Source organism: Chlorocebus sabaeus, chromosome 26 (genome assembly GCF_047675955.1).
Source record: "Chlorocebus sabaeus isolate Y175 chromosome 26, mChlSab1.0.hap1, whole genome shotgun sequence".
Lineage (NCBI taxonomy): Eukaryota > Metazoa > Chordata > Mammalia > Primates > Cercopithecidae > Chlorocebus > Chlorocebus sabaeus.
This window is the reverse complement of record NC_132929.1, coordinates 44,536,655-44,670,177: the sequence shown is the minus strand read 5'-3', so window position 1 is coordinate 44,670,177 and position 133,523 is coordinate 44,536,655. Positions and strand designations below refer to the sequence as shown.

At 42.8% G+C, this 133,523-nt stretch overlaps 1 protein-coding gene, 1 long non-coding RNA gene and 1 pseudogene across 2 annotated transcripts; 1 reads left to right on the top strand and 2 right to left on the bottom strand.

Moving 5' to 3' along the window:
* Nucleotides 1-77,445: 77,445 nt before the first annotated feature.
* Nucleotides 77,446-80,022, bottom strand: LOC103245418 (anamorsin pseudogene; annotated as a pseudogene).
* A 4,421-nt stretch (nucleotides 80,023-84,443) lies between these two features.
* Nucleotides 84,444-92,428, bottom strand: LOC140710483 (uncharacterized). The gene is made up of 2 exons (XR_012091528.1): nucleotides 92,336-92,428; nucleotides 84,444-90,066 (listed from the first exon to the last, which is right to left on the bottom strand). It is a non-coding gene; the product is annotated as an uncharacterized lncRNA (long non-coding RNA).
* A 236-nt stretch (nucleotides 92,429-92,664) lies between these two features.
* ANP32A (acidic nuclear phosphoprotein 32 family member A) lies at nucleotides 92,665-133,181 on the top strand. The gene is made up of 7 exons (XM_008016099.3): nucleotides 92,665-92,888; nucleotides 124,169-124,318; nucleotides 124,556-124,678; nucleotides 127,481-127,679; nucleotides 129,022-129,119; nucleotides 131,615-131,678; nucleotides 131,946-133,181. The coding sequence occupies exons 1-7, from the start codon at nucleotides 92,835-92,837 to the stop codon at nucleotides 132,005-132,007; spliced, it is 750 nt and encodes a 249-aa protein (XP_008014290.1). The 5' UTR covers nucleotides 92,665-92,834; the 3' UTR covers nucleotides 132,008-133,181.
* The last annotated feature ends 342 nt before the right edge of the window (nucleotides 133,182-133,523 follow it).

The window sequence follows — 133,523 nt, the reverse complement described above, 5'->3', positions numbered from 1 at the left end:
TATTTTCCCACCAAGAGGTATATAGATACTGTAATAAGCACATTCAGCAGTTTGTTCTAGGTCAAATCTTGGGAACATTACGCTAAGTGACATAAGCCAGTCACAAAAAGACAAATACTACATGATTTCACTTATATGTGGTTTTAAATAAACCAAACTCTTAGAAATAAGTAGAATTATGGTTGCCGGGGGCTGGGGAAAGGGGAGAGGGGGAGTCGCTGTTTAATAGGTGTAGAGCTTCAGTTTTGCAAGATGAAAAAGCTTTAGAGATCTATTGCACAACAATGTGAAAATAGCTGACACTACTGAACTTCACACTTAAAAATGGTTTAGATGATACATTTTATACTATGTGTTTTTAGCACAAAAATAAATAACTTTTAGAAAAATGTACCTTTTGAAGGTTTTTTTTATCTGATATGTGTAATACATAAAGCCAATTCTATCTAGATCCAGTCTTTATATTCTTCTTCTTCTTTTTTTTTTTTTTTTTTTAATATAGAGACAGGGTCTCACTTTGTCGCCCAGGCTAGATGCAGTGTTGCAATCATAGCTCATTGCAGCCTCAAACTCTTGGGCTCAAAAGATCCTCTTGTCTCAGCCTCCTGAGTAGCTAGGACTACAGGTGCATGCCACCACAACCAGCTAATATTTTTCATTTTTTCTAGCGACAGGGTCTTGCTATGTTGTGTAGTGTTTACATTCTAAAGATACTGTATGTTGTCTAGAAATAATATGCTTTGGAGTGAACTAAACTGCAGTTAATGACATTAACAGGTAGAGGTGTTTTACACAGCCAATGAAGGGGGATACACCTTTGCAAACTTTTCTATATTCTTCACAGATGCAGCCTGGCCTGCCACTATCATGAAGCACATGTTCCCTCTCTGCTTTCAAGGACAGACATTTATGGGTTTATGATCTTCTCTCCATAGAGTGTGAAATATGTAATAGAATTACAATACGAATTCACATTCAATAAAGAACAATTTAATAAGCATTTTCTTTATTAAATTTTCATTGTTACAACATGACAAATTGAGGTGCCTATGTTATTCTAATTTTAATTTACAAAATTCTAATCTAGCTCACAGTAGGACCCTAAGGAAACATGTTTGAATTTTGTTATCTTTCTGAAAGGCTGAATATTTTGGCTTAAACAATTTGATATTTTTGCTCATTTGTTTACTAATTTGTAATGTAATTTAATACATTGCCACTGATATGGACAGTAGACTCTTAGGCACTAGATAAAAAGCACAAACTCTGTGGTCTATGCTCCAGATTATTTTTCTACTCAGTCCTAAAACCTATGACCACCTGGCTACTTGCTCAAATATAACAAGCTGGAATGAGAATGAGATTTAGAGGTGATAGACTTGGCATGTATCCTCAGTGTGTGGGCTGGTGGGAGGGATCATTTCATATACAGTTAACCTTTCAACAACACAGATTTGAACTACATGAGTCCACTTATATGTGGGTTTTTAAAATAAATACATTAGAAAATGTTTTCTACATTTCCAACAATCTGAAAAAACTTTCATGTGAACCATGCAGCCTAAAAATAATGAAAAAATTAAGAAAAAGTTAAGTATGTCATCAATATATAAAATATATATAGATATTGGTCCATTTTATCATTTACTACTGTAAAATAACACGAATCCATTATAAGATGTTAAAATTTATAAAAATTTATGCACGCGCTTACAGACCATGGATGACACAATTCACAGTCAAGAGAAATGTAAACAAATATAAGATGCAGTATTAAATCATAATGCATCAAATGAACTGTGGTATATACTGGACTACTGTAAAAACTTCATAGCCACCTGCTGTTGCTGTTGTGGGGAGCTCAACTGTCGTGAGTATCTGCTTAACTCAAGTGATGCTGATCACCTCCAGGTGAGCAGTTTCTGCCTCCAGACCACTGGAACCACAGTACATGTGATCTCTCATGCTTCGCACATAGCTTTCATTGTGTTTAGTTCAATACTGTAAACCTTGACTCACACCATGGAACCCATACAAAGTGCCCCTAGTGATGCTGGAAGCGTCCCAGGAAGCAGAGAAAACTCATGATATTACGAGAAAAAGTTAGATTGCTTGATAATGTACTGTGGATTGAGGTCTGCAGCTATGGTTGCCGTTTCAGACAGGCAATTCACCTTGTAAACAGTTAACTCATGATACGGCTAAATACAGTAGAGTACTGTCAATGGATTTTCCTTAGGATTTTTAAAATAACATTTTCTTTTGTTCTAGCTTACTTTGAGTATAGTATATAATACATATAACATACTAAATATGTGTTAATTGACTGTTTATGTTATTAGTAAGGCTATCAGTAGTTAAGTTTGGGGAAGTCAAAAGTTACACATGGATTTTCGACTGAGCAGGGCGTGGGCGCCCTTAACCCCTGCATCATTGAAGGAGCAACTGTATTTAAAACTCAGAGTTCTGTTTTCACAAATTTGGAATTTTGTTACCAACCGCTCTGAAATCCAGCCTCCCTGGGCTTTCCCTGAGCCCCACTGCTTCTCTAAAATGCTTTGCAAGACCATTTCCACACCAGCCTTCCTCTCACTCCTCCACTCTTGCTGAACCCACTTTCTGCAACCCCAGAATCCCCTGTTCCAGTGAGAACTTATCTTTTCTCCTTCACAGACAACTACCCCTATAAACCTTTCAGCTGGTATTTATTTATTCTTCCTTTTAATACTTTGATTTCTTTTAACCATTGAACTTTTCAAAGGAATGCAATGTTTATATAGAACTGGCCAGAATTTCAGTTACGGTTATTTTAAAAACTGGATTTGTTAATGGAAGGTTGTTTTCCAACTAGACATACAAATAGAAGGCAAAATGGATTGCCATTAATAAAAGCGAAATACAACTAGTTATTTTGACCTGGGTAGAAGTTACACAGGTGTTCCCTTTTGTGACCAATCACAGAGCTCTTCTTCTCTGTCTTATACACTCCTCTGTAAATTATATTTCAAAATAAAAATATAATTTTAAAAATGTTAATATACACTGTCAAATTACCATTCAAAAAATCTGTACAAATCTACATTCAGACCCCCAATGAGCCAACACTTCTTCCACGTGGTGCCCTTGCCAGATTGTACAGTAGATTTCCACCTGCACAAAGCTCATCCACTTTCAATCATTTAATGAGAACATTTTGCAGATGTGCAGTATCAAGATCTTCATCTATGCTATCAATAATTGTGAAATTATGAAACTTGCCGTAACCGTCTGCAGAAACTTTGTCCTTCCAGTCTTCCATCTTGTTTTGCCATTTTGCTGTTCCATCTTATCTGTCATTTGAAAATATTTCATTTCCTCCTTGCATGAAATTAGTGAGATAACTTCAAATATTGGGAATATCATAAAAGTTAGCAATTCTGACACCTTTAAAAAGATGTTTACATCTTTAAAAAATTGGGACCAAATTAGTTTCTTATCTTGCAGAAATACCACGAGTTGGTGTTTGCAGAGAATGTTTATTCTCTGCAGAATTCTCCACTCAGCAACCATCATACCTCATCAAACAACAACACTTGTTTGTGATTAACTTCCATATGATCACAGAATAGAATAGCCTCACATTTAACACATAATCCTTTATGTAACTCACAATTTTAACTATGCTACTAAGACACTTTCGTTCAGCTCTTTGTTTGTTTGTTTGCTTGTTTGATAGCAAGATTTTCTCAATGAAGGAATGGCATGTTGGTTTACATTCTGACCCAACTCTTTTCTCTGGATTAACTACTCCAGAATGCTTACCTGTCATTACGTCTGTGCATCAAAAATACTTCTTTCCCTAATCTCCAAACCACGTAGACAATGTAATCTATCAGCATTTTATGCAGTTCTGAGTTAGTTGTGTTTGTGGTAATGAAGTTGAAAAAAAAAGAGTTCTACTTTCATATCACCATCGTGCTCAAATAACACATATACTAAAAGAATTGTTTTGTTAGTATTACCTGTGTATCAGGTTTCATTAAAAAATAGTTTGATGGTTTTATCTGTACCATAAATTGGTCTCCCACATAATTAGCTAGTTTTAAAATACATTAATCTATAGTGTCATTGGAAAATAGTCTTCACAGTATCTTCTTTACTCAAGATTCCCCCATCATTTTGAAGCGAACATTTTTTATGAAGTTTTTTGCTAATGTTGCCACAATTTAATTTTTTTGTCCTAGTCATGCAAAATGCTACTTGATAAGAAGCCTGAAAAGTACTACTCACTCTTCATATATGAAATATTGAACATCTTCTTCCATTAACTTTTAAATTCAATATTCCTTCTTTCAAACAATTCTTTTGATCATGAATGTATGTCTTTATGAGTTGCACATACATGTTGCCTACATTTTGATGGTGAATTGCTTACATTAGCCAGTATATCTCTGCAAGTAACACATTCAAATTTTACTACTTCTCAATTAATTAGAGCACTGCAACTGAACTCAGTATGTAAAGGATCATACTTCTGAGTCAATCTAGTAGAAACTCTTGGTTTTCATGTCTTCAAAATTACTTTCATCGTCATTATTTGATTTACTACTGGTGCTACATTTAGAAAAGCTATGTATTTTCTAGATTTTTAAAAATTCCAATGAAAGTTATTCTAGTAAATTATGGCTAAAAAGAAATGACACAAATTTTAGTGCCCTAAATTCACTAATAATGTTATATTATGAATTAAATCGTAGACTTGATTAAAAATTAGATGGATTATAAAAACAGGTTATCAAAATGCTTACTTTTTTCAGATTTTTATGTATTTTTGCATTATGGTTAACTACCTAACCTTAAACTATCACACAATGGAATCTGGTCCCACTGTGCATGAAAACATGAACCTTGCCCATTCTGAGTTGAAAAGATATAAGAAGAGTCTAATTATGTCTTAAGGAGTCAAGCTGGCCTAGGGAGTGGAGGGAGATGGGGACAGTGGGAAGACAGCTCCAGCTTCTCCTTGAGTGGCTGACCTGAGGCTGGAGAACTCTGAATGTTAGAAATTGGGCCACTCCCAACACAGAACCTCTGAATAGCATGGCTTTCCCAGAAGCCCGGATGAAATGTCCACCGATTTAATAATAAAATTGTTTTTGCAAAAGTAAGGACTGCCACTTTAAAGAAACACACTGATTAAATAAAAATTAATACATCAAATTTCAGAAATGCTAATACATAAAAACCCATACTTCTTAGAATCTAGGAAATACCATGAAGACATTTTACTAAGTCTGTGCCTATTTTTTCCGGGAGAGAGAGAGTGTGTGAGTGTGTGTGTGTGTGTGTGTGTGTGTGTGTGTGTAAGACGCTATAGCTTCTCTCATTGGCAGGGCTGTTGTCCAAAAAGTGCTCACTGATAAAGACCTGGAATACAGGCATTAAGGAAGTGGAGGAGTTGGGTCTCCTGAGCCATGGATACTAACATTCCTTTCACATGCCCAAATTTTACTTTCCCATCTGTGACACAATGTCATGATGCCTACCATTTCTTTTTTTTTTCAAGTCTTCTACTGACCTAGAACAGAGCAAAAGTATGTTGATGCACTTGGGAAGCCATAACTCCATTTGATAAGGGAAAAGTCTTTGAAGTTCTACATGTGTGTTTTAAGACTAAGGTTTGCCCTATAAGACCCCACATCCTCTGGGGACATCAGTGGCTTTCTGGGCTGCTATGAATTAAGGTATCTGGGTATTTCCCAAAATCTGGGTACTTCTCTTTTCTCACCACACAGTTAGCTGGTTAATTGTTTATTCCATTAGGAATGAACTGGAGTTGGACCCTGGATACATACTTGCGACATCACAGTTAGTTGTTCCTCAAGGGTATCCAGTTTCCCCTTTTGTCAAAGGCCTCTTGGTCTGTGAACTGGATCAGAATTAGACAAAAGAAGTCTTTAGTCCTTGTTTGTAATGTTGTTATACAAATCAAGGAGAGCCTCAAGAGGCTACCCATTTTTGATCCATCAGTGTAGTTACAGATAACTAACCAAGGGGCATCCAAAATATGGAAAATTCGTTTAAAAGAAGTACATATTCCAGCCAGGTGTGGTGGCTCACACCTGTAATCTCAGCACTTTGGGAGGCTGAAGCAGTGGATCACTTGAAGTCAGGAATTCAAGACCAGCCTGGCCAACATGGTGAAACCCCATTCTACTAAAAATACAAAAATTAGCTGGGCGTGGTGGTGGGCACTTGTAGTCCCAGCTACTTGAGAGGCTGAGGCACAAGAATTGCTTGAACCCAGATGGCAGAGGTTGCAGTGAACTACTGAGATCATGCCACTGCACTCCAGCCTGGGTGACAGAGTGAGACGCAGTCTCAAAAAAAAAAAAAAAGATATGTATGGAGACATCAATATATATGTAGACGCATATAGATACCTAGGTATATATTTTATAGACAGATGGAGATCATATAATATATATATGTACAGAGATAAATATAGGAATAGATATAGATGTTTGAGTGCATTCACATATTTGTGAGTATGTATGTGCTGAGGTTTGAATATGTCCCCTCCAAAATGTAAGTGTTGAAACTTAATGGCCAATGTGATGGTATTAAGAGGTGGAGCCTCCAAGAGCTGATTAGGCCATGAAGGCTCCTCCCTCATGAATGGATTAATGTCCTTTATAAAAGAGGCTTCATGCAGGTTCAGCCCTCTTGCCCTTCTGCCTTCTGCCATGTGAGGACATAGCATTCCTCACCTCCAGAGGATCCAGCACCACGGTGCCATCATGGAAGCACAGAGGAGCCCTCACTAAACAACTGAGCCTGCTAGTGCCTTGATCTTGGATTTCCCAGCCTCCAGAGCATCTATTTCCTAGCATTGTCCGCTGACAGGGCCTAGAAGCAATGGCACCTCAATGGGAATGAGCACATCTAGTTTTCCAGGCTTGGTTCCTAAATTACATTCTTACTAAAAGGTACCAGTGTTCCTTGAGGAAATGGCTAGTTCTAGGGCTGGAGCAGGGAAAGGACAAGACAGGACTGGAAACTTTTATTGTGTCAGAAAGTGAAGAAATGCTCGATGAAAGACAGAGATATATCAAAAGGACATAGGAATAGAAACTAGCTTGACAGAGTTCCCATTGGCCAAAACAGGGACAATCTGAACAAATAAGAATCTGAACACTCAGAATAAATAAGGATAGTAATGAATTATAACCTACTGAAAATTATGGGAGACTATGAGTCCATACTGATATAAACATATGAAGAAATAAATAAGGTGGAGGAAAAGCTTTTCTTTACAGTAGAATGCCATCTAATATATGTAGAATGGAAATAGAAAATCAGCACTGGCAACCATCATGGGGATACCCAGTTGAAGTGAGAATTGCCGATAGATGCTAAGGCTGGGTGGAAGTTTGATGGGGAACGAGATATTGCAGTAATCACCAGATACCTCTTTACAAAATACTATGATATTATCAAGGGAAGAATCGTGACCTTATGGTGAAGAAATGGGGCAGACAATGACACAACTAGGTAATCAGTGCTAACATCACCAGTGTCAAGTTGGGTCAACACCGTGTTCTCCCAGAAGGAATGCCCTGAGAAGAACAGAGTAGCAGATCTTGGTGTACCTGAATCTATACATAATGAAATATGCCACGCTGAAGGTCGTCCCACAGAATGGAAGTCCTGTACTTAGTTTCTGTCAAGGACATAGAAAACAGGAAAAGGCAAAAGACCTGTTGCAGATTTACAAGTCTGAGGAGACATGACAATTAAATGCAACATATATTTCCTGGACCAGACAGGAAATAGAGACTTTGTTAGGACAGGTGGCAAATGTGAATGAGGACTATGGATTGGACAGCAGTGGGGAACCAATGTCAATGTCCTCATTTGGAGGTTGTATACTTGTTTTATATCCTAGTTTTTTGGAAAATATACAAAGGTTCCTTATAAGACTAATAATAATGGGTGTATATAAGTAAAGAGAGAGGGTAATAGAGAAAATAGCCTCAACAACTGGGTAAAGTAATATGGGAGTTATTTGCAATTTTTGGAAGTTTGAATTTATTTCTAAATATGATTTTTTTAGGGAAAGAAGATCTACATGTACCGACATAGAAAGATCACATGGACAGGATCGGTAACAATCACTTGCTCATCCGTATTGAAGCCCAAAGCCAAAGGAACACTCAGTAATACAGATCCAGTCTTTAAGATTCTGATATTTTGTTCATTATACATTTTTGGTGTTGATTTAGATTTTTTTTTAATATTGCACTAAAATTTATCTCGATTACTGAGCTTTTGGCAATCCCTTCAGTTGTTTTGGGGACTCCCTTAAATTGTGTGCCAAAATGCCTCACTCGCCTCACTTTTATCCTGGCCACAAAATAATATATACTGTTGAATAAAATAAACTACATTGCAGATGAACGTGAAAAGCATGTAAAAACCAGACAAATAAAACAACTATTCACTTGTTTCTGGAAATATGTGTTTATAAATGCAGAGAAAAACTTCTGGAAGGAAACACAGCCAGCTGTGAATGATGATCCCTCTAGGGAAAGAAGAGAGACTGGAAACAAGATATGTGGTAAAGGGCGGCTTTGGTTGGCACTGTTTATCCTGTTATTGCTTAAACATTTTTGCAACAAGAATGTTTTCAGATTTTATGCACATAATTTTATTTTTTTAATCAAATATTTTTAATCCAGAACCTTGTGGGAAGGTAGGGATAGAAGTAATCTATTCCTCCCTTTTTCTCTACTAGGTTTAGCTGACTTCTTCCCACTGGCTAATTTGCTGCAGATGTTTGGGCAGCAGTTCACCTCATCTCTGCATCCTTTAGACTGTATTAATTCTTTTTTGTTTGTTTTGGTGTTGACTTTTTTTTTTTTTTTTTTTTTTTTTTGGAGACAGAGTCTTGCTATGTCATCCAGGCAGGAGTGCAGCCTGGACCTTCCAGGCTCAAGTGATCCTCCCACTTTAGCTTTCCAAGTAGCAGGGACTACAGGCATGTACCACCACACCTGGTCAATTTTTGTATTTTGTAGAGATGGGGTCTCTCTAGGCTGGTCTCAAACTCCTGGGCTCAAGCAGTCTTCCTGCCTTGGTCTTCCAAAGTGCTGAGATTATAGGTGTGAGCCCTGTGTCTGGCTGTTTTAATTATTTAGCACATGATACATGAATAGCATATTCTTTCCTCAAAGTCAGCTTTGTCGCTTTTGAATGTCCCTAGAGTCTACATTTTTCATATTTTATTCATTCTCCTATCATTGAAAAATAGGAGTTATTTCCCATGGAATTATTGGGAGATAGATATTGGTCAGTCAGATATATGGCTATGCCTTGGTGAGTAAGCATTGGAAAGAGAGAGGTACACCAGGGAGATTCTAGTGGGTCACTTTTCTAATCCTCTTACCCCTTCCCTCCCCATCTGCCCAAGCAGCATGTACTTTTTTTAAAATTTTATTTATTTATTTATTTATTTTTTTGAGACAGTCTTGCTCTATCACACAAGCTGGAATACAGTGGTGCTATCAACTCACTGCAACCTCCACCTCCTAGGTTCATGCAGTTCTCCTGCCTCAGCCTCCTGAGTAGCTGGGATTACAGGTGCCCGCCACCAAGCCTGGCTAGTTTTTGTATTTTTAGTACAGATGGGGTTTCACCATATTGGCCAGACTGGTCTCGAACTCCTGACCTCAGGTGATCTACCCGTCTCCACCTCCCAAAGTGCTGGGATTACAGGCATGAGTCACCATGCTCGGCCCCAAGCACCATATACTTTTATAATTCCAAATTATATGCTTATGTAATTATCTGACTGATATCTGTAATGTCCATGAGAGTAAGAGCCTTGCCTATTTCTGTTCATTAGTGCTTCAGTGCCTGACATATACCAGGAGCTCAAGAAGTGGAAGACATTAATCAATCAACAATTTTACATGAAATCGGCATAGCACTTGGTTTTGACTTGGGTACACAGCACAATCCCCTGGGGAGTTTTTTAACAACCCCAAATCCTTGTCTTCAATGCAAATGTATTAAGTCAGAATTGCTGGAGGTAGCGGCTTGGCAACATTTTTTTTTCTTTTTAATTTCCCAGATAATTTCAGTCTGTAGCAGGGATTGAGAAACAAGGACAGTGTCTCTGTTAGTGTTTGCCAAGAGGAGGCACCAAAACAACCCTAATAGTATGAGGAGAGTACTTGCAGCCATCCTGGGACCTCCCAGGTGAGGGGACTCATCTCTTCTACTGAGAATCTTGGGAACTGTGTTTTGATTTGGCTAAGTGGGAGTACCCTCAACGCCACTGCATACTTCAGAATGGCAGATGCATTACATATGAAAGTAATGTGAATAGTGATTCGATCATAATAAACAAGAATGGCCCTCATTCCCCAGGTTAGGTTTTCTTCAGCCCAGGCTCAAGGGAGGGAATTTTCCTCACCCAGCTCTCCATTAAAGCTAGCCCGTGCTGTGGACGGTCTACAGAAGCGTGGCTTTGTAAATAACTCCTGGCAGTGAACAGCAGAGGCAGGATGCTCCTAAGTGGGTGATGTTCCAAAGGTTTCTGACCTTCTTGAATGGGGCAACCTGAGTTTTGTGTTTTCTGCTGCAGAATGCTGAATGGTTTTGCACGCTGTTTTGTTTTAAGAAATGGTGGGTAAGATATTTTTAACTTTGGTTGGGGGAAGAGGGAGGAGGTTTGTGGACAGTTGCTAGCCTCAGATCTCTTAGCTAGTCCAGGGTAGCAACCATCATATTCTTATAAAATGTTATAAATACCATATTTTTACTGTACCTTTTTATGATATGTTTAGATTCACAAATATTTACCATTGTGTTATAACTGCCTACAGTATTCAGTACAGTAACATGTTGTACAGGTTTGTAGCCTCGGAGTGATAGGCTACACTATACAGCCTAGGTGGGTAGTAGGCTGTGCTATGTAGGTTTATGTAAGTACCGTACACTTTACGATGTTTGCACAGTGACGAAATTGCTTGCCATCGTATTTCTCAGAACATATGCTTCTTGTTAAGCAACTCATGACTGTATTGTCCCAAGTCAATATTCAGCCTTCCATCTTAGCTGCTCAGTCTCAGAGAGTTAGACAGGCAACTTCTCGCCACCCCTCAAGTCATGACTTAGTGACCAAATATATGCATCCCAATATATGTGTCCCAGATACTACATCTCTTGCAATCAACCTCTCTCTCTTTCTCAATCTTCTTGTCCTGTTCTCTGCCTTTCTCTCCTAGCAGAGTGGTTGAGTCTGAGAAAAGAAAACACGACTTGAGAAGTATTCAACTCCCTTCACACTGTCTTCAGTGTGCCTGACCGTGTGCTAAGGATTTGAGCACATTTACAGTTAAACCCACCACTATACATCATGCGTAGAGTCCTGCAAGGGTGCTCATACTAGCCAGATATCATTTCACAGAGGGGACTTGAACTCACAGAGGTAAGTAATTTCCCAAGCTCACCTGATTCTAAGGCCGTGGAATTAGAAGAATGAGTCATGGGGCCAGGTGCAGTGGCTCACACCTGTAATCGCAGCACTTTGGGAGGCTGAGGTGGGTGGGTCACTTGAGGTCAGGAGTTTGAGATCAGCCTGCCAACATAGTGAAACCCTGTCTCTACTAAAAATACAAAAATTAGCCAGGTGTTGTGGCAGGCACCTGTAATCCCAGCTACTGGGGGGTGCTGAGGCAGGAGAATTACTTGAACCCAGGAGGCGGAGGTTGCAGTGAACCGAGATCGGGCCACTGCACTCCAGCCTGGGCAAGAAAGCAAGACTCCATCTTAAAAAAAAAAAAAAAAAAAAAAAAGAATGAGTCAGACAGACCCTGAGATCAGATCCCAACCACATCACTGACAAACTGTAAACTTGAGCAAGTCATGTACTTCTTCTGAGGCTCCCGTCTCATCAACAGAATGGAGTGTTACAAGAAGTAAAGTGAACAACAAATGTGAAAGCCCCTAGCAAATTCCTTGAGCACAGTGGGCACTTCATAAATATGTGTCCATCTGCCTCTGTCTGTTCGTCTTCCCTTCCTCTCTCATTCTTTCTGGTAGGAACAGAGTAGGCTGTTATTAAGATGTTAGCCTGAGAGAGAACATGATCCACGGTCCCATCTCCTTCAGAATTCTTCCAGTTCTGGGCACTCACTGCTTCATGGCTCTACTCCTTTCCTGGTTGGGTAAAAATGTCAGCTAATACAAAGATGAGTATTAGGAAAACCCACAGATATTACAGTATGTAAAATACAGAAACAGTTTAGTGATGGAGAAGCTTCTTCCTTGGAAAATTAAAGGCATTAAGAATCTGGCCGGGGCTTCTGCGACCAGGTCTAGCGAGCTCTTTGGATCTTCTGCCCGTCAGACCCTCTGCATGCCAACATGTCCAGCACTCACAGCACTTGCTCCATCTTGCTGCAAAAAGGCTGAGCTGGAGTCTGCATGATTACCAGCTTCTGGTCCAGCCACTGTGTAGCCTGGTCGTGGTACCAAAGCCATTTGTCTGAGTTTCTGGCCTTGCCCACCACTTCTGGAATTTTTGTTGGTTTACGTCTTACTTATTACTTTTTAGTGTTTTTTTTAAACATGTATTTTCTGGATAAGAGTCCTTTGTTGGTTATATGTATTACAAATAGCTTCTACTTCTATTCTGTGGCCCGTGTTATTAATCTCTTTATGAACTTTTTAGATAAGCAGAACTTCTTAATTTTAAAGTCATCGTTTTATCCATCTTTTTCCTGATGGTAGTAGGAGGCCTCAAGGGTGGTAAATTCTTTCTTGGAGAGCATGGAGAGAGAGAAGGGGCAGGGAAGGGAGGACACAGTCAGGAACCCTTTCCCTGAGAGCCTCTCTCTAGGGCCAGACACACACTAGCAGGTGACCCAGGCCAAGAGAGGCACCGAACTCCCTCACAGTGTGAAGCAAGACCACATTTCATGAAAGAATGAAACTCCATAGAAGAAAAACTAATCTGAACCTGCCACGCCATGACTCCTTCTAATGGGAAGAAACTGTTCTGCATTCACCACTCTGTAAACACTGGGGAATTCATCATAAATCAAAGGTGCGCTACTGAGCCACTGACAAGACACCATCTGGAGTGGGCTTTCTGGTTGAGATGATGGCAGGTGCTGAGCAGGCTCTTTGTGTTTCTCAGAATCTATGCAGCCACATCCCCAAGTAGGCTGAAAACCCAGCCAGGCTCTTCTCCCAGTCTTTCATCATTTTTTACAGATGAAGCCTCACCCTGTCACCCAGGCTGGAGTGCAGTAGCACGATGTGGGCTCACTGCAGCCTCCGACTCCGGGACTCAAGCAATCCTTCTGCCTCTGCCTTCGAAGTAACTGGGACTATAGATGCATGCCACCACGCATGGCTAAGTTTTTTGCTCTTACGTAGAGACACAGTTTCCCTATGTTGCCCAAGCTGGTCTCAAACTCCTGAGCTCCAGCAATCCTCCCACCTTGACCTCCCAAAGGGCTAGGATTACAATTATGAGCCATGATACCCAGCCTCTTCTCTCTGTCTTAAAAATGCCTTTGATCTCTTTGTTCTAATTATAAAACTTGCACATATTTAAGTGAGAAATTTTATAAATTTAGAAAGACAAAAGGAAAATTATCCACAATTTTGTATGTCTGTAGATTTATGTATATCCACATAAACAAAATAAGTATCATAATTTAGTATAGGTACATTGCAAAAGAATTAAAACCGACAAATATATGGACAAAGTAAAATTCACCTTTATTCCCACTACCATTATAAATATTTCAGTCTGTAGCCTGTTGGGACTTTTTCATGTGCCCATGTTTTTATATCTAATTTTCTTAAAAATCAGGATCATGCTGTATCTGCCCTTTAAAACCTCCTGAACAACATGTTCTCATTAACTGTTATCATCCTCGTGACAGCTGTCTTTTACTAGAGACTTATGCTGTGCTTAGTGAATCCTCACCTCTCCCCTGGCAGGCGGGTATTCTTATTGTACAGGTAAATAAGGAAAGAGTTAGACTCTGCTCCTTGCTAGAAATAGCCACAAACTCAGCCAATGTGTAACCAGCTCCCTGTCGGGTCAGAGTGCTTTGTCCGCAGAAGTGCTCAGGGCCAAGTGGAAGCAGACAGAGCTTCTCAGCTGCCCTGAGTCACCAGATAATTCCATTGCTTGCAACTCCTGATATTTTAGACACTATAGAAATGATAAAATAGGGTTACAAAAATCATTATGTATTTGAGATGCTTACATTTAATAAGCTGACACTTTTAAACTCCATCAAAATATATAATTCTTCATTATTACAGAATTCACAGGATATTTACAGGATTTATCAAAAAAAAAAAAGGGGTGAAATCAGTGATTCATCACTACTTTTATAAATCCTGTAAATATCCTGTGAATACCATAATGATGGTATTCTACCTACCAGCAGTGCCTTCCACTAATGGGATCCAATGCTAAAGCTGGAAGTTGCACATCTCTTTCTTCTGTCCTTGTTGGTATATCTCTGTGATCACAGATAGAACCTCTTTGGGATGGATGTAAGGTCCAAATTCTCAATTTAAGGGCCTCTGTGAATTTGAGGCCCAGGACACAATAGGCCGTGAATGGAAGGAAATATTGAAGGCCACCCTTTTAAGCCCATCAGTAAGCTCATAAAAATTCCAACCCATTGGGAGAATTGCCCCAGAAAAAGAAGTTAGAGAAAACCAGTTAACACTGATAGGTGCACTGTTTCTGGGCATAAAATCTGTAAGAAAAAAATTATCACCTTTGTAATCAGGTATAACACAGTTACCACTTTGTCTCCCTACTGGAATATATAGAGATAATAAAATAAATAGAACCAGCAGCTTTTTCTATAAGCTATCATAAATCATCCTAATCTTTCTAAGGGCAGAATATGGCCTCCAGAGACTGGAATTTCAATCTTACCTCACTCATTCTTCTTACTAGCTGTGAGACTGACTCACTGTAAGCTTTTAACCTCTTTGAGTTTGTTTCCTAAATTATAAGGGAAAAGTAACTTCTATTTCATAGGGCTCTGCAAGACTTGAGTGTAACAATGATTATGATAATTTCTGGTACCTAGGAGGTGCTCGGTAACTATTGGTGACTTTCCGAGTAGTGATAATTGTTCCTAGGTTTACTAATGAGCATTCTAACTGCAGGTAACCTAAATAGGTAGCAAGCTGGTCCCGTAATCACACAGTTAGTAACTAACTCCAAGTGACTTTAAACAAAATTGATGTGACTTTTCATCCCTATAAAATACCCTTAATGTATAAGGAAAACTACCCCCAAAAATCATAAACTGTTTTCTATAATTTTTTTATTGGTGGTAATGTTCGTACTGTTACTCTGAAACATTGTGTGTGTCTGTGTGCGCGCGTGCGCATGCATACGCTATAGAATAGAACAAATGAGTAGTTGTATGATCTTCTAATTCTACCACCCCAGTGTCAATGAGAACTCAGATTCTCACATGAAAGAAAGAGAATAGGCCAGGTGCAGTGGCTCACGCCTAAAATCCCAGCACTTTGGGAGGCTGATGCGGGCAGATCACTTGGGGTTGGGAGTTCAAGACCAGCCTAGCTAACATGGTGAAACCCAATCTCTACTAAAAATACAAAATTAGCTGGGCATGGTGGTGCACACCTGTAATCTCAGCTACCTGAGAGGCTGAGGCAGGAGAATCGCTTGAACCTGGGAGGCAGAGGTTGCAGTGAGCCCAGATAGCACCACTGCACTCCAGCCTGGGTGACAAAGCAAGACTCCATCAAAAAAAAAAAAGAGAGAGAGAGAGAGAAAGAAAGAGAGAGAGAGAGAGAAAGAGAGAAAGAGAAAGAAAGAAAGAAAGAAAGAAAGAAAGAAAGAAAGAAAGAAAGAAAGAAAGAAAGAAAGAAAGAAAGAAAGGAAGGAAGGAAGGAAGGAAGGAAGGAAGGAAGGAAGGAAGGAAGGAAGGAAGGAAGAAAGGAAGAAAGGAAGGAAGGAAGGAAGAAAGGAAAGAACAAACATAGACATTTAAGTTGGTAGAGTGGTTTCAACTAATGGCAATATAAAGACCTTATTTGGATCCTGATCCAAGAAAACTGTAAGATAATGACATTTGAGCAATTATAAATTTGAACATTGACTGGAAATTTGATGATATTAAGGAATTTTTAAATTTTGAGTATGACAGTGGTATTGTCATTAGCTTTAAACTGTGCTTGTGTTTTAGAGATAATGTTAAAATATTTAAAGATGTAAAGATATAAAGTCTTGATAGACTTCCTGTTTCTGGTTGCACATGTATGGAACTTGGAAGTTACCACTCCATCCTAACAAGAAAAAAGCTGGACAGACTGATGGACAACTGCTCTTGGATCCATAAAAGAGGTGAGGACACAGGCAAACTGCTGCCCCGAGATGGGAAAGACAGATAAATACAGGGAGCCACGACTTACCAGAGCAGACTCATGGGCAGAAACAACCAGAGGAAGCAGTGTTGGTAGGAGAACCTGAACTGTTCATTGACAAATTGGCCAGAGGCTCAATGTGGACAAGCCTAACAGTTAAAAACTCCACGGGGACCCACTCATAGAAGGGCCCCCACAATCTTGTGGTGTTTATCTTCAGGAGCTCAACCACCATTCCCACAGTAAATATCGGAGAAAACCCCCTCATGCTTCCAGCAGGAAGAGGTGGAAAGGAACCATTTGAAAATACCCCAGGGCACTGTGTACTTTTTTTTTTTAACAATGTCTACTCTTCAGGAGTAAGAAGTTAACCAGAGCCTAACCTGCTGGGGTTATCAGAGCCCAACCTAACTGGTAGAGAGAAATACCCAACTCGGGCTCCCTCTAGCCATCCTATTTCACCTAAGTGGGGGGAAAAAAGCTGAGAAACACATGTGATGTTCACAGTCCAGAGGCACAGGCTCGCTAAAAGACGGAGACCTGATGATGGGACTATAGAACATTTCCCCTCCCCTGCACCTCACCATCACATCACTAAAGCTTATTTACAGCAGTTCCTTTTACCCAGTGCATCATGTCTGCCTATCAAGAAAAATATTACAAGGCATACCAAAAGGCAAGAAACATAATTTGAATAGACAGAGCAAGCATCAGAACCAGACATGGCAGGGACATTGAAATGATCAGACCAGGAATTGAAAACAACTACAATTAATATGCCAGGGGCTGTAATGGGTGAAGTAGACAGCATGCAGGAACAGATGGGTGATATAAGCAGAGAGACGAAAATCCCAAGAAGGAACCAAAAAGAAATGCTAGAGATCAAAAACATTGTAACAGAAATGAAGAATGCCTTTGATGAGCTTATTAGACCTGACACGGCTGAGGAAAGAATCCCTGAGCTTGAGGATATCTCAATAGAACCCTTAAAAACTGAGAGGTAAAGAGAACAAAAACTGGAAAAAATAAATAAATAAAACAGAATATTCAAGAACCGTGGGACAACTACAAAGGGTGTAACCTGCACAAAATAAAAATGCCAGGAGAAGAGATAAAGTAACAGAAGAAGTATTTGAAACAATAATGACTGAGAATTTCCTCCAAATTAATATCAGGCACAAAATCAGGGATTCAGGAAGCTCAGAGAACACTAAGCAGGATAAATGCAAAAGAAAAGAAATACCTAGGCATATCATTTTCAAGCTACAGAAAATCAAAGATAAAATAAAAGTTCTAAAGGAAAAACATGTTACCTATAGAGGAACAAAGAAGAATTGTGTCCATCCAACTTCTGCTTAGAAACCAAGCAATAAGGGGCCAGGCGTGGTGGCTCACGCCTGTAATCCCAGCACTTTGGGAGGCCAAGGCGGGCGGATCACCTGAGGTCAGGAGTTTGAGACCAGGCTGGCCAACATGGCAAAATCCCATCTCCACTAAAAATACAAAATTAGCTGGGCATGGTGTTGTGCACCTGTAATCCCAGCTACTCAGGTGGCTGAGGCAGGAGAATCGCTTGAACACTGGAGGAGGAGGTTGCAGTGAGCCGGGATCATGCCACTGCACTCCAGCCTGGGCGACAGAGCAAGACTCCATCTCAAAAAAAAAAAAAAAAAAGAAAAAAGAAAGAAAGAAAGAAAGAAAAAAGAAACCAAGCAAGCACGAAGCAAGTGGAAGGAACTGTTTGAAGTGTTGAGCGAAAATTCTGTACCCTGCAAAATTATCCTTCAAAAGTTACAGAAATAAAGACTTTCTCAAACAACAAAAATTGAGGGAAGTTTTACCTTGCAAGAAATGTGAAGTTATTTAGAGAGAAGAAAAATGATATAAGTCAGAAGCTTCAATTTCTATAAAGAAAGGAAAAGTACTTATTGAAGAAGGAATGAGTGAAGATAAAATAAAAACTGCTATGTTTTTCTTCTTAATTGATGTAACAAATAACACTTTGTTCAAAATAATAATAGCAACAATGCATCTGATTGTGAACACTTGTGTGTGTATATACTTAGTTGTGCTTATGTGTATGTGCATGTATAGATATATGCTTATATATAAGTAAAATGAATGACAGAAATGTTACAAGGGACAGGAAGGAGGAATTGGGATGACTTTGTCATTAGAAGATACCCACACCACTTGTGAAATGATATCGTATTATTTGAAAGTAGACTTTGATTAGTTATAAATGAATATTGCAAAATCTAGGAAAATCTCTTTAAAAAGCAAAAAAAAAGAAGTATCACTGATATGTTAAGAAGGGAAAATGGAATCATATAAAATGGTCAACTAGGCCAGGCACAGTGTCTCAGGCCTGTAATCCCAGCACTTTGGGAGGCTAAAGCAGGAGAATCACTTGAGCTCAGGTGTTCAAGACCAGCCTAGATAACATGGCAAAACCCTGTCTCTACAAAAAATACAAAAATTAACTGGGTGTGGTGACATGCGCCTGTGGTCCCAGCTACGCAGGAGGCTGAGTGGGGAGGATCATTTGAGCTGGGGAGGCAGAGATTGCAGTGAGCTGAGATCGCTCTACAGCACTCCAGCCTGGGTGACAGAGCGAGACCCTGTCTCAAAAAAAATCAATACATAAAATTCTAATTAAAACCCCAAAAGACAAGAAAAAGGAGTGGAAGTCAAGACTATAATTAAAGAATAAGGGCAACAAATGAAAAACAGTAACGAATATGGTAGATATTGATCCAATTATATCAATAATCACTTTGAACATCAATGATTTAAATGTACCAATTAAAAGACAGATTGTCAGAGTGGGTCAAGAAACAAAACCTAACTATATCTACATTAAGACCACTTTAAATATAAAGGCACATGTAGATTAAAAGTAGATGGATAGAGAAAATATACTATGGTAACACAAATTAAAAGAAAGCAGGGGTAGCTCTATTAGTTTCAGACAGAGCAGACTTCAAAGCAAGGAAAGATATCAGGAATTAAGAAGGATAATATTACATAACGATAGAGAGGTAAATTCTCCAAGAAGACATAACAGTCCTTAACATGTATAAGCCTAACAACAAACCATCAAACTTCATAAGGCAAAAACTGATAGAACTGCAAGGAGAAATACAGGAATCCACTACCATAGTTGGAAACTCCAACACTTCTCTCTCAGAAACAGACAGACCCAGCATGTAAAAAATCAGTAAAGACATAGTTGAACTTAACAACAATCAACTAGATATAATTGATATCTATAGACTACTTCATCCAACAATAGCACAAATACACGTTCTTCTCAAGCTCACATGGAACATTCACCAAGATAGACCACATTCTGGACCATATAACCCACCCTAACAAGTGTAAAAGAACAGAAACCATAGAGGATCTGCTCTCAGACCACAATGAAATTATATTAGACATCAATAACGAAAGGACAACTGGAAAATCCCAAAGTCTGTGGAGATTGAACAACACATTTCTAAATAACACATGTGTCAAACAAGAGATTTTATGATTAACTTAAAAATATTTTGAACTAAATAAAAATGAAAATGCAACTTATCAAAATTAGTGGGATGCAGTAAAAGCTGTGCTTAGAGGTAAATTCTTAGCTTTGATTTTATATTTTAGAGCAGAAGAAAGGCCTAGAATCAATAATCTGAGTTTCTGCCTTAGGAAACTAGGAAAGAAGAGCAAATTAAATCCAAAGTAAGCAGAAGAAAAGAAAATAAGGTTTAGAGCAGAAATCAATGAAATTGAAAACGGAAAACCAAAAGAGAAAATCAACAAAACCAAGAGCTAGTTCTTTGAAAAGATCAAACCACCTTGAATATCAGTACTCTAAATGCAACAACTAAAAGACAGAGACTGTCAGAGTGAAGGAAAATTGATAATCCTCTAGCCAGGCTAACTAAGAAAAAAAGAGACAAGACACAAATTACTAATATCAGAAACAAAAGAGAAGACATCAATCACTGCAGAGCCTATGGACATTAAATATGAACATTATTATTTATTCATAATAAATGAATACTCTGAATACCTCTATGCTCACAAATTTGATAACCTAGATGAAACGAACCAGTTCCTTAAAAGGTACAATTTGCCAAAACTCACACACAAAAAAATAGACAATTCTATATTTTCTAAAGAAATTGAATCCAATTCTTTAGGCTGAGGTGGGAGGATGGCTTAAGCCCAGGAGTTCAAGGCTGCAGAGAGCTATGATCACCTCACTGCACTCCAGCCTGGGCAACAGAGTAAGACTCCATCTCTAAAAAATATATATAAATATAAACAAATAAATAAATAAATAAATGCCTGACCAGTACACCTTAAAACTGGCAAGGACACCAAAAACAAGGAAAGTCCAAGCAACTGTTACAGTCCAAAGAAGCCCAGGGAGACATGAAGACTAAATGTAATATGGTATCCTGAATGGGATCCTGGCACAGAAAAAGGACGCTAGGATAAAACTAAGGAAATATGAATAAATTTTCCAAAGTAGTTAATAATAAAGTATCAATAGTGGTTCATTAATTGTAACAAATGTACCATACTAACCTAAGATGTTCATAATAGGAGAAACTGGGAATAGGGTCTATAGCAACTTTCTGTACTATCTTTGCAACTTTTCTGTAAATCTAAAACTGTTATAATATAAACAGTTAATTTGTAAAAAGAAAAGATAAGAGGGCCAGCCAGATGTGGTGGCTCATGCCTGTAATCCCAGCACTTTGAGAGGCCGAGGCGAGTGGATCACCTGAGGTCAGGAGTTCGAGACCACCCTGACCAACATGAAGAAACCCCGTGTCGACTAAAAATTCAAAATTAGCCAAGCATGGTGGTGCACGTCTGTAATCCCAGCTACTCAAGAGGCTGAGGCAGAACTGCTTGAACCGGGAGGTGGAGGTTGCGGTGAGCTGAGATCTCATGATTGCACTCCAGCCTGGGCAACAAGAGCGAAACTCCGTCTCAAAAAAAAAAAAAAAAAAGAAAAAAAGAAAGGAAAAGAAACAAAGACATGCAACAACACAACCTCCAATTTTAATATTAGACTCAACAAAGGCATTTTTAATACATATAATCAGAACACGCAACAAATGGGAAAATAAAATTATAAAAAGTATACTCATTGTTGATTTAACATGTGACATAGATATACACATTCATGTAATAATATAAAGAATCATTTTCAGCTGGGCGCAGTGGCTCACACTTGTAATCCCAGCACTTTGGGAGGCTGAGGCAGGTGGATCGCCTAAGGTCAAGAGTTCAAGATCAGCCTGACCAATATGGTGAAACCCCGTTCTCTACTGAAAACACAGAAGTTAGCCAGGCGTGGTGGCGTGCACCTGTAGTCCCAGCTACTTGAGAGGCTGAGACAGGATAATTGCTTGAACCCAGGAGGCAGAGGTTGCGGTGAGCCAGGATCACACCACTGCACTCCAGCCTGGGTGACAGAGTGAGACTCTGTTCCCTCTGCCCCCCAAAAAAGAATCATTTTTATGCTCATAACTTTGTCATTTCACCACTGTAGCTATATAAAATTTATGACATAGGAAGTCTTCATATTAAACATCCATAAAAACACTTTTGATGAACACTGTATGTGTCAAGAAATTATTTAAAGTTTTTACTGTGAGAAATGAGATTGTTCTTGCATATAACCTTATCCAAGCCAGATGGAATTAGCGATGCCACTGTTCACAGAGGGCAATGTAGCATATCTAAACTATTTCTATGTTTTGTTTTAGTAGCACCCATTTTAAGAACCCAGCGTTCTTGAGGTACATTGATGGAGATGAAAGAACAAATTTTTAAAGCAATATCAGCAAACTCAGGATAGTCATTTTTAAATTTGTATACAACACAAATCCGTTTTTCTTTCCTCTTCTACTTAGGATATAGAAAGCTGGAAATGCCTCTAAAATGTGGGAAAGCTAGGTAAACTACAAAATCATAACTTTCCTTGAGCCCGTCAGAGTCTGAAGTTGCAAGACAACCAAGTAGCCTGAGTTCCGGAGAGGGACAGGGTGCCACCTAGGAGGGAGGGACGCACAAGGTCTCCCCGGAGGCTGAGTATGGGAGGAAGAAGCGGCTGTCATACAAGAGAGCGAGAAGAATCCGCAAAAATTTTAATAAAGACCAAGTATGGAATAGACACAAGAAGATTTGCAATCCCCCAAAAGCTGTTTTTCCCAAATTCCCACGGAGGGTTCAGAAGAGAGACGGGGCGGGTTGAGGGCGGGGCAAGATGGAGACGAAGGCAGGGTTGAGGTGGGAGAGCCCCTGGGGGTGCAGGAGGTGACAGCTGCTTCTGCTTCTCCAGTACTGGCCTAGAAAGAAAGTGCCGTCGGTTGCTGGGTAGAGGCAGCAAAGCCTGTTGTCCTCAAGGCACAGGCACAGACCTACCGTCACTGGGGGAGGAAATAAATCCCTCTGTCCTTGGGAGAGGGGCAGGAAATGGTCTTGGGTTCAGGACCCTACACCAACACCAACATAGGTTAGCTACCACGAGGGAGGAGTGAGGAACTCTCCCACCCAAGACCAACAAATGCAGCATTTGGCTGCCATGAGAGGGAGGGGCAGGAATGTTGAGAAAGCACGCCCCTCCTCCCCAACCCAGGCCCAGGGGACTAACCTAAAACCGAGGCTGGAAGGGCAACCCAGAGCCCACCCCACCTCCCTCTCCCTTACTTTCAATTCTGTGTTCATCTCCTGATGGATGGACAGCGGTCTACAAACCATACTTTGAATAACACTACATCATACCATCCTATGTTCTGTATATTTACATTTTTCCATAATAAAGCAGAACAAAGCAACACAATGTACATGTTGGCTGCGGTAACTTTTCCATGCCTACCAAGCTGCGTGTCTCCCACTGCCAGGCGTGAGGTGGTTCTGCCTAATGCAGCATTCTGCTTGGGTGAGAAATGTCCCTTATACTGCACATATTAACTGTAGTCGAAATAGAAGCACCGGATGTGCTAAAGAATTAGAAAAGTCAGAAATAAAAATAAACTACAACAACAACAAAGAATTAGAAAAGTCTTTAAGAGTATCTCTCATAGATGAGGAAACTGGGCCAAGAAGGTGAAGTGCCCTGCCCAAGGTCACCCTGCTGGTTATTGGGGTACGGGGCCCCAGACCCTCAATTCTCCTTATTCTAGTCTATCCTGACAATATTTACTGGGAGTGGAAATCTTCCAGAATGTAATTTAGGGCATGGACCTACACCTTTAGCACCATGCAATACCAATATCAAATAGTTTATCAGAAAATTGGTTTAAGTAGAGAAGTATCAGAGGCACCTGGTCACCTGAGCTCTCATTATCCCACCCAGAGATAGGTCTGGGCACGCTGTGGCTAGCATCCTAGTGGCGAGGGACCCCACCCTCATAACACTCTGTATACTTAGAGGTCAAAGCAACGTTCCTTTGTAACTGCAGAAGTTGCTAGGCTGAGGGTGAGGCCTTGTTAGAAAGGAGGCTCCTCGAGGGAATGACGTCTGGAATCAGCCTGTTCTTCCATTAGCCCTAAGGAGCCAGCTCCCTGCTGAGCCACGGAAAGAGAAGGAAATGAGTCTCCAGGGCCACCTCTTCTCCCCTTTTCTTTCCTCTTTACCATAAGCAGGCTGCTGTGGCTCGTCTGAGTCTTTTGGGCTATTTGTGTCATGGACATACGAAGGTTACTAAATAAACAATGCTCTCTGCCTAGTATTTCCGTTACCCATTTTCTGATTTGATTTGATTTTTAAGTTTTATTTTATTTTATTTATTTTTGGAGACAGGGTCTGACTTTGTGGCCCAGGCTGGAGTACAGTGGCATGATCACAGCTCCCTGCAGCCTCGACCTCCCAGGCTCAAGCAATCCTCCCACCTCAGTCTCCCAAGTAGCGAGGACCACGGGTGAACACCACCATGCCCAGCTGATTTTTTTGTAGAGATGGGGTCTTATTATGTTGCCCAGGTTGGCCTTGAACTCCTGGGCTCAAGCGATCCTTCCACCTCAGCCTCCTAAAGTGCTGGGATTACAGGTGTATGCCACTGCACCAGGCTCATTTTCCAATTTTAAGGTAGCTCTTTGTAAAGTATTGATCTAATCTCAAATCTGATGGGGGATGTGATAATAAGAAAGCCTAACAGTTGTATATATTTGCTTTCACATTCACTTTTAGAATATATTTGTTTATATGTTTTGTTTATGCCAATTTGCCCAAGATCACACGGTTAGACATTGACTGAGTTGAACCTTAAACTCTGTTCTTCTGACTCAGATGTCAGCACTTTCCACAGCCATGAAATTATCTTTCACTACCTGTTCTTCCTCATTTTTGAAGTATAATTCAAGATCTGAAAAATTTGGGTCTAGAAGTTTAGCTGCAACTTTGGAGAAAAGAACATATTGTTTAAAAGGCAAACATCTCTCCCACATGCAAAAATTTATTTTGCACAAAAGTAGTCGTGTTTCTCCCAAATGTTTTATTTCCCCCACCCCACGCCCCACCCCCAAGGCACAAATTAAATTAATGCCTGTGAGACTTTGCAGATAGCTCCTCTATAAACTGTGATGCCCCTCTGGAAAGTTATCCAGTGAGTACCTAGAAGAGCCTGTTGGGAGCTACACCAAAAGCAGGAATATTCAGAGGTTAGTGCCCCATCCCTGCAGGCCCATGGATGAGGTATGACCCACATAGGGAATAATCTGGAGAGTTAACAGTAGTGGATGGGGAGAGATCCACAGCAAGCACTTGAACATTCTGTACTGATACTGCACATCTGTATGGCCAATTCCACATTGGTCCTACGTGTATATAGACCTTAGGCATTGTCACAGAGTGGTCCATTATGCGGCTAGTGATGATAAGGGCTGCAGTTGTCTCATGTGTCCAAAGCATACATAGCTTGTTCCAAACCCTTCCTCCCAGCCTGGCTACACTTTTTAGCGATAAATGATACCAGTATCATGAAACACATGTCACTACTCTCTGCTTTCAAGGACAAATTTTGTGTTTGGTTTTTCTCCCCCATAGGGAAGAAACATAAAACATAATGTCAATACAGATCCTTTACCTTTATTACTAAAGCACAGTAAACTAAGGTGCAATTTAATTGAACATATTCTGATGTAGTTCACTGTGGGCCCTCAGTGAATAGTTTGTGAACATTTTCTACTATTGCCTTGGAAAATGTTGTACAACTCAGCTTGAACAGTTTGGTTTACTTGTTTGCTAATTTGTAGAAGAAGGAATTCACAGTGTTAGATGTGTGAAAAGTGGAACGTTTTAATAATGTATTAATAATTCCATTGCTAGAACGGCTCTGCTGTCTTCAGATGATTTTCCTCCTCAGCTCTAGCACCTGTGATCTCCTGCTTACTTGCTCAGTTTCGACATACAGGAATGACTGTGTAAGGCTCGTAGAAACTTGGCATGTATTCTTTCTTTGGCATCATTTAATATATTTAAACCCAGCGGTGTATCTAGAGGCAGCCAGTGTTTCACCACCGGGTTTTATAGATATTACATGACAAATTCCAGCAGAAGACCAGAATCTAGCCTGGCTGGATTCCTGCTGAATTTCACAATTTTCTCTGGAATGTCTGGCCGACCCACTTTGGCACTGTCCTCAGGGGTTGAGGGGGGGGTTCTCTTCTTCCCTTTCTCCCATGACAAAACTCACCTCCTCTTTATTTCTTTGTGGTCTATTAGTCCAATCAACATGTTGATTGTTATTATTTTCTCTGTTTTGTGAGTTGATATTTTTTTCTTAATTTTGTACTTCCCCTTTAGGAATATATTTTAAATTTAGAATCAGTCAGGATTTTACTTACAGTAATTGAAGAAATTGGCTTTCCAGTTTTTAGATGAGTGCATGCAAACCGAAATCAAAATGTATTGCTATTAGTGAAAATCAAATGAAATCAGTTTACAAAATATAAACAGGGAAAATATTCACTAATGTGAACTGCAAATGATGATCCATTATTTGTTAGTAACATAGAAAGGAAAAAGCTAGCTTCCTTTTTTACCTAAAAAAAAAAAAAAATTAGCAAAATACATCTAGACCAAAGTAATTCAAGTTTTGAGAGAACTGGTCTTCCCAGATCAGCAATAAAGAAGGAATTGATGACATAATAACTTCACTTGCCAATAGCCATAAGAAAGTAGGAATTCTTCAATATGGTGCTCAAGCCAAGAATTTTTTATTTGGGGAAAATATAAGTTAAATTATCTTTGCCTATCTTATACCAGAAATGCCTAGGTAGATCAAATAGTTAAATATGTAACTGTCAATCCATAAATAGAGAAAATAAAGTTGCATATCTACCAGGTGCTATTCACCAAACAGAATCTCCCTCTCTCAATGGAGAATAATTAATTTCCTAAGTTTAAGAGCAATGTTAGAAATTCTGCTGGGTGTACTGGCTCATGCCTATAGTACAAACACTTTGGGAGGCCTAGGTGAGAGAATCGCTTGAGCCCAGGAGTTTGAGACCAGCCTGGGCAACATGGCAAAATCCAGTCTCTACAAAAAAAAAAAAGAAAAAAATTTAATTAGTCAGATGTGGTGGCATGCACCTGTAGTCCCAGCTACTTAGGAGGCTGAGGTGAGAGGTGAGAGGATCACTTGAGCCCAGGATGTTGAGGCCATAGTGAGCTGAGATTGCACCACTACTCTCCAGCCTGGGTGACAGAGTGAGACCCTGTCTCAAAAACAAAAACAAAAACAAAAACAAACAAAAAAAAAAACCTCAAAGGAAAAGGAAAGTAGCAGTAGATTTAATTACATTGGAAAAAATTACAACAACTATGATAAATGGTAAAAATCTTTACTAAGTGAAAACCTCACATGTATAAACAAAAAAAACCCTCAAGGTCCAAACAAATCAATGGGCAAAAAAATATGAATAGATAATTATTTTAATAAAGGGCTGGGGGAGGTGGCTCAAACCTGTAATCCCAGCACTTTGGGAGGCCAAGGTGGGCAGATCACCTGAGGTCAGCAGTAGTGTGGTGGTGGGCACTTGTAATCCCAGCTACTAGGGAGTCTGAGGCAGGAGAATCACTTGAACCTGGGAGGTGGAAGTTGCAGTGAGCTGAGATCTGAGATCTGCCACTGCACTCCAACCTCGGTGACAAAGTGAGAGACTCCATCTCAAAAAAAAAAAAAACCAGAAAGAAAAAACAAAAATAACTAATAGGCAAAAAATACATTTAACCTCAATTATTTACAAATTTATGCAATACAAATATCATTTTGCCAAATTCAAATAGTGCACATTACTTAAAATTGATTCTAATAAGCAATTCTGCAGTAAGATGAATTTCTGCTCACTATGGCGAGTACATACGTTTTTGACTTTCTGGAACCAGTTCAGTCATGTATACCAGTAATCTGAAAAGTGGTGATATCTTTTGACATACGGGTACCATGAGGCTGACTGTATTTCTGTGATGTTGTTCACCACGATGTTGGGTTCCCCTGGTTGATTACATTTACTTTTTTTCTTTTTTAGGGAAGGATACTGCAAGGGCAGTGCCATGTGCTTCATTCGGCCTCACATCAGGTGGCACAACGTACCTGACAGTGGCAGCCTTAGCGGTGCTGAGCTGAGTAACACAGAGTAAACCACTCAGCCTTTAAATCCATGATATAAGCCTTCATATCATTTTTAATATGTGAAATAATCAAAGTTAGATTTTACAATTACCTTAGAAAGAAACTGCAAACATAAGTTCTATTTGTAAAATATTGGGAGGAGGGTATTTTCTAATATATGTTGTAAAAAATATTTCAATGGTGAGCATGTAGTTGGTTATATATACTTTTTGAATACAACTTACAAAGTGATGGATTCAAATTTGGTAAAATTAGAACGGCATCTAGAGAAGACTTCTTTAATTTTCTATACCACATAGAAAAATGCATCATCAAAATGAGTGAAGCTGGGCTGCCTCTAAAAACAGAACTATAATGCATTCCTTTTTTTTTTTTTGAGGTTGAGTGTCCCTCTGTAGCCCAGGCTGGAGTGCAGTGCATGATCTCGTCTCACTGCAACCTCCACCTCCCGGGTCCTGGTTCAAGCAATTCTCCTGCCTCACCCTCCTGAGTAGCTGGGATTATAGGCACGTGCCACCATGCCCAGCTAATTTTTGTTTGTTTGTTTGTTTTGTATTTTTAGTAGAGACGGGGTTTCATCATGTTGGCCAGGCTGGTCTTGAACTCCTGACCTCATGATCCACCAGCCTTAGCCTCCCAAAGTGCTGGGATTATAGGCGTGAGCCACAGCGCTCAGCCAGTGCATTTGATTTTGACTGGATTATCAGTTCAGAAGTTTCCCAATACCAAATTCTACCACTCTGTCTAAGGAAGGACTCTCTCCATATTTTAGCTCCTAGGTCACCCTCCCCAGTCTTTATACGATGTAAAATAAGCTGTCTGCCTCTGCTCAAAAGGGCTGAATGGGATACAAGGATACATGCATTGATAGGGTTTTAATGGATTCTTCTTCCGGAAAGGGGACAGTCCCACACCATGCTATGGCCTTCGATGTTATTTTTTAACAACTTCTAAATAACAACATGTTGTTTTTTAAATCCGCTTGAAGATGTATATATTCACCACCCAAGAGAGTACAAATTTGAGACTCCAACTTTAGGTCTACCCCACTACATGGCTTCTGTACACCTTAGCGAACTGTGGCACTTAGTAGGGTCAACAAAACTCATCCTGTGGCTGATTGGCACATGATGGATGGACTTCGAAGAGGGTCAAATCATTTTATGGTACACGATGGCTAAAACACGGTTAGGAATGTCAGGTTGTCTGATGCAAACCTATTTTGAAATTCTGAGGTTGCAACCTCAGTCTTTAGAGTCTATGCCCAAAGCTTTCTATGGCCCTGTTCTTCCCCCAGAGACACCATATGTTGGAGAAGCAGAGTCCCATGAGCCTCTTCATTAACGTTTCATGAGGAAGACTTATCCTTCTGTATGGATGTTATCAAAACACCCTGAGAATATACTTACAGTTGAACCATTTTTTTCTCACTTGAATAAAATTAACTTGCATACAGTAGTCCCCACTTATCCACAGCGGATACGTTCCGAGACCCCCAGTACATACCTGAAACCATGGATAGTACCGAACCCCGTATATTCTATGTTTGTTCTATTCACACATACCTATGATATAGTTTAACTTATTACTTAGGTGCAGTAAGAGATTAACAACAGTAACTAATAGTAAAATGAAACAATTTTAACAATATTCTGTAATAAAAGGCATATAAATGTGATCTCTCTCTCCCAAAATATCTTTTATTTTTATTTTTATTTTATTTTACGTATTTATTTATTTATTGAGACAGAGCCTCACTCTGTCACCCAGGCTGGAGTACAGTGGTATGATCTCGGCTCACTGCAACTTCCACCTCCTGGATTCAAGCAATTCTCCCTGCCTCAGCCTCCCAAGTATCTGGGATTACAGGCACCTGCCACCACACCCAGCTAATTTTTATATTTTTAGTAGAGACAGGGTTTCGCCATGTTGGCCAGGCTGGTCTTGAACTCCTGACCTCAGATGCCCCACCTGCCTTGGCCTCCCAAAGTGCTGGGATTACAAGCATGAGCCACTATGCCCAGTCCTTTTTTAAATTTTTAAATTTATTTTTATTTTTCGGGTACACAGTAGGAGTATATATTTATGGGGTACATGAGATATTTTAATACAGGCAATGCATAATAATCGTATCCGGTTAAATGCAATTATTTACCTTCATCTCAAACATTTATCTTTTGTGTTGCAAACAATCCAATTACACTTTTAGTTATTTAAAAATGTACAATTAAATTATTTTTTACTATAGTCACTCTGTTAATAGCAAATACTAGGTCTTATTCATTCATTCCAATTATTTTTTGTACCCCTAAAATATCTTATTGTACTATATCATGAGTAACTAAAACCTTGGAAAATGAAAGCATGGAATACTGCATATTTTCCACCTTCAGCATGTGTGTGTCTTAACAGTCAGCCAGGGAAGCTGCCCCACTCCTTCTCATCAGGCCTTCTAACATACTAGCATCCTTGTGGAGAGCCAGGGCTGTGTCCTGTGGGTTAGTGATATGATCAAGATTCCTAAGTACAAAACTGAAGCGCAGGACCTTAGAGCTAGTATACATCTGAGGCAAGACGTTGAAAGTATTCTGCAGCCCTTGCCATGTGAAAGCAAACTGCTTCTGGTGTTACTTCTTATTGGGATGGAGAAAAAAGCATTTGCCAAATTCATAATGATGTAACACAGGCTATGAAGGAGACAATGTCTGTAAAAGCAGATGCAATTAAAGTCATTGTCATTTCATTCTCTGATTTATTCTATATACTGCATCAGCCGTATTGTCAGTTAAATTGCAGATGTGATAGAAATCATTACTTCTGGCTGGATGTGGTGGTGCATGCCTGTAATCCCAGCACTTTGGGAGGCCAAGGTGGGCAGATCACCTGAGGTCAGGAGTTGGAGACCAGCCTAGCCGACATGGTGAAACACTGTCTCTACTAAAAATACAAAAATTAGCTGGGTGTGGTGGTGGGCGCCTGTAATCCCAGCTACTTGGGAGGCTGAGGCAGGAGGATCGCTTGAACCTGGGAGGCGGAGGTTGCAGTGAGGTGAGATTGTGCCATTGCACTCCATCCTCGGCAACAAAGCGAGAATGACTCCATCTCAAAAAAAAAAAAAAAAAAAAAAAAAAAAAAAAAGAAAAGAAAAAAGGAGAGAGAGAGAAGAAAGAAAGAGAAATCATCACTTCCGCATCTTTCAAGTTTTGGATAGTAGTGCTAACCGCTATGTTTCCCCCAGCAATGCAGTATTACTCTTTAATTTAGTTTTTAAAAAAGCAGGGGAAGGGGGAATGTCTTGGTTCTTCCAATAATAACAGCTCTTATCCCATAGAGGGGATCGAGTGTGAAAATTCTGCCAGTTTCTAAGTATATCAATTTCAACTGTACACTCAGGAACTTGGGGAATAATCACCAGATAAATTCAAAATATCTTACCCCAGGTGTTCCTTAATTCCATGCCTTAAGAAAAACACAGTTTACCAGCTCTCTCATTCTCTGGTCCTCTCTATCTGTATCTATGAGAGTAATTCTATGGGATAATTCCTAAAAGTAAGATTGCTGGGTCAAAGGGAAAATATAGATCTTCATCCCATAAACAACATATTACTTGCCAATCAGCTAACTATCTTGTTTTAATCTTTATGTCTTTAACTTTTAGCGATACAAAGCACTTTTAGACCTCCCTTCTCCATCCCAAATATCTTCAGATGTCCTTAGAGTCCTTGTCACAATGAGCCTACTATGAGATAGAGTCAAAGCAAAGCACCATTTGTTCCCCCGCCTGCTGAGAGCCCCCACCTTCACAAATGGGCCAGAGTAGCTTTCAAGCTCCTGGTATTTTCCTTTTATTAGCATACAGTTACTTGATCAATGACAACCAGTCATCTGTGGGAGGCATGCAGTACAGCTCTCAGCTGTTTGTCATGCTGGGTTCTTCTCTGAGGGTCCCCAGCTTCCCTTTCATTCTGGGTTTGGGAACTGACTCAGATCATGGAATCAGCAGCGGAACTGTTACTCTCTAGACTGGTGCCTCAAGACAGGGCTCCATTTACTAAACCCAGGCTGGATTTTATTATTGTTGTTGCTGATGCACAAATCAAGTATAAATTTTATCAACTGCCCATATTATCAACTGGAAATAGTTCAGTGACTAAGATGCACCATGCCATGGAATACAAGTTAAAATACTGAGGTATATGTAAATGAACTGACCTGGAAAATTCCCTAAATACCTTGGAGTGAAAAAAAGCTATAGAAAATGTTCCCAATTTACCATTTATATAAAACACACAGCAACTCAAAAACTATATATTTATGTATTTACATATTTGTATTTGTGTGTAAATACATAGATAACATTCTGGGAGAATCCACATCAAAAAGGCAATAACAGTTACATCTCAGGAGACACGTGGGATTGCAGGGGAGTTGGGGTGGTGAGGGAAGCTTTTTTCCCCCCTCTTTATGCTTGAGTTTTTTGCCAAAGTGTTTTCAGGTATGGTTCATGTCACATTAAAAAACAACAATAATTTTTAAACTCAGAAATTGAAAACCAAATATCATATGTTCTCACTTATAAGTGAGAGCTAAGCTATGAGGATGCAATGGTATAAGAATGACATATGGACTTTGGGGATGCAGGAGGAAGGTTGGGAGGGGGGTGAGGGATAAGAGACTACACATTGGGTACAGTATACACTGCTCGGGTGATGGGTGCACTAAAACCTCAGAATTCACCGGGAAAGAACCTATCCACATAATCAAAAACCACCTGTACTCCAAAGACTATTGAAACAAAAAACTGTCAAAGAAACAACAATACTTTTTAATCCAGAAGTTTGTGGAAAGGTGATGGTAAGAATGTACCTCTCATTTCTCCCTTTGCCCTCAGCAGGCTTCTGTCCACTGCGCTGCAAATATTTAAAGCAATGGCCTCATCTCTAGATCTTGCTGACAACACTGACACCTAATTACACAATATAATGTAATATCATGGCTTGTTTTCTCCTTGTGTGTTTTGTCTCCTTTTCATGGTACAAAGTTCTCTTCCTTCTGTATCCCACACAGCATTTATCAATGTGCTCAGTAAAGACTTAATAAATAAATAAAGCCTCATGCAACTCTCCTTAAAGCAGAAGGGCCTTCTCCTCTCCAACACCCCTATGCCAAATCAAGTGAAAATCCAATTGTTTCTTCAAAATTTTGTTCAAATGTTATTTCCTCTGGGAATCTTCCTCAGACACATTTCTTCAATTACAATTTGAAAAATGTTTTACCTCTCTTCTCATAACACTTTAAACACACATTCTTATACCTATAATATAATATTTATTTTATTACAATTACTGCATTTCAATTTGTCGCTTGTCAGCCTTCCCCTCTAGCCTACATTCCTGGAGGACAGGGAGCCAGGCATGTCACCCATCCCTCATGATAATGCAGCTCTTCACACCCACCCCAGCTTTGCAACAGCAGGTGCTGAATAGGTATGTCAAATTCAGTTGAAATTAAAAGGATAAGAGAGGTTGTTATATGGAAATTTTTCTACACATGAATCTTCTTTTATGTAATCCCACATGGAGCGATCAATGGTAATTCAGCCACTGAGACAACGTCCCACACAATACTTACTCTTCCTCTCTTTAAAATAAACCTCTCCTCCCAAAGGGGTTATGATCCTGTTCTTTAAGCTCAGCCATACTCCCTTTCTCTGCTAGACTCTCCACGTATCTATGCCCATCATTCCCAGGGGGACTTCCTAACAGTGAATTTGCTGGATCAGAGAGAAGAAGCTCCATTCTCATCAAGCACTGGGTATTATACGCCTTTGCCAATTGGCCTGACAAGATATGGCTCCTTTTTGTTTAAAGTTGCATTTCTTTGATGTTCAGTGCTCCGTCTTGTCTTCCTCCTCCACCTTCTTCACCCACACACCTTTTGCTGTCCTGAGGAACAACACTTTCCTCCTTTTAATGTTTTCACGTTACCCTGATGGAATTAACAGGCAATCATCGTCAGTTATCCAGGGATCTGATTGTTCACTTGGGGCAGGAGGCCGGAGCCATATCAAAGAAGACCTGCCTCCAACGTGGTGGGCCACTTGCCTGACAACAGCAAGGAAACTTGAGGCAACTATCTGTATCAGTGCGGCAGCCTGGCCTAGTTAATTCCAGCTCACTCTTCAGACCTCGCTTCAAAAGGCAAGTCCTCAAGCCTTTGCTGACTTCCGGATGCACTCAGATTGTCCTATTCTGAGCTCTGATAACTATTTTTTCATTGTGCATTTATTTTACTCACATTTGTAATTTACATGAGGACACAGCACTGGACTTTCTGTTGCTCATCATCTCCTATCACAGTGCTTAACGCCTAGTAGGAGCTCAATAAATATTTGCAAAATGAATCAAAGAAAACCATCAATTGGTAATTCTAAATGAAATCCCCAGAGCCGGGCATGGTGGCTCACAGCTGTAACCCCAGCACCTTGGGAAGCCGGGATGTGTGGATCACTTGAGGTCAGGAGTTTGAGACCAGCCTGGCCAACATGGTGAAACCCCGTCCCTACTAAAAATACAAAATTAGCCAGGCGTGATAGTACATCCCTGTAATCCCAGTTACTCGGGAGGCTGAGGCAGGAGAATCGCTTGAACCCGGGAGGCGGAGGTTGCAGTGGGCCGAGATGGCGTCATTGCACTTTAGCCTGGGCAACAAGTGCCAAACTCCATTTCAAATAAATAAATAAGTGAAATCCCCCTAGCAGTGGTTATCCCTGCCTGCGCATTAAATCACCTGTGAAATTTCTTTTTTAAAAAATAAAATAATACTGTCTATCCCAATAGTAGACTTTTTTTTTTTTAAGACGGAGTTTCGCTGTTATTGCCCAGGCTGGGATGCAATGGCGCGGTCCGGCTCACTGCAACCTCCGCCTCTCAGGTTCAAGCGATTCTCCTACCTCAGTCTCTCGAGTAGCTGGAATAACACATGTGCACCACTACGCCTGGCTAATTTTTGTATTTTCAGTAGAGACAGGGTTTCACCATGTTGGCCAGGCTGGTTTCGAACTCCTGACCTCAGGTGATCCGCCCGCCTCTGCCTCCCAAAGTCTGGAATTACAGGCGTGAGCCAGCAGTAGACCTTTTAAATCAGAATTTGCAGGTGATTCCTCACGTGCCACCACGGTTAAGAAACTGATGATCTATGCCAACCTCCTTGACAAGGAAGGCCATTGGCCACCAGGGGGCGCGCAAACAACACCAATAGTTCCAGGAAGCTATTTGCAGCTACCCAAGGACTTCTTTGATGAGTTTGTCCTTTCAGTGACAATTTTAGATCTAGATCCATTTACACACACACACGCACGCACGCGCGCGCACACACACACACACACACAGGATCCTACTTCGTAACATAAAAAAAGTGAAAAATGAACAGCAGAGGCATGGTGTCTTTTGTGGGTTCTGCCCCGCAAGGGCGAGGCAGCATGAGTTTGGGTTGGTTGGTTTGTCTGTTTGTTCCGGAGACTCGCTCAGTCCCCCAGGCTGGAGTGCAATGGCGCGATCTCGGCTCACTGCAACCTCCCACTCCCGGGTTCAAGCGACTCTCCTGCCTCAGCCTCCAGAGTAGCCGGGACTACAGGCGCGCAACACCACGCCCGGTTCATTTTTGTATTGTTGGCGGAGACGGGGTTTCACCGTGTTGGCCAGGCTGGTCTGGACTCCTGACCTCAAGCTTAGTCCGCCCGCCTCTGCCTCCCACAGTGCTGGGATTGCTAGGCAGCATGAGTTTTTAACCCTTGGCTGCAGAACACTGAATGGGCTCCGCGGGCTACATTGTTTAGTTTTCACAGGTGAAGGGCGAGACATTTTTGGCTAGGAGGGAATGCAGTGGATGGGCACTAGCCTTGGATCTCTTAAGGCAACCCCACGTCAACGTCCAAAGTTTTAGCTGCTTTATTTTAAAACTTAAGGTGAGCCACTACTCACTTTGTCACCATTAAGTGGCAGCTCTACTCCCAAAGCTTTGTGCCCCAAACACCAGAGATCACTTTGCTGGTAGAAGTTTGGTGCCAGAATACCCGACTCTGTGCCTCAATAGTCAACTTTTCTAACTTCAGGGCCTTCTGTGTGCCAGGCCTGGTGCTAGGGATTTTAGCACATCCACACATTAACTCACTAGCTTTTAACGACCACCCTGCAAAATAGCTAGTAATATCCTGTTTTACAGATGAGGAAACCTGAGCTCAGAGAAGTTAAGTAATTTGCCCCAGGGCACACATATCTTCTGACTCTAAGGCCGTGGTTGTAGCCAAGTCAGACAAACCTGGGATCCCAATTGCACCACTGACAAACCATATTAACTTGGACAAGCCGTGTCATCTTCCTGAGGCTCCATTTCTTCATCTGTAGGAGGCAGTGTTATGGAAATCAAATAACATACATGCACGCAGCCAATGTGATACCTGAACACGGAAGGCACTTCATAAATAGGTATGTCTACCTGTGCCTCTTTCTATCTTTACTTCTTTCCTTATTCTCTCCAACCAGAATGAGATAGGTTATCAATTGCTGGCTCTGAAAGGGAGCATGGTCCACCATTCTATCTTTTGAATACTTCCAGCTCTGGCACTCACTGCTGTGTGGGGGACCCCACTTCTTTACCTTCCCCTAGATATAAAGGTGAGTACTAGGAAGAATTCCAAGATGGTGAGTGTTCTGGATACTGAAACACTTTCACCAAGAGAGGAAATTTCTTCTCAGGAAATTCGTAGTTCATCTAGTGTCTGGCTAGACACATGATTGCCCAAAAGCAGGAGGCGGGGTCTTCACATTGTCCTTCTCAAGTATACCCCGCAAGAATTTTACACATTCTAGCAGTTGCCGTCTACAATTTTTCATTCTAAGTTGTTTGTTGTCTGTCGTGGGAGTTGACATTTTTAAAGAAAACTTTCATAATGTTCTTTTAAATATATACAATGGGGCCGGGCGTGGTGGCTCACGCCTGTAGTCTCAGCACTTTGGGAGGCCAAGGCGGGCAGATCGCCTGAGCTCAGGAGTTCGAAACCAGCCTGCAACATGGCGAAACCCCGTCTCTACTAAAAATACAAAAATTAATCAGGTGTGGTGGCACATGCCTGTAGTCCCAGCTACTTGGGAGGCTGAGGCAGGAAAATCACTTGAGACCAGGAGGCAGAGGTTGCACTGAACTGAGATGGCGCCACTGCATTCCAGCCTGGGCAACAGAGTGAAATTCCATATAAAAATAAGTAAAATAAAAATAAAAATAAACAAATATATACAATGGAAAATAATTAGTATGTAATTTGATTTCCATTGTCTATTTAAAACATACATGAGCTAGCTCATCTGTAATAGTCAAAAATGTTACATCTTTTTTTCTCCTTCAATTCAAAATTTTACATAAAAATATATCTTTACATTTCAAAGTTTTTTAAATTGATTACCATATTATCCTTATCTATAACTAAAATATGGGGAAATTTATTTTAATTTTTAAATTTCATATGATTCTAAATGTTAAAAAATCCAAATTGAGTTATCATTGCAAGTTATCATCTGTATAAAATTAAACAAAACATCAAGTTATAATTTTTTAATTAAGTATAAAATGCTGAATTACATTAACCATATCATGTTTAAATTATATTAAATTATATATGTATTCCTTAATGAAATAGGCTTTTGTTTTTCAGTTAGTTCATATGTGTATGGAAAATATCACTGATTATTAAAATGAGACAGGGTTCAGAATAAATCCTATTCCTATTTTTATTTCTGTACATGTTAATACTTAGAAAATGTGTTTACCGGCTGGGCACAGTGGCTCATGCCTGTAATCCCAGCATTTTGGGAAGCTGAGGCGTGCAGATCACCTGAGGTCAAGAGTTCGAAACCAGCCTGGACAACATGGTGAAACCCCTTCTCTACTGAAAATACAAAATTAGCCAGGCAGGCATGATGGTGCACGCCTGTAATCCCAGCTACTTGGGAGGCTGAGGTAGGAGAATCACTTGAACCCAGGAAGCGGAGGTGGCAGTGAGCCGAGATCGCACCATTGCACCCCCACCTGGGCAACAGGAGTGAAACTCCATCTCAAAAATAAATAAATATATTTATGTTTATTAAAAAAAAATGTTCATTTCTATACCTGTGTGTGTATGTGTGTGTGTATATATATATCAGTGAGTGGAAATTGAAGGAATTTTGTTATGCAATGTCATTCAACTTTTTAAAATTTTTTTGAGTTATATGCCAAAAATCCCATGATGACCTAATGCCATGCTGTGCCCTTAACACATAGATGTCTGGACGATGAAAAGCCATGCCTTCAGTTTATGGTGCCTTGATCCCCATTAATAATGAATGCTTCAGTGTATCTTTCTTTGGTGCTCCAGAGGCAGAGACATAGTAAGAAGTGAAATGGGTAAGTGAGAAGCCTTTCTTTTATAAAGTGAGAGAAGCAGAATTATAAAGGGAAAGCTTCATGACACCTGGGTTACAGGCATGCCATCAGGCAGAAGTAGGGGCTTCCTGGTTCCTGAGATGGCAAGCTGTGTTAATAATGTGGTCTTCTAATGTGTAAAGCAAATGTGAACAGAACACCACAAAGATAAACAGACAAATCATAGCTGCAATGGGAGATGAGATGTTAATATACTCATCTCACTAATAGGACAAACAAGAAAACCAATAAGGGATAGAGATTTGAACACATCAGTAACTCAATTGATGTAACGCACATTTATAGACCTGTGACAACAATCTGCAAAGCACATCCTTCACATCACATACAGAATATTTACAAAAATTGACTATATACACCGCCAAGTATGTGAGGTAATGCATATGCTAATTAGCTCAATTTAGCCATTCTAAATGTATACATTGTCAAAATATCATGTTGTATATTATAAATACAATTTTTCTCAATTTTTAAAAAAATGGGCCAAAGACGTTGACAACACCTCACCAAAGAAGATATATAGATGACAAGTAAACATATGAAAAGATGCCCACATCATATGTCATCAAGGAAATGCAAATTAGAACAACAACAAGATATCATTGACCAGGCACAGTGGCTCATGCCTGTAATCCTAGCACTATGGGAGGCCGAGACGGATGGATCACCTTAGGCCAGGAGTTTGAGACCAGCCTGACCAATGTGGCGAAATTCCCTTTCTCCCCAACAAAAAAAGAAAAGAAATTTAGCTGGGCATGGTGGCACGCACCTGTACTCCCAGCTACTCGGGAGGCTGAGGCATGAGAATCACATGAACCGGGGAGGCAAAGTTTGCAGGGAACTGAGATGGCGCCACTGCACTCCAGCCTGGTACAGCTACTTTGGAAGACAGTGTAGCAGTTTCTTACAGAACTAAACATACTCCTATCATAGGATCCAGCAACTGTGCTCGTTGGTATTTACCCAAAGGTGTTAAAAACTGATGTCTACACAAAAACCTGCACACCAATGTTTATAGCAGCTTCATTCCTAACTGCCAAAACTTAGAAGCAATCAAGATGTTCTCAGTAGATGAATGAATAAGCTATAGTACATCCAGACAATGAAATATTATTCAGCACTGAAAAGAAATGTGCTATTAAGCCATGGAGGAACCTTAAAGGCATATAACTAAGTGAAAGGAGCCAGTCTGAAAGGGGTACATACTGCATGATTCCAGCTATATGACATTCTGGAAAAAGCAAAATTGTAGAGACAGTAAAAAAAATCAGGAGTTGCCAGAGTCTGAGGCAGGGTGGTGAATAGATAGAGCATAGAGAATTTTTAGGAGACTGAAACTACTCTGTATGGTACTATAATGGTGAATAACTATCATGACACACACATCCAAACACATAGAAAGTACAACATTAGGGGTGAACTATAATGTAAACTACAGACTTTGGGTAATTATGGTGTGCCAGTTTAAGTTCATCAGTTGTAACAAATGTACCACTCTGGTGAAAAATATTGATAATAGTGGAGGCTATGTACGTCCCAGGGCAGCGGGTATATGAAACATTTCTGTACCTTCTTCTCAATATTGCTGTGAACCTAAAACTGCTCTTAAAAAAAAAGTCATTTTTAAAAGGGACATCATAGCAGTCTTCCAAAACTTATGTTTACTCCTTATTATGTTAATAAAGTCTATCCATATTGTTAATGTCAGTTATACATTCATTTTCTCCACCTTTTGGTGTCTGCATAATTACTGAAAATCCTAAGAGCTTTTATTTATGAAGATTTCCTCTAACAATAACATAGATATTAAAAATTAAATGAGAATTGTTAAAAATATTTATTTGTTTTAAAATAACACGGACCCCATTGAATAGTCACATAGAAACATACATTTTATTAGAAATGACTGTATTTCTCAAGACGCAAAAAAATTTTAGTGAGAAAACTAAATCATTACTTTGCAAATCTTCTTAGTGTCTGGCCAAATAGAAGACAGCCAGCTTCTTTTATCTGCCCCGGCATTTAATTTGCTGTGAAACGCTGTTTGGTAGAAATATATGAAGATAATCCAAGCTCACACGGATGAGGAACTGGAGAGGGGAGGAATATTTCAGTAGCCTTTATAGATCATTGTGGCCGCTTTGTAAGGTTTAGTTGCAGGATAGAAATCTGACACCATATCAATAAACTTTTAGTATGCAGTCATGTTAAAATCCATTGGTCTGTCTTGCAGTTTGAATGGATTTTTGCCCCTGTTCAACTTTGCAGTAATCAGATTGACACTAGCACTCTCATCCCATCATGTGACAACCACATGTGATTCGTGGGAACCCCGGGAAGCTGAGGGACCAAAGAAGGCTCCACAACTCCGAGTGGCCAACGTGATGGTGCCCTTGAGATTTTCCTCTCTTTCAGCTCATGGCAAAGCACTGAAGTTTGCAGGCAGTAAGTTACATGGATTTACAAATTAAATCATTTCTTGTTAACCTAAGCAACCCTCCCAAGATGGACAAATGTTACAAAATTAGACCTTCAAAGGAACCTTGGATCAAAGATGACACTAAAAAAAACAAGCACAAGTGCACAACAAGAGAATGGCAAACCTGACACATCTCCTGCCTATTTGCAAGGTTACAAACAGCAACCATCAAATTATCAGGTCTGTCCAAAAGTCAGCTAAAAAGACTTGAAGTTATCAAGAAGACTGTGGGAGATACAGTAATGCCTTGCTTAAGGATGGGGATAAGTTCTGAGAAATGCGTTATTTGGTGATTTTGTTGTTGTGTGAACATCATAGAGTGTGGTTACACAAACCTAGAAGGGATAGGCCACTACACCCCTAGGCTACGTGGTATAACCCATCGTTTCTAGGCTACAAACCCGTACAGCACACAACTGTACTGAATACCATAGGCAACGGTAACAAAATGGTGTCTGTGTATCTAAACACCTCTAAACATAGAAATGGTACAGTAAAAATACAGTATAAAAGAAAAAATGGTACACTTGTATAGCGCAGCTGCATTATAGTCTTTTGGGGCCATGGTCATATAGGTGGTCTGCTGTTGACTGACACATTGTTATGCAGTGCATGTCTATACATTATTTACACCCACTATTGTTAGCCACAACCATTACTTCACATACACACTAAACCTAAGACAGTGCTATAAGATTATGAAGCAAAGCATTTACATCTGTGTGTGTGTGTGTGTGTGTATATGTTAGTTTAGAAAGTAGACATCAGAAGAATTCCTTTTTTTTTTTTGAGAAGGAGTCTCGCTGTGTTGCCCAAGCTGGAGTGCAGTGGCGCAATCTCGGCTCACTGCAAGCTCCATCTCCCAGGTTCATGCCATTCTCCTGCCTCAGCCTCCCGAGTAGCTGGGACTACAGGCGCCCGCCACCTCTCCCGGCTAATTTTGTTTTTGTATTTTTAGTAGAGACGGGGTTTCACCGTGTTAGCCAGGATGGTCTCGATCTCCTGACCTCGTGATCCACCCCCCTCGGCCTCCCAAAGTGCTGGGATTACAGGCATGAGCCACTGCACCCAGCCAAGAAGTCCTTTATTGTAAAGAAAGTCCAAAATAGTCTTTGCTGTCACTAGGAAAATATAAATTATTCAGTCTTGTATTTGACCTAAGTGTATACAAGATGTTGTGTACAGATTGTTCCCTCAAGTAGCTGAACATTTCCCTACTTTATTTTCAAGATGACATCTTAGTTTTTAAATAATTAGAAATAGTGAATAGGAATTAACGTTGGAGTGTCCTGAATATCTTGCATCTGATTTGGCAATAAAAGACAAAAGAAAGGCTGTACTCAACTCTCAAAACTTGGGCCAATATTATACATCCAATAGTATGATACTTGGCGTGCCCAAATTAGCACATAACTTATAATTAAGTGTGTAGTTGTTTATCTCTACTCAGTGACAGGCTGTGAACAGAAGGTGACAATGGTGAGGATTATATTGTCATTGTTCTGAAGAGCAATCAGAAATTATCTGGTTTTTAAAAATTCTCCTTTTATAAATGAACAGAAAGTCATTCTGTTGCATTTTTAGGATCCAAACCAAGAAAAAGTGTATCTGATATATAAATTACATACTTGGGAACAGCTTAAATCTCAGAGTTATGAAATATCTTAACACCTTTTATATTTGGTATAAGATATTTTGTTGTTTATTGAGCTGATCAGCTTACAGTTTAATATGACCAGATATCACCCACTTTTCTCACCCGGCCTGGCAGGGCAGGAATGATTACTCTCTCCTGGCTCTCTCATGGCACTTCATACATAAACGCCATATGGCACTGTCCACCAAGTGTCATCGCCTTGGCTCACATTGCTGCATAACTGACTAGACCAAATCCTTCAAAGGCTGAACCATTTCTCATTTCTTTCCTGCATCTCCCAGAGTCACTGCCATAGAGTAGACATCAGTATATAAGACACATTTGTAAAATTCATGTGTTTTATTGAACTATCTGGACCATTCCCGAGCTTCTTTGGATTTTAGAGGCTATAGATTGGGTGTGATGCTCCAATCCATCTAACAAGTAACTTGTTAAGGCTGAGCTTTAGGTGAGGCCCAAAGCAAGAGCAGGTTCTATAGTGAGTCCAGGTGTGGCATAGGTCATGCTGCCTGGGACTCAGGACCGTGACCCAACAGATCTAACAGTACTTGGAGGTCTGTGGTAAATAAAAAGGCTGTATGGAACAGGGAAGTCCCAATAAGAGAACCCTAGCACAGTCCCATAGTGTTTTGAAGCAAAGCTACACCTTCCTGAGCTGACAACTAATCTTACTTTGAGAAGAAGACCCTGGTTCACCTCAAGGACTTTGTAGATTCTGAACATTTGACTATTTGGTTGTTTCCCCGGGAAGCCAATTCTAAGATGGGGTTTGACGGACAGAAGGTATATTGGAGACTGCGTTTGGGAGCAACAGTCTGTTAGAGAGTAAGAGAGACAGGATTGGTTAAAGAGTAAGAGAGACAGAGGAAGAAGGTGAACTGTGATTGTTGCAACAGAGGCCTCAGCTGCTCACACAGGGAACTCAGATTGGGATGTCCCTACTGAGTTGTCCTGCCTTGAAAGGGAACAGGCGCCAGTGTTGCCATATCAACCAGGTATTAGATGTGGGAACCATGTAACCTTGGACAAAGCTGTTCCCGTGAGCTTTGAGGAAATTTCACAGGAAGCTCAGCTGTGGCAGCCTCAATCCTAGATTGGGAGATGTGAGCTGAGTGCCACAGTATCCACTCTACCATAAGACTGAGTGACTATGTGGCTTGAGTTTCCCACCATAAAGTGAGTGTTCTCTGATCCTCTAAGTCTTAAGGTTTGATGTCTGCAGAAACAAACTCTTATCAAACGGAGGTGGTAGCTGTGAGATCAGGTTCAAGTAGGTCTGGAAGGCACATGCAAGTGACATCGGCCACCTTCAGCTATAGTGCTAGTCCTCCCTCAATTCAATCTGTGCCCTTATGAGGAACTTCCATTGCCCCATAGACAGAACTGAGAGTAATTCATCTGGTTGTCCACAGCAGACGGAAGGAGAATGCCCTGATAAATGAAGAGATCTACCTTGAGTTTTAGGCAGTGGCCAACAGTTTGGCCACCTGGTTAGGAACTTGGTAAAAGCAAGAGTGTAAGATTGGTGACAATAAAGTCTGGGTAAGAGTTATGAGGATGGATATATGAAATAGACCTAGAGTGTGAGGACATGTGTGCCTCATGCAAAGGGCATTCATTGTAGAGGAGGCTCTTAAATAAAAGGTGGCCACATCAAGCAAATGCAATTATGGATCTATCTTGGAGCAACTAATAGCAAAAACCAAGACTGAACACCATTTCCCAGGGTGACCAGTCAACCACCCACTAGCAATTTTGTTATATCGTACTTATCAATTTGTCCTAATTGAAATAAACACCTATTTGAGGGTGCTGGTTTGTCTTCCCTGACCACTATGTGTTTGCCAACATAGTCATCTGTGGAGTTAGAGAAAATCATATTTATCATCATTAAAACCCATACAATATTTATTTATTTATTTATTTTTACCAAAGTACTCGCTCCATAGCAATAAAAATGCAGCAGTGGGCTTCTGCTCATGGAATTCACTGATATTATCACATACCCCCTCACTCAGAAATGGGTGACCCAACAAAACAGAGAATGACATGTTAAAGACTTTCTGTGGTTATATTCCAGGAGACAACATCTGCAACATTGAACTGCTACCTAAAAAGCCTGGGAACCATGCGGTAAAATTGGGAGTTGTCCCCCCTCATTATTACAACTGATAAAATCACTGGAAGAATTCTTGCTTCCCATCCCCAAATCCTGGGCTCTGCTCATTCAGGAGATATAATAATACTTCCATTAAAGTTGAAGTTGAGTCTCTCACAGGCTGAGGAAGGATAACTGTGCTGTTTGGGGTAGGTAGTACCAAGTATCAAGGGAAAATTGTGTTGCTACAGAAAGGACCACTATACCTGAAACCTCAGGAGTCACTGGGGTGCCGCTTAGAAGAGGAAAATGTTTCAAGGATAGCAACTGCACATCCAGTATTAAAGGTCAATTAAAGCTAAAGTAACTTAGCAGGCCCAGTGGCTCACCCAGCACGTTGGAAGGCCAAGGCAGGCGGATCACTTGAGGTCAGGAGTTCAAGACCAGCCTGGCCAACATGGTGAAACCCTGTCTCTACTAAAAATACAGAAATTAGCCTGGCATGGTAGTGGGCACCTGTAATCCCAGCTACTCAGGAGGCTAAGACAGGAGAACGACTTGAACCCAGGAACCAGAGGCTGCAGTGAGCCTAGATCGCACTACTGCACTCCAGCATGGGCGACAGAGCAAGACTCCCTCTCAAAAACCAAAAAGAAACAAACAATAAAACACTAAAGTAACTCAAAGAATACCAAAGACTCAGGCCATTCAGGTGTGAAGGCATTTTCCACCAAGCAAATAACCCCAACTAGCCAAGGTACTGGCTGAGGGCCAGGGTAACATGGAATGAGAAGTGGAATGACCTTGTGACCAGTTATAGAAATGAAAACTGAAGTATCTATGAATATTTTTATGTACATATTCATGATTGATATCTTTTTCCCCCTGCCTCTTCCTTGTATACTTTATATAAGAAGTATTGCTGGTGCTTAATTTTACAATGAGTTCAACAGACCATGAGAAGTAACATTCAGACTAGATGGGGAGGACTGAAATTCACCTGGACATCTTGGGCATGAAGTGGACATTATGACTAGAGAGATTTGCACTTCTTCTTGTTGGAGGAAAGAAGAAAGCCTCTTCATTTGTAGGATACAGGGGCTTCATCTTTGGTTTTGTTAAATAGAGGTGGAAGGATGAGAATAAATGTTGAATAGTAAAAGGGGTGGACTGTGCCAGTCCTGGGTCTGTTTCCATCAGATCCATTCCATTTAGATCTATTTCCATCAGATCCTCTTCCCCTGCTTTGCTTTGTAGCTCAAGGAGGCTAAGACCCCATTTCCCAGGCTTCTGAATGGGTTGAAGGGTGCTAGAAGGAGATTACAAAGTGGGTGGAAGGGCCAATCCAACGTATTTTTCCCCAGCCTTCTTTACCACAAGTGGCATCTCCAGAAATAGCTGAATTTCCTCCATGGGTCTATGTCCAACAGAAAAGGTCTACCATAATTCTAGCTTCTGCCAGGTAACTCTGGCCCTGGACTCCGGTTACAGTATATTTTCCTTCTCTCCTTCCACCTAATGTGGTAGTGCTGTCTAACTGCTGCTAATCTTTGGGTTATTTCATTTTCCTATTTTATTTCTCAGCTTTCACATCACCTTTATGATCAATTCCTTGCATTATTATTTTTTTGATTTCAAGTACTCACCACTTTGGGAGGCTGAGGTGGGTGGATTTCTTGAGCCCAGGAGTTCAAGACCAGCCTAGACAACGTGGTGAAAACTCATCTCTAAAAAAAAAATACAAAAATAAGCCATGCATGATATTGCACACCTGTAGTCCCAGCTACTCAGGAGGCTGACGTAGGAGGATAAGTTGAGCCCAGGAGGTCGACGCCGTAGTGAGCTGAGATTGTGCCACTGCGCTGCCACCTGGGTGACAGAGCAAGACCTTGTCACAAAAATTTTTTAAAGAATAATGTTAATCACAGTAGTTTATATTTATGAAGAATTTACTATGATCCAGGCCCTGCGCTAGAGATTTTACATACATTAACTTATTCAATTCTCCCAACAACTCTAAAAGGCAAGTCTTTTATTTACCTTCATTTTACAGGGAGGTGGCACAATTTGCCTGAGGTCACACAGCTAGCCAAGGGCCTAAATGAGACTTGAACTAAGGTCTGTGTGACGCCAAATTCATACTCACCATGGTCCTTCAGCACCATAATGCATGTTACACAAACATCCAAACAACATTTTCTAAAAATATATAGAAAGTACCCATGATAAAATATTAAGGTTTAAAGGTCAGATGCAACACTGGAGGTATAGGATTGTGGGATTTTAATCTCATAGGTGTCTATGTATCTCATACATGATACTACATATGTCAAAACAGGCTATTTCCAGGTGGTAAAATTACAGGTCATTCTTATTTTCTTGCATATGTACCTCTCTACTTTCTGAATTTTCCAGTTTTTAAAAACATGGATGTGCATGATCTGTCTCAATCAAGATCAGTGTGACCCAGGCTCATGCTCTTGGGTTCCTTGGTCTGTCTCAGTGCCACCTCCCAGCCTTCCCATTCTCACACATGCCAGCAGGTAAGAAGAAGGGAAGTGCTTATCATCCCTTTGAAGGAGACTACTTGGAAGTGTCACACACTTCTCTCTCCATGGCACTGAAAAGAGGTTAGTCACGGGGTCACCCCAGGCAATGAGGGAGGCAGGTAGGTGTAGTCATTAGGCTGGGTGCCAGCATCGGTTCTGTTAGTGAAGGACGGATAGGGCAAACAATTGCCATTCTTCTGCACAGACCATATAATCAGTATAGAATAAAAATAAAATGTTGCTTGCATAGCTCAATTCTACTACATACTATCTAACTAATGGATTCTATGTGTATCCAGATAGAGATGTTTGACCTTTTGGCCTTTAGAGGGGGTGTAAAGGTGTTGTACAGGGGGAAGTGAATTTGTTAAATAAACTTTTTATTTTGGGATAATATTAGACTTACAGAAAAGCTGATGAATCCAACACAGAAAGCTCCTTTAGGCAGTTTCAGTTTCCCCAAATGTTATCATCTTAAATTGCCATGGTGCCCTTGTCAAAATTCAAAAGCCAACATGTGCACTTGTGCACTTGATACACTATTATTCATCAAACTCCAAACTTAGTTTGGATTTCACCAGTTTTTTCACTGCTTCCCTTTTTCTCTTCCCGGATGTACTCCAGGATCTCACATTACATTTAGGTATCATGTCTGCTTCATCTTCTCTGGTCTGTGACAGTTACTCACTATTTCCTTGTTTTTGTTTTTCTTTTTCTTAATAACCTTGACAGTTTTGAGGAGCACTGCTCAGGTATTTACAGAATGTCCCTCAGTTTGGGTTTGTCAGGTGTTTTCTCCTGATTATGGGTTTGGGGATGAATACCATGGAGATGAAGTGCCTTTCTCGTCACATCATATCAGGATACATGGATATCAACATGACATTGCCAATGACATTAACCTTCATCACTGGATTAAGGGGATATTTGCCAGGTTCCTATACTATATATAAATACTGTTTTTCCCTTTCTGTATTCTTTGGAAGTGAGTCACTATGTCAAGCCCAGACTTGGGGTAGGGAGTGGGGGTGTCTTCATACAGTATTTGGTATTCTTCTATGAAGAATATTTGCCTCTGCTCAGTGGGGAGAGGAAATTTTTAAGGCTTATAATGCATTGCTTTTGTTTCAAGAAATGAACAAATGACGAGATCATCTTATAGGCATCGTGGTCAGTGCTGGGGACACCCTGAGATAGTGCTGGTTTTGACAGGGACAATCTTGTCAGGGACAAAAATATCTAAGCAAAGAGTGACAGTCCAAAGTGAGAGGTGCTCAGCAGTGTGTGTGTCCTGCTGCCATAAATGACACTATATACTGAGTCCTAGGTGTCATGGAGCCTCGATGGCCCAGGTGAGAGAGAGTGTACTCTCTGGGAGAGAGAAAGTCAGGAAAGGCCCTAGGGGGGAGAATGACATATGAGGTGAAGCTGAGTACACTTGTCTAGTGAAGTAAATAACTGATGATTGGCCAGGCACGGTAGCTCACGCCTATATTCCCAGTACTTTGGGAGGCTGAGGCGGGAGGATTGCTTGAGCCCAGGAGGTCAGGACTAGCCTGGGCAACACAGGGAGGTGCAGTCTCTACAAAAAATTTAAAAATTAGCCAGGTGTCACAGCGCATATCTGTAGCCCCAGCTAGTTAGGTGGCTGAAATGGGAGACTCACTTGAGCTTGGGAAGTCGAGGCTTCAGTGAGCCAAGATCACACCACTGCACTCCAGTCTGGGCACCAGAGCGAGACCCTAATCTTAAAATAAATAAATAAATAAACAAATAAATAAATAAAATAACTGAAGGTCTTGTTGACCATTATTAGAAAAGAAAGAACGAAAATCTGGTTTGTAGGCTGTGAAACTCATGTGTGATTTGCTGTATTTGAGATGGGAACATCGGGTAGATATTTGGATAGCCTGGTTGGGGTCCTGGGAAGAGGAAGGAATTTAAGACAGATTTGGAAATTTATTCTCAGGAGGGATTCGGGAGGCCTCAGGAGTAATGAGAATCTTTACCAGAGAGAGTTGAAAGTGAAAGGGGATGGTCAAAGAAGAGGAAAGGAGTTAAAGATCTTTCCTACTGGCCGGGTGCGGTGGCTCAAGCCTATAATCCCAGCACTTTGGGAGGCCGAGACGGGCGGATCACGAGGTCAGGAGATCGAGACTATCCTGGCTGACATGGTGAAACCTCGTCTCTACCAAAAAATACAAAAAAAAAAAAAACTAGCCGGGCGTGGTGGCGGGCACCTGTAGTCCCAGCTACTCGGGAGGCTGAGACAGGAGAATGGCGTAAACCCGGGAGGCGGAGTTTGCAGTGAGCTGAGATCCGGCCACTGCACTCCAGCCTGGGCGATAGAGGGAGACTCCGTCTCAAAAAAAAAAAAAAAAAAAAAAAGATCTTTCCTACTTAGAAGCCTCTCTCCAGACATACACCTCCTTTACAGCGTGAAGCAAGAGCGCATTGGCTGTCAGGAAGGAAGCAGATACAGGGAGTCAGTGTGCACCCAGCCTCAAGGCAAGTACTAGGGCGTTCTTTATTCAGTGAAGGTGCTGCAACTGAGCACCACCACGGAAGGATTAGGAACCACTGGATGGCTGTGATGATGGACGATACTGAGCATAACTTCCTTGCTTCTCAATCAACCCTGGCGGTACGGTCTTCATGTGGTATTAAAAGTAAAAAAAAAAAAAAAAAAGAAAGAAAGAAAGAAAAACAAAAGTCCCTTTCATGACTTTAAAATGCTCAGGTGAGCTGGGCGTGGTGGCTCACATCTGTAATCCCAGCACTTTGGGAGACTGAGGTGGGCAAAATACTTGAGCTCAGGAGTTCAAGACTGCCTGGCCAACTTAGTAAAACCCTTTCTCTACCAAAAATACAAAAATAGCCGAGCGTGGTGGCACACGTCTGTAGTCCCAGCTACTCAGGAGTCTGAGGCAGGAGAATCGCTTGAACCCAGGAGGCGGAGGTTACAGTGAGCAGAGATCGCGCCACTGCACTCCAGGCTGGGTGACAGAGTGAGACTGTCTCAAAATAAACAAATAAATAATAAATAAATAAATAAATAAATAAATAAATAAAATGCTCAGGTGTATGTTTGTTCTACTTATATATCTGTCCAACGAAGAAAATTAATAAAATTAAATAACATATAGTAAAATTATTCATAATCCCACCCCACAAAATAATTAACTACAACTAAAATTTTTATATGTGAATACACACATCTATTAGCATAGATATATTAAAATAGATGTACATCTATTATATCTACTTGTGAGGGCAAATAGATATAATATAATAGATATACACTATTAGAAAATTAGAAATGAGAATGACATGGAAAAATTAAAGTCACCTAGATAACCTCCTGGAGATTTTTTTACACCTACGCTTGCATATCTTTTTTTTTTTTTTGACCAAAAAATGGAATCATACCATACACATTGTTCAATAGCTTTCCTTAAACATATGCTATCATTAATCATTGTTATCACCATTATTAGAGTTATTAATTACTGCGACATATAATTTCAGGGCGGAATCATTATTCCCATTTTACAGCTAAAAAATTGAGGATGACAGATGTTAAGTAAATTGTGATCTGGAGTAATTTTAATCAAATCTTAGAGACTCCAAACCCATGCACTTAATCTATGTCAATAAATACTCATTTAGAATGTTGGTTTAAAATTAATTATTCAATTAATTAAAGCTACAAATGCAAAAACTGCAGTTCAATTTAAAATATTAATCATGCTCTTATTCTCCTTATACATCTAGAGAATTTTAATAATTGCTTATAAGGAGCTTGGATTAATTTTGGTCCCATTTACAAATTTAATTAAATGCTTTAATTATTTCAAATTGAATTTTAAAATTTAATATAATAAATTTATTTTTTATGCATTTCAATTATCTCATTAACAAAGAGATCCTTCCAGTGTCTTTAAGTAATACTTCAAATTTAATAAGTCAAATATAAATTGATGAGTCTTAAATGCCTTTATTCCTCTGTTTATAAAATAAGTGAGACTTAAACATTAAATAACAAGTTTAAACCAAACTCATTTACACATTGTAAGTTAGAATCACAAATCTAGTATGCTAAATGCTATTAAGCATTACCAACATCTAAAGAACCAAACAGAAACAAATTCGTTAGCACATAAATATTAATACTGCTTATTTAATTTACTTCTTCATCTTTAGACTTAATTTCAAGTGTCTTGACTCAAAACATTTACCCAGTTCCAGTTCATATTTTAAAGGAGTAGGCTGTATTGAACTAATTATTCTACCAGTAACAATTACAAATTCTGAACAAAACATAAAAAAACAACCAGGTGAAGGCACTGGAGGGCAGCTGAAGTTGGGAAATGATGAGAATATTATTCTTGAAAAAGGAAAGCTCCCTGGGTGAGGTCCATGTTTAAATCAGCTTTTCCTATAGCCCACTTCCCAGTTCACTGCAGTATCTGGAGAAATTGAGCTGAAGCAGAGAGTGGCACCTTTAGTAGGCTGGTGAGACAGAAGTCAGAGTTTAAGAAATGAACCAGAGGCATTGGAAATTGAGTTGGAGAATCCTAGAAAGGAGAAAGTCACAAAGGAAACAGATCCATAATGTTCATGTAAATTTTCCTCAAATCTTTGACTGATTCCTAAATTGTGCATCCACAGGACAAGACTCAAGAAACCTAGGAAAAAGAAGGAGGCTAAAGAACTGAGATGAGATTTTAGCAGCTGTCTAGGAGATAAAGTTTGGCATTTAAATCAAACAAAAATATTGAAATTAGGCCGAGTGCTGTGACTCATGCCTGTAATCCCAGCACTTTGGGAGGCCGAGGCAGGAGGATTACTTGAGGTCAGGAGTTCGAGATGAGCCTGGCCAACATGGTGAAATCCAGATTCTACTAAAATACAAAAATTAGCTGGGCGTGGTGATGCACACCTGTAATTCCAGCTACTCGGGAGGCTGAGGCAAGATAATCTCTTGAAACTGGGAGGCGGAGGTTGCAGGGAGCCGAGATCATGCCACTGCACTCCAGCCTAGACAACAGAGCAAGACTCCATCTCAAAAATAAATAAATTTAAATTTAAAATAAAATTTTAAAAAATGGAATTGGGTAAATAAATACAATGGGCTTTCCATTGAAATGTCAAAAGGACCACACCTTACCAGACCTTAGGGATAAAGACCACATCCTGGAACCAAGGGCAAAATGAATATATCTACCCTAACAAAGCCTAAAACTAAGCCCCACAGGATCAAGTTGATTTGCCAGCAATTTAATCACTGCCATAACAAAACGTAATGCTTTTTGGAGGAAGATACCATAACCCAGAGTTTTCACAACATATTATTCAAACCAACCAATACATGATTTTAAAAATTGCTAGACATGCATAGAAGCAAAAAGTGTGACCTGTAATCAAGAGATCAGTAGAAGCAGACTAACAAATAACTCAGATGTTGCAATTAGCTGAGAAGGGCCTTAAAACAAATATTAATATCTTCTTTTAACTTCCTTTTTTTTAGAGACAGGGTCTCAGTCTGTCACCCAGGCTGGAGTGCAGTATCATGATCATAGCTCACTGCAGCCTCAAGCTCCTGGGCTCAAGCAATTCTCCTGCTCCAGCCTCCTGAGTGGCTGGGTTTACAGATATAAGCCACCATGCCTGGCTCAGGTATAAATATCCTAAGTAGGGAATCTCAATACAAAAATGGGAAAACATTTTTAAAAACCCAAGTAGACATTCCAGAATTCTAGAAATTCTAGATGAATAACCTGAATCTAACCACAAAACCAAATTGACTGATATTCTGCAAAATACTTGCCTAGAATTTTTTTAAAGAGTCAGAGATGTGAAAGTCAAGAAAACATGAGAAACTATTTTGTAATGTTCAGCATATAAATTCCATACATTTTTGTTAGATTCATACTCATCATAGTCATCATCACCATAATACATTTTGCATAGCCATCAAAATGATATTTTTGAAGTAAGTATATAGAAAAGTACTTATGATATAATATTAATGTTTAAAAAGTAAGATTAAAAACTCAATGTATAGAATCCTAAGAGTTTTATTTTTAATATCTATCTGTCTCATAAATGACACTATATACTGATGAAGAAAGCCCTTCTTTACACAGAAAGGGCATATTGTTTGACAGCTAACAAATGTAAAAATGATTATAGAAAGTTATAATTTTATTACAGCTGAAAAAATGATTAATTCAGATAGACTTATCTGTGGGTGCTAAAGCCTTTGAATGAAAAGTTGGTGAGAAACTGAATATTCACATAGTTCACAAGTCTCACACAACAGATCATTTGATGATTAAAAGAGGGAAAAAATCATCTTTACATTGGAGGAATTAGGTTGTTAAAAATCTTAACTCAGTGATCAATCTTGTCATCCTTCATGGTGAGACAACAAGACATCACATGCCTCCTAGTATGGTGTAATTTAAACAACAACTCTCAGTCAGCAATGGCGGCTCACGCTTGTAACGCCAGCACTGTGGGAGGCTGAGGCTGGCAGATCACTTGAGGCCAGGAGTTCGAGACCAGCCTGGGCGACATAGTGAAACCCCATCCCTACTAAAAATACAAAAAAATAGCCAGGTGTGGTGGCACATGTCTGTAATCCCAGTTACACAGGAGGCTGAGGCAGGAAAATCACTTGAAGAAGTTGCAATGAGCCAAGACTGCACCACTGCACTCTCTTTAAAACATGTAATCATGTTACGTTGGTCCTTGGTTATATCCTGGTTTCAATAAATTAAATTTTAAGTATATTTTGGAGATAACTGGAAAATTTGAGCACAGACTAGGTATTAGATAATATTAAAGAATTGCTGTCAGCCTGGTGTGGTGGCTCATGCATGTAATCCCAACACTTTGGGAGCCGAAATGGGAAGATCACTTAAGCCCAAGAGTTTGAGACAAGCCTGGGCAAAAGAGTGAGTCCCCATCTACAGGGGACATGGTGGCATGCACCTGTAGTCCCAGCTACTCAGGAGGCTGAGGTTGGTGGATTGCTGAGCCCAGGAGTTTGAGGCTGCAGTGAGCTATGATCATTCCACTACACTGTAGCCCAGGTGACAACACAAGAACTAGTCTCAAAAAAAAAGAAAAGAAAAGAAAAATAATTATTGTTAACTTTGTTAGAGGTGACAATGTGTTGTGATTAAGTAGGAAAATGTACTTACTGTTTGTGAATGCTGTAGGAATCTATTATTATTCTCAATTACATAATCCCTCTTCCCTGGGTGAGGATTATACATCCTTCCCTCCCCACTCCTCTTGCCCTGTGATTTGTAGCTTTCTTATAGAAGGAATCTATTTCCTTACTCCATTGACATCATGCTGATATTTGATGGGTAAAATGTAAGCAAAGGTGACAGTTTGCTGGTTCTGGCAGAAGCTTGAAGTGGCACTGCAAGTTTCTGTCTGCTCTCTTATTCTTTTCCTTCTTCCGTGAGAATGGTATAACCCAGATAGAGGTTGCTCCTTCAGCCCGTGTCCCAGGATGAAGAGACAAGTAGAGCAGACCCATAGCCTATCCAAAGGCTGGAGTATGACCAGCAGCATACATGTAATGTGAAGGAAAGTAAATCTTTTTTTCCTGAAAGCTGCTGAGGTCTGGAGGTTACTTTTTATAGCAGTATAATGTAGTAAAAGCTGATTGATACAGATGTATATTGAACTATTCAGGGATGAAATATTTTAAGTTGTTTAACAAAAATTCAGAGAAATATGAGATACAAAAAATGACTAAATGAAAATTTTAGAATTAAATAATGCAACAACTTGAATTTCTTAAAACTCAGTGATGGCTTAATAAAATGGAGAAGACAGAAGAAAGACTCAGTGAACCTAAAGCTAAAAGGACAAAAATGATTAAACCTGATCAACAGACAGAAAATAGACTGATAAAAAAATGAACAGAGACTCAGGGACCTATAGGAGAAAAATAAAATATTAAATGTCAACTTATTAAGACTGAAAAAGAGAGGAAAAAGAAAGATGGAGCAGAAAAAACATTTTAAACATAATGGCTGCAAAATTCTCAAAATTGGCAATATATATAAACCTACAGATTCAGGAAGTTGAGCAAGATCCCAAATTGAATAAACCCAGAGAAAATCACACCAAGACACATTATGCTCAAACTTCTGAAAACTAAAGACAAAGAAAAATCTCAAAAGCAGTGAGAGAGGGCCGGGCACGGTAGTTCATGCCTGTAAACCCAGCACTTTGGGAGGCCAAAGCAGGGGGATCACAAGGTCAGGAGACTGAGACCATCCTGGCCAATATGGTGAAACCCTGTCTCTACTAAAAATACAAAAATTAGCTGGGCATGGTGGCACATGCCTGTAATCCCAGCTACTCAGGAGGCTGAGGCAGGAGAATTGCTTGAACCAGGGAGTCAGAGGTTGCAGTGAGCAGAGATCGCACCACTGAACTCCAGCCTGGTGAGAGGGCGAGACTCTGTCTCAAAAAAAAAGCAGTGAGAGAGAAATGATGCATTAATTATAGAGCAGCAACAATTTGAATGACAGTGGATTTTTCATCAGAAACCATGGGGGCCACAAGGAAGTGGCACAACATTTTTCAAGTGCTGAGATTAAAAACTGTCAACCGGGTGCAGTGGCTCACACCTTTAATCTCAGCACTTTGGGAGGTCGAGGTAGGTGGATCACTTGAGGTCAGGAGTTCAAGACCAGCCTGGCCAACATGGCAAAACCCTGTCTCTAGTAAAAATACAAAAAGTACCTGGGCGTGGTGGTGGGCGCCTGTAATCCCAGCTACTCAGGAGGCTGAGGCATGAGAATCGCTTGATCCTGGGAGGTGGAGGTTGCAGTGAGCCAAGATCACACCACTGCATTCCAGCCTGGGCGATAGAGAAAGACTCAGTCTCAAAAAAAAAAGTCAACTCAGAATTTTATACCCGTCAAAAATGTCCTTCAATAAGGAAGGGGAAGTCAAGACATTCTCAGAAAAAGGAAAGCTAACAGAATTTGATACTGGCAGACCTACACTAAAAGAATAGCTAAAGAAAGTTCTTCAAACAAAAAGGAAATGACAAAAGAAGGAAAAGTGAAACATGAGGAATGAAGAAAGGATGACAAAAAGAATAGAATATGTAAATATAAGCTACCCTCCTCTTGGGTTTTCTAAATTATATTTGATGGTCAAAGCAAAAATTATAACACTGTGCAATATGGTTCTCAATATATGTGAGCAAATATTTAAGATAATTATAAGGAGCAGATAAAGGAACCTATAGATTTTTACATTTTACTCAAAGTAGTAAAATTTTGATACCAGTGAACACTGCTAAGTTATGAATGAATAATACAATACCTAGAGTAACCACTGAAAAAACTATGAAAGAGATACCTTCAAAAACACTATAGATAAATCAAATAGACTAAAAATGTTCAAGCAACCTACAAGAAGACAGAAAAGCAAAAAAGAGAAACAGAAAAACAGAAGGAATAAACAGAAAAAAAAAAGGTAGTCTTGAGCCCTAATGTATCAATAGTTTCATTAAGTGTAAATGATCTAAATACACCAATTAAAAGAAAAAATTGGCAGAATGTATTTTCAAAAAATGTGACTCAACTATATGCTATTTATAAGAATAATGATGTAGGTAAATTAAAAGCAAATTCATGAAAAAGATATACCATATAAATATCAATCAAAAGAAAGCAAGGGTGGCAATGTTAACATCAGATCAAGTAGATTTAAGAATAAAGAATTTTACCGGGAAAAAAGAGGTCATTACCCAGTGATAAAGCAGTCTATCCACCAAGAAGACATAGCATTCCTAAATATTTATGCCCAAGACAATGGAACTTCAAAATATATAAAGCAAAAATTGGTCAAACTAAAAGGAGAGATAAATCTACAATTATACTAAAATACATCAATACCCCATTCTTAACAACTGAAAGAACTATGAACAGAAATAGCGAGAATGCAGAACTAAACAACACCATCAATCAACAGGGTCTAATTAATGTTTATACAACATTCCAGTCACAACAGCCAAATACACATTCTAACAAGCTCATGGAACATTCACTAAGACAGACTACATTCTGGGTCATAAAACAAACCTCACAGCTGGGTGTGGTGGCTCATGCCTGTAATCCCAGCACTTTGGGAGGCCGAGGCAGGTGGATCACTCAGGGTCAGGAGTTCGAGACCAGCCTAGCCAATATGGGGAAATTCTGTCTCTACTAAAAATACAAAAATTAGCCAGGCGTAGTGGCATGCCTGTAATCCCAACTACTTGGAAGGCTGAGGCAGGAGAACAGCTTGAACCCAGGAGGTGGAGGCTACAGTGAGCCAAGATCGCGCCATTGCACTCCAGCCTGGGGGACAAGAGCGAAACTCTGTCTCAAAAAAACAAACAAACAAAAAAACCAAACCAACAAATTTTTTAAAAAGTAAAAATCATATAGAGTGTGTTGCTAACCACAGCGGAATCGAACTAGAAATCAAAAATAGAAAGATAAGAGAAAATTTTCCAAACACCTGATGTTAAATAACACACTTTAAAATAATACATAGATCAAGGAGAAAGTCTTAAGGGAAATTTTTTAAATGCATTGACCATAAAAATAAAGCATATTAAAATGTGTGGGATGCAGCTTAAGCAGTGGCATGAGGCAAATGTATAGAACTAAATGATTATAATAGAAAAGAGAAATGGTTTCAAATCAATAATCTAAGCTCTTACCTTAAGAAACTAGAAAAGGAAGAGAAAAATAAATGCAACATGAGCAGAAGGAATGAGAGAATAAAGACAAGAGCAGAAAAACATCAGAGAAAATCAGCGAAACTAAAACCAGTTCTTTGAAAAGATCAATAGATTAACAAACATTTAGTAGACTGACAAAGAGAAAATGAACAAAGACACAAATTACTAATATCAGGAATAAAACTACAGATTCTGTAGACACCGAAAGGATGATAAAGGAATATTATGAACAATTCTACACACATAGATTCAATAATTTAGGTAAATTGTTGGTGAAGCCATTCATTAAATTCATTTAAAAAGACCACTACTAAAATTAATCCAACATGAAATAGGTAATTTAAAGATGCCTATAACCATTAAAGACATTGAATTCATATTTTTTTAAGTCTGAACAATAAATCTCCATGCCCAGATGGTTTCAGTGGATGAGAATGGATGAGCAGCAAGAAATGATGCCAAATCATTTTATGCTGAATCTACTAAATGTTTAAAAAAGAATTAACACCAATCCTATACGATCTTTTTTAGAAAATAGAAGAAGAAACACTTCCCAACTCATTTTTATGAGGCCATTATCATTTTAATACCAAAATCAGACAAAGAAAGCACAGAAAAAGTAAAACAGACCAATATGTCTTACGAACATAGAAGAAAAATCTTCAACAAAATGTTGGCAAATTGAATCTAGCAATATGTAAACAAATAATAAACACATCAGTCAATTCACAAAAATAGCATTTGACAAAACTCAACACCCATTCATGATAAAAACCAACTAAACAACAACAAAACCCCAAAACTCTTACCAAACTAACAATAAAGGGGAATTTTCTCAACTTAATAAAGAGAACCTACAAAAAACCTACAGATAACATTGTGTTAAATGGTGAAAGACTGAATGCTTTTATCTTAAGATCAGAATCAAACAAAGATGTCCCCTCTCATCACTGTTATTCAACAATACTGGTAATCCTAGCCAGACCAATAAAGTAAGAAAACGAGATGAAAAGCATACAGATTGGAAAGGTAGAAATAAAACTGTCTCCATTAGCAAATTACACGATTGTCTATATGAAAAACACCAAGGAGTCTCAAAAAAAAAAAAAAAAAAAAAAAAAAAGCTAACGTCTTAGAATTAATAAATGAGTTAAGAAAGCTTTGGGGCAACACACAAAAATCCGTCATATATACTAGCAACAAACACGTGAAAACCAAAATTTAAAACACAATAGCATTTTCAATCACTCAAAAAAAGAAATATATAGATGTAAGTCTAACAAAATATGTAAAGGATATGTACACAAAATTTACAAAGTCTTTTTTTTTTTTTTTTTTTTTAACTTTCATGGCTTTGACACTTTTGATTACAGGGCAGGTATTTTGTACAATCCCAATTAATCTGGGTTTCTCTGGTGATTCCTCATAGATTCAGGTTATGCATTTTTGTCAGGAATATCACAAAAGTGGGTGCTGGGTTTTCTTGCTACATCCTTTCAGTTTTTAGGTTTCAATTTGTCTCATTACTGCCAAGGTTCACTTTGATTGTTTGATTAAAGTGTTGTCTCCCAGGCTTTTCCACTATAAGGTTGCTCCTTTTGGTTTAAAAAAAAAAAAAATTGCACACAGCAAAAATCACTCTTGGCACATAGTTCTATGAGTTTTGACATACATACATATATACATATATATATATATATAAAACAATGTAACCGCCATTGTAGCAAGATATAGAACAGTTCCATCACTCTAGAAAATGTTTTTCATGCTGCTCCTTTGCAGTAAAGCCCTCCCTCAACCCCTTACACCAAACAACCACTGATCTGTTCTCCATCCCTACAGTTTTGCCTTTTCCATAATGTCTTTGTGCTTTAGAGGATAATGTCATATAAACGGAATCATACAGTGTGTAGCTAAAGAATGTATGTAGAATCACGCAATATGTAGCTAAAGCCACTCTATTGTCCCTCATAATTAATGAATATCTATGGGAAAATCATTTTAGAGTACGTAAATATCTTGCTGCTCATTAAACTTTCAATTTGTTTACCTCTTTATATCAGTATGGACTCATGGTCCATACTCACTCATCCACTCTATTTAATTCAATGGTCATAATCTATTACTATTCACTATGTATTTTGATGCTTAAATTGTCCCTGATTTGGCTGGTAGGAGTCCTTTCAAGCTGGTTTCTCTGTCCTTTTGACATATCCTCATCATTTTTTTTTAGTACTTTCTGACTTTCAGGCACAACAGTATGTCCCAGGCTTCCCTTGGACTCTTCACTATTGGGGGGCTCCTTCTCCCAGGCCCTTTCAGTAGACACAGCAAGTGTCTATATAACACAAATATACGCATATGTATTATGTGTGTACACACAAAATATGTATGTATGCATATATATGGGTATATGGTATGTGTGTGTATATATATGCATACAAACATACATATATTTCTATCTATATTTATTTCTATATCTATCTATGTAAATTGAGAACTATTAACTTACACCAATACCTTGAGTTCCAGTCCAGCATCTCAGTGCTCATTCTAGTTTAATCCCTTTCCAGGTGTGTACTCTCTTCTCTGACAGTGAGAAACGTTGCTTCAATCATCCTTAAAATGTCTAGCTATTCAGTATGGAATCAATTTGACATCACTGCCATCCACTCCTTCCTCATGCAAAACTCATGTCCAGGCGTCAACTCTTCCCCTCAGACTGGTCTCCTGTATGAACACCCTCCTCACTCTGCTCGGGCTCCAACACCCAATGCCCGGCTGGCCTTCGACACGGAGGCCCTCCTTTCCCCTGCTGAGGCTCTGAAACCCCACCCAGGGCCTCCCCGGCCCCCATGTGAATGCTGGTCCTCACCTGGCTTAGGCTCTGACACCCATGACAGCTCTTGCCCCTCACCCTGGGTATCCTCCTCACCCTGCTTGGGATCCGCACGCCCAGGATGGGCTCCCCTTTGTGAATGTGCTTCTCACCTGGCTCTGGTCTGGTTCTAATCCTCCCCTTGCTGCATGGACACCTTCCCACCCTGTGCTGGGCAGCTGTCTTCATGTTGTTCCAGCTCTGACACCCCAAACCCCACAGCCTGGACACCCTCCTCACACTATCAGACAGAGAGATTCAGGCAGATCATCTTGTCCCCCTGACGCTGCTCTACGACCAGTTTGCCTAAGGCATCGCCTGTTCAGGGGGCTCAAGTGAAGGGCCTGGGCTTTATGAGGGTCTTTCATCCATGGTTGAATTCTGAACTTCAATATCTGTCTCCTCATAAATATGAAACTGCCAAAATCGCTGCTTAGCTTTTTAGCCCGTTTGCACCTCTTTATTTTTATTTTATTTTATTTTTTTGGAATCTTATAAGCTCAACTTTGGTGTCAGCAAATGCCTTAGAAGAAGATTATAAATAGAATTTCAGGCTCACTTTTTTGTAGTTTCCTTTTTCCTGGGATTTTGACCCCTCAAATCCTAGCTGTATAGGTAGCACTGAACTGCAATTTTTGTCTCCCTGTCCCAGTAAACTTGCTGAAGGTTCTAGGCTGCTGCTTTCTATTCAGCTTCCACGGCCAGAACTGTGAATCTGCAAACACCCCAAGGGGAAAGGCTACTGAGAATGCATTTAGAAAACAATTCAATTCACTTCTCTTTGTTTCAGGGTATTGGTCCTTCAAATCCTAGCTATCCGCTTCCTCTCTAGCGCTTTCAAACAGCTTTCATAAAACAGCTTTTTAAATCTAGTTTTCATAGTGGTTCTCAGTAGGAGAGAAAGTATGGTATCAACTACTCTGTCACACCTAGATGCAGAAATCTACGTGTGAGTTTTGTTTTTGTGTTTTTTGCTGAAAGTTTCTCTGAGTTGGGAAGTCAATAGGTTCACTGCCTGGTTTCCGGAGTAGGATTCGAGTGTTTGTAGACAACCATCCTTCTAGAGCAATTGTCTGTTTTGGTGCTAGAAGAAATTAGGTATATTCTGTTCCTCTCTAAAAGGGGCTAACATGAAACCAGCCATCCTTATAGGGTTATCTGTACCTTGAATGACTCGGATATGAGCAGAAACTGTTTCTCTTAGCAGAAGCCCGTTTCTTCCTTTTATCAAGTCTGTATTATAAAACAGAGAAACTTTAAGCAAGGGTTACAAAAATTGGAGCGTATTTTAAATTTTTACATGTAATGAATGTGACCTTCTTTAAAATACAAAACAGGTACAACCTTTATATTTTATTATTTACTCTAAGATAATCGTAGAATTATTAGAGTATTAATTTACACTATCAGCACTGATGTCCAACAAAGTTTAAAGTTGTAAGAACATCTTTTCCTTCCACTCATCAGTGTACCTTACGAAGTCAGATATCATCTCATTTGAAAACAACATTCACATGTGATTCTCCGAAATGTGCATCCCTGACCATGACAGACCATACCTGGGAGAATTTTTCCTAGGAAACAGGAGTTAGAAGAAAACCTTGATTATGAACTTGTCCCTAGGCCTCAAGTTGGGAGGAAAATAATTAAGGTACAAAAAGATTTCCAGTTTTAAAGGTGTATCACTGGGTTGTCTTCACACTATAATGCACATAGGTAACTAATTTAACAGACATGTGTCACTGTGAGATATCCCAACTGTTGCAGGGCCCTGTGGCCCAGTGGGGAGGGTATGCGTTCTGGGTAGGACTAGGGTCTAAATCCCAGCCCCACCTACCATTCACTAATTGTGTGACCTCACAGAGGTTGTTTAATCTATGTGAGTTTGTTTCCCCCAAAATTAAGAGAAATTATGATATTAATAATGTCCACCTTACAGGCAGGGCGTGGTGGCTTATGCCTGTAATCCCAGCGCTTTGGGAGGTCAAGGTGGATGGATTGCTTGAGCCCAGGAGTTGGAGATCAGCCTGGGAAATATGGTGAAACCCTGTCTCTACTAAATATATAAAAATTAGCCAGGAGTGTGGTGCATGCCTGTAATCTGAGCTACTTACTTGGGAGGCTGAGGTGGGAGGATGGCTTGAGCCCAGGAGGCGGAGGCTGCTGTGAGCTGAGATCACACCACTGCACTCCAGCCTGGGCGACAGAGTAGGACTCTGTCTCAATAAAAGAAAAATCCAACTGACAGAGTTGTGAGAATTAAATGAGACAATGGTGCATGAAAGCACCTGGCAAATTGTATTTCCTCTTTTAGTGACTATTTTCAAAGATGGTTTAAGATGTGGTTAGTGATTACTAAAACTATGTGAACACAACAGCTAGAGTGTCACTTCCACATGCAGAATACTTTCCACATAGAGAATATTTTTCCACAATAGCTGGCAATTAATTTTATTCCTTAGTCTAGTTGGGTGAGAATGGCTGTATGTAACATACATACATTAAAAGTGTTCATGAACATGAAATCATAAAGATCTAGAATAATCTGTAGGATTATCCTAGTTGGATCTCTTTGTCTCATAGATGAGGAAACTGGGCCCAGGAGGTGAAAGGCATTTTCCTGGGTATCCTCCTAGGTTATTGGCAGAGCCAAGACTGGTTTGTGGGGGTCCAGACTCCTCACTCTCCTCTCCTCCCATGTGTCCACATGGATCATGTTTATTTAGAAGCCTACATTCATAACTGGCACTTTTTCTCTCCTGTCTCATCGTAATGGCCAAAGCAGGTCACATGGCCAGCCCAGATTCAAGGCTGGCGAAGTGGACTCCACCTCCCAGTAGGAGTACCTGCAAAGTCACATTGCAACAGATGTGGCTATAGGACAGGGTGAAGACTCCAGAATATTTTTGCAATTAATCTACCACAAATGGCCAATATCTTCCACAACCCTGATCTTTTCTCCAGGCAAAGTAGCAGGGGGTCCCATACACACTTTTTCAAGTGCAAGTATTATGTTTGTCTTTTGGCATTCTAGACATCTCCTCTCTAAATTGTGGGGAAGCCTTGGAAAGGTCTGTAAGTATCTGCTGAGTGGCTATTGTGAGCTCAGCACCACTGTGAGGCTGAGGAGCGTACAGAGGCACGAATCTGTAGGAATCAGTAAGCTGTCTCTGCAGGCTCGCAAGCGAGATAAGATACACATGGGAACAATCGGGAGACGTGAATGGCAGTGAACCACAAGTGACCCCAACACGGGCAGAGAAAGATGAGAGCAACCTGCCAACACTCAGGACAGCAAAGGCGCCTTGAAGGTAATGAAATGTACACTAGGCAGGGAAAGAGATAGGACTTAAGTAGCCAGACGGAGTGCGGGGAGAATGTCTTAGCTGAGGGAAACTGCATGAGCCTGGGTTGCTGCGGGGAGTTAGATGGCATTCAAGGTGGAAAGATGAGGTTAGTCCAGATAATAGTAAACCTTCCATTCAGGATGGCTGGGACACAATGAGGCAGCGGGGGCTACACCTGGTCTTCGAGGCAGGGGCATGGAAAAGAAGGACAAATCTAGTGGTATATGTGAGGCAGAGCTGGGGCAACTTCAGGAGCGGAGACAACAGAGAAAAGCCTTCTTTACCAAACCAGGCACTGGTGGAAAAGAGTTTGGGTTAACAAGACCTGGGCAGTGGGAACCCAATGGGAAATGCAAAGTCTTGTTTGAAGGAAGAATAGAGAGGATTTGGAATTTCTGTGTCCCTTGCTTTCAGACCCTAGTGGCAAACTGCATTATAAGTTAATTCAGTGTTTCATGATTCTGACATACACGTACGAAGTTGAAGGTTCTTTCTTTTCACTGTTATCTCCACTCTCTTATCCTAAATGCAAAAATATTAGTTGCTTGCTTGGTAAATAGAATTTTTCAGCTTATTTTTCCATTCTTGAAAATATTCTACAACAAATGCAAATCAAAAGTACATATTTGGAAAGTTCACCTTTGAAAATGTTGTACTTAATACTGCTCACCTGCAACACCTAAAGTCAATTCTATTAGGCCTAGTATTTTTATTTCAGACCAGAATTGTCCCACATGTAAGCCACTACTGAGTACTTGAAATGTGGCCAGTCCCCATTGAGATTTGCTGAAAGTGTAATTTATACACTGGATTTCAAAGACTTAGTACAATAAAAGAGTATAAAATATCTCTTTAATCATTTTATACTGATCAGTTATTTAAATGATAGTATTTTGGATATATTGAGTAAAATATAAATATTAAAATTAATTTTACCTATTTTCTTTTAACATTTTTTAATGTGACTACTAGAAAGTGTAAAAGTATATATGGGCTCACATTTGTGGCTCACGTCGTATTTCTGTTGGACAGTGCTATTTTAAAAGCACATTATGGGCTGAGCGTGGTAGCTCACACCTGTAATCCCAGCACTTTGGGAGGCCGAGGCGGGTGGATCACTTGAGGTCAGGAGTTCGAGACCAGCCTGGCCAACATGGAGAAACCCTGTCTCTACTAAAAATACAAAAATTAGCCAGTTGTGGTGGTGCATGCCTGTAATCCCAGTTACTCGGGAGGCTGAGGCAGGAGAATTGCTTGAACCTGGGAAGCGGAGGTTGCAGTGAGCTGAGATTGAGCCACTGCACTCCAGTCTGGGTGACAGAGTGAGACTATGTCTCACACACAAAAAAGCATATTATGTCTAGAAATATTATGTTATGGAGATGCCCATATTGCAATTAATGACATTAACAGGTAGAAAGGTTTCTCATGTCCAGTGAAATGAAAAATTGTTCCATACATTTCTATTTTCTTCCCAGGCTGAATCTGTAATTTAGTGATAAATCATACAAATATCTTGGAGCACATGCTATATTATCTGCTTTCAAGGATAGCCATTTATATGATTATGGTTTCTTTTACCATGGGAAGGAATACAAAAGCAAATTGCAATAAAAATTCCCATTTATTAAAAAGTTTTAATAATAAATATTTTTGATTATCGCTAACATCATAAATGAATGTGCCTGCATCATTTTTGCATTAATTTGTAAAATCTAAGTACAGCTAGCAGTAGGCCCTCACTGAACAGGTGTGTTTTGTTGTTGCAATTGTTTAATTAGGTCCCTCAAGTGTTTTTTATCTACAGCAGTCCCCTTGCTACTGCTCCTGCTTCTTTACATGACATTGACTTTTTGAAGATTCCAGGTCAACTGCCTTGTTAAATATTCTGCATGGTGTTCTTTAACTTGTCCCACGATTCCCTGAATTCCTGAAAGGTAGAGATCCGGTCTAGAGGAGCTTGCTTACACTCAGGCCACACATTGTTGTAAAAATGCTTTATAGTTGATGTTGTATGCTTAATATTGCATCATACTAGGAAGCATACATATCAAGTTTTTCTATGATTCATGATGTTGAATTGGATTACTTGTTTAAGGTGGTAATTGCCAGATTTCTTCATTGCAAAGGTATGTTTCAGTTTACAGTTTACGAATAATCTGCATGATTCAAATAATCATGTGAATATTTGGTTCCCTGGTAATTGTTCACCTAATGACTGTAACATCCATTGCCAATCCCAGCAATTGGGATGGGATTGCCATCCAATCCCAGCTGGAACCAAAATTATTTCATTAGAAGTTGTAAAATGGTGACTTTAAAATTCTATCATTCATTTTACATCTATTAGCTACTAGCACTCTTCCACAAAAAAAAATGCCTTTTTCTCTCTTTATTTCTATTACCATGAATTCATGAATTGTTATTTATGCAGTATTTACAAATAATTATGGTCATTATTCATTTTGATGCTCAAATTTTCCCAGATTTGACTAGTGTCATTTAGACATGACTGCCATTCTTTGAGCACTTCCTTGCTTTCTTGTACAGTGAAATGTCCCGGGCTCACCTTGTACTTCCTCTGCACCATATTGGGCCCCCTTTATTGAAGGAAGCTATTTAGAAACCCAACTCTGGGCACAAGGTGTGCTTGGTGCTACTTGGGTCTCTCAATGAACATTTTTTCATTGAAATATAATTCACATATAAAATTCATCCTAAAATGTACAATTCAAAATGCAAATCAAAACTGCAATGAGATATCATTTCATACTCATTAGGATGGCTATTATAAACAACAACATCAGAAAATTAGTGTTGATGAGGATGTGGAGAAATTGGAACCCTTGTGCACTGTCAGTGGGAAAGTAAAATGGTATACCCACTATGGAAAACAGTGTGGCAGTTCCCTAAAAAATTAAAAATAAAATCACCATGTGATCCAGCAATGCCACTTCTGGGTACACATCCAAAAGAACCGAAAGCAAAGACTTGAACAGATATTTGTACATCGATGTTTATAGCAGCATTATTCACGATAGTCAAAAGGTGAAAGCAACCCAAGTATCCATGATGAATGAATGGTTAAATGAAATGTGGCATAAATGCATAATGGAATATTATTCAGCCTTAAAAAGGAAGGAAATTCTAACACATGCTACAACATGAATGAACCTCGTAGACATTATGCTAAGTGAAATAAGCAAGTCACAAAAGGGCAAATACTGTATGATTCCACTCATATGAGGCGCCTAGAATAATAAATTCATACAGGAAGTAGAATGGTGGTTGCCTGGCAATGCAGGTAGAGGGAGATGGGGAGTTATTGTTTAACAGGCACAAAGTTTCAGTTTGGGAAGATGAAAAACTTCTGCAGGTGGCTGGTTATGATGTTTGCACAACAATATGAATGTGCTTAATGCCACTGAACTGTACACTTGAAATGGTTAATATTTTAATGGTTAATGGTAAGTTTTATGTATATTGTACCACAATTTTTAAAACATTGTTCAGTTCACAGAGTTGTATAACCATCATCACTATCTAATTTGAGAACATTTTTATCCCCCACAACAAGAAACCCAAGCCCATTAGCAACCACTCCCTGTTTCCTCCCACCCCAAGCCCCTGGCAATCACAAATCTTTCTTTCTCTGCAGATTTGCCTATTCTTGACATTTCATATAAATGAAATAAAATATGTGGCCCTGTGTCTTTCTCTTAGTATAATGCTTTCAAGGGTCATCTATATCATTGCATGTATCAGTACTTCATATTTTTCCATGGCCAAATAGTATTTCATTGTCTAGATATACCACATTTTGTTTGTTAATTCATTAGTTGTTGGATATGTGGGTTACTTTCCATGTTTGAACTATTATGCATAACGCTGCTGTGAACATTGGTGTACAAATTGTTGTGTGAACACATGTTTACAATGTTTTTGTAAACATGAGAATGGATATACCTAGGAATAGAATCGCTGGGTTATAATGAAAACTCTACGTTTAACTTTTTGAGGAACTGCCAAGTTTTTTTCCACAGTGGCTGCATATTTTACATTCTCTCCAATATATGAGGGTTTCAAGTTAAAAGTTTCTAATGCTGTTCTTTTCTAAACTTCTAAAAGCTTGTATAACTTGGTTTAAATGATACAGCTTTTGCCTTGTATTGTTTTGCAAATGTATAATAAAATACACTGGGAATGCCATACACATTAAAAAAACAACAACAACTATTTTACTTATAAACTATATATAGTCCAGGCTCTGCTATCTATAATCCAGATCCTTTTCCGACTCAACCTGTGACCTTCTGACTCCCTGGCTGACAGGTAAGGTGGGACGATTTCCAGCCGGACCTGGCGTGTTGTGTTGGATAAACAGACAGCGCTCAGCATCCTTCCCGCCCCTCCTCCGCAATGCAGAGCAGCGGGAACTACACTTCCCAGGATGCCCCCTTCCAGCTGGAGTTTGCCTTGGGAGGAACTTGAGGGATATTTGGGAGAAGGGAAGGGGATCTATGATTCTCCTGAGGGGGTGGCAGCCAGATGCTGAACAGATGTGAGAGTCGCTGAGGCGTCCCAGCGAGCTCTCAGGAACCGCCCGCGTCAGGCTGACACCTTCATCTCCGCTGCCACCGTCGCAGCAGCTGCCTCCACGCCGCTCTCTGGACCTGCCAGCTGCCCTGTGAGCCTAGCGCGGTGTGCACGGAGCCCGCCACGGCGGCAGCGCAGAGCCGCCTGTCTCCTGAGCAGCCCCTGAAACACACATGTGTGTGTGGGGGGGGGGGGGGGGGGCGGAGGGGGGAGCGGGGAACGGTGGAGGCAGTATTTCAATACAGTGGAAGAGGACAAAACTGAAGCGTGTTCTTAGAAGCCAGTTGTGCTTTCACCACCGGGAAGTTTCTATTTCGGACGGGTGGTGAAAGCACCGTTGGCCTCTAAGACACGCTTCAGTTTTGTTCTCCTTCATTGTATTTGAATACTGCCTCCACCCCGCCTCCCCCGCCCCCGCGCCCACACACACAGAGTTCAGCCTTGCTGTCCTTAAGTTATCGTGAGCATAAAAAAAGCATTAAAAAAAGAAAAACGTGGTATTAAAAACTCCTTGTAAACACCATTTAATGGTAGAATAATAATCCATCAAACGGATGTCTCATAATTTAAGTCCCTTAATGTTGGCATTTAATTTTTCTTGTTTTGATTTACGAATAATCCTGAAAAGTGTTTTTATTATTTCTTTTAGACGGATTCCAAAATGTGGTATTTCTGGTTCAAAATATATAATCATATTAAGGATTATCACTACATATCCCTACATTGGCTTTCAGAAATGTAACAATTTCACCCCTCCACGTATTGAACATGCATTCATCTGGCCATGCCATGGCTGCCATTGAATGCTATCATTTAACAATAATTTTACTACTTTGATAGATTTAATTTGGGTGTAAAAATTCAGGTTTTTTATCCACCTGCTGATTAACCATCTGTGTTCTCCCCACTCTGTTCTTCCTTAACTCCTTTCCTTTTGTCTTTTTTTCTTTCCCTCCTGCCATTGCTCCTTTCCTACCTTCCTCCCTCCTTTCTTTCCACTCTTTTTTCCTTTCTAGATTTACATTCTTTATTTACAAATCTGTTGAATGTCCTTCTGTTTTTGTAGATTCCCCAAACTTCCTGTTACATTTAATTGCTTCCATTTCATTATGTATTGGAGTATTCTAATTTCTAACCAAGCAAAAATTTACTTGGTTAGAGTTCCTAACATTACTTTTAACCGTTGAAAGTTTCTTTGCAACTCAGAAAGCAGATAAATGTTAACCCCTGTTTTCCATTATTTATAACTTAATTTAAAATTTGTGGCTTGATTTTATACATTACCTCTTTGACTTACCTAAGTATTTTTTGTATATATTAAAAGAAAATCTAACTTAAGTTTTCCTCAGAATAACTAGTTGCTTGAGTGCAATTTGGACAAATCCTACTATCTTCATGTAATTATATTTTTAGATGCTCAGTGTGGCTCTTTTTAATAACTAAGACATACTGGTTGAAATAGTTCAAAACCTCAGAAATACATAATGTGGGAATCCCGTTCCCTAGAGATAACCACTGCTGAGGATTTAGTACATTTTAAAGTTTTTAGCTTTTTAATTTGAGATATAGTTTACAAAAACAATATGCATAGATTTTAAATGTACAATTTGATTAGTTTTGTCAAATATATACCACCACCCAATCAAGATATAAAACATGGCCAGGCACGGTGGCTCACGCCTGTAATCCCAGCATTTTGGGAGGCCAAGGTGGGTGGCTCACTTGAGGTCAGGAGTTTGAGACCAGCCTGGTCAACATGGTGAAACCCCATCTCTACTAAAAACACGAAAATTAGCTGGGCGTGGTGGCGGTAGCCTGTAATCCCAGCTACTCGGGAGGCTGAGGCAGGAGAATCTCTTGAACCTGGGAGGCATAGGTTGCAGTGAGCTTAGATCATGCCACTTCAGTCCAGCCAGGGCAACAGAGACTCTGTCAAAAAAAAAAAAAAAAGATATAAAATATTTCTGCACCCAGAAATTTTCCCACAATCCTTTTCAGTCAATCTCCTTTTCCCTAAAGCAACAACTATTCTATTCTAATTTCAATCACTATAGTTTAGCTTTGACTATCCTTGAATTTCATATCCATGGAATCATAAGTACAAACTCACCTGTGTCTGACTTCTTTCATGCAACATAACACTTTTGAGATTCATCCATGTTGTTCTGTGTGTTAGCAGCTCATTCCTATTTATTACTGAATAGTATTCACATTGTATGGACAAACCACAATTTATCCATTTGCTTATTAATGGACATTTGGGTTCTTTCTAGTTTGGGGATATGTTGAATAAAACTGTTAAGAATACACAGGTCCTTTTGTGGATGTGTCTAGAAGCAAAAGTTTGTTACACCTAGGTTGTGTAACTTTAAGAGAAACAGACATACAATTTTCCTAAGTGGGACAGCTGCTCCCTTTCCTCACAAACACTTGGTATTATTTTGTGTGTGTGTGTGTGTGTGTGTGTGTTGATAATAGTTAACAAAATTTTGGCATAATCACATATTTAGAGAAAGTTGCAAGAACAAAACAAATAACTTTTTTTTCTAAACATTTTAGAATAAATTGCCAACCTGCTCCATTCCCCCTAATTCTTTAGTGTGCATTTTATACTAACAAAGACACTCTCCTACTTAGCCACATACAGCCAACAAATTAGGAAATTATTGATGCAAACAACCATCTAATTCTCAGTCCCTATTCAAGCTTTCTTTAAATTTAAATTTTATTTTATTTGTAGAGACAGGATCTTGGCATGTTGCTGAGGCTGATCTCGAACTTCTGGGCTCAAGTGATCCTCTTGCCTCAGCCTCCCAAAATGCTGGGATTACAGGCATGAGCCACTGTGCTCAGCCTCAAACTTTAACAATTATCCCAATAATATTCTTTCTAGTAAAAGGATGATTCAAAAATTATATGCTGCATTTAGTTGTCAAATTTCTTTAGTCTCCACCAAGCTGGAACTGTTCTCAGGTTTCCTTGACTTTCATGATCTTGCTACTTTTGAAGTTTACAGGCCAACCACATTGTAGAACAGGCCCAAATTTGGTTTATCTAGAAATTTCACTTCTAGACATAGCCACAAAATTTGGGTTTATCTAAAGTCTCTTCATAATTACATTCAAATTATGCAGCTTTGGCAAGATTATCATAGAAGGCACATCACTTTCATTTGCCCCTTTACTGATGATGTTCACGATCACTTGAATTAGGTGGTGTTTGCAAGTCTTCTCCACTAAAGTTATTGTTTTCCCTTTGTAAGTAATACTTTTGCACAGAGGTACTCTGAGATTAGTTAACAAGTTGTTTCCCAGATTTTTAATTTGTTCATTAATTTATATCTGCGTAAACTTATGGTTTCCTATATTCTTCAGTGAGTTATAATCTATCATTTATTTTAATACTCAAATTGTGCTAAATTGGGCTCTCCAAACTGGCTTCTGTGTCCTTTTGACGCACATGTTCCTATCATTCTTGGAACAACCTATTCCTTTCTGGAACAAGAATATCCAGAATCCCCTATATTTTTTCTATCCATCCCTGGAATCAGTCATTTCTTCAAGGAAGCCTAGTTTCTTTTAGTGAAAAATTGTATCTAGAAACCAAAATTTAGGCACTTGGTGTGCTCAATTTTATGGCATGTTACTGCTTCCAGGGCCTCTCTCAGAACAGAGGTAGAGAGTATATGGATGGATACACCAACACACACAAACATATACGTTTACATCTGAATTTATTTCTACACCTATGTGTATTGAAAGCCATGAGTGTACACCAATATTTGTTCTTTTTTTATTTTTAGTAGAGATGGGGTTTTGCCATGTTGCCCAGGCTGGTCTTGAACTCCTGGGCTCAAGCGATCTGCCCACCTCAGCCTCCCAAAGGGCTGGGATTATAGGCGTGAGCCACCGTGCCCGGCCTATGCCAGTACTTCTAAATCCAATCCAACACCATAGAGTTCACTTTAGTTTTTCCCCTTTCTGCATTCATAGCTCCTTTCTCTGACACGTGCTGTCCTTATTATATCCACTTATTTGGTCAATATGCTAAGTGCATCCAATCTCCCATGTTCATTGCCATCCCCTCCCCAGCATGGTAACCTCTTCATCGCGCTCACTCTCTGACGCTCCATTCCAGGTCATCCCTCTGCCAGTGTACCCTCTTCACCTCGCCTCTTGAAATCTTCACCTTGAAATCTTCTTTGAGCCTCCCCTCCAGTAGACGCCCTCCTTACTCCACTTAGGCTCTGACTCCCCCTGCTGGGCCACCTTCACAGCAACACCCCTCTCACCGGGCTAAGGCTCTAATTCCCCAGGTTGGGCTATCTCCCCTATGGACTCTGCTCTCCTAGTTCAGGCTCTGATATCCAACACTGGGCTGCCCCTATCTGGATATCTGTCTCACCCTGGGGCTCCTACTCCAGTACGCCATGCTGCACTGTCCCAGGACATGACCACCTCTCTTTCTCTCTCTGCTGGAGCTCTGAACTCCTCCGTGCCAGGCTTCCTCCTACATGACTGGCCTTCTCTCCCTACCTGGGCTCTGACCATGCCAGGACTTTCCACTATGGGGATGCTTTACTCACCCTTCTCAGGCTCTGATAATACTGTTCTAACCTATTGCAGCTGCCTCCCCCTACCTCACCAAATCCCCATCATGTGGCATGTTCTTACTAGCCATTTATACATCTTCCTTTGTCAAATGTCTGATTGGGTTTTTGCCCACTTATAAAGTTGTTTTTCTTGTGTATTGGTTTGTAGGAGTTCATATATTCTGGATCCAAGTCCTTTTTAAATCAATGCATTGAGAATGTTTTCAACCACACTGTGGCCTGCTTTTTATTTTCTTAATGGTATTGAGCAGAAATTTTTACTTATTACAAAGTTCAACGTGTAAGTTTTTAATTTTACGGCTAGTGCGCTTTTTTGTGTGTCCTGTCTGAAACACTTACCTAAATTCAGAAAGATATTCTCCCATTTAAAAAAAAAAAATTGTGTATGCTATGAGACAGAGGTCAAAGTTATTTTTAACGCAGATATCCAATTTTCCAACACCATTTATTGAAAAATATATTCATTTCCTGATGAATGACCTTGGGTCTTTTGTCAAAAATCAATTACCAGCTGAACATGATGGCTCACACCTGTATTCCCAGCACGTTGGGAGGCCAAAGCAGGAGGACTGCTTGAGATCAGGAGTTCAAGACCAGCCTGAGCAACACAGTGAGACTGTCTCTACAAAAATTTAAAAATTAGCCAGGTGTGGTAGGGTGCACCTGTACTCCTAGCTACTCAGGAGGCTGAGGTGGATGATCACTTGAGCCCACGGGACAGAGGCTGCAGTGAGCTATAATTGTGCCACTGCAGTGCAGCCTGAGAGAGAGCAAGGCCCTATCTCTAAAAAATAAACAAGTAAATAAATAAATTGCCATATATTGGAGATTCATTTCTGGACTCTATTCTATTCCATTGATCTGTAGTCTATCAATACACCAATATCCCATGGTACTTGGTTACCATAGCATTTATTTATTTATTTATTTATTTAGAGACAGAGTTTTGCTCTTGTTGCCCAGGGTGGAGTACAATGGCATGATCTTGGCTCACCACAACCTCTGCCTCCCGGGTTCAAGCAATTCTCCTGCCTCAGCCTCCCGAGTAGCTGGGATTACAGGCATGTGCCACCACACCTGGCTAATTTTGTATTTTTAGTAGAGATGGGGTTTCTCCATGTTGACCAGGCTGGTCTCAAACTCCTGACCTCAGGTGATCCGCCTGCCTCGGCCTCCCAAAGTGCTGGGATTACAGGTGTGAGCCACTGTGCCTGGCCACTATTGCATTGATAATCAGGTGGTATAAGCTCTCCAATTCTGTTCTTCTTTTGCAAGATTGTTTTTCCTAGGTCTTTGAATTTTCTATATCTAACTATGTGTATCGAAAACCATGAGTCTACAGCAATTCTTTATTTTTATTTTTAGTAAAGACAGGGTTTCCCAGCCTATTGCCCAGGCTGGTCTGGAACTCCTGGGCTCAAGCAATCTGCCCACCTCTGCCCCCTAAAGTGCTGGGTGGGATTACAGGTGTGAACCATCATGCCCATCTATGCCAATACTTCTAATTCCAATCCAATGCCATATAAATATAAATTTTACACTCAGCTTGATTTGCTACAAAGAAAGTACTGTTTGGTATTTTGATCGGGATTATGTTGAATCTATATATCAAATTGGGGAAAATTGTTACCCTAATAATACTAAATTTCTATTCTGTGAACATCATATATTGCCATTCATTTAGGTATTTGCTAAATTTTCTTACAATGTTTTATAGTTTGGAGTATAAATGTCTTGAAGATATTTTATCAAACTTATTCTCAAATATTTTATACTTTTGAATAGTATCATAAGTGGTATTTTTAAAGTTTATATTTCAATTATTTGTTGGTAGCATATACAAATATAGTTGACTGTATATTGACTTTGTATTACACAATATTTTTAAATTCACTTTTCAGTTTTAGTATTTTTTCATAGATTTTTAAGGACTTTAAATGTAAACAATCATGACTGCCATAAAGACAGTCTTGCTTCATTTTTTTTCAATCTGCATACCTATTTCTTTTTCCTGTCTTATCACACTGGCTAGGACTTTCAATATAATGTCAAACAGAAGTGGTGATAATGCATATTCTTACCTTTTCCTCATTTTAGGGAAGTATCATTCTGGCTCTGTCACCCATGCTGGAGTACAGTGGCACAATCTCAGCTCACTGCAATCTCTACCTCCTGGTCTCAAGCAATCCTCCCACCTCAGCCTCCCACAGCTTGGTTAATTTTTTGAATTTTTTTGTAGAGACAGGGTCTCACTATGTTGCCCAAGATGGTATATTTAATTTTCTACTTATGTTATAAACCTTGCAAATATTTGTTATAATTGTTGTTTTAATAGTAAATGGTCGGCTGTGAGGCATGCTGGCTCACACCTGTAATCCCAGCATTTTGGGAGGCCAAGGCAGATGAATCACCTGGTCTCATCAGCAGTTCAAGACCAGCCTGGCCAACACGGTGAAACCCTGTCTCTACTAAAAATATAAAAATTAGCCAGGTATGGTGGCAGCTGCCTATAATCCCAGTTACTAGGGAGGCTGAGGCAGGAGAATTGCTTGAATCCAAGAGGTGGAGGTTACAGTGAACCAAGATCATGCTACTGCACTCTAGCCTGGGTGGCAGAGCGAGACTCCATCTCAAAAAAGAAAAAAAAAGGGAGAATGGTCTTCTTTCATATTTACTGGGCAGGATGACATGGGATCATTTTCTTTTGACCTGATAAATTACTTTAGGATTTCTTCTCATGTTAGTCTACTAGGTGTGCAACTTCACAGTTCTTATTTGCCTGAGGACATTTTTTTCACTTTCATATTTGAAGTTTTTTTTTGGTGGAGGGTAACAGAATTCTAGGTTGACAGGGTTTTTGTTTAGCTTTGTATTTCTTTCAGCATTTTAAAGATGTTACTGTCTTCTGCTGTCCATAGGTTTTTGATAAGATATCAGTTATCTTTACTGTTGTTCCCCAAGAGAAATTGTATCATTTTTTTCTCTGACTGCCTTTATTGTTATTATTATTATTATTTTTGTTGTTGTTGAGACGGAGTCTCGCTCTGTCACCCAGGCTGGAGTGCAGTGGCCAGATCTCAGCTCACTGCAAGCTCCGCCTCCAGGTTTTACGCCATTCTCCTGCCTCAGCCTCCCGAGTAGCTGGGACTACAGGCGCCCGCCACGTCGCCCGGCTAGTTTTTTGTATTTTTTTAGTAGAGACGAGGTTTCACTGTGTTAGCCAGGATGGTCTCGATCTCCTGACAGCGTGATCCGCCCGTCTCGGCCTCCCAAAGTGCTGGGATTACAGGCTTGAGCCACCACGCCCGGCCTATTTTTTTTTTTTTTTAAGGCTGAGTCTCACTCTATTGCCTAGGCTGGAGTACAGTGGCATGATTTCTGCTCACTGCAACCTCCGTCTTTCCGGTTCAAGTGATTCTCTTGCCTCAGCCTCCCGAGTAGCTGGGATTACAGGTGCCCACCACCACGATTGGCTACCTTTTGTATTTTTAGTAGAGGCGAGGTTTCACCATATTGGCCAGGCTGGTCTCGAACTCCTGACTTGAGGTGATCCACCCGATTCATCCTCCCAAAGTGCTGGGATTATGGGCGTGAGCCACCACGCCTGGCCCTGGGCTGCTTTTAGGATTTTCTTTTTGGACCAGGTTTGGTGGCTCATGCCTGTAATCCCAGCAGTTTGGGAGGCCGAAGAGGACGGATCACTTGAGGTCAGGAGTTCGAGACCAGCCTGGCCAACATGGCGAAATCCCATCTCTACTAAGAATACAAAAATTAGCTGGGTTTGGTGGCATGTGTATGCAGTCCCAGCCACTCAAGTGGCTGAAGCACGAGAATCGCTTGAACCCAGGAGGTGGAGGTTGCAGTGAGCTAAGATAGTTACACTGCACTCCAGCCTGTGCAACAGAATAAGACTTTATCTCAAAAAAAAAGAGATTTTCTTTTTATATTGTTTTCAGAAGTTTTATTGTGCTGTGCTTAGGTGTGCATTTATTATCCTGCTTGAAGCTTTTCAAATCTGTGAACTTTATCATTTATTAGATTAGGAAAATTCTCAGCCATTATTTTTTCAAGATTACTTACGTTCTTTCTCTTTCTCTTCTCTTTCTAAATGCTAATTACACATACGTTAGACCTTTTGCCTATGCCCCACATCTCTGTTATTTTTTATCCCCATTATGTTTTTTCCTTCTGTGTTCCATTTGAATATTTTCTATGACTATTTTTGAATCTAGACTGGTGCTGTAACCATTCAAATAGTTCTTAATTTCAGATATTTCAACTTGCATTTATAAATGTCCATTTGATTCCTATTCATAGATTCAAATGATCAGTTAAAGTACTTTATCTTTTCATCTATGTTATCCATCTTTCCAATTTTTTAAAACATACTCATGATCATTATTTTTAAGTCCTTGTCCACTGACTCTTGTATCTGAATCATCTCTGGGTCTGCTTCTTTTACTATTTTATCTCATAATTGGTTGTTTCTTCCTTTTTCTTTTTTTGTTGCATGTTCAGTGATTTTTTTTTATATGCTGGATATAGTGATTAAAACAGTGGATGGGCTCTAGATTATATTCTTCTGCATGTTGAATCTTGTTCTAGCAGCAAATTGAAATTTAGCCCTCACATGCCATAATTGACACGTCTTATTTGAGAATTACAAAATTTGATCATGATCATATTGTAGCCTATCAAAGTGCTCTAGAAATTTTCAGTGGTTTACATGAAGTGGTCATGGGTGTCTGGAGCACCCTGAAACTGTATCAAAGTTGTACATATTTCCAAACATTTTTATTTTATTTATTTTCAAGATCTGCAGCAAGTTTAATACCTGAAGGTTAACAGAAATGACATCAGGACACAGATGCAATGCTACAGTAAAATGGGGCTGGGGGTAGAACAGGGCAGAGGGACACTGGATATCATCACAACAACCAGTGAATGACTCCTCTGGTGCCCTGAGGTCATGAGACACTTGACTGTGTCACAAAGAATGGAGTAAACGAACAACTCTGAAAGACAAGTAAGGTGGCAGCATTGCTGAGATTAGACTAGGGGCCAGGGCCTGGAGCTTTGTCACAGAGTGTTGATGCTCAAGCATGCCTGGGCTCAAGAGTGTCTGGTCAGCATTTAACATAAGGAGAAGGGCTTCTTCAGGACATACTCCCTTCTCTTAACACGAGGTGAAGAAACCCATCCCATTCTGGGTAACGGGGCCCCATAATACCTTGGTCTTTTGATACACAGCAGCACTACACACAACTGTGCCCCCCAGCCAGCTTCACTCTGTCTGCTAAGCACCCACTTTGCAAACGGATCTCAAACAGAGAAAAGAAATCCAGAGGAGGTGGGAGGAGCACAGTGGTGGGATTTGAGGAAGAGGAGTTGGCCAGAGGAGCAGATGTGTCCCATGTCAGGTCCCTCCTAGGCATGGTGAAGACTGCTATCGCTCAGAAGCACCTTTTCCCCAGGTTTGAAGGCTGGCATCCCAAGGTAGGGGCGGCTGGCACAGCAGAAACTATCGCCCAGATAGCAGTTTCCACAAGCTGACTTGGGCTGGGAGCTCATCTGCTCCCTTGACTTCTCTTTTTCCAGTTCTTCGGCAAGGCCAGGGGTGCAGCTCTGGCGGGTCTTCCTTTTTTTCCCTTCCCCACAAGAAGCAGTCCGCAGGGGAGCCGGATCTGGCTTCTTCAAATCTTCTGGATCCAGCAGCTCCTCTAAGTCAATGAGAGCCATGCTGTCATCCTCCATATCATTGGCTGAGAGGGTCCACAGCTTGGCAGCAGCACCCAGCAAGCTTCACTGAAGGAGATGACTTCTTGGTGATGGAAAGCTTAAGCTAACTAGAAGAACCCACTTCAAAGTTTGCTTGTTTTTTTTGCTTGTGATCTGAACAAATAGCAGGCTGTCACTTTCATGACCCAGGTGTTCTTGAATAGACTGTACCTCCTCAGGGCTTAAGGGCTCCCATGGCAGCTCTTTTACTTCCACAAGACCAGAAGGAGTCAGGGCTGAACACGGCTTGCTGTCTTTGCTTTGCTATTGTTACCTACAGCTGTCTCTATGGTTCTTTCAGAAAAAGACATCCACTAGGCTGAAGGATCCGGGCGATTTCAGGCAAAAATCTCAGCACTGTGCAGAGTGGTGCTTCCCAGGCCTAAACCCAACAAAATAATGTCAAAGCTGGATTATTTGTGGGCAGACTGCAACAGGTGGTTGATGTTTTCCACAGACATGCGGCCCTCATTGCCAGTTAACATTTGAAGTTTATCCACCAGATCTTTCAGAGCCTCCACTGGGGATGACTTACCCCAGACCACTGCCACAAACTGGCTAGCAGAGATCCCAAAGTCTGCCATTCCTGCAGTGCAGTGCTGATGAACCTAAAAACTGCTGCCTGGGCTAGCTCCCAGCTTCTCCTCAGTCGTCGACCCCATGCAAACATTTTCAAAATGAAAAGCCACTCTCATGTTCTCCCTCTGTGCACTTTGCTGTTGGTGTGACAAGGCACCTAAAGATGTTTCTGGCTTTTTTTTTTTTTTTGGTAAGGTGGTGTTAACTATATGGTTATTGACTAGAAATTCTAAGTTATCAACTGTGTGTATATATGTATATATTATATATATATAATATACATATATTATATATAATGTATATGTATATATGCATATATTGTATATAATATATACATATATACCTATATATAATATATACACATTATACATATAATACATGTATATATTATATATGTATTATATGTACTATATGTAATGTATATATTATATTGTGTATATGTATATATGTATATGTAATATATAATATGCATATATTGTATATTATATATATATTTGTAAAAAGAACAAAACAAACGAGATGAACTCTTGACGCTCCCTGCTTGGCATCGAGGCTATGGAGAAGATGCCTTTTGGAGGGGCAGTAGCTCAGGGCGTGCACTGTGAGGCTGGGCCTGTTGACTCTGCAGTGGCATCCATTTAGCTTCAGATTGTCTTGTTTCTGTATATAGTGACAGCATTCTGCTGCCATCTCAGCCGTGGACAAAGGGGGATCAACTGGCATGAGAAGCTTTTTTGTTTCGTTTTGTTTTGTTTTAGTTAAGTGCGGTAGTTTTTAAACTGTTTGTTTCTAAACAAACTGTAGAACTCTTCCCTGTCAGCAAAGCGAAGAGCCACTGTATCAATGAAAGTTCAAGAATCTTCCGTACTTAAACACAATTTGTTATTTTATTTTTTGTATGTTTAGAATGTTGAAATTTTTTGAGGTTAAATAAATGGTATTACATTAAAAAACAGATAAATAAGTAAATAAATAAAAAAATTTAGCCTTCACTCCTACTGTGTAACACTGGTAATTCATGGTCCATAATCCTAGGATGTGGGTTTTCCAGTCTCTGTGAATACCTCGGCATCCATGAAGGTTTACACATTCTACATTAGAATGAGCCTAACGGCTTGCATATCCACATTATTGTGCAACCTCTGAAATCTCTGTTCAGCTCTCAGCTTCCCGAAAACTATTATCTGCTAGACATTCTGAAGTCTTGCCCTGAAAATACAGATCTTAACAGTGCGCTGAATAGCTGAGGGAAATTTTAATGCAATTTTTGAGGGCTCCTTTTCTGTAGCTCCTGTCTCTAAGTGACCTTGCCCTCCAAACCCAACTGTGTTAGAAGGCCTGAGCTCCAATCTTTGTTTTTCTGCCCAGAGACACTGCTGCTCTCTCTTTGGGCTCCATCTCTCTGTGCTGGGATGAATGTGAGGTTGGCCACATGCTTCCTTTTACTGAAGGATAATAATCCAGTGACGCATGTTGTCATTTTACGTAATGTGTCTAGCTTCTATTGTTGTTTACATCAGAAAGGTGAGTCCAATACCAGCTCCTCAATCATGACTGGAACTGGATGTCAAGAAATTTATTTTTTTAAAGGAATAAATTTGGAAAACCATTATGCTTTCCCCATCTCTAGTTGTAGTGCACGGCTACACATAAAAAGCCTCTTACTACATACTCTGACTAAAATTCAGATTACAAGTTGTATTTTCCTGGCCAGTGCTAAGAGCCAAGAAAGTTCTATATTTTTATAGGGTTCTGTCTTTTATTTTCATATCTTCCATAAAACACTTAATCATGGCTGGGCGCGGTGGCTCATCTCTGTAATCTCAGCACTTTGGGAGGCCGAGGTGGGTGGATCACCTGAGGTTAAAAGTTCGAGACCAGTCTGACCAATATGGTAAAACTCCAGCTCTAATAAAAAGTACAAAAAAATGACCGGGTGCGGTGGCTCATGCCTGTAATTCTAGCACTTTGGGAGGCCAAGGCTTGTGGATCACCTGAGGTCAGGAGTTTGAGACCAGCCTGGCCAACATGGCAACACGTCGTCTCTACTAAAAATACAAAAATTAGACAGGCGTGGTGGCGGGCACCTGTAATCCCAGCTACTCAGGAGGCTTAGGCAGGAGAATCGCTTGAACCCAGGAGGTGGAGGTTGCAGTGAGCTGAGATCACACCACCACATTCCAGCCTGGGCGACAAGAGTGAAACTCAATCTCAAAAAAACAAAAAACAAAAAATCCCAAAAATGAGTAACAACAAGATAGAATATATTTGACCTAATCTTTTAGGATTTTTCTATTATTCCTGTAAGAGGAATAAAACTTTAAAATTTACTTTTTTTTTTTTTTTGAGACATTTGGCTCTTGTCACCCAGGCTAGAGAGCAATGGCACAATCTCAGCTCACTGCAACTTCCAGCTCCAGGGTTCAAGCGATTCTCCTGCCTCAGCCTCCCGAGTAGCTGGGATTACAGGTGTGTGCCACCATGCCGAGCTAATTTTTATATTTTTAGTAGAGACAGTGTTTCATCATGTTGGCCAGGGTTGTCTTGAACTCCTGACCTCAGGTGATCTGCCTGCCTCAGCCTCCCAAGTGCTGGGACTACAGGCATGAGCCACTGTGCTCGGCCAATATTGATTTTCATAATAATAGCACACTATAGAAAAAAATATTTCTTAGGTCAAAGACGGAACATGGAAGTACAAGTGCTCAGATTTCCTTCAAAAGTGAAATAAGAGGGAAATAGATGAGTTTTGTCACCCCATTTTTTCTCGCTTTTTGATAAAAACAAAATCTAAAGGAATAAAAGCCGTGCCCAAGTACCTTCACTAAAAATGGCTTGTACACAAAATTAGATCAGAGTTAGGAAGATCTGTAATTCCTATTTCTCCTACAAATTGTCTTTTAAGACAATTCAATTCCTGGTTAGGGCCCTAAAATAAAAGACAATTCCTGGGTAGGAGCCCAAAATAAAATTTTTATAGTAGAAAAATCTTCTGTGTTATGGTCATAGAAACTGGAATTTACTTTTGTTTCCCTCATTTTGGAAAGAATAAACAAGTTACTTAGCAATCTCTGTTTCCCCAATACCCTATTGTTATTTACTTGACATTGAAGATTAAAGTTATTTAAACGTTTCGAAGATACTTTTTAAAGTCTGGAGCTCACTATGTTTAAAGTATTCATTAAGTCATTAAATATATATTAAATATTTAATGTTCAAATAATGGAGGGGTAATAAAAATGAATCAAACATTTTTCTTCAAGGATTTATTGTAATTTTGTGGGAGGGGTAAATAAGCACAGAATGTGGAAGAAAGCAGCCACTTGCTATACTTTACAATGTTATGCAAGTTCAAGGAGAGGAAAGCTCTTGTTTGTGTGGGTAAACTGGATCAAAGGTTTCAAAGGAGGCAGTGATATCAAATGTGGTCTTAAATTTTGGGTAGAATTTTGAGTGGTGGGGAAAAAAGGATAGACTGTACAGGTGCAATAACTGCATAGTCAAAGAGAGAAAACAAAAAGGAATAATGGAAGGTCTAATTTGCCTGGAAATTAAAGAGATAACACTGGAAAGGTAGTATGAGGTCTTCTTTGGGGAGTTTTAATGCCAGGTTGGGGAAAGCAGGCCACAGGGAACCAGAGAGGCTGTTGTTGACCAGAGGAGCACTGGAAATGGAACTCAGAAACATTCATCTGGCCACAAGACCACATCAAGACCTCAGGGCCAGTGCTGATCTAGGCAAGACTTTCCAACTACCCAATCTTGAACAAGGTAGTGAATTCTCATAAAATTAAATTCAATGTAGAGGAGTGTCCTATATTCTAAAGCTGAGTCCTCTCTACATTACCATTTTAAAAATAGTCTATAGAATAAAAGATACGTTTTTTAAAGAATGTCTTTATCTGGCAAAATTAAAAGTTGGGAATTCTATGTTGGTCCTAAACCCTTTTTTGAAATGTTATTGGTGAGAAAACCCAAAGCCTGGGAACTCTTAGCACACGGTGCCAATTTAGACATGAGAAAGAGTGAGGCGAGCTTGCTTGGATAGAGTGGTGCAAAAGTGGGGCTGGTAGGAGGAAAGGTAGTTGGAAATTTAGAGGACAATTCCAAGGGTACCATTAATCAAAACAGGAGAGCCAGGAGGAAAAGGTAGTTTGGTGGAGGCAGAGTAGGCAGAGGCTGGCAAGGAAGAGATTCATTTTGGAAATGTCATGTGGTTTGTTCCTGTAAGACAGCTGTTTGGAAATGCCCAATGAGCAATTAAAATGTGAGTCTGCAGCTTGGGAGGGGACGGTTACTGATTGGTGAAACAACAGGCATTTATTTTATACTTACTATGAGCCAAGCACTAAGTTTGGGGGAAAGAGACACATTTACATGTTATTCTATAGACTCCCTTGCACTGATCTTTTCTTCATTAAGTACTTGTTAATATAATCCTTCTATCTGTTTTATGGTGCTGTGAACATGTAAGCCAAGATACAATGGAAATACAATATTCACATTTACAACTGGTCTACAAACGAACAGGAAACTAAGACCGAAAAAAACCTTTATTATTGTATTAGTTACTAGCATAGGCTACAGTAACAAACAGATACAAGCACATAATGGCACAGCCCCATAGAAGTTTCTTGGTCACAATTCATCTCTTGGTGGGCAAGTAAATAGGTTGCTGAAATGACTCTTAAGAGACACAGCCTGAGAGGGGGTCCACCTCATAAACACAAGGTTTCCAAGGGTCACTGCATCTCAGTCAGTATGCAGTGGCACTTTCAAGCCTTTAAGTGGCAGCATCACTTCCACTTATAATCAACAAGCTAGAACCCAGTCACATGGCCCCATCTAACTGCAAGAGTCATCTAGGAAACATAGTCAAGTTCTGTGTTCAAGAAGAGGAAATGGATTTTGTTGAACAATGAGCAGACTGCCTAATTTTCATTAAATTATCTGAGAAAAAAAGTTAAATTATAAGAAATAAAACACTGGGTCCTGAAGAACACTTAGTGTACCAATGAACAGAATCTTTAGCACTGATTCTCTGGAAAGAAGTAATTTGCACTTATAAGGAACTTCTATTCAGGTAACAGTTAAACCATGTTTTATTAGAAACAAAACAGCTGAGTTCCAATATTGTTCAGAGTCCTTGCAAGGGTATCATTTGTTTTTTCTAGCTGAATAGTAATCTAAGCTAACTGATCTGAAATGATGGGAAAGAAGACAATATTCCAGTATTAATATGTTTTCTACAAGCACATCATTGATAATCTTCCTCTTTGTTCCCAGGAATATATAGGCCTCTTCAATGTGTTTGTGGTTTTTGCATTCGTTTCACCATCAGCATTTTTTCTTCACAATTGTCCTTCAATGACTGCATCCTGTTATGAACCCTTACTTAGCCTGTGACCACTTGCCTACTTCCAGATTTTGACTAAATTCTCAAACCCTTCATGTTAGTTCTGCACTTGAGCCTGAACTTGTGCTCAGAGTAGCAGACAGAAATCCATTAGCAGTAATCCGTCACTGCTCAAGATCTTTTATCATCTGATATCTAGAGATATTTCCATTTATCTATGAAATATATAGATTATCCCTTAGAATTAAATTCCCTGTAATTTAAAAATCAAATATCCCTACTAGGGATATTTCTTTTCCAAGTCTTAAGATTATCACCAGTTCTGCTTTGGTAGAGTTTTTTTGTTTTTTGTTTTTTGTTTTGAGATGGAGTCTCACTCTGTCACTCAGGCTGGAGTGCAGTGGCACCATCTTGGCTAGTTGCAACCTCCACGTCCCAGGTTCAAGCCATCCTCCTGCCTCAGCCTCCCAAGTAGATGGGATTACAGGTGTGCGCCACCACACTGAGCTAACTTTTGTATTTTTAGTAGAGATGGGGTTTCACCATGTTGGCCAGGCTGGTCTTAAACTCCTGACTTCAACTGATCTGCCCACCTCGGTCTCAAAAAGTGCTGGGATTACAGGTGTGAGCCACAGTGCTCAGCCGAGGAAGTCTTATTGACACCAGCAGGAATATATTGTTTCTTCTGACTTCAAATTTGGGAAGGCAAGCATTTGAAAAGAAATTGGGATTTCAGATATTAGCTCTGCTTTACATTGATCCTAAATAGGTGATACGGTCTCTTGCTGGTAAGTAGTAGGGAGGAAGAGGGGAGATACTATGGGAGTAACATGGATCATCGGGAAACCTTCACAGCATTATTTTGTTAGAACATGTTCAAGGATTTTTGGTTTTGGTCACCTAGCACCAGAACACTTTGTTTAGGCAGAGTCCTAAAACAGGCAGGAGGCAGGGTCACACATCCCACCGTAGAAGCTAAAGGAGGAAGATAATCTTTTTTCTCTGACAGCTGGGGCATCTGCAAATGTTCTTGCCAAGGGCTTTCAACCTCGAGGGAGTGACACAAAAAGGCAAGATGCTGAGATCATTGTAGGTATGGTGGGGTTCACAGCCCACAGCATAGAGATGACTTCTGAGGTGTGGGGTCCTCTGAAGACTGTATCTAGGGCAGGGACCATCTTGGCTGTGCTCCAGGTTGCCAGCTTCCTTGGCTTCTTATTCTTTCCTGGACCTTGTTCTTCTTTAGCTCTGTGACAGACTTATAAAAACTGCCTTTTTCTTGCGTTGGTCAGGGTAAATTTCTGTTGTTTTCACCAAAAATTCTGACTAGCATAAACATTCCACATATCATCTACACCTATAATTTCCATTAAAATAACTGTTTCATTGCAAAAATTATCAATGGAAAACTTTTAAAATATAGACAAAAGACCCCAAAACCAAAAACCACTATGACCTCATCACCCATGCAAAACCATTGTAATCAAAGTTTTTAAACATTTTTTGGTACATACTCTCCCAGACTTTTCTCCTGGGCATATGAGTCTTTTCTGTTTTTTTGTTTTTTTTTTTTTTTCTTTTTCATTTTCCCTCTTCCCCTTTCTTTTCTTCTTTTCTTTCGCTATTATAAAAGTGCTATGATATGATGATCAACATGTCCACTATACATCTTTGCACACTTGTATCCTGAGTTTGTCTGCTCTTCTGCCGTATCTATAGAATTACTTCTCAGCGTGAACACAGACATGAGTTGGTCTAGCCTAGTGAAAAATGTTTGTCACACTTACTTGACTTGCCCTCCAACAAATAGATGTAGAAGTGGTAATTCTCATATACAAGAAGGCATATACAATAATTTCACGTACATTATTGAGTTATAAGACCAATGCAAGGCTGGGCAGCACGGCTCACATCTGTAATCCCAGCACTTTGGAAGGCCCAGGCAGGAGGACTGCTTGAGCTCAGGAGTTTGAGACTAGCCTGGCCAACATGGTGAGAGCTCATCTCCATAAAAATTTAAAAATTAGCCAGGTGTGCTAGTACATGCCTGTGGCCCCAGTTACTTGGGAGACTGAGGCAGGAGGATTGCTTGAGTCCAAGAAGTCAAGGCTGCAGTAAGCCATGATCGCATCACTGCACTCCAGCCTGGGTGACAGTGAGACCCTGTCTCAAAAAGGAAAAAAAGACCAATGCAGCAGAGTAAAACATGAAACATGTTCCTCCACTGGGTAAAAGTCCTCTAACACCTATCATGGCTATCTCATTTTGTCATGTACAAATGAATTCAAGGTTTTTATACTATAGTTGCTAGGATCCAGAACTTCCAAACAAAGTTTAGGGTATACATATACTCTCACCTGAAAGGACCCAATATTTCAACTAGAAATACATTAAAAATTTACTAATTTATCAGAATGCATTAAATTGATCTCTAATTCAAGAGGCGTTGTAGGAAATGTTTTACAGATAGATCATTACTTAGAGGTACAAATAACAATTGCCATTACAAAGCAGAGAATCTAAGAGGATTTAATTATTGTACACAATTTTACTATGTATATGAAAGTTACAAATGCCATTTGCAAATAGTAAAAATATTAAAAGTTCCTAAAAAGACTGATCACTACCTCACATCTTAATAGATTTTAGTATTCTTTCCTTCATAGAGGTAAACCTCAACTCCAGATGGATTAAAACAAATCAGTAGACTCTAAATTAATTGTATTTCTATTTTACAACCAAAATTGCCTTAGGTCACTTTGTTCTATAGCTCCTCATTCCATTATCTGTCTTTAAGGCATTTCTTTTTTTCCTTCACAGTCATATTTTAATACTAAAAGTAAGAGCTTACAGCTCTGGTTTTCTTCCTGATGAATGGTAAACAAACTTCCCTCATTGCTACTTCAAAATTGTCTTTAATATATTTAAGAAACTGATTCACAAAATTTTTAGAGACTTCCAAACAAGTGTGCAAGTGATTTTTTTTTTTTTTTTTTTGAGATGGAGTTTCGCTCTTGTTGCCCAAGCTGGAGTGCAATGGCGTAATCTTGGCACATGGCAACCTCTGCCTCCTGGGTTCAAGTAATTCTCCCATCTCAGCCTCAGCCTCCCGAGTAGCGGGGATTATAGGCACGTGCCACCAAGCTCGGCTAATTTTTTTTTTTTTTTTGTATTTTCAGTAGAGATGGGGTTTTACCATGTAGGCCAGGCTGGTCTTGAACTCCTGACTTCAGGTGATCCACCCGCCTTGGCCTCCCAAAGTGCTGGGATTACAGGCGTAAGCCACCACACCTGGCATTTTTTTTTTTTTATGAGACAGGGTCTGGCTATGTTGCCCAGGCTGGAGTGTAGAAGTACAATCTCGGCTCACTGCAACCTCCACCTCTCGGGCTCAAGTGATCCTCCCACCGCAGCCTCTGGAGTAGCTGGGACCACAGGTGCATGCCACCATGCCTGGCTAATTTCTTTTCTTTTTTTTTTTTTCATTTTTGGTAAAGATGGTTTCACTATGTTGCCCAGGCTGGTCTCGAACTCCTGAGCTCAAGCAATCTGCCTGCAGCTTCCCAAAGTGCTGGGATTACAGGCGTGAGCCACCGCACCCAGGCCTTTTTTTCCTTTTTAAAAGAAACCAACCATCTTAAAGCTGTTTGTAAAGATTTTGACTATTTTTTGTCTTTAGAGAAACAGGTCTTGCTATGTTGTCTGAGCTGTTCTTGAACTCTTGGGCTCAAGCGATCCTTTCACTTCAGCCTCCCAAGTAGCTGGGCCTACAGGGGCACATCACTATGCCTGGCTTATTAATTTAATTTTAAAAGTCACATATATGACTGTTTTCATCCAACAGTGCTTTTTGTCCATGACCAACCCATTGATAAAGTAATTACCCAATCATTAAAAAAAAAAAAATTCCTTTTTCTAAATTATCAAATACTTTATTAAGCAAAAGAAAATAAGGAATAAACTTTTTAGATCCCAGGCTTCAACATTATTTTGCTATTCAAATAAAAATGTAGTAGTTTTCACATTTGTTACCACAGATTTCAAAATAATAATCTACATTCCTAAAAACTATTTACATATACAAACAAAAGAGAACATAATTAAGCTGGAGTTTTTCCATGTCATTGTCTTTGGGATTCAAGCAGCAGAACCATGATGTAGGTAAGAGTACTATGGCTGATTGCCAGTGATGTGATTCAAGTTCAAAAACAAAAAGTTGAGCTGTGGGTATATCAGCTTGACTCATAAAAAGGATGCTAACCAAAAGGTCTCCATCTTTAGAGACCAAACAAGGGCAAATGTGCTATTGGTGCAAAAGTAATTGTGGTTTTGCCTTTTTTAAAAATGGTAATTACTTTTGCACCAACCTAATAAAATGGCAATAGTAACAATATGGTTATTTGTAAAACAGTACTCTCCTACATATTTCGAAAGAGCCTAAAGATACTCATAGATCATAGGTCTTTAAGAACAAAAATAGGTTGCTTATTTATTTGGAATGGTTCTTGATAGAGGATATTCTGGAAGGCGGGAAGATCTTTCCTTCCTTGGCCACCTCTCTCTCTCTAGGGGGTCAAACTTTGAATTGTATCTCATTTATTCTTCTCAGTGTGACTCAAACCTACTTTCAGAGGTTAGAGACTCTACATCTTTCAAACACAATTCCTATTGTAGAATTACACAGTAGACAGGAACTCTTACCTGTTCCCAACTCCGTTTCAAAATTCAGCCAAGATTCCTTGATATAGGATTTCTTTTCTTTCTATATTTTCTGCATTGCCACTTAGAACACTTATTTACTCCTATAATATACAATAAAATGTAATTTAAAAAACAACTTTGTAAAATAAGATACGTAAGAGCAGTGGTTTTTTTTTATATTTGGTCATGTTGTGTGGGGCAAATACAGCTCAGCTTTGGCTGAGCTATATTCCTTTTTTTAATAATAAAAAAGCAAAAGCATATGAAAATTTTCTTACAAATAGATTTGTAAAAGAAAATTTCTTATTTCAAGTATGTAAGGAAAGTGGAAAGTATTCAATTGGTTATACATATGCTTTTAGATATTTCAGTTTCTGTAATGATTGACATCCAGTGAAGCCTTCTTTCAATTTTCTAACATTAATACAAAAGTTATCAAAATGTATAAAAGTAAGATGCTTCTAAAAACAACTGTCACATTTAATGTTTTGATTTAGTAATCAGGCCATGATTTTTTCAACTCTAATTTTGTTTCTGTACTTTCTCTTTAATGGGAGAGGGGGTGGGCTTCTAAGTCTTCCTCTTGAGTCTTTGTACAATAAAGTGAGCTATTTGCTTCTATTTAGCAGAGTTGGATGGGGCATATCTCTGCATTTGATTGGTTGGTTTTTAAGGGATTACTCCTCTGGAAAGACAGTCTCATATCGAATTGCTAGCAGCGTGGTCTTAACTGTAGTTCAACTTTTAAATAGAAGATGAACATTTACCATCAAAGAGAACACAAACTTCAGGACTCCTGTGTTACACAGATCATACACACTATATTGACCTGTTTTGATAAGGTTCTGTTTGAATACAACCCTAAACACCATATCCAGAAACAACAACTGTCTCAATGGCATAAATAGGTAATTTGGGGTTTCTCGTGTATTACAAAGAAGCCAATAAAACTTAGAATAAATTCCAACTATACAAATAGGCTTCAGTAAGATTAACAAAATCTGAGGATGACAGGTAAGTCAACAAGTTAAATAAATTATACTACTTATACCCAGACGAAATAAAACAATGACTTCTAACTTTTATGTTGCATTTCCCACCTACTCAGAGTAAACATCAGACTTCAAATTCCATTTATCATTTTATCTGAAAGAATTTCCTCAGTCAAATCCTTAGTTGCAGGGCTTTACACTTGCAATCCATCAGGTTGCAACATTAAAGTTACTACAGCTTCTTCCCCAGTGTAAGCATTCTGTATGTGTTTTATTTACATTGTCACTTTTTACTTCCTCCTCAACTTTATATGTCTAAGAATGAAACTGTATTGCTATTATGTAACAGTATTTTAACTTTGCAACATACATACTGGTTTCTCTCTCCTTTGAACCCGTGTTCCTGAAAAATAAACACAATGTATCCGGAAAAACTATCTTGAGGTGTGTGGGGAAGAGTGCAGACATGTAGAAACAGACACTAAAATACAGTTGTGTGGAAAGGTAAGGATGTATCTGTCCTTGTTGACAACAACCCCGTGGTTTATTAACAGCCACAGGCAGCCAACTTAGTGCCATAAGTCGGTAACCCAGTGGGCATCAGGGCTTTAGGGTCTCTTAAAACTTAATGTGATTCAAAAATACCCAAGGCAAGCACAACGAAAAACCTGGAGAAAGTGCTCCAGTTACAGCCTCCTTGGCAACCCAAACCGAACCAAATGACTCAGGTGGACGATTAGAATAAACCGTGCGCCGTTCTCTTTCACTAGGTCTATAAAGCCCATAAATTATGTTTGGTCCAGAAAACCAGGAGTTATGAGCACCTTCCTTTTCCACCTTTTAATATTCTGTATATCCAGCAACAGTTCTTAATCCATGGTCTTCATTCATTTATTGCCTAAACAAGATCTTGGGTGTCTCTTGGTGATCACTTCTTCCAAGCTGACCTTATGTGGCAGCAAACTGAAAAGCCTCTTCGTGGGAAGGGTCGCGACCGCGCGGTAAGTCATCCAAAAGTGGAAGCATCTTGCTTTTACTGACTTATGTATACGCGGGTGGCGATGGCGGCGGCCTGACCAGGACGAGGCCGGAGGGGAAGGGGCGCGCGGGCTGGGCGGCCGCGGCGGGGGTGACGGGGGCAGCCACGCTCCCCAGCGCCGGACCCGGGACACGACGAACCCCTCCCCGCATTGCACCCTGACCCCTCCCCTCCTTCCAGGCCTTTCATCTGCCCTCCCGCTGGGCAGCCAGCGGCCCCCGGACCTCAAGCCTCCCGCCTCCTTCCGCAACCCCGTCGCGCCGCCCCGCGAAGCCCTCAGCCGGGCGGGGACCCCGACCCGACCCCTCCGGCCGCGCCCCTCCCCCTCGTAGAACGCACCTGCGGCCCCGCCCCCGGCCGAACGCTGAGGCGGCGGCGGGCTGGCGAGGCCGGGCGGCTAGGCCCTCGAGGCACAGTCACCTTCCCTTCCCCCGCCATTCCGCCCACCCCCCTCACTCAGCCACAGAGCAGCCGCTGCGCTCCTCAGCCGCCCCGAAATCTAAAGGGGTCCGTCTCCGGCACCACAACCAAATGGCCGAGCCTCCCTGGCCGGCTGCGCAGCCCGCCCATTGGTCCCTTCCCCCCCCGCCGCCGCTGCCATTGGCTGTTGCCCGGAGACCCTCGGCAGCGATTGGCTCGGGCCGCTGCCGCTCGTCCGCGGGGCCGCAGATCCCGCCTCCACGGCGATCAGGTTAGTGTGCGCCGCGGGTGCTGGGGGCTCGAGAACCGAGCGGAGCTGGTTGAGCCTTCAAAGTCCTAAAACGCGCGGCCGTGGGTTCGGGGTTTATTGATTGAATTCCGCCGGCGCGGGAGCCTCTGCAGAGAGAGAGCGCGAGAGATGGAGATGGGCAGACGGATTCATTTAGAGCTGCGGAACAGGACGCCCTCTGATGTGAGCATTTGCCAAAAATATCTCTGTCGGTCCATTCTCCTACTTTGTGTGTGTGTGTGTGCGCGCTGGGGGGAGGCACTTTTTTTGGGGGGGGCGCCCGGGAGGTGCGGGTTTGGGGGTCGGACTGCAAGCGAATTGGCAAGGCTGGGGGGTTGCAATGCCATCCGAGCATGTTCCGGCTGCCGCCGCCGCTGCCCTTGGTGTGTGACTACCTGTGCGTGTGCTCCCGCGTGTGCGAGTGTGGGTGCGAGAGTGTGCGTGCGAGTGTGCACCCATCGGGGGCCGGCGGGCGCACGCGTTTGGGTCGGAGAGAATGAGGCGAAATCACCCTCGCAGATCGCTGCTCCCGTGACTCCGTCTGGGGGAAAGATTAACGAGGGAGGAGGAGGAGAGGGGCTGCCTCCTGAATTTAACAACAAAAAAAGGGGGGTTTACATTTTATAAATGTATCCCCCCTTCCGCCCCCCTCCCGCGCCTCCCCCCTCCCTTTCTCTCGCTCGGTCGCTCGCACACACAATAAGTTTGGGGCTTCGCGAGTCCGGTTTAGTTTCTGATAAATGTGGGCCGAGGGCCCCGGGGAGAGCGCGTGGGGAGGGGGCTGCAGCGGAGTTGGGAATGGCTGGAGTTTAAAGTGCGTCTTCATTTCTTTGCAGTGATGAGGCGAGAGACGGGGGAGCCATATTTGTAACTTTGTAGTGTTCGTGAACGCGCCCTTTCTCTCCCTCCCTCCCTTTCTCTGCCTCCCTTCCTCTCCTCCTCTTTCTCCCTCACTCTTTCCACCCCACCTTCGGGCCAGATGCTGATGTTTCTTCCTTTCCTTCCGAAGGGAGGATAAATTAGAAGGAGGGGGAGGGATTTTCGAACGTGCAAAGGCACAGATAATCCCCGCGCCTCCCTGCCTCCAGTGATCGCTGGTGCAAGTTGCCCAAAGGCTACGTCCCGGTCCCCCCTCGCCCCAGCTCCTTCCGGCCTCCCCAAGATGCCAGTCTTTGGGCCCTGGTGTCCCCCAGCTCGAACCCCCGGCCCGTCTTTCTCAGGGCTGGGCTCGTCGGCAGCCATTCGGCGCCTGCTTAATAAATGGGCACGGGAAACTTTGTCAGGACGCGAGCTGCCCGGAGCTGGCGCCGGTGGTGGGTACTGGCTGGGTCCACATTTATGCGGGCATGGCAAACACGCAGCTCTAGGATGGGAGTTTGCCCGCTAGCCGCCGTTATTGATTGGGCAGCGGCGGGAGCACGGCCGGAGGAAACTTACACGGGTGGGAATCGCCAGGCTCGAGCGAAAGCCCACCCCCGAGGAGGGGGAAGGTGAGGGTGGGTGACTCGAACGCTGGTTTTTATTTCTGCCGCCCTCTCGCTTTCAAACCTGAGTGTTTTCGGCGAGTTGGCGGCTCTGGGGCGGAGACCCCCGCCAACTCCCCTCTTGGCCCCTCGGGGGGACCGGGGACGCGCTGGCGGGAGGACGCCCCCAGTCTCGGTGGCCCAAGCTCCACGGAGTTGGGAGTTTGGGCAGCACCGTGCGCTGGCCTGTCGCTCCTCCAGCCCGTTAAACCCGAATCCCGGCGAAGGCAGGCCTCGCTTCCTCTTTTCCCTAGTTCCTCCCCCCAAACCTGAGTGAGACTTTTGAAAACAAGATCCTTTTTGTCTACCCCCTCCCCGCCTTAACGCAGCTGTGGACTGGAGACGTGCGAGTGCCTTATGGCGCGCAGGGCGGGGAGGGGGCGGTCGCGGGAGAGTAGGGGGCGCCGCCGGAGGAGGCCGGAGTTTCCCCGCACTATTTGCCATTGGTTTGCTTCTCTTCGGCCGCTTTCGCCCTGGCCGGGACCCGGCGCCTTGCGTTTGGGGGCTGGGTGTGGTGATGGGGGAGGGGGCCGGGTCCGCGGTCTTCCCGCGTACTTTCCGGAAGCCCCCTGCGCGGAGGGGGAAGGGCGCCGAGCGCGGGGTCGGGGTCGCCGTGGGTGGGTGTGGGGGCACGGCTGGCCTGGCGAACCCGACTGACGCTGCCGGCCCCCCGGGAGCAAGCAGGAAAGCGGGTCGAACCGGCTCTTTAAACTTCCCCGAGTGTGTGTGTGTGTTGGGGAGGGGAGCGCACCGCGCCGTTCTGGGAGCGATTTCTCACGCTTCGCCCCCTCGCCTCCCAGCCTCGCGGCCCACACGCCTGCCCCCTGCCTGGAGGCGGGGTGGGGCGCGGGTGGCGGAGGAGGGGGCACTTTCTGCACATTTGCGGGGGTGGGGGAGAAAGCTAGCGAAAGAGGGACAAAAGGGGTGGGGGAGGAGGAACTGTATTTTTTTAAACGTTCTTAAGACAAATGGCTCCCAGAGCGCGCCCCCTGCGCCCCTCCCCGCCGCGCTGCTCCCGGGCCCCCCACACACCCACCTTCGGCACCTCTCCCAACTGGGCTCCGGGAGCTGGTGGCCATGCCGCGACGCCGAAATAGGACGAGCAGCCATGTTTCCCGGGGCTCGCGCCGCACGCCCCGCCCCTCCTCCCCGGCGCGGGGCGCGGGGCTTGGAATGCGGGCTCCGGGCTCCATGCGGCGCGGGGCGCGGGCAGGCGGGCGGTGGGGGTGCAGTACGCGCGGGGCCGGCCTTGTGGCTTCCCGGGCTGGTTTCGAGCTCCAGGTTTTATTTTTATTATTTGTTTTTGTTTATTTATTTATTTTAACGGCTAGGTCCACCAGGGGCTGAGCCCGAAGGGCGCCCAGGCGTTACTGGGGGGCAGGAGCCGCCGCCAGGGCCCTGCGCGCCTGTGGCACGACTGCCGGGCGCCGGGCTGCCATTTTGTCACCGTGGCTGTTGTCGCTGTGGGGGGCGGGGGGAGCGGAGTCTTGCGCCATCGCCCCGACGGCCTCCTGCGCGGAGGCGGCAGGGGGAGCCGACATTGGGGACCCCCAGTTGTGCTCTGAGCCCCGATGGGGGTTTCCGCCCGGCGCCAGCGGCCTGAGGCTGTGTTGGAGCGTCACGGCGGCCGCGGCGCCGGGAGGACGACGATCCTCTGTGCAAGTGCCCCCCCACGCTCTCCCTGCCTCCCCCGCCCTCCTCTCTGGGGTTTCGCTGTTCCTCCTGCAGGCGTTCAGACGTAGTTAAATGTGGCCTTAAGGACTAACCGTTCGCTCTGGTGTTTGCTCTTTCGGCGGAAGTGATAGAGTAAGGGGAACATTAAACATGAGGTTCTTTTGGCGGGGGTGAAGGGTGTCGCGCACGCGACTGTAGTGGCCCTGACTGAAGCCAAGGACAGCAGCCTCTTCCCCGGGAGGGAAGAGTTGTCGATCCGTTGGGGAAACGCCCTCCCGGGCTGGGCTCTCCGGGAAGGTAGGTCGAGCTCCGTGTTTCAGGTGGATGTTGCAGCGCCCTGCAGGCTAGGGGAACCGTCCTCGGTCTTAACCTGCTCCTTCGCCCTTTTATTTTTGCCTGGGGGAAGACAGCTACAATAGTAATGAGGTCCTAAACCGAAAGAGAGGGATGAAGGTTTGCTTTTGAAAAAAGTAAACCGCCTTTCTCCGGCTGTTGACTTAGGAGCCAGGCAGTTCGTCGCGTCCGGTCCTCCGGTGCTGGCGTCTCTGAGAATTTTTAAAAGCCGGTATTTAGGTGCTGGTTAAGCACCTCACGAGCTGAACTCTGGTATCTGTGCAGAGACTAACTTTCATGGCAGTGTCCAGCAGAGACTGCCTTGGAAGCCAGCTTTTACTTTGACCTTTGGAATACATCGCATGATGTTTTCCAGGCTGACTTACTGCCTAATTGGGTTCAAGTAGCATGGTATTAACTCCAGTTTATGCAAGCCAACCAGGAACTCACAGGCAGAAAATTGAGCCTGAAGTTCCCGTATGGTCATAGTCAGTTGAGTTCTGCTGCTGATAGTTTGGAGTCTGGGGGGCTCCATGATGAAGATGGGCTTAGGAATTACACAGACCTGGGTTTGAATTCCCCCTGCCACAAGGAGGTAGGATACGTTTACCTGCCCTTGTGACCTTGGACTGGTGAGCTTAACCCACCTTTTTGAAGCTTGGTTTTTTCACCTGTAAAATGAAATAATAATTCCATTTAATCAGTAAATGATGACAAAACTGGTTTGATACGACTCTCAGTATATGCTCTCTATATGAGAGTGTTAGTCTCCGAGACATATCAGGGTGCTTCCAGGCATTACTTTGAGCTCCTCCATGGTTTAGGATAATAACAGTATTAGCTAATGCTTACATAGCAGCCACGCTGTGTCTGGCACATTTCTTAAGTGGATTACATGTATCAACTAATTTAGTCCCCACAACAGCACTGTGAGGTAGGTGGTATTATCATCATCATTGTGCATATGGAAATTGAGGCATACAGGGGTTGTCATGTGACCAGGGAGTGGCAGAACCAGGACTCAAACTCAGCCAGTCTGCATACTCAACCTTTACACACTCCTTTGAAACACCCTTTTTTCTTAAGATACTGTAAGGAAGAGCTTTTACTTCTCCAGCTTTGGAGTGGTGCCACCGTAGAAAGAGAATGAGTTTTCTGTTATTGAAGATGCTGAAATGAAGAGTGGGATAGCATCCTAGTTGAAGATATTAGAGGGCCAGGAGGTTCAGGACCAGAGGCTCTGGATTATCATTTTATGAAGCCATGCACTGAGTTTACTTTAGCACATCACAGTGGGTTAGATTGAAGTGGATCTGGCCTTTAAGGTGCTGGGGGACGCGTTTTGAGTAAGGAGAAGACAAGTGGGAGCTGCTCAGGCAGTCTGCATCTGCAGCCAAAAAAAACTCAACATAATTGGCATGTCGTTAGTATCTGGGACATAGTATACTCATAACACCTCATGGATCATCTCACTTAATCATCCCAGCAACTCTTTAAGGGTAGGCCAAGCAGTGCAATGCCATCCCTGTTGTGAGGATGAATCATCTGATTTTTGGAGAGGTTGAGCAACTGGTAGGTGGCACAGCCGGGTTCTCGAACTGCAAAACCACAGTCCCCTTTGGTGGACAGTGGACAGAGACTCCGAGGATTGGATAGTCCGTTGGATCTATGGCCCATTACCAGAATCATGTGAGAGGCATGTAAAATGCGGATTTCTGGGCTCTACCCCTAGTCACAGGAGTACCACAGCGATCACCAAACTGTAACTGAGCTCCCTGTTTTTGTACAGCCATGAGCTAAGAATTATTTGTACATACAAACATTGCAGTCAGTCTGATGGTATGGAACACTATCTTTGAATCCCAATGACGAGATGTTATTCCCTCCCAAAATAAGAAATCCACTTGTCTCGTTAGCAGATCTCATTGCAAAAAAAAAAAAAAAAAGTACTCAATATATTCTGAACTTTATTAATAAAGGAATTGTGGAAATGTGTTAGATTTTTCTCTTGTAAAAGTGCCTATGTAGTGTTCTCAATTTTGGCTCTTGATGAAGTTTACTATCTGTCTCTTTTGCAGAAGAGGTTTGGTGAAAAGGTGGTTCAGTAGATTGGCCCCTGGGATCTGGTGTTTTGCTTTGTTTAAGCAAATGGCAAGCCATATATTTGGGTGGTACTCTCAGGGTCTTTCTAAGTCCTTTTATGTGTTCTGTGCCCTTTAAGTAATTGGCGCCTAGTGGAAATCAGCCTCAACCCAGGAACCTCCACAGGAAGGGAAATTATCCTTGTTACTGGTTTAATATGAAGCACTTCTCATCTAGAGTTCTGTATAGCCAACTGAAGTTCTTCGTTGTGTACTCAGAACATGTCAAAGCCTTCTGTGTATCTTGTAGTTGAATGGTCACTCTTAGGTTCTAGATGTCATCTCAGACAGAAGGAGCTTTGGATTGCAACAGTTAGAGCTTTGAGGCTTGAACCAAAGGTGGGGCCCCGGTGGCTGATATCAGCCTTTCAGAGCACAGATCTTTGAAAACAACAGATAATCCTGGAATCTCTAGTTTTTGGCCTGCTGCTTTTCTACCATGCGTGTTTCCTGGGGAATGAACCAGCAGCATAGTGGCTTTGAGTTGCAGAACAGTTTTTCCCTCTAGCCTCTTATGCCTGAGCTAATGAACGGAAGGAATGGTTATAAAATTGACCAGGTCAAGGGAAGGAGGAGATAAATTCAAGGGGACAAATTCTAGTCCCCATAACGGCAGCCTGTGTTATGACAGCAAACCACAACCCCAGTTCCCTCTCGTACTGCTGCTGCACCACCAGCCTCTCAGGGTGACTTACTCTAGACTTACACAGTTGGCCATCCTTCCTTTTTTTTTTTTTTCTTTTCCTCTAGCAGTATGAGACTTGTTTCCTTTATTTATTTTTTTATTTTATAATTTTTGTAAAGACGGGGTTTTGCCATGTTGACCAGGCTGGTCTCAAACTCCGGGACTCAAGTGATCTGCCCACCTTGGCATCCCAAAGTGCTGGGATTACAGGTGTGAGCCAGCGCGCCTGGCCCCCTTCTTCAGTACCACTGGAAAACACCTGCTTGAGCTTTCAGAGCTGGCCATCCCAGAACTTGGGTCCAAATTAATTACATCACGCTGAAATTAAAAACTTCCTGGAAATTGTGTAGGATACTCTTCAGACATCTCATGCCTTCTCTATTTTGGTGCAGTCACTTAGGAAAGGAGCAGGGAGCTTGTTGGTGATTGGGCCCTGGCCCAATGAACGTGGTCCAATTGTCTGGCCTGAATTCTAACTTAGTTTAAGAGGAGGCTCATAGCTCTGGTGTCCAGAGAGGCGTTTCTTTAGAAACGTTTGCCACCAGGATCCCTCCTCCTTGTTCTGGCAGTCCATCCCTTGCTCTAGCTAGTTCTCTGGTCTCCTAGGAACTACCCTCTCCCAGTCCCCCAGCACCGCTGCCTTCAAGTAGAGAAACATGGACCTGACTCTGAATCTTCTATTGCTTTGAAATATAATTATACAACAAATGATAAATACCCAACAATGATGTTTTCATTAAAGAGATGGAGTCTGGCAGGGACAGAGATTTGTGAAGGCATCTGTTATTCAGAACTTCTCATTTAATAAAATTTGTTGAAACTAGATGAGCAAAGCACCATGGCCCTGAGCCACCTTCTCAGACATGGAAGCAGCCTCCTTGTCTAGAACTAGTTGTCCTGATGATATACAGACTCTAAAGAAGATAGAAGTCCCTTTATTCTACCACACGAAGCCCTGTGCTGGGCCACACCCTGCAACCCCCTGCTTTCCCTCAGATTTATTTTGTTTCTAGCTCCACAGCTGCCCCCTGAATTCATTCAGCTACTGTTTCCTTTACCAAAACTTGCTCCAGGCAGCAGATCTAAAAGATCAGCTTACTTACTACTCCACTGTTATTTACTCTAATGTGAATTAAAGTCAGCGCTGTTTTTCCCAGAGGTATTTACATTTGGAGATTCTGGTTTGGTAAGGAAATTACCGGACAACTATTAAAGACTTGGATGCTCTCCTTAGCTTTGCTATTAACTAAGTTGAACAAGTTGTTTGGCTTCTTTGGGCCTCTGTTTTCTCTATTCTAAAATGGGAGTGTTGAATTAGATCAGTGGCTTTCAAACTTTCTGGTCCTAATAGTAAGAAATCCATTTTACACCACTACCCGTTGTGTACACGCATTCCTGTGTTCTGTGAAAAACCAACGCCACACTGCTCCCTTACTACATGTAAAATATTTTTATTCATTAAAAAGAAAACTGGCTTGGACCTACAAATTAGTTTCATTACTTGTTAATGTTTGAAAGCCATTAAAAGATGGATATGCCCTTGGTAACTTTGTGAGGCCTCTCCACTGAGGGTCAATCATGACTGGTTTTAAACCAGCCCACCCCATCTTCTCCAGCTGCTCTCCTCTGTCTTGCTCCTCTCCCCGCAAACCTCACAGCATAAGGACTCAATCCTAGGCTCCTACCCCACACTGGTGCCTTCCAAAGTTCCTGGTGCCAGTGGCCCCCCGTCAGCCATGTTCCCCTAGCCCCTTCTCCACACTCTTGTCACCCAGGGCACCCATCCTTCAGTGCATTGCACACTTTGTGCGCTGGGTCAGGGTAGACTGTAGAGAGAGGACAGTGCACCTGGTTTCCCCACATAAACTGCGTGGGGGTATGTCCTGCCTCCCCTACTTCCAACTGTGGCACTTGGGCATGCCCCTCTCAGGGCACCTTCCCTGTTTGTCTCTGCAAAATGAGGTTGTAATAGTGCCTGCCACACTGTGTGGCACACAGTAAGCTCTCAAGAAATGTTAGCTATTGTTGCCGTTAGAACGCCATAGCTGGAATACCATAACTGGTATTCACTTAAAAAAAAAAAAAAAAAAAAAAACCTTAGGGCTGGGCGCAGCGGCTCACGCCTGTAATCCCAGCATTTTGGGAGGCCAAGATGGCAGATCACCTGAGGCCAGGAGTTCAAGAACAGCCTGGCCGTGTCTCTACTAAAAATACAAAAAAAAAAGTCAGCCGGGTGTGGTGGCGGGTGCCTGTAATTCTAGCTACTCAGGAGGCTGAGGCCGGAGAATCACTTGAACCCAGCAGATGGAGGTTGCAGTGTGAGCCAAGATCATGCCACTGCACTCCAGCCTGGGTAACAAGAGCGAAACTCTGTCTCAAAAAAATAACCAGCTTATATTATTCACAGACAAATTACATAAAAAAGTGACATTTCTTTCAATGGGAAAAGAGGTTTAGAAGCTAGAGATTCAAACTTACCAGAAGTTACTTTTTCCCACTAGGAATTCACTACAGTCATGATATTGGACTCTGGGTAGTTTCTACTGAGGATAAAGCCACTCGTCCCTCTTCTGGGCAACTCTTCTTACTGCCCTCACAACTATTTCAGGCATCCACCCTTTCCCTCCCAGCCAGGACGTCCTCCTCACAGAAAATGGAAACCTCCTGGTTTCCTAAGCAACTGTGAGGCTGAACCTGCCTTAATCCCTCCCAGTTCAGCGGTCCTCTTGTCTTGGCCACCCCTGCCTAGTTCCCTTGTTCCTCCTGGGCACCTAGCCACTCCTGTCCTTTGGATTCTTCTGCAGCTGGGGATGCTTCTCCCATCTTAAAGCAAAGACTCCTTAATTGATCCTGTGTTGCGCTATAGTTACTGCCCATCACACTCATCTCCCTATTCCCTAAACTTTCTGAATTGTCTATCTTCTCCACCCTGTCACCTCTCTGACTCCACCCCGTGAAGTCTGGTTTGTTTCCAGATAGTGCCAAGAATCCCAACAGCCTTCATTTCTTATCTTGCATGATGTCTCAGTGGCGGGATTCAGCATTCTTTTTTTTTTTTTCCAGACAGAGTCTTGCTCTGTCCGGGCTGGAGTGCACAGTGGCGTGATCTCAGCTCACTGCAGCCTCCACCTCCTGGGTTCAAGCAACTCTCATGCCTCAGCCTCCCGAGTAGCTGGGATTACAGGTGCGCGCCACCACGCCTGGCTAACTTTTCTGTTTTTAGTAGAGATAGGGTTTTACCATGTTGGCATGACTGGTCTCGAACTCCTGACCTCAAGTGATCCGCCTGCCTCGGCCTCCCAAAGTGCTGGGATTACAGGCATGAGCCACCACGCCTGGCCGGGATTCAGCGTTCTTGACTTTATGAAAGATGTTCCCCACTTGGCTCTCCCTTTCTCTGGTATATCTTCTACGGCTCTAGTCACTCCTCAGTTTCTGGTGTCCTGTAGCTCTCCTGTTTAGCCATGAAGTACTGACTTAGTCAAACTTGGGCACTGGGCCTTCTTATCCTGTATTCTCTCCAAAGGGAAATTTGCCTTCCCTCACTGACAGCTGCAGGTACTATGTGCTGCTCCCTGAGGTTTGACGTTTACTGCTTGGGTAAGCTCGAGACCCACCTGATGTCTCCACCTGGGTGCTCCAACAGTGTCCTACTCTTAAGTCCAAAGGGAACCCATGTCCTCTGTCCCTTGCCCCCCACCGCCCACACACACACATACTCATGATCCTCTTTCCATCCATCACCATTACAAGTCCTGTCTGTTTAAAACATGCTCTGTTGCTTGCCACTGATCTCCCTGTATCATAGTCTAGTCCTCTTGAAGCCATGCTGTGACCTTCGACTAGAATGATCTTATCAAAGCACACATGTAACCATGTCACCCCATACTTAAAATTCACCATTGTTCCTAGGATAAAGTCCCAAATCTTTAATAAAGACCAACAAGGTGCTGCATGGTCTGGCCACTGCTGGCCTCTTCCTGTCATCTGTTCCCTTGCCCCACCCTCTCTGGGCCTTCCTGGCTGCCTCTCATGCCTGCAAATCTGCACTACACGGAGATTGCCACTGTATCCAGTTAGCATCTAGTCGTCTTTACTGTCTCCAGCCTCCTCTCTCAGGTTTAGATCTAGTTCTTTTGCCAGAAAACTCTTACATGTAGTTTTATATGTAGTTTATAACTACATATTCCAGATTATGAGTGTTTAATTAGCATCTCTGTCCCCTTGCCTTGTGGGTACACTGCACGATTTGAGGGACTTGCTTTTGCTGATCATTATAGTCCTCAGAGCTCCACACTGTGCCTGGCACATGGTAAGCATTCTAGAAGTACTGATGGAGTGAAAGATCTGCAGTACTTACACCTTCTTGTCACTTTCACCACCTACCGGTTGGTACATCAAGCAGGGAAGCCACTGAAACGAAGCCCACACCTTCGCACCCCCACCCCCACCCATGCTGGTGTGAGTTTCTGATTGGAGTTGCCTCTGGGTGGGTGATGCATATTTTGCAGGTCGCTGGTCATCACGTTTTTCTCATTATCACATCCCTTACCAGTAAACAATTTGAACCTGAGCCCCAGTATGTCTATCTTGCAGTTACAGTTATTCACATACACTACCTATAAATATGTACATTATAAAATGTAACACCAAAAATATAAATTAAAAAGGCTACGTTTAAAAAATCTAAGAAGTCCTGAAATTCTTGCATCCCAGTGGTTTGTCTTGGGCAGTCCACATAAGAGACTACTGTTCTAATTAATTGCTCGTTTTATTTTAAATTCAGTTACTAAAGTTCACTCTGTAAAAGAAATGCTCATACCTTCCCAGACACTGTTTGCTTGTTAAGATCTCTCCAGCCCTAGCGTGTGATGAGTAGGGGTGGGGGACATTCACAGTCCCCCTTTAATAAAGCTAGCTTGCCCAAGATCCTTGGTGAATCAAGGCTCCACTGCCATGTGTCAGCTTGGTACTCTTTGTTTAGGCTGTGTGGACAGATCCACCAAAGTCCCCTCCAGTCACCCCTGGGCTCCCACGTTGATAAATCACCAGGTTCTCTCTGCCCACGTCCTGAGAGGCTAAGAAGTAGCTATGATAAGGATTCCATCAGCCATAGACTCAGGGTGGTTGGGAAGGTGGCTTTCTCCTAGTTATCTTAGAGTGGGGAACAAGTAAGAGGCAGGATGTGTGGGCTGGAAGGGTAGAGACAGAGGTACACAGTGAAGCTTGAAAGAGAGAGGCCCGCAGAGTCTCTTTGCTGAAAGATTTCAGCAAAGTTGTGCTGGGACTCTGCAGCCAGTAGTGCCCCCCCTGGGTTTCTGGATTCTGCTGCCTCCTATAGAATTCGTGAGAACTGTGTGTGTACACATGTGCGTGTGCAGGGGGTAATAGGGTGGAGGCAAGGGCCTGTCATTCTAAATTTAGAGGAATTACTTTCAGATTTCTTCAGGGACCATGCATCTGGAGGAGGGACTCATCTTCACTTTATGTAACTAACTGTCACCTTAGCCACTGGCTTCACGGGCAGGCCTAAGTAGTATAACTGAATGGAGGGGTGAGGGGAGTCCACTGACATGGCCTGTGTGCCCAGCATCCAGAATGAGGCAAGGAGTTGTATAAATGCTATGTAAGTATTTTTGTAGCAAATTTCATTTCTTGAATCCAGTCTTTGCATCCTGGGCTGGGTAGGGGAGAGTGGTTATAGAGGATGGTGGTGTCTGGCTCCCGTGGTGGAGCTGGGGTGATGAAGCATAGCACATACACTGGAGGGAAGAAGGTGTGTGGTTAGTAAAGCAGATTTCAACCCCAGCTGTGGATCAGAACTGCCAGGGGAGCATCTGAAGCAATACCCAGGCGCTGCCTGAACTGAATCAGTCTCTCAGGGTGTTGCCCCAGTCGGTGTATTTTTAGAAAGCTCTAAAGGGGACTCTAAAGCACAGTTGGGAACCACCCCATGGAGCAGGGTGCAGAGCTTCACAGCAGGTAGAAAGAAGTAACTAAGTGGAAACTAGAGGAAAATGCAGCAGAGAAACCAGGAAATAGGAAAGAAGGATGCAGGATTTAATCTGCTGGGGTATAGGGATCCACTCCTTGACTTGCCCCCCACATCCCCACCACCATGGGGTTCACACAAGCACGTTCTGCTCATCACACTTGGAATTTTTCATTTACGTGTATCTCAGGATGCTGCTGCTGCAAGTGTTGAGTGGGCCTTACTGATCAAGACTGGACTTGGCCCATCCTTCATGTCCAGCTCTTGAGAGGCCGTGGACCTTTTGTAAAATGGCAGGGGCCCAGGCACAGACCCAGGCAATCAGGTACAGTGGGCAGTAGTGCTTGAGGACTACTGAGCCTGAGGATGTTGGCAAGTCACCTCACTGAGCCTTAGTTGGCACATCTGTGAAATGGTGAATAACAGTAATACCTGCTTCCCAGGGCTTATTGTTAGGACTGAAAGAGATATCCTTTATGCCAGGTATGTGTTGTAGAAGGACTGAAGGTTAAATTCTACCAGTCAGGGCTTGAATGAGCTGTTTGGTCAGCGGTGGGGGAGGGGTGGAGTCAGCCCCTATCCAGAGGGCGCTTGCTGGGGTGGGAGCAAAGTTGGAAGAGCTGTCTCGGCCTGCCCCAGGAGGAGGCCTCACCTGGAGCTGTTGAAGCGGAGGAGAGGGGGCAGGGAGGCTCTGGGCAAAGGAGAGACTCCCCCCAGTTTTTTGGGGCGTTGGGGCTGGAGGGATACCAGCCAAGCTGCAGGCATCCTCTGCCCCCAGGCCTCTTCTGGAGTGTGGGCTCTCGCCCTGGCTCACCTTTTCTGTAGCAGTTGTTCTGTGACCCTAGCCTTCTTGCCTCTAAACTCCCCTTCTGGCTGCAGAACTCTGGGCAAGCCTCTAGCAGTCCTTTATCTTTCATTCACACAGCTCCTGAGAGGTCCCCTTTTCTGGGAAGCCCTTCTCAACTCATTAGAAGAAAGGGAGCAAATTGTGTCCACTCAGGTGACGTAAGTCCCCACCCTGGGGACTTCCAGGGCACGCAGCAGCGTTCGCCTCTCAGCCAAGTCCGGTACCATTCACTTAGGTGTGCATCTGTGGCTTTCTCTGTGTCTGGTCAGTGCTCCTTTATATGTCCATACCCCCTGCCAGAGGGCAGCATTGAGGGTGTGCAGAGCCCAGTGTGACTCTCCTGCAGCTGGGGACATAGAAGAGCTCTGTGATGATAGCAGATGTGGTTCTCCAGCCTCCCGCCTGGCTGCCAGTGGGAATAGCCTGTCTGCTCTGGCACAGGGGCCTGTTCCATATGGAGGGCCAGGAACTGGCCTTCACAGCCACCCAGGCATTCCTTCCACTTCTGTACATCTTCCTTTCCCCGTGAAGATTTGGGTGTACCCTGTTTGTGGCCTGTGAAGACTGGACAGGCATGTACTTCATGAAGCTTTCTGCTCTCTCTGGTAGGCCTGATGAAGCCTATCTGCAGAGGTTGGCCTGAAGCCATAATGAGCAGTTCTGTTCTTTTTAGCCCTTGTCTGGTTTATGACTGTGTTGCAGACATGCCTTTCTGTGTCTTGGTTAAAAGTACTGGTGTGTCTGAGCATTTAGGTGTGGTCTGTGAGGCTGGGAAAGCTTCTCCTAGAGGAGAGCCCTCCAGGGTTGCTCTTTGGGGTGGGAGTAGTGGGAGCGGAAATGGAACGCTAGCTGCCCTCTTAAAGCCAAAAGCCTACTTCGTTCAGGGCAGGCAGTTGGCATGTGTAGGCACTCAGGAGCCTTCCTTCAGTTCCAGCGGCCAGTGTGGTCATCATCAGGAGCGATAAGGTTGGATGTGGGAGTGAGAATGTGCCTCTGAGATTGACCAGTGGCCATAGACTCCAGCAAGATGAGGATCTTGGTCTGAGAGGTGCCCACTGTATCAGAAACTAGACTTGTATTGAGCAAACGGCTTATTAGCCCCAGGAGGCTTATTACGGCCACAAATGTCCCTGATGGTGAGCAGCACTTGGCCACTACTGTCTGATGTTAACCAGAGTTATGGGGGTGGTTTCTGCAAATACACAATACTGTGGAGGGGTTATGTGGCTTACCCAGAGGTGCCCAGATAGCAAATGAAGGTGCAAGATTGGAATCCCTGTCTTTCTGGTTGACTCTTGGCTTGGCTAACTCATTCATTCATTCATTCCATTCCACACACACTGATGAATGCCGACTCTGTACTGGGTTCTGTTCTAGGAACTAGATAAGACACATCACCTATGCTGCTCTTGTGGAGCTTCTGTTCCACTAGGGGAGACAGTCAGTAGTAAGCCATCAAGCAAAGGCATGGCTGCTGGTGTGATGAGTTCCATGAAGACCCATAAAGCTGTGTTAAAGGAGATAGGTGGTCCAGGAAGGCCTCTCTGAGGAGGTGGCATTTGAGCACTCAAGTGACTTACACTGGATTTCTGACCCCATGAGCTGGAACTTAGGATATCTGATCTAGAAGTACCTCTAGAAGTCCTCTTCCCAGTAAACAAGCTAGGGTCCAGTGAGGTTAAGGTGTGAATTCATGGTACGACTCACGGGAAAGATGAAATTATATCCAAGAAGGACAAGTATAATAGCTGGCCACTGCTCTGCCCACACCAGCCTTGGGCTCTAGCCCTCTGCCTTTTCATCCCAGAATGTGTTTTATTTTCCTCAAGACTCAGCCCTTTGAAAGATTTAGACTTCCAAATTGCATTTATTAACAATAATAAATGTATTTTCTCATGGCTGGGTGTGGGGATGGGGTAGAAATTTTGAACACATTTGTGATGGTTGATCAGCCCTCCAGGTAAGGCAAGGGCTGACTACCTGGAGCTGGTGTTTTTCCTGCCTAGGCAGAGACGCCGCCCAATTTTGTACCACCAGCTGCTGTCAATGTCTGTCAGAGTGGAATTTCCATTGGTGTTTCTGAAATAGCAGTGTTTCTTGGAAGACCCCCATTAGTACTTTCTGGATTCCATCTGGACCTAGTTTAGGGGGTTAGATGCTTTTGAATGGAGGCTGGAGAGACCCTACTGATGCCTCTGACCAGAGATGGTGAAGCAGGACTCAGAGGGCCCCCAGGGCTTATTTCAGGGAGAGAGAGGCCCACAGTTAAATCAGAGGTCACAAATAAAGCAGCGGACCCCACCTCTCCCAAGGACCAGGCTGAGCCATAATTGGCCAATAGTTTCATCTAGAAGCAGGCATCCTACATCCATTTGAAAGGAGCTTCTTCTGGTTGAAGTAAGACTTTATTAATTAGCCTGTTAGGAAAACAGCTTCCCAGTATTATGAGGGCTGGATAATTTCATGCCTGATATTTTTCTTGGAGCTTCTAAAAGGAAGACACGGCCGCGCACAGTGGCTCACGCCTGCAATCTCAGCACGTTGAGAGGACAAGGCAGGTGGATCACGAGGTCAGGAGATCGAGACCATCCTGGCCAACATGGTGAAACCCCATCTCTACTAAAAATAGAAAAATTATCTGGGCTTGGTGGCACACACTTGTAATCCCAGCTACTCAGGAGGCTGAGGCAGGAGAATCGCTTGAACCCAGGAGGCGGAGGTTGCAGTGAACCGAGGTCGTGCCACTACACTCCAGCCAGGCAACAGAGCAAGTCTCAAAAAAAAAAAAAAAAAAAGTTTGATTGTGAAATAGAGCACATAAAACCAAACAGTATGTGTGAGATTTAATGATTTTTTGCCTATTTTTTTCTATTTAAATTATTATTTAATACTTTCAAGGATGTCCTAGTAAAAGCGACTTTCCCTGTGCCTGCCTGTGCCTTTCTGTGCTAGGGCGTTAGAAATGTGTCTGGGTTTCCCCTGTGGCTCTGACACTCTATCAGACACCAGGGCTTGTGCACGCAGGTGAGAAGCATCCCCAGGTGCCTCGGAGATACTGAAGAGAGTCTGGAATGTGGGAGAAAGGCAAATAGTTTTCCAATAAAAGTAGGCTAAGACATAATTAGGGGCTTAGGTGCTGCTTTAAAAAATAAGTAGCAGCGTATTCCAGACTCCTCTAAGAAAAGAGAATTGCTCATTGTGGAACAGGCGTGGCAATGCAGTACCTTTGCCTGGAGCATCTTGCTGCTGCCATCACTTAAGACCCATTCTGGGATAAGAGGAGGCTTACCCGTTATTGATTATCTACCACGAGCTTTGTATGGTCCTTGCTTGCCAGGTACTTGGCAAGCATTATCTTTTTGACCTTTTAGAACACCCCTGAGGCGTAGGTATGGCCACCCATTTCCAGAGATTGACCTAGAGGTCCAGATGGCTTCCAGGGCACACTGAGCAGCCCTTGTGTGTTGTAATGGTCCCTTCTGTTTGTCCTTCCCAGGCTAGACACTTTGGGAGCAGAAGTCAAAGACATCTTTATCATTGTACCCTTAGCACCTGGTGTAGTCCCTGGGATTTAGTAGGTTCTGAGGAGCGTGTATTGAATGAATGGAGGTTAAGTAACTTAGACATTAGATAATAGGACTCTGGGCTGGGCGCAATGGCTCATGCCTGTAATCCCAGCACTTTGGGAGGCTGAGGTGGGTGAAATCACCTGAGGTCAGGAGCTCGAGACCAGCCTAACCAACATGGTGAAACCCCATCTCTACCAAAAATATAAAAAATTAGCCGGGCATGATGGCACATACCTGTAATCCCAGCTACTTGGGAGACAGACGCAGGAGAATCGCTTGAACCTGGGAGGTGGAAGTTGCAGTGAGCCCAGATGGCGTCACTGCACTCCAGCCTGGGTGACTAGAACAGACCTCCATCTCAAATAAATAAATAAATAAGATAATAGGACTCTTGAGGCTCTATGACTGCCACGCTGTAGGTCAGAAATGGGATCTCTTTCCAGCTCTTATCAATAAGCTAGGGGAATGCAAACTGACATGCCCAAGCTTATTGATATTGCAAAATTATTTATTACAGCAAAAGATTGGAAGCAACCCAGATATTCATCAATAAGAGACTGGTTAAGAAAAATGATCTCACACTATGTAGTTGCAAATAAGAAACGAAGAAGGTTTTTATGTGCTCTGTTACACAAACTCCATGAAAAAAAGGCAAGGCAATGATTAGGATAATATGCTAGATTTTTAATAAAAGAGAGAAGAAATAAGATTCTGAATTTGCTTGTATGTGTGTGAACGTTCTAGAGAGATACTTAGCAGGTAGTATGGTTGACTGGGCAGACAGAGGATAAGATGGGAGGGAGAGTTAACTGTGTATCTTCTTATACTTTTTAGTTTTAAAACCATTAGAATGAATGTGCTAGTCAAAAAATTGAAAAGAAAAAAAATAAAAGAGGTGACCTCGAACCAGCGATTCCACTGACCTGGCGTTAGTCTCCCTATCTGTATGTGAGGCAGTTGGACCAGATTGTGACTCCTTAGTCTGAAGTGCAACGTTGTGAATATTGTATTTCCCAGGCTTTCGTGGACTTTTCCAGGAGATCCTGACCTTGTGCTAGGGTAATCTGCAGTCCCTTTCATTGGTGGCCTGGCCTGGCCCTCTCAGGATGTTTGAGAAAGGTTGGGGGCCACAGAGAGCAAGGAGCCTTCCCCAGAGGAGTCAGGCCTTGTTCCTGTCCCCTTTCCTCAGTTTATCCTCTGAGCACATGCCTCTGATGTGACTCAGTTGGTTCTTCCTCCAAAGTGAAGGATTTCAGTGAAGAGAGACTGTTCTGGAGCATTCTGGCAAAGTGCTACAGTTTAATAGGAAGGAAAAAAATGGCAGAACATTTTCCGGGTTATTTTTAATGCTTTTCAGTTCTGCAAACATTTATTGAAAGCTAAGTGCAAGGCAGTGTGGGAGAATCAGTTGCATAATACCTCACCTCTGCTTTCCGGGGTGCAAAGTCTTGAGTAAGAAACATGCTCATAAAATTCATCATAGTAACCTCTAGGACAGCCTGGCTTACCCATGCTCTCATTGGGTCCCATGGAGACATGTGGGATTGGTAGGGATTCTTCCCATTTTACAGGTGACGAAACTGACTCGCAGTGAAGTCTTGCTCAAAGCCACACAGTTTGGAACCAAACAAGATTTTCCGACTACTTCTCACGTGTCCTAACCCCCGTAATCAAAACATTCTCCCATAGGAGATACCTGGGGTGTAGATTAGGCCGGTTTCCACCTGGAAACATGGGGCAAGCACAGTCCTGATTAAAGCTTCTTCTCCTTCACTTTTTTCCATTGCTTTTTTTTCTTCCTTTAAGGCAGAGCAAGGTAACTGTTAGGCTTATGGCCAGATCTCAGGTCTTATCTCCTTTCCTGTGGTCCAAGCAATTCTTCTTGCTTTGCCTGTGAAACCCACTATCCTACCACCAGTTGCATGCGGAATGTTCCATGTGGGTAAAGGTGTGTGTAACCTGTGTAACCTACAGCAGCCTTCTCTCCATCCCAATCTCTTGCTGCCACCTCCTTTCCTTCCCTTCCACAAATTCTCTCATACCAACCTGGCTTCCTAGCTGTTCCCCAATAGGGCCAAGCATGCTGCCCACTCAGGGTCTTTGCCCTGGCTGTTCCTTCTTTCTGCCTGGAAGGCCCTTCCCGGTTGTAGACTTGGCCTTACGTCTCTGCTGAAAGCTCACTTTGGATAGGCCTTCCTGGTTACCCTTTCTAAAGTAGTATCCCTTGTCACTATTGCTTTTCTGTCCTTTCTTTTGTCTTTGAAGCATTCATACACATTATATACATATGTATACATTTATTGGTTTATTATTTGGCTCCCCTACTGGAATGTAAGCCCGTGAGACAGGCACCTAGTTTTGTTTACCACGGTATCTCTAATGCCTAGCATGGTACCTAGCATGGCATGTAGTAAATACTCTGTATGGACTGTTGAATGACTGTATCAGGCCTGCATCCTAAAGCAAGTAATATTTAAGAAGAAGGAATCAAATCATAGCATTTTAAGAGGGGAAAAGACTCAGGGCTCTCTTCGTAGGGCTTTATCATACAATATTATTAATTCATCTAATAAGCATCCAGCACTGTTTATGTATGAAGCTCTTTGCAGACAGTCACTTACAGCCTTCTGATTCATACAGGGACGGGAAGCTCCCAAATTTTCAGAGCAGCCCATTATTTTGTGAGACAGCCATAATGATCTGGGGACCTTCTTACAAAGTACACTGGGGAGAAAGCTGTCTCTATGATTCCTGCACTCTGATCTTAGTTCTTGAACCGCTGGAAAACACAATAAACATACATGACACTCCTTCAAATAAGTGGAGAAGAGATAGTGATCATGGTCTCCCCTACCCTCAGGCCTAAACATCACTAGTTCCCTCAGTTATTCTTCTAGTATCCCAGTTTTCAGGTGCCTTCCTACCCTGGTTGCCTTCCTCAAGTTTGTTCTTCAAATGTTGGAATTTCAGGTCTAGTCCTGTCAGTGCAGAGTGTTTCGGGACCAAGGAACCCTGGTCCCTCCCACGTGTTCCTATCAGCATAGCCTTCAATGGCTCGTCTGTGTTGGCTGCCATGGTAGAAGCCTCCTTCATGAGCCTCTGATGAAGACTAAAATCATTAAGCTCCGTTTTACATTGTCTCGAGTCATGTGGACCTTCCCTGACTCTTCATAGGTCTTTTGGTTTGGGGGTTTTGTTTTTTAGCATTTTAAGATTAAAGCAGCCATAGACTTCTGAACAACAATAAACTTAACCTGCACTCTTTTAAAAAAACAACAAGTGTAGGTAAAGTTCTATCACCAAACCCAGGTGAAGGAGATGGAACTCTGGAAGTTCAGCAATACCTGCAAAGCCTCTAACTCCTTTCTTCCCTCTCCGTGTCTTTCTCTGCGTCTTTCTCCCTCTCCCCTTCCTTCCAGCAGCCCCTCACTTCCCCATAGCTTCCTTGCTCTCCCTCATTCCATTGCTTTTATTAATCCTCCTTCCAATTAGAAATATGGAGCTAACATATACTGCTAGCATTTCTTGCACTTCCATCACTAATATTTTTTGCCATACATGTGTAATTTACAGATTAAGGAAGCTGCACATTTCACACTTGTCTAAGGGAGAAATAACTAATGTTAAATGGCTTCTTACGTGTAGCCCTTGGCTAATTTGTTTTGTGGCCTTGGATAGAAAAAACTTTCAGCCCCAGCCTTAGGTTCTTCTGCATGATTGGTTCCCATTTCTGCCCAAATCAGCAATTTCCCATTGGTGGTTGGACACTAGGGCTTCAGTGCCGAGGCGGCGTTTGCTCTGCTTCTGTCATTGCTGATGCTGCTGTCATTTTGCATAGAGGTGGCAGGGAAGGAGGCCAAGGTCGAGGTTTCATCTATGAGGCCATTTAGCTTTCCCTGCCTCTTCTGCATTTGCAGCCCTGCCTGGGTGTGTGGAAGGTGGGAGGCGAGAGCAGGGGCTGAGCTCAGGCCTGGGCTCTTCCTAACAGCTAATTTTGTTTTTCACCTTTCTTTCCTCTTGCTTCAAGGAGGATGGAGAGGCCTGTAACTTTGAGGGTGTGGGCCCTAAGTTAGGAGTCTTGAGAGAATGGCCTAAGGTTCGAGTCTACAATGGGGTAACTGTGTAGCCTTGGGTGAGTCAGAGTTAGTTTCCACCCAGCTTCGTCAATTGCTAGGGAAGTTGGATTAGATACAGTTGTTCCCCCAAAAGTGGCATTGATGCGGTCCTTTATTTCTTTGAAGCATTTTTTAAAAGCTATCTGGAAATGGAGCAGACGCTCACACCACGGCTGTGGGATGTGTCCCTGCCTCTGAGTCTGATTGGCATGTTTTCTTAGATGGGTTACCCTGGGGGCTGGAATAGGCAGAAACTTTGAACTGCCAGCTCCTGGGTCTCTGAATAGTAACACTGGGGAAATGAATTAACTTCTGTTTTGCTGACAGTTCCTCCACTCGGGGGTCCATCCCGGATTCCAAGGCAGAAACCCTGGGCTGCTCCCTGAAGACTCCAATGGGATTTCCTTAGCAGACAGCTCCCGCAGTCCACAAGCGGTCCCAGCCAAGTTGGGCTTCAATCTCCCAATCTGATTTCAGCAGCCAGAATTAACCCTATCTGTATCTGTCAGCTGGGACAGTTGATTTTTCTGAGTGGTTTTAGTGGGGAGCTTCGCCTCAGAAAAAGGGTTTGCCTTCTATAATCTAAGTGATTCTCCAGAGCCATTCCCTACCCACACCCCAACCCCTCCCCTAGCCTGTTTGGCCATTCAGCAGGCATTTACTGAAAGCCAGCCCCTCTGGGGAGGGCACCAAGGTGACCCTGAGACCTCGGACTTTAGCAAGGCTGTGTTGGGGGAGAGACAGGAGGAAGAATGACTGGCCTTCAGCAGCTCTCAGGGCCCTGGTGGACAGGGGCAGGTTGCCTGGGAGGGACAGAAGGGGTAAAATTTCCATTGTCTATGAGGGGAAGCACTTTGTAAACTGTAACATGCAGCACCCAGTCGTGTCATTATTTTTGCTGCACATCAGGGAGGCTAGCGGAGGGCTGAGATGGGAGGAAGCACAGGGGTTTTGCCAGAGGGCACTGATGGGTGGGGGGCCTGGGAATCCTACTCTGGATTTACACTTGATCCCTGTGGCCATTAAAAGCTTTTGGACAGGGGAGTAATGAGACATGATGTGATGTGATCAAAGCAGCGTTTTAGGAAGATTGAGCAGGATTTACCCTCTTTGCTCTCTAGGCCTTGGTCTTCATTCTCTGTGGCTTTTCTGTTGCATGGGTGCAGTGCTGTGGCTCTGTAATAAGATCACCAAGAATGGCTGTGGTTTGGGTTGTGAATCACCAAATTGTCAGCTCACGGATCTGAGTAGTGATTGGTGATCCTGGTCTCTCCTCTCCGCCCACCCCAGGCATCTTGGAGGCCACACAATGACCTGTGAGAGGAAAGATATCAGATGGGACGATGCCGGACTCCCACATTCGGAACCCAGCACCCGGGGCCTCTGGGGGGGGTGTTTTTATATCCTGATGTGTGGTTCTTAAAAACTTATAATTAATTTTACAAATTGATATAGTTGTACTTACTTTGGGGGTGCTGATACGTTTTAAGAGATTAGATGATTGAGTTTCCCATTTCACTCACCCAGGGTAACTGCCCCGTGTCCCAGATTTCCTTTCTGGCATCCCTCAGTGATGAATCCTGGGCCCCTTGGCCCACGAAATTGGCCACATTCTTTCGGGAACAGTGACTGAGTTTGGATGTGGAGTGGGCACTCAGGCTCAAAGTGTATGTACCGAGAGAATTTTGAAACTAGAGGGACCTTATTTCTGTACTCAGACTGTATTGTCCAGTGTGTGGACTAGAGGACTTGGAGAAGCCCAGAGAGTGGTAGTGATTTCCTGAAGGGTACACAGCAAGTTAGTGGCAAGGCAGACCAGAGCCCAGGTCATCAGAGTGCCTGACAAGTATTCTGTGCACTACACCTTGGTGCGTCTTGGCTCCCTTTCCTTCTCTTCCCTGGTTATTGTTCACACACCACCTGCTGGGACTGTACTTCCAGTGCCTACCACTTCAGTCTTCCAGCATTCACTGAAGGTAGGAAGGGAACAACCATTTAGAAGAGTCAAGTCTGTGGCTGGGTGCGGTGGCTCATGCCTGTAATCCCAGCACTTTGGGAGGTGGAGGCAAGTGGAACACATGAGGTCAGGAGTTTGAGACCAGCCTGACTAACATGGTGAAACCCCATCTCTACTGAAAATACAAAATTAGCCAGGTGTGGTGGTGGGCGCCTATAATCCCAGCACTTTGGGAGGCTGAGGCAGGTGGATCACCTGAGGTCAGGAGTTCAGGACCAGCCTGACTGACATGGTGAAACCCCGTCTCTACTGAAAATACAAAATTAGCCAGGCCTGGTAGTGGGTGCCTGTAATCCCAACTACTTGGGAGGCTGAGGCAAGAGAGTCGCTTGAATCTGGGTGGCAGAGGTTGCAGTGAGCCGAGATCACACCACTACACTCCAGCCTAGGTGACAAGAATGAAACTCTGTCTCAAAATAAAATTAAAAAAAAAGAAGAGTCGTCGAGTCTGTGAGATTTTCACTGGGTCATGTAACCCGCCAGTTCTAAAACCTTCATCTCCCCTTTTCCATACTGCAGCTCATATCCCCCAGCAAAGCTAGACCCAAGACCCCTCCTTCCCTTCTTCAGACCCCAAAACAGTTCCTGCTCTTCCTGTGAACACTTTTAAGAGCTATACATGCTCTTAAACCAGTCAGGCCTGGGCTAGAGGCTGGGCAATCATGGAAGGCTTCCTGCAGGAGGTAGAACTGACAGGTCCTTGATGTAGAGTCTATACCAGCTGGTAGATAGGAAGGAGGTTTAAGGGGAGGAAGCAAAGGAACAATATCAGGGAGGGGCCCAGCTAGGATTTACCAGCTAAATAGGCCCATTTGGCAAGCCCAAAACTCAGGTCCTGCAGCCACCCCAGCCTGCAGAGTACTGCCCTGAGTCTGTTTCTGGCTGGAGGAACATCTGCAGTGGAACCAGCTCCTCTGCTTTGGTGAAGCAGAAACCCAAGTCCCTCTCACACCCACGGGAGGAGAGAGAGGAAGCCGGTTCCAGGCGGTGCAGGAGCAAGTCACAGGGTTTATGTTAATGAGGGCCCTCCCCGCGCCGGCGGCTTAGCCTATGAGCTGGGGCCCTGGCAGACAGCTTAATTACCGCTGCAGCGCGCCTCAGCTTGTGTTCCTTGGCTCCCTAAAATAATAAGGATGGCGTCACCGACTTCCCCGGGCCATGTGCTCCCCGCCTGCCTTCAGAGCTCTATTGTAGGAAACAAACAACAACAAAAAAACCATCAGAGACATGGATGCTTTTTTCTTGGGGAGATTTTTTGTTTGTTTTAAAGTAATAGGGGACTCTGCCCCTAGTTAAGATTTTAAAAGATCTTTGAGAGGTGTGGAGATCCGAATCTACTACTGTTGAGGCTACAGGCCTCCTGTTAGCAGAAACTTGAAAGCTACATGGGTGATCTGTTAATTCCATGGTCTTCCATTGGGGATGTGAGTTCTGATGCCTGGTGGTGGTGTGTTCTGCCAGGAAACGAATCGCCCAGCTCACAGTGACTCTGGGCCCAACTCTGGACCTTGCTTCTTCCTCTGGAAAAAGAGAGCTGAGCTGCTACACCAGAGTTTTGCAGACTGTGGGTCACGCTACACATATTTTGTTCTAAGTAACATAAAGTAATTGCAAGTGTTAAGTTTTGTTTTCAGTTGTGTGTGTCTATGTACACATAAAAACGTGTGTACTGAGCCACGGTGTATAATGTGGAAAGCCACTGGCCTAGGAGATCCCTAAGACCCTTCTAGCTTTCAAAGTGTCTAACTTTTCTCCCAGAGCTGTTGCTTTTCCCTAACATGGAACCTGGCTGATTTTTGCAGGTTTTGCCACACTGGCTGTTCAGCAAAACAATAGATTTTATGGTTAAAACAACAAAATCACAAGCATCTATCACCCCAGTCTAAAACCTCGGTGTCTCAGACAGTTTGGCCTTCTAGCTGAAATGGGATCTGCAACAGGGGATGGCCCATTTAAAAGCTGACCTATTTAAAACCCACGAGCACCAAAAAACACAGGGTCAATTTGATATGAGTCTTCTCTTGTGTGCAAAGACTGGAACCTGAAAACCAAATTGGTCAGGGACTGACAAGGTTGAAACCAAAGCTACAAATATTTATTGAATTCTTGCTCCGTGCAGGAAAAGAAAATCAAGGGTGGTCAGGGTTAGTGTGAAAAACAAAACAAGGTGTGAATGTAAAAATCCAAAGGGGTTTGTTTTGAGCACACCATTCCTGGTTCCCCAATAGGTTAAGAGACCTCGTATTTCTGTAAGGAAGCTGTACAGACAGCTTAATTGAATCAAATCTGCTAACCTGCCTTTTGTTCCCATTCTTGTGCCTTGACTGTACACAACAGTAAAGATGGCCGTGGAAAAAGGAGAAGGCAAGTGGCTTTTTCCAAGCTGGGGATGCTCTAAGTACATTCTTATTTAATCCAACCCTAGGTGATGGACATTATAGTCACTAAAGGAAACGGAAGCTCAGAAAGGTAAGCTGGGCTAAAAAGAAGAAAAATTGAACTTGAGCCAGTTCTCTTGGACTCGAGAGCCTGCCTTCTGTCCACCTTTCCATGTTGCCTCAGGAGGTACTAGAAAAAGAAGGAGCAGTTCTTACTGTAAGCTTCCTTCTCTCTGGTCCTGTCCTTCAAAGGGCTCTGTTTCAGGCCCAAACTGTCCACTTGAATCAGGGCCAGCTTCACAGGCATGCGACCCCTGCAGCATGCACTTGGTTTAATGCGCTGCTGTCACTGTCTTGGAATTCTTAATAATTTTTAAGCAAAGGGCTCCGTGTTTTTCATTTTATGCTGGGCCCTGTAAGCCAGTCCTGGCTTTTGATATAGTGTATCTCCTCTGTAGGTCCTTCTGGGTCCCCCTCATCTGCCTTTAGCGTGCCTGTTCTATCTGGTAGAGGCATTTGAAGAATGCACCCTGGCCCGGCCCATGTCCTGCTACCTGGCACACTGGACTGGAGTTGTTTACTGGTGGCTGTCTCCTCCCAGCCGGCCACCACACCTCTTGCTGGCAAGGACCCCGACTTTGGCTTACTGTTTCTTCCGTGTCCCCTCAGCCAACAATGTCGCAGGCGTGCCCCATGTGGAGAGGGCTGGAGACCTGCATGCAGAACACTGGGCCAGTCAGGTCGGGGGGAGTGTGCACAGCTGACCTGCCTCTCAGGGGCTTATGCTTGTCTTGGGGCACAAGAAAGACTCCAAAAAAAACAAAAAACTGGTGTTTATAAAAGGTAGGGTTCACTCAACATTTATTCATCATACTGTTGAATACGTTTCATGACAGTTTGACTCACCTCTATATTCCCAGTACCTAATGTTATACCTGGCGCAATAAACAGGACATTTGTTAAGCAGTTGCTCTGGTCTCCGCTCCCTGCTAGGCTGATTACGGAGGACAGTCCCTGACCTCTAGGAGGATCGGATGCTTAATACACGATTAAATGATTCATGCAGCAGCTGCCCTTGGTGCCCCAGGATGCACAGAGCTGGGCTGGACAAGGCTTCCTGGGGAGGGGAACTGGATTTGTAGGGTAAGAGTGAGAGATGGGGGCTGCTGAGGCTGGATGAAGGGGAGGGAGCTGCAAGAGTGGAGAACCTTGGAGGTCATGTGTAGGAAAACTTGAATTTTTCCCAAGGCAGTGAGAAACCAGGAACGTTTTTCAGGCTGGAGTTTACCCTTTATAGGTTAAACAGATCTCATCATCCTCTTTCTACGGAGGCAGAAGCCTGAGGCCTGGGGGAAAGAGCTGAGATCATTGAGCCAGTTGGGTCCTTGCCCTCTAGGTCGAGGCCTGTTCCCAGTAATCCAGGCTGCCTCTTGACCACTTCCATCCTCATAGTCATAGAGACCTGGTTTGGAGGCAAAAGCAGGCTTGAAGTGACTTGAGGTGACAGTGCAATGTTGGGAACAGAGAGGAAAGGCCAAATTTGAGAGATTTGTAAAGACAAGATTTCAGTTTTAAACAACAAGTTGTTCCTTGGAGTAATCACGTATTTGTGTTTATCATGGAATTTTCAGGTTCCATTGGTGAAAAATGACTGACAGGTCTTTGCTTTGGGGACAAGTTTTTTAGGAAGTACAGGACCCAGAACCCCCAGCAATCTGACATCTTGGGAACCTTCATTGCCTCCTCACTGACCTCTCTTATGAGTGTGAGGGCCCCTTTTAGGTGTTCACTTGAGGAATGAAGCATTGGGTCCTGTGTAGGTTTCTCTTTGGGGTGTTAGGAAAGCTCCTGATACAAGCAGAGTAATTTCAGTTCAACTAGATAGAGTAACCACATTCGGATATTTTTAAATGGCCAGTGGAATTGGGGAAAAGTCTACGAAAGTACAAATTTTCAGTTTAATTTTAACTTTGCACTTCGCTCACATCCAGGACTTGGCAGGGGAAGTGGGCCTTGATTTTTTTTTTTTTCTTTTTAAAGCAGAACACACCCTGGATGGAAAAGGGATGTTCTCTTCGCATGGAAGGGTTAGAGCCAAGTACAGAGGAAATGGGTTGGTATTGTAGCAAGAGTTCAGGGGTGGGTCTAGTCTTTGAAACTGGAGCACTAGGAAAGTGTGGCCCTCATGGAGGCAGGCAGGGAAGGGGATGGGATGTCTTTCACAGGCAGCTGTTGGGCTGGCGTTTTTTTTGTCCTGTTTGGTGCATTTCACATAGTTCACAGCTCACCTGCTGCTCCCATTGGGACCCCTTTTCACCTCACAACGAAGCAGTGGGTCTTTCCTCCATGTGATTTGGGCTTTTTGGTGGTATCAGCAACCTCAGGTCTAAGCCCTGTGCCCTCCCTCCCCTCTGTGATCCCACCCTGCACAGTGCTGAAACCAATCAGGGAGGAAATGCAGAAACAGTAGGGATTCTGAAGACCTCACCTTTAAAAAGATGGGGATTTCCCAAGAGAGTGGAAGCAACCTCTTGCTGTTTGGGGAAGAGCAGGGTCCCAGGTCCCTCTCTGTATCCTTGCCCACTCCTGCAGCATCATCTGAGCCAGGGCAGGGTTGGGCTCTGTGCTTTGGTTGCTAAGGATGTGTAACCAGAGCAGAGACCTCTGGGGGTGGTGCCCACCTGGTTGGTAGAACAGTTAGAAGAGGAGCTGAAAAGGAACAGTTACAGCCGTAGGGGCGAAAGGTGTATTCCCTTTCCTCACCCATCATAAGAGTCACGGCCAACACTTAACAAAAGAAAGGCTAACAAAAGAAAAGCATAACAAATTTATTTAATTAAAGTTGTGACATGAGAACCTTCAGAGAAGACGACCCAAAGACCCAGGGAAACTGCCTATTTTTATACTTAGGTTTGATGAAGAAAAGACAGCCATGAAGAAATGTGACTGGACAAAGGGGTGTAGGCTGAGAGGGAACCCAGAAAGGCCTGTCTGTTCAGATTCTTTGTGGCCTCCAGTGTAGCATTCCTTCCTCCTGGATATGAGGCAGGACCTCTCTGGAATGAGGGTCTTCAAGGGAGAAGGGAGAGGAGACAGGAGCCTTTTTCAGTTTTGCTTTGGGAGACAGGAATTCTAGTTTCTGTGACCTGCCTTGGGGAAGAGAAGTTCTGGATTCTATGACTTCTGGGGAGAGAGGGTGAGAGAAATTCACAGAGCTTGCTTCTGAGGCCTTCCAGTCTTCTTTAGTTCAAAGTACCCAGCACGCCAAAGCCCCTTTCATTGGGGTATTGTGTTCTGAGCCCCAACACAGTCAAGAACTTGTAGAATTGACTTGGGGGTCTGGAGAGAGCTTGCGCCTAAGCTTCCTGTCCCAAGAAGCCACCAGGGGCCCCTCCACATCTTGTGGCTAACACCAGCCACCTGAGTGCAGTAGACACCCACCCTCCTGTGACCTTCTTTTGGGATTTTAGGATAAGCAGTTCGGATGTGCCTTTAAAACAGAGAGAACACACCCCAAGGAATGGTTATGGAGCTTAAACGAGACTGTGTATGAAGCACCTAGAGTGTGCCTAGCGAGTGTTCGAGAAAGGTACGATGATTATTTTTAATACAAGCATTAATAGTGGTTGCTTGCATATTGTCCTCGAGAGGAGCAGCCACCAGTTTTGGTGTGGTGGTAGGAGCCGGGGACTGGCCTCGTCAGGACTCCGAAACCTATGTCTATCTGTAGCATTCCTGGGCAGGGGTGACAGGCAGCACTGTTCCTCTCCAGGAAGGAGGCCAACTTCCTAGATGAATTCCCTGGGCTCCCCAGTACCGCACTCTGAGGCCCTCCTCTCCTTGGCAAACAGCAGTAAGAGGAGAAGCCATTGACCCGTCTAGAAAAAACCACATGTCTGCAGTCTTTGAGGGTAGACTGGAATCTCTTCTCATATTTGCCTTGCTTTGGTGGAGCTTCAAGAATTCCCAGGCCTTCCAAGAAAACCAATTACTAAAGAAGACTGTGGGCCATGTGACTCCAGTGTTTACTGCAAACGAAGGAGATGTCTCCCCTCCCCCAGTACAGTTACTCTCCCTCCATCTGCACTGGTCCCCTAAGGCCTGGCTTCCTGGCTCTATACTGCTTTCCTGTCCTAGGGCAGAAGGCCTTAGAGGATTTATTCCCAGGCACTCTTGCCATGACCTTGAGAAGGTGGCTTGACCTGGACATCTGGATCTCAGGGACTGAGGGGGTGGGAAAGGACTGAACCTCCCCCTCCCAGACCCAAACAGGAAGGTGGGCCTTGGTGACCATTTCCTAGGCTGAGAACGCCTTAGCTGCAGGAGAGGGCTGCGCTCCCTGGCTCTCCCGCTCTGTGGGCTGTGCTAGATGAAAGCCACAAATTGCTGCTGTCCCTGGCGGAGCGGCATGCCTCCGCCCACCAGTGAAGAATGAAGGCAGGGCAGCTGCAGGGCCCTGCAGGACTCTGAGATCCAGATGTACCCCAGTGCTCCCCTGCTCTGCCCACTGGCAAGAGGGGGCTGAGGAGGGGCATAGCAGGCCTCACGTGGACTCTGTTTCCATCTCCTTTCCACCCATATCTCTATTTGGCCCAGAGATGCCTGAGTAACAGGGGTACCTGGTCACTCTGGGCCCAGAAGGAAGAAGGTAGGCATGTTGGCCTGCTCAAAGGAGCAGGAGCGGCCCTGGACAGGGACAGGTTAGAAAGCCTGGCTGCTTATCCAAGAGAAGAAAAGGCCCTGAGGGGCAGGAGCAACCCTTTGAACAATGCCGTACTGCTGTTGAGAAGGACAGGCTTGTACCATGTGACCCATTGGTGAGAAATCAGGGCCTGTGGATGGAAGTTCCAGGGAGGGAGGCAACAAATCTAGTTGACATTGGTAAGTGTTTCCTGGCACCTACTGGGAGCTTGGGCTGCTGCGTCTTGGGCTGAAGGGACTCTTTCAGATACCAGGTGCAGGCAGGGATCACCTTTAAGGTGTCTTCCAGTCCAGAGAGGCCAGGTTTCCCAGAAGCTGGCTGCTCTGGGGCAGGATGGAGAACTCTGGGCCAGCTACCACACGCTGGGTCTCCCTGGCTTACTCCAAGGGTCATTTCGTGCCTGCGACCTGGTTACTCTTCTCGGCCTGTCTTCTTACCTTCATCAGAACCTGCAGTTTCACCTTCAGCTAAGTCTGCCTCTTAACAGCCCCGTGAGAGGGTGGCCTTTTATTCGTTCTTTCTACCTCATTAGAAATAAAGGATTTAGGACCCAAATTGTGGGTAAGGGAGCTGAGTGGGGAAAAAGACAGCCACAGAAGTGCCTCCAAAGACAGACTTTGAGACAGACCTCAGCATTTGATTATGGGCCCATCCTAGGTTTGTGGGTTTCCACTCTCCTTCCATGTCTATGCTGGACCATGAAGAGCTAAGTCTAGAGCTGTGCTATCCAATATCATAGTTACTTGTGTCTGTTTATACTTAAATTAATTGAAATTAAATAGAATTAAAAGCTCCATTCCTTAGTCTCACTGGCTGCACTGCAAGTGCTCCATGGCCACACGTGGCTAGTGGCCCCTGTCTTGGACAGTACAGACTGTTGCCATCCTTGAAGGAAGTTCTATTGGACAGTGCTGGGCTAGAGGTGGGAGAGTTGGAGGAGCCCCTGGTCTGCTGCCCCTGCCTCAGGACAGGCCACATGGGTACTGCTGCTGTGTGAATGCCAGCTACAGGGGCAGGCTCTGCTGTGATGGCAGGAGTGGGTGAAAGCAAATGGGCATGTGGGGGCATTGGGGTGGCGGGCCAAGCCCAGAAATCCCTAACAACGCTGTGGCTGATGTGTGTGCGTTTTGGGATAATGGGAGAACAGGGTTGGAATGAGACCATCAACCTTGCAAAGGCAGCAGGGCTTACTGGGTTTGTCTTCTGCAGTCCAGCCAAGGCCCCTGTCTGTAGTGGCCCCCTGGTTCTGCAGCTCAGCTCACCACAGGCTTCCTCTCACCCGAATGTTGAAAAGGCAGAAAAGTCAGGGTGGGCAACTCTATCCTGTGGTCGTTGGCAGCACAGTGATCCGGAAAGCTAGAAGAAGTGACGGAATGACGGACCGCTTCCTGCCTCTGTCTCCCTGTCCCCTAAGGAGTCCTCTAACACCCTTCCCCTGCTTCAGCCCCATTCCTCACCCCCACTCACACAGCTGGGCCTTCTTTCAGGTGAAAGAACTTGTCCTGGACAACAGTCGGTCGAATGAAGGCAAACTCGAAGGCCTCACAGATGAGTTTGAAGAACTGGAATTCTTAAGTACAATCAACGTAGGCCTCACCTCAATCGCAAACTTACCAAAGTTAAACAAACTTAAGAAGGTAAATAGAGTGTTTGGAGTCTGTGTGTGCTGGGAGGCGGGGGTGGGGAGGGGAAGGGTTATTACCTGTGTTTAGGAAGCATAATTGAAGGGAAAGCCAGGTGCTTGCACTAACATGCCAGACAATTCCCTGAGACTGCTTTCCCTTCTTGCCCGTCTAGGGAAAGCCAGGCAGCTCTGAGCCAGGAGCCTTCATTTTAAAAGCCTTTTCTGATTTTTCTCTCCCTGCCTTGTTTAGCTTGAACTAAGCGATAACAGAGTCTCAGGGGGCCTGGAAGTATTGGCAGAAAAGTGTCCGAACCTCACACATCTAAATTTAAGTGGCAACAAAATTAAAGACCTCAGCACAATAGAGCCACTGGTAAGTCATTCGGACCCTCCCCTCCCTGCAGGGGTAGGAGGTGGGAGGAATTGGCATCAGTGAATACTACTTTTGCATTTATCCTTTTCCCACTTAATTTCTTTGACTCTCATGATGTGCTATGAGATAGAATTGAGCTGAGTCCATAGAGAAACTGAGGCCCAGAGAAGTTAAATACCTTGACCAAGGTCACATAGACAGAATGGGCAGCTTTTGTATGGGTAGGGTAGAGCCCTAGTCTCAATTTCTGCTCCTGCTTTTCCACTCATAGTTTCTGCTCAGCTTTGGAAACCTGAGCTGTAATGTCTTCAGGTTCTGGGCATGGCTTATTGCCCCTTTTTGGGAAGGGAGGAGCAATCCAAGAATTAAACTGTTCCTGGAGGTGGACTCCAGTTTTCTCCTTGGGTCGCTGGCCCCTGAACTGTGGGAGATGAGTCAGTCCTGACATAGAACCCTGGAATGACTGAGAGCCGTGTGGTGTGAGAGCCTCATGCAGGCAGGCGTTCCTCAATGTGGTGTGGAGAAGAGTGACCCCTGGTCACCAGTCCTTGGTGCAATAGTGAACAGGCTCTCAGGGGCCTGGGCAGCATTTCTGGCTCCTCTGCTCATCCTTGTAGAGATGGACATCCCCTAAGCTTCACCGATTTACCAGCCAGAAAGGGGCAGGTCATGTTCAGAACAATGCTTTCTTTATTACCAGGATCTGATTTGCTGTATTCCTTTGATTTTTAAGGAAATCAACTGTAAGATGTGTCACTGAAAACAACTCTTTTGGAATAGGAAATACTACCACATGAAGTAAATACAGCTGTTGTGAATATACATACAGGAGTCACCTCATAAGGCCAGGCGTGGTAGCTCACACCTTTAATCGCAGCACTTTGGGAGGGCGAGGCAGGTGGATCACCTGAGGTTAGGAGTTTGAGAACAGCCTTTCCAACATGGTGACACCCCATCTCTACTATAAATACAAAAATTAGCCGGGCGTGGTGGCAGGTGCCTGTAGTCGCAGCCACTCCGGAGGCAGAGGCAGGAGAATTGCTTGAACTTGGGAGGCGGAGGTTGCTGTGAGCTGAGATCGCATCATTGCACTCCAGCCTGGGTGACAGAGCGAGACTCCGTCTCCAAAAAAAAAAAAGGGGGGGTGGGGGCAGCAGCAGCACCTCAGGCATCTTAGAATCGGGGGAAAGACCAGGAGGACAATTGGCCACGTTTGCCAAATTTCCGTTCTGGGTTTATAGGGGAGGTGGGGTATCCCTCAGATTGGGTTGGAGTTTTCAGGGTTTCTGTCCAAAAAGGCACTCCTTGCTCTCCATGGATGCTCATGGGACTTGCTGGTGGCCAATGTGGCAGAACAGGACACTGGCATTTCTTTTCCAAGTTCTTTACCTGTCCATCAGTGGCATTGGGGCCAATTAGTAGAATGTACTTCCCACAGAACTTCTTTTCAGGCCTTCCACTGGTCTTCCAGGAGAAAGCCAAACTATTCTGATCTGTCTGGAAGTCTTGATTTTATGTTATTACAAAAGGAAAACGTCTTTGAAGTTCTGTGTATGGGCGAGGTATGGGGATTGAGTATACAAAATCCTTGTAAAACATTGTGATTCGGTCACCATTAGGGATCAGGCACTCAGGCACACCCATGTTCACACTTTCCACTGCCCCCTGCCCAGATCACCCGTGTCTCAGTGCTTTCCCTGCCCCTGCTTGTCAGTGTGTGTTACCTTACCTCCCTGGGGCAGGAAGCTGCTTTTGGTAGGGGGTGCTGGGCTTGCCTACACAGTCCACTGTCAAGACTTCCTCCCTGCCCTTGGCTTCTGCTGAGAATGACCCAGGTCTCAACTGCAAGGTCATAGAGAGAGAGCAACCTAGCTCCCGACATTGACTCCAAGGAGCAGTGGTTTTACTCCCTTGTTAGACCTGGCCCCCTTTGGAATGGGGACTCAGCCTGGGATGGGATTTTTTTGTACCTGGTGCCTCGAAGGTGGGTGAGGTGGGAAGTCAAAATGCAAATCAGTTACTTTCAAGCAGTATGACCCTTCACTTCCTGGGCCTCAGTTTCCTCTACCATCAAATAGGGGTAACATTGGCTAGAACCCGTCTGGTGTGAAGCTTTGACAGAGCACATGATGTCAGATACTACAGACAGAATTGGAATCCTCCATCGCTTTTTCTCTTATCCTTTTCTGAGAGGTAGTATTTCAAAGAGTAAGAGCACAGGTCTGAAGTTGGGCTGCCTGATGAATTACCAAATCCTGTACTCTCCATTTCCACATAGGTGAAATGAACTAATAATTATTTCTACCTTACAGGGGTTGTGAGATAAAGTGACTCAGTACATGAAGTGCTATGTTAACTGCCCTCATCATCATCATTATCAGATACAGAAGGAGTTAGTTTGTTAGTTCAAGTTGCTTTTGGTTTCCGTCTAGTTCCTTAGTCTCAGGGAAAGGCAGCAAACCTCTTGGCTCATGCACCAAGAAAGCCCCAGGCTAATTTCAAGTCAATCACTGTTAAGAGAAGCTGTAATTGCAAAATAAAAGTGTTAACGTTGGATAAGGCTTCAAAGATCCTCCAGTCCAACCCCGTATTTTCCAGATGGAGACACTGAGGCCCACAAATTGCATGTGATATGTCTGGGCAAACACTGTGGCTAAGCAGAGCCAAATCCAAGCTTCCTTATCACCTGGAAGTCGTGGTCTGTCCACTCTGTCTCATGGCATCCTTGCCTTTTTGCTAGGGCTGTTCCCCCGCCTTCCTTCCACAAATCACTTACTGTTGGCTTCATTTTTCCACTTGCAGAAAAAGTTAGAAAACCTCAAGAGCTTAGACCTTTTCAATTGCGAGGTAACCAACCTGAACGACTACCGAGAAAATGTGTTCAAGCTCCTCCCGCAGCTCACATATCTCGACGGCTATGACCGAGACGACAAGGAGGCCCCTGACTCGGATGCTGAGGGCTACGTGGAGGGCCTGGATGACGAGGAGGAGGATGAGGATGGTGGGTGACAGGGGGCGGCCCAGGGCTGCAGGGGCCCAACTGAGGCCTTGGGGCTCCTCCTTGGCTTTGCAGAGGTGGGTGGGCTGGGTGTTGGGAGGCCCCCACCCAGCTACTGAAGGCTGGCTGGCTGGCTGGCTGGCAGCTACCTCCTTCCAAAGCTAGGGAGGGGAGTGGGGCTGTCTGCTTTATTTTCCATAGTCCCTAACCTGTCTCATTGGTTGTCTTCCCTAAAAGAACAAAGTATGAGTCCCATGCTCATGGAAATATCCTGAGATTCTCCAACTGCGTAATAACTCCTTTAAAATCATCCAGCTGAATCCCCACTTCAATTTTTGTCCCTTTCCAAAGCCCTTCAGGGAGTGGTATTCTATTGTCATCCTATAGTGTGACCCGCACTTAGACACTCTCTCAGGGAGGTAGGGAGGGGATAGAGAGAGAAGAGGGTGTAGACCCCCCTTTCCTGTCTAGGTATTCAGTAGTGGAGAGGAGGTCCAGAGCTAGAGGGGTTGTGGGGCCCCCTGGTGGTTGCAGCCCACAGCCCCACACTTAGGGGCACTGGCTCAGGTGCTCAGGAGCCACAAGTGCTGGGAAGTTGAGGGCTGCAGGCCGCTTGTAGGGTTCCCTGGCAGTGTGGTGTGCAGTCGCAGCCTACAGGAAGGAAAGAGGGAAAAGAATGGGGTTCTTCGTCCTGTTACCTCCCCTTCTCCCTTACCACCAGCACAGTACAGCTTTCCCATGGGTCTTCGTGGCCAGATAAAGTTGAGAATGGAGACACTTGCCTGATTAATTCAGATACGGGATTTTGGTTTTCCTTGTTCAATTGGGAGTGTTTTGCAAGATACTCAGAGACCGTGTTTGCCTTGGTGGGGATCTTGTGATATGGCAGAAAGGAACCAAAACTGGCAGTCCCAGGACCAGGTCCCCTAGGCCCAGCTCAACCAGTGACTCAATGTGTGACCTTGAACAAGTCAGTTCTCTCTGTGCCTCAGATCTCTCACCTTTAATGTGAGGAGTTTGGATTGACCTTGCCGCTCTCCTGGGCCCTGGAACTTATTGTTCTGCTCTGACAATTTCCTGGTGGTCTCAGTGTGAGAGACCTCCAGAAGGGGTCTTTCACATTCATAACACTTGTGAGGGGGGGCTTATCTTTGGCACAACTTCAGGATGTGTTTAATTATGTCGGCATTGTTTTCATGAGAGTTAGTGTGTTCAATCTTTGGGCTTAGGTGGGTGTGGCAGGGTCGTGAGCCCCACACTGAAGACGCTACAGGGGCCTGTGCTGTGTGGGGGCAGAGCCAGCTCACCACTAGTTCTGTTTCCATTCCCCATTTCCATTGCACAGAGGAGGAGTATGATGAAGATGCTCAGGTAGTGGAAGACGAGGAGGACGAGGATGAGGAGGAGGAAGGTGAAGAGGAGGACGTGAGTGGAGAGGAGGAGGTAAGGAGGCTGGGCTGGGCTGGGCTGGGCAGGGCAGGGCCACCGTCTGCCCCTTTGAGGCAGTCCCACTGACTGCCTCTGTGATCAGTCTTGGCAACCCTGGAGCCCTGGTTAGGAAAGTTGCTCCCCCGTGGGTAGTGAAGTGAGTTCATTTCAGAGCCTTTCACTGGACTGTTTCTGGGGAGACAAGACTTGCAGCAAGCTCTGGGGAGGCTGGATTAGAAGAGGGGAAGAGGATTTTAGAGGCAGGGACTGAACCTGCTGGGGTAAGCCTGGCCATTGTTTGTGAAGAAGTACAGAATGCATGACCCCATTTTCTGCTTTTTGCTTTCATATGCTAATTAAGATATTCATTGAGCACTTAAACTGTGCTGGGGAAAACCAAAGACTGCCTTGAACTGATAGGTAGCAGGATAACACTGCTGGATCCCAAATCAGAGAGTGACACTATGGAAATAGAGCGTCAGGAGTTGGCCATTTTCCTAAACAGATTGGCTGGTTCCCAGTTTTTTAACAAGATCTGTGAGGGGGTGAGTCCCAGCTCTACCACTCACTAGCCGTGTGTCCCCGGACAATTTACCTGACCTTTCTGAGCCTGTTTCTTCATCTGTAAAACAGGGATCATGATAGCTTTCTCACAGGGTTGTTAAGAGGATAAAGTGAAGTGTAAGTAAAATGCTTAAGGACAATGTCTGACAAGGGGTAAGTGTCTGACTGCTTATTGTAGGCGTTCACACCCTCCTCCAGGTTCCTGGCACTGTGTTGGGTTTTGTGTTTGTGTGTTCTGAGTCTCTCTGTAGCAGAGTCATTTTCTATAACTTGCTCAGAATTCTAAATCAACTCTTGCTAATTGCAGAAGTTAGACCTAGAGAGTTTTAAAGTGACAATAGCATGGACAAGGTACCTGTGTCCCCTCCCAACTGCCCCCGCAGTTTCCTGTCTCCCTCAATGGAGGATGCAGACACATCCGCTTGCCACACGGACTCACTCAGATAGTGTCTTCCAGTTTCAGCCAGCCGGCCCAGGCTTGAGAGACACAGGCCAATGACAATAGAAAAGCGGAGGCCAGGCGCGGTGGCTTATGCCTGTAATCCTAACACTTTGGGAGGCCGAGGTGAGCAGATCGCTTGAGGTCAGGAGTTCGAGACCAGTCTAGGCAACATGGCGAGACTCCTTCTCTACTAAAAGTATAAAAATTAGCCAGGCATGTTGACGGACACTTGTAATTCCAGCTACGCAGGAGGCTGGGGCACGAGAATCGCTTGAACCCGGGAGGCAGAGGTTGCAGTGAGCCGAGATGGCACCACTGCACTCCAGCCTGGGCAATAGAACGAAACTCAGTCCAAAAAAAAAAAGCTGGCGAGATGAGCTTGGTTTCTATTTAGTTGTGCTGCTGGCTTTGTCTTCTCCCTAGGTCTAGACTCTTAGGCTCATCTCTAAAGAATATTGTATTTTAAAAATAAAGTCTTAGTAAAACAGGTTTCCCTAGAACAGGGCAGTAAGTTGTATTGGCTAATAGCTGTTTCGTCTTCCCCTTCCTGTCACAGAAGTGCTGCATATGGGGTTTGGCAGCGGTGCAGGGCAGGGAGGATTGTGGGGTTGTTTTTTTGTTTTTTTTTTTTTTTTTTAATAATCTCACTGACCATCTGCATATTTCCAACTTTCAGTAAAGGAGAGCTTATACATGCAGAAAAACCCAGAACCTTAGCAAACAGACTGATGAGGGAACTCTTTGGTGACATTTTAAAAGAATATTTCCCTTGACAAAAAAAAAGTCTGTCACCAAGTTCTTTTAAACTTTAGGAACTGGGTTTAACAAGCAGAGGTTCAGCTTGCATATACTTTCAGGAGCAGAGGAAAGCCACGGTCCTGTGTTGAGAAGGAAAGTCGTATACCTTGCTGAACCTCAAGCTGGTTGGCAATGATGTCCTCAGGGGGGGTCTTGAATTTATCTTCCCCATCCCTTCCAGGTGGTCCAAGTCTGCAAGCTAGGGAAGGGACTGGATCGGGTGACATTGGACTTGCCCACAGAATCTGGATTTGCTGAAACTGGGGTCTTCCCTTGAAGCCAAAACTAGATTGAGGACAGATGCAAGAAAGGATGGCCTACTTTGCACGGCAGGGAGTCTGCTCGGGAACTTGCTCTCCTCAGAGAACGCGCAGACTGGAAAGCTGCCTGCCTTACAGGGACTTCAGATGGGAGTTCTTAACCTGGGTGCTGGAATCCATCACCCCCTGAAACTGCTTGCAAATATTGTAAATGATGCGGACATTTTCTGGAGAAGGAGTTCAAAGCTTTCTACAGATTCCCCAATGGGTCCTTGATCCAAAATAAATTAAGAACCTTTGCTTTACATTCCTCCCGAGATGGCAAGTCTTGGTGGGGGCTCTGAGAGGCTGGGGGTGACCCCGGCCTTTTTGTGCTCTGTGTGGCTTCCTCAGCGTGTCTCAAGGTGGGGCGTTTCTAATGTTCTGGTGTCCGTCTTTTCTCCTAGGAGGATGAAGAAGGTTATAATGATGGAGAGGTAGATGACGAGGAAGATGAAGAAGAGCTTGGTGGTATGGCAGCCTTTTTACTCTCAACTGGTAGCAGCCTGGCCCTTTCACTTTGGCCTTAGATCGCTTAGGCTCTGAGTCCCCCGGCAGTGGGCAGGACACTCCTGTCAGAGGCCTCAGGTTCCCCCTCCAGCTGTGCAGATGTCTTGCCTTGGTTTCCAAGGATGGCAGAGCTTGGTAGTCGTGGGCCCCGTGGCTTCTCATTGGGTGGGTTGAGTTAAAGAGGTGGGATTCATAACTAATCTAAATGCCACTTTCTTGCTCTTCCAGAAGAAGAAAGGGGTCAGAAGCGAAAACGAGAACCTGAAGATGAGGGAGAAGATGATGACTAAGTGGAATAACCTATTTTGAAAAATTCCTATTGTGATTTGACTGTTTTTACCCATATCCCCTCCCCCTCCTCCAATCCTGCCCCCTGAAACTTATTTTTTTCTGATTGTAACGTTGCTGTGGGAACGAGAGGGGAAAAGTGTACTGGGGGTTGCGGGGGGAGGGAGGGCGGGTGGGGGTGGAATAAAATACTATTTTTACTGCCACTCTTTATTTTTTCCCCCTACTTTTTCTTTGTGTCCGGTTTTTGTCCCTGTAAATGCGGTAGCTAAGTACACACTAAGTGAGCATTTGTTCCTGACTCTCAAAGAGGGTGGTTTGGAGTTCTCTTACGTTTCCTGGTATTTCCCAAGTCTCTTGGGTTGGGTGGAAGGCTGTGGCTGGTCTCAGTTTGGTTTCTCAATGCCCAGGAGGGGCTGAGCACCAGCCATGTTTTTTGCTTTGGTTCACATGATACCTGCTTTTCTCGGGCCTGCTAGAGGCATCCAACGCCCTGGTTTGTAAATAGCAACCTAAAGGCGTATTTTGGCACTGGTCTGGGGACATTCCCCATCTCTCATCCCTTTTCCCCCTTCACAGATGGTGGTGGGCTTCGCTCTACAAAGAGGACTCTGATGTTACTCTTGAGAGCTTATGAGCCAGAGAGCTGAAAACGGCAGGCTTGTAAGTTACAAGGAAAATGGATTTGGTAATTAAAATTAAAAGAGAAGAAACACACCCTCAAACTTCAACTTCTTTAAAAGAAAAAAAAAAAAATACTGTCCTATCTTGTTCTGTAAAATATTAGAACGCTTTGTTTTACAAAAATGATGAGAGAATTCTTCCACATGTACTTCTGTGCTTAGAACATTTTTACAGTCCTAAGCGCTGGAGACGTTGCTGCATGTCGGCTGGGTTTTTTTTTCATACGCCCGAGCACGGAAAAACTAACGCAAAATTGTATTTTCTTACCTAGTGGAAATCTGAAATGACTGCAAATTCCTAGTGAATGTACAGGTTTGCTTTCGTGTCCCTCTTCTGGTTGCTTTAGAAGTGACGTGTAATTTCTGAACCCATGTTTCATCTGTATAAAAGAACATCTGCACCAGTTTTTCTCCTGCCCCTCAGAAGAGCCAAACTTTGAGTTTTATGTCTGTTTGTCATTGATAAATTTCAATAAATCTTTTTATACAATTTTTTTGGGGATGGCTTCTTTGAGTCCAACAGGCCATTGATCTTGTCAAGATGCATTCCAGATGAACTGCTAGGTGAGGGGGAAGCTTCATTTTTGTTACCTGACAGAATAGCTTTTCTTATGAGATATATATATAATGTGATACTAAGTTTGGATATTTTTGGTCTTAAAGCAAGACTCAGTGGTGTATCTTCATTAAAAGCTTCCTTTAAAAAAGTTACAGGGTTACTAAAAAAACAAGTACCCAAACAATCAAGTTGGGCTAACCTTGGAACCTTGTTTTGAATATCTTTCATTGTTTTGTTTGTCGTATTGTAAAAAGAATGTATGGTTGAAAACTCAGG

Excerpts from the sequence above, each read along its gene's own strand:
- ANP32A (XM_008016099.3), top strand. The coding sequence starts at position 92,835 with ATGGAGATGGGCAGACGGATTCATTTAGAGCTGCGGAACAGGACGCCC. Across the intron at positions 92,889-124,168 it reads GGAACAGGACGCCCTCTGAT|GTGAAAGAACTTGTCCTGGA; the intron begins GTGAGCATTTGC and ends GCCTTCTTTCAG. Across the intron at positions 131,679-131,945 it reads AGATGAAGAAGAGCTTGGTG|AAGAAGAAAGGGGTCAGAAG; the intron begins GTATGGCAGCCT and ends TTGCTCTTCCAG.